This window comes from Saccopteryx leptura, chromosome 4, assembly GCF_036850995.1.
Source record: "Saccopteryx leptura isolate mSacLep1 chromosome 4, mSacLep1_pri_phased_curated, whole genome shotgun sequence".
In the NCBI taxonomy this organism is placed as follows: domain Eukaryota; kingdom Metazoa; phylum Chordata; class Mammalia; order Chiroptera; family Emballonuridae; genus Saccopteryx; species Saccopteryx leptura.
Window position 1 is genome coordinate 20,975,815 of NC_089506.1, and position 144,179 is coordinate 21,119,993.

The 144,179-nt window shown below is 42.0% G+C and overlaps 2 protein-coding genes and 1 long non-coding RNA gene across 6 annotated transcripts; 1 reads left to right on the top strand and 2 right to left on the bottom strand.

Moving 5' to 3' along the window:
• Positions 1-11,199: 11,199 nt before the first annotated feature.
• TRMT9B (tRNA methyltransferase 9B (putative)) lies at positions 11,200-56,936 on the bottom strand. Of its 4 annotated transcripts, XM_066380256.1 has the most exons (6): positions 56,116-56,615; positions 55,790-55,941; positions 30,352-30,547; positions 22,642-22,796; positions 17,922-18,095; positions 11,200-14,416 (listed from the first exon to the last, which is right to left on the bottom strand). In XM_066380256.1, the coding sequence occupies exons 4-6, from the start codon at positions 22,793-22,795 to the stop codon at positions 13,386-13,388; spliced, it is 1,359 nt and encodes a 452-aa protein (XP_066236353.1). In that variant the 5' UTR covers position 22,796; positions 30,352-30,547; positions 55,790-55,941; positions 56,116-56,615; the 3' UTR covers positions 11,200-13,385. The 4 variants fall into 4 exon arrangements, with proteins under 4 accessions (XP_066236353.1, XP_066236354.1, XP_066236352.1 ...); XM_066380257.1 differs by lacking the exons at positions 55,790-55,941; positions 56,116-56,615 and adding an exon at positions 56,654-56,936 and having other exon boundaries at positions 30,352-30,444; XM_066380255.1 differs by having other exon boundaries at positions 30,352-30,444; positions 55,790-56,615.
• On the top strand, positions 56,169-86,676 carry LOC136402660 (uncharacterized). Its single transcript, XR_010751020.1, has 5 exons — positions 56,169-56,252; positions 57,841-57,951; positions 59,164-59,390; positions 77,572-77,794; positions 85,538-86,676. It is a non-coding gene; the product is annotated as an uncharacterized lncRNA (long non-coding RNA).
• A 24,570-nt stretch (positions 86,677-111,246) lies between these two features.
• LOC136404058 (eukaryotic translation initiation factor 1A, X-chromosomal-like) lies at positions 111,247-111,681 on the bottom strand. Its single transcript, XM_066383538.1, has one exon. The coding sequence runs from the start codon at positions 111,679-111,681 to the stop codon at positions 111,247-111,249; it is 435 nt and encodes a 144-aa protein (XP_066239635.1).
• Positions 111,682-144,179: the final 32,498 nt, after the last annotated feature.

Sequence of the window (144,179 nt, forward strand, 5' to 3'; positions counted from 1 at the left end):
TGCGAGTCCAGTTGGTTCACGGCCTCTTGGTCTAGGAACATGTGTTTCCTGAAGCAAGCAGCTAGGTCATGTTTGTTCGGTACTAATGCTCTTTAACACAGGCACCGGGAACCGCGTTGGTTTCAGTTCTAGGGTATAATAAAGTGAGCACAAAGGGAGGAGGAATTCTTTGTCCCGAGGACAGGGTCAGGTTTGAAGGGGGATGTTGGGAAGGGTTTAAAGAAGAGGAGGTGTCTGAGCAGGGTATCCAAGTGTGAATGTGAAGATGTGAGCCAGAAGGAATCTTCAGTGTTTCTCCAACTTGAATGTTTGCACACATCAGCTGGGGTGCTGCTAAGATGCAGATTCCTATTCTGTGGTTCTGGGTTCCCAGTAAGGGGGATGCTGCTGGTCCATGAACCACACTTGGCGTAGGGAGGTCCTAGACCGAAAGAAGTGTACAGGCATGAAATGACTAGGTATACTGAGGGAACACCAGGAGGATATTTGTGCAGGGAGTGGTAAGAGGATGCGGCCAGAGGGCCCGGCTAAGGAGGCCTCGTAAAGCCAGTGGAGGACGCAGGGCTCCGTAAGCCAGCGCACATTCGAGCTGACTCAGAGGAGCAAGACCTGACTTAGTGGCTCTGAGTAGATCCACTCACTGGTAGGGACTCAATGCTCCAGAGGCCCTTTTCATCTGCAATCTGGCTGAGCACCACGTCTGTAAGCACAGGAAAGCCCTGGGAAGGTTTGCGATGCAGGCTTGTAGTTTAGGTGACAGACAGCCACATGGAGCGACAGAGGGTGGAATGGAGGAGACCCAAGCTCAGCTGAGTGGGGAGCTTTGGGTGTTTCCCTCAGCCGTTGCATTAATGTGGATTGGCAAGCTGGGCCCAGAGGAATGAGGTTCCTTGGCCTGGTGAGGAGAAAGCCAGGTTCTGGACATGTACTACTCTAGCCTTGAGATGTTTGCCGGGGATGGACGGCCCGTAGCACACTTGCGGCCTTGGGCTTCGGGAAATAGCACAGGACCACCAGCATCTGCTGGGAATCAGAGGAACCGGAGTGGGCACAGTGAGGGGATGAGGAGGAGGACAATGGAAATCAGTGGAGACACATCCCACGTTGGCCTAACCCTAGCCTTGACCTGGTCCTGACTTAGTCTAACACCACCAGGCTATTCCTAATTGGATATATTATTGGAAAAAAAGTGAAAAATTCAGAATTTGAAGTGTTGATGCTATAAAGGCCCACTTCCTATATTTCTTTCCATTTTAAGTTTGTTTTTTTCTAACCAATACAGAACTAATATTTTCTTTTTATAACTGAAAAAGAGAAGGACAAGAGTCACAGCTTCAGCACTCCAGTTATTCTGGTTCTGTCTGTCCTTTAAACACTGTATCTGCGCCGGACATTTGACCAGGATATTACATTTGCTGCTGTGCTAGCCTCATGCCCCCCCCCCCCCCACAGCTGTTTCCTTTCTCGATGCTTTGAAACTCAAATGCAGGTTACATCTTATTCAATTCACCCAGGACTGTTATCATTAACCTGATTTTATAGGTGATGAAATTGTACAAATGAAAAAATTGATGCTCAGGACAGGTCAAGCAATTTGGTTAAGCCGGTCAGTCTTAACAGCAGCAAGAGAAGGAACCCAGGCGCGGGGGGCCAGCACTCAGAGAGAGGTGGTCAGACAAGACTCCCTGTGGTGACCACATCGTGAGGAATGTACGTGTAGAACTGTCATGTTGTACATCCGCGTAATGCAGGAGGCCCGGACCCAGGACACCGGTCTGCTGCTGTTGCGGATCCTGCAGAAACCACTTCTGCCAAAACCAAGGAAGCCATTTGTTCTCTCTCCTCCTGGTCCAAGCTTGCCATGCCAGCTCTAGTTTTTCAGTGGTGCCCTGAGGACTTTTTCCCTGGGCTGTCGGCCAAGGGAAGTCACCCTCAGCGTTGAGAAAGAGGTCTCGGCCCTGGCCGTTTGGCTCAGTGGTAGAGCGTCAGCCTGGCGTGCAGGAGTCCCAGATTCGATTCCCAGCCAGGGCACACAGAAGAAGTGCCCATCTGCTTCTCCACCCCTCCCCCTCTCCTTCTCTGTCTCTCTCTTCCCCTCCCGCAGCCAAGGCTCCATTGGAGCAAAGTTGGCCCAGGCACTGAGGATGGCTCTATGGCCTCTGCCTCAGACACTGGAATGGCTCTGGTTGCAACAGAGCGATGCCCCAGATGGGCAGAGCATTGCCTCCTGGTGGGCATGCCGGGTGGATCCCAGTCGGGCACATGCGGGAGTCTGTCTGACTGCCTCCTGTTTCCAACTTCAGAAAAATAAAAAATAAAAATTAAATTTAAAAAATTTAAAAAAAAAAAGAGAGAGAGAGAGAAAGAGGTCTCTTTAAAACCTAAAACCCAAGACAGCCAATTCTTGATTTTCCAACTCTAAAACTCCGGTCAAGGTGAAAGGCAAAGTGTGTTTGTTTCTCAGCCCCCACCAGCCTCCTCAGGCTGGGAGAGGGCAAAGCAGGAGAGTTGGGTCAGGTGTGGGTAATTCAAGGCTGCGGAGACCAGACTGGCTCGTGCCCAGCCCAGCCCAGCCACAGCTGAACATGTAAGTCTCCATGTGGGTGAACACGGGACATCACCAGCCCCAAGAACTCATTGAAACCCATCAAATATTTATTGAGTGGTTGTCTTATGCCAAGAAGAGTTCTTGATGTGGGAGTTAGAGTGGTGGGCAAACAAACAAAAACCTGACAAAACAAAACAAAACAAAATCTGTTTTTTTGGAGCCCTACATCTTAGGGGTGGATGGAAGTATACTGCTCACAAAAATTAGGGGATATTCCAAAAATGAATATGAAGCTATAAAATATCCCCTAATGTTTGTGAGCAGTAGAGATAACACACACAAGTATTCTGTGATATTTCAGGATGACAAGGGCTGTGGAGAACAATGGAGCACGGAGGGGCACAGGGTCTGCGTGTGTGATTGTGGGTAAGAGTGTGGTGTGTCGTTTTAAATGGGCTGACCCATTTGAGAGCGTACAATCTGAGCCAGGGCTGAAAGGAAACGAAGGGGACATTGATTCTGCTTCAGGGAAAAGCATTCTCAATAGAGGGGCAGAAAGGGCCAAGTCCCTGCGTCCTGAAATGTCTGAGGAATCGCAAGAAGGCAGTGAGGTTGGAGCTGAAGGAAGGAGGGAAGGCGAGGAAGAGATGAGATGGGAAGGTAGCGTCCTGGAAGGCCACTGTAGGTCCTGGAAGGCCACTGTAGGTCCTGGAAGGCCACCGTAGGTCCTGGAAGGCCACCGTCAATTTTCCTCTCCTGACTCTCGAGTGAGCACAGACGCGCTACCGACCACCTTGAGACCATTCAGCCTCGGCTGGACTCTCTCCCTGTGGACAGCCCCCGTCTCTGGCCCTGGGAGCATATACACCATGGGATCTGATGTGAAATTTTAGGGGTTGGGTAGGGAGCTGGACAGCCTGGCTGGGCGGTGGGATGTGCTTAGCGAGGAGCACCCTGGTGACCTCCCGCTGAGTCGGTCCGCGCCCACTCAGTTTAGTTTCCGTCCCCTAACTGTAATCTTTGCCAAACTGCACATGTAATATTTTGAAGTCGTTCAAACCCTCCACATTGATAGCCTTAAGTATTCCAACCTAACATTAGCAGCTACACACCACAATTTCAGCCCTTTGGGGCCTCTGAACATATTTAATATTCCCAAAAGATATGCGTTCATTTGCCCTCCACAGATTATATCTGTAACTCCTTTCAATCAAGTGTAACTCTTTTGTTAGTACTAAACTCCTCTAACTCTGAAATGATATATATGTCTTAGAAGATGTAACAACTTGCTTAGATAGCTTCTTGTTGCCTCTGCACAACCAGATTTGTCTGAACTGCTACCAGGTTACCAACTTCTAAGTTACCAGTTAGTACAGCTTTCCACACCAGTGGCTTCTGTAAAGACGTTTATCCGGAGCTGGGCCAACGCTCAGCAGCGGCTCTTATCCTCCAGAAGAGGGCGCTCTGGTTCCGCTTCCCGGCGGCGCAGGCCTCCCTGGCACAGTTCCTTCGCGGGGGCGGCTGTGTTTGTTACAGGCTCACAGCCTCCCCGGGGAGCCAGGTGGAAATGTGGGGGCCATTTTTTTTCCCATTTCTTTTCCCCGGTTCTAATCACATTCTAGTTCACTCTGCCTTAGCTGGGCATGTATCTTACTTTCATTTCTAAACCTCCTGTCCCCGCTCCTCCCCGTCCCCTCTCCCTGCTGTAGACCCTTTCACACCCCAGGGCCCCGCCCCACCCACACCTTCGCTGCCGGGAAAGCTCCAACCCCCCCCCCCCCACCTTTTTAAATTAGAGAGAATGGGAGGGGGGGGATCGTGGGTGATCCAGGAAGGTTTGACTTGCTAATATTGCGAATAGCAGTACCCCAAATTTAAAGGGCTGTAAGATGGTGAAGTGGAAAAATCAACGTGGAGCAGTAGAATTGGGGTGATTTCCATTAAAGAGGGGACCTGAGCTGGGGGCTGCAGTGTGACAAGGATCTGGATGGGTGAAAAGGGTCACAACGTCCCCGAGGGACACCAGCAGTGTGGTGTGGTGAGGACACAGGTCTGGCTCTGGGCGTGGGCAAGTCCCTCCTTCTTGGAGGCAGCCACAGCCACGGTCTCTGGAAGCTCAAGCCCCTGGCGGTGTCCCACCTGCGGGGTCTGCTCACGGGTGCACCTGCGTGGGGGCACTTCCATGGGGAGTGACGTGGACAGTAAAGAGCAGTAATAAAGGTGACCGTGTCTGACCCCAATCATCAAAACTGTAAAGCAGATACTAGCTTTTAAGCTCAATTTGTGCAGATATTTCAAAAATGGAAGATGAGTACAAAGATGTAAGATTTAAAGTCATTAACTAGTGATTTTTTTCTTCTTCTGGGTTTTTTTTTTCCTTCCCCAAAGTTAGAAACGGGGAGGACAGACTCCTGCATGCACCTGACGGGAATCCACCGGCATGTCCTCCACGGGGTGATGCTCTGCTTACCTGGGGCATTGCTCCATTGCAGCCGGAGCCATTCTAGCGCCTGGGGCAGAGGCCATGGAGCCATCCTCAGCACCCAGGCCAACTTTGCTCCAATGGAGCCTTGGCTGCTGGAGAAGAAGAGAGAGACAGAGAGAAAGGAGAGGGGGGGGTGGAGAAGCAGATAGGCGCTTCTCCTGTGTGCCCTGGCCGGGAACCGAACCCATGGCTTCCACACACCGGCCGATGTTCTACCGCTGCAGCCACCAGCCAGGGCCTCGAGATGTTTTTAACTGGAGAGATTCCTGCCAACCAGGACACAGCACACTATGGAGGTTTCACTAATTCTTCCCGAAACCCTGGTGCAGAGTCTGTTTCATTTGTTATCAGTACTTTCCATTTTTGTCTCCCAAGCAGCCACAGTGAGGGGCAAACTGTGTGGGGGGAGATGTTGGAGCTTCCTCCATCCCAGGGAATGGGTGGGAGGTGGTCAGGGTCACCATGCCAGGGCACCGGCTGCTGCTAGGAGGCAGCCCCGCTGAGCTGGGCATCCTTAGAGCCACAGTGGAGCCCACACAGTCCTGCGCCTTGCTTCACACCCCGGCTCTGATAATGAGCTGGCAACCTGCAGGTGGAAAAGGTCAGCAAAGGAAACTGTTACACTTGCATCCCAATAACAAAAGAAATGACATTCTCTCAATATTAGAACCCTATTTTCACACACACACACACACACACACACACACACACACACACACACACACACACACACTCTTTCAGATAGTCCAACACATCTTTATTCATCTTAAAAGATTTTTTTAAGTCAATAATATTCCTTTACTAACCCATTAAAGACAACCTATTATTCGATGGTTAGTCTGGTTTCCTGTAGACAAAAATAACAATTCAATATGAATTTGCCTGGTTCTGCGGGAGGATGAGGAGAGGGGGCCGAGTCCACAGCGGACGTGAAGATGAAAGGCCAAACTGCTCGTCTGGTGACCTTTCTGAAACTCACACGTAACTTAAATAAGCTAACACATTTCATAAGCATCCAAATGACATCATTTAAATAATACTTATCACAAAAAGATCCTAACATCATTGGTTGATGCAAATAAAATACCTTTAAATTGTCACAGTCGTAAAAATATTTTACATCAATTTGTGCTTTCAAAACTATCGCAAGCTTCTTCTGAGGAAGACCTAAAGGAACTGTACGTGGTAGGAAAATAAGTTTTTGTATGTTAGATACAAACACACATCAACACCAGAAGAGGGACAACAATGTTTAACAATTATCTTTATATATATTTCCCTGAAACAACAGCAAAAAATCTACTCAATGAAATATATATATATAATTTCTATGGTAATTGTTAATTTAATCTTTTGACAAGTGCATTAGAGGGTTGCTTTTTTCTTGGTCAGTGATGACAGCCAAGACTAGACGTCTAGGGATATATATATATTTACAGCACAATATTTAAGAGAACATCTAAAGAAAATGGGACAGCTTTCAAATACATATTCAAAATGTTTCAGAAATTCCACTGGGTTCCATATTAGTGAGATTTAAGTAGTGTGAGGGTTCCATGGAAATAAACAGTAGAAAAGCAGTCTTTTACTAATGCACTACATACATAAATAAAAAAATCTAATGAAAGCAGTGTAATTAGCTCACTAGAGAAATGCCTGTCATTCAACCAAATACCCTCCTAAGCAACCATAAATATTAACATAACTTCTTCAGGGAATTCACCAGTCAACACTGGCTGCAGACGAACTGCTGTGATCCAATGGCTTTTCTCTATGGAGGTAACATCCAGAGAAAAATAAATGTTCCATGTAGAGAAATTATATTGTTTCATGTGGATTCATTAAAAATTAATTAGGTTAGGGGAAACTTGATTCTTCCCAGCTCCAGTTGAGGAAATAACAAAATATATATGTAATTGTCAAGTGAAGGATCCCATTTGTCAACTGACCCTCACTAATGGTCCATCAGATTGGTCCTAGAAATTATATTCTCATCTGATCCACCCAGATAAAGCGATTACCCATGCAGATCAATGGGGAAGACCCACATCTAGAGGGGGACAGAATGTGTGTGACAACGGAAATGATTCATATCCCTACTGATGTGTCACATACTCTGGGACCCGTGAAAACCAAAACTAGGACAATGCACAGTTTGCATTTTCTCTTCGATTAGCTTCCTTAGGTTTCTGTGTTTGCGTTCTCCCTGCCATGCCACTGCTCTCCATATGCATTATCAGTTTAATTCTCGGTTGGTGGGAGCTCCTTTTAAAATACTCTCACTCCAGTTTTGTAGATAATCGAGGTGGCAGATACGGAGCCTATAAAATCAAACCAGTAATCGAACTGTTGAGTCAGGGAAGAGGAGTTGAGTATTCTAGTTTGGGGTCGTTTGGGGTGTAGTGTGGGATCTGCCTAGACTTCTGTAATTCCTTTCCACTGCCATGGCTTTTCCATCTGCTGGATGGGTGTATGACAACACTTAGCTCACTTGACCTTTGAATTGACGGAATGAAGCCTGTTTCCTGCCTTTTTCTTTGGAAAAAGATTGCAATTATGAAACCCAAATTTACATTTAGGGGATGTGATAATTACATGTTATTATGTAATTTCTAACAAATGCACTGTTTAAAATGGCAAACTGCAGGGCCCCTGGCCAGTTAGTTCAGTTGGTTAGAGCGTCGTCCTGACATACCAGGGTTGTGGGTTTGATCCCTGGTCAGGACACATACAAGAAGCAACCAATGGATGCATAAATGGGTGGAACAATAAATTGATGTTTCTCTCTTTTACTTCCTATTTTTCTCTAAAAATCAATAAAAAATGTTTTTTTTTTAAAAAAACCTTCATTTGGTTTTGATTATAGTTCATCTGTCCTTTTCCAGACTAGAAATAATCCCAAAGATGAGAGAGTTGGGTGGTGGGGCAAGAGTGGTCTGACTTTATAAATTAATTAAATGAACAATTAATAATAATAATAAACCCTGGCAGATTGCAAAGCAGGAAAAAAATATATCTATATCTATCTGGATATGGATATATATGGATATGGATATATATATATATATATATATATATATATATATATATATATATATAATTAAGTGAGAGGCAGGAAGGTAGAGACAGATTTCTGCATGTACTCTAACCAAGATTCACTCGGCAAGCCCCCAACCAGGCAACGCTCTGTCCATCTAGGCCACTGCTCCATTGCTCAGCAATTGAGCTATTTTAGTGCCTGAGGTAAGGCCATGGAGCCATCTTCAGTACCAACAGTCAACTTTACTTCAATCATTCAAGCCATGGCTGTGGGAGGAGAAGAGAGAGAGAGAGAGAGAGAGAGAGAGAGAGAGAGAGAGAAAGAGAGTGGAGGGAGAGGGGAAGTGGTGGAGAAACAGATGGTCGATTCTCTTGCATGCCCTGACCGGGAATCAAACCCCAAACTTCCACATGCCGGGTTGATGCTCCACCACTGAGCAAACTGGCCAGGGCCTGCAGAAAATAATTTAGAGTTAATTTATGAATGCTTTCCTAAAGAGTGTGTATTTTGTTCTATCACAGTATTTTCTGCAATGTGTTCCACAGAACTTTGTGCTAGAGATGTTAATATGTATCAGGTTAAGTCCAAGTTTACTTTAGGTAGGCATTGTGATTTCCTAAGAGGATATTTTGTGTAATGCTTTTCTCAAAATGAACAATTTAACTTGGTAGCAGGAATACAATGAATATGAAAATGTTTCCGGCTTGACACCTTTAGTTAATGCTAACATTCTGTGTACACCAACACATCTGATATTCACTGTCTTAGAGCCTATGTATCTGGGAACTCGTGGGGTTCAGTACACAAGTGGAATTAATGATATATGTAACTAGCCCTCAAATTTCTCACCTCCTATAAAATGGGAAAACAGTAATACCATTTTCAAAGAACTGAAGAATTGGAAAAAGTGACCGCACAACATTTTGTGACCAAGACTATTTTCAGTTGAAATCAAACAGAAACAGACTTGCAAATATATATATAAAAGATGGGGAAAAATATGTAAGGGACAGCTATCCAACTATGGTCTAACTGTATGATCTTTCCTTATCCTTGCTAAAGCTCATTTGCAGAGGGGATCACCACATCTTGAAAAGTTCGTATAATCTGTCTAGTACTGTGACTGGGTGCATATGGTGTTGTAGTTATGAGCACTGGCTGGGACTCACACTGCCTGGGTTGGAATCCCCGCCCTGCCCCTTACTAGATGTGTGATACTTGGTAGGGGTGTGACCGTGATGTTGGGCAATTTAATTTTGTTCTGCTTCAGTTTTCCTCATCTGTAAAATGGGAACCATAAGGATGCTTATCTCAAGAGGGCTGTGGTGAGGATTACAGATAAAATAATAGTTAGCAGATTAAGAAAAGTTAGCTGCTCCCTGACCAGGCGGTGGCGCAGTGGATAGAGCGTTGGACTGGTATGTGGAGGACCCAGGTTCGAGACTCCGAGGTCACCAGCTTGAGCGTGGGCTCATCTGGTGTGAGCAAAGCTCACCAGCTTGGATCCAAGGTCGCTGGCTTGAGCAAGGGGTTACTCGGTCTGCTGAAGGCCCACGGTCAAGGCACGTATGAGAAAGCAATCAATGAACAACTAAGATGTTGCAATGAAATACTGATGATTGATGCTTCTCATCTCTCTCCGTTCCTGTCTGCCCCAATCTATCCCGCTCTCTGACTCTCGCTCTGTCTCTGGAAAAAAAAAAAAAAAAGTTAGCTGCTGTTATCAATATATTTCAGATTTTCTACATAGTAGGAGAGAAAAGCTCTAGTCTGCCTTGATTTGTTCTTCCTAGACTGTGGCTGCTTGGCCAGTGGTTGCACCCCCTCCTTTCCTTCCTGAAGTGGGTCCTCACAGCTCACAGCTCACTTCTAAGCTCCCCACCAAGTTCAACCACTACTGGGTTAGACCTTCTGCCCTTCATTTATTTTTATTAAAAAATCCACCAGAGCTTATGCTGTTAGTTGCCACTGATAAGAAGGTACCTTGATGTTTCAGTCTGGTTGATATTTGGATTACTTTCTCTTGGGATTACCTCCAATTTTTGCCCATTCCATCGATGTTCCATTAAAATACAGAGGAATTCCTGACCTTTAGAACTCGGAAGGACACAGAAAGGTAAAGTAGAGGCAAGAATTATACACCACCCTGCCCATGGATGTGTGATAAGAGAGGAGGACCAAGATGACACTCGGAGTTCCCTGTTAGACGGCTTGTCAGTTACTACGACACGCTGGTGCCATTTCATCACTACGGTGACAATTTTTACAATAAGTGAGGCCTCTTGCTTGGTTCCCACCATCATGTTATTTACTCCGAAGGAAGGCAGCGTGGGTCCATGTTAATGCACTTGCTTCAGATCCTTTAACTGTTTATGTGGAATTCCTCCAATAAGCCAGGGAGGCAGCAATAAACCAGCAAAGGTTTTTAAAAACATTCCAATAATCTCCCAAACACTCCCTCTACTTTAGACTGTGGGACTGCGGTGAGGCCAGCGAGGGAAAGACGAGGAACAGGAAAGACGCTGACCCAGTGTTCATCATGGGGTCTAAGCTTTCAAATGACCTCAGAGAGAGCCACAGAACCTATCATCGAGTGAGGTCATGCAAACTGAACACTGTCACACTGCTTGTGGTCCTTTAAACTCACTCACGCCTGACCTTTACTTCTGAGGACAATTTTAAAGATGAGCAAGATTTTTCAGTGATCAAGATATTTATTTAAGCCCTGCCGGTTGGCTCAATGGTAGAGCGTCGGCCTGGCGTGCGGAAGTCCCGGGTTCGATTCCCAGCCAGGGCACACAGGAGAGGCGCCCATCTGCTTCTCCACCCCTCTCCCTCTCCTTCCTCTCTGTCTCTCTCTTCTCCTCCCGCAGCCGAGGCTCCATTGGAGCAGGGATGGCCCGGGCGCTGGGGATGGCTCCTTGGCCTCTGCCCCAGGCGCTGGAGTGGCTCTGGTCGCGGCAGAGCGACGCCCCGGAGGGGCAGAGCATTGCCCCCTGGTGGGCAGAGCATCGCCCCTGGTGGGCGTGCCGGGTGGATCCCGGTCGGGCGCATGCGGGAGTCTGTCTGACTGTTTCTCCCCGTTTCTAGCTTCGGGGAAAAAAAAAAAAAAAGATATTTATTTACCTTAGGCTCATCGATGGCTATGTATATACACTGGAGATACACGATATATATGGATGTACATCCAAAAGTGAAAGTTAGCTTCACGAGTGTACCAAAGAGATGGGATCAACCGTGGAACTAAATAGTTGCATACAACATAAAGTCTGGACGCACAGAATTCCTCTGCTCAGCAGACGAAGGGCAAAGGACTGCTGTTATTTTCAATTTACAGCCCTGTCAAAATTATGTGAAAATATGTCTCTCTCAAGAACCATTCTAGAGAATCATTTTATGCCAAGCCATGTGTGCATATGCATGTGCGTGCATGTGTGTGTGTGTGTATGAGAGAGAGAGAGAGAGAGAGAGAGAGAGAGAGAGAGAAAGGCTGCTCAGACAGGTCTGCTCGGAGTTTTTTTTTTGGAGCAGTCTAATAAACTGAGCTCTCTGTACATGGTAGGCTGCCACCAGAAATACTGCCCACAGGTTTCTAGCAGCAGGGCTGGGATTAGAGATACATCTGACAACAGGCTTCAAAGAGGAAAAACCTACTCGTAATAAAAAGGCCCTCAAGCCTTCACTGTGAGAACTTCTCTGACTCTGAGATTCTTTTCTGTCCACCAATAAAACCACTTACCCTCATGGCTTCATGTCCTAATTTTAGAAATGGAAGGCACTAAATTAATTTTAAATTTATATCCCACTTTGGTTTTCATTGGCCCTCTGATGCGAACTGTTCACTGAACCATACGAATCACGCCTCATTTCCGCCAGACAACCTCAGGTGATGATGCAATCTTATTTTAAAGCCAAGAGATCATTTTCAGCTAAGCATTAAAAATAATTCTTTACGTTTCTTTGAAAGCAGCATTGTTTTTTAAGTTACAGCACAATCAGCGAAGAAAAAAGAAACCCAAACCAAATGGAATCTTTTACTATTTCAGTAAATGTGAGTGGAAAAACAAACCAACCAATCAAGAATTGGATTTTCATCCAGGATTACAATGGTCCATAAAGCAAAATGGCTTTTGTCAAATGTCAATTCTCTCCTCATTAAGGAATTATCTGAGGCCATATTCCTGGGTCAACTCATTTCTGCTTCTCTTAGCTCTCTAGTCTCATCTTAATTGTATCTATGTTTCAGGTTCCATGACATAGATTTCAACAGACCCACGGTTCAACCTAAACAGATGCAGTGACCACACAATGCCCAGTCTGTTGTCTGTAAAGTGCAGAAATTCAACCTTTAATTAGTGAGCCCTGATTCTGCCTAAATCTCTAATAGAACTGACAAAATGTGTTCACTTTCAAAAGGATACATGGCCGGATATTATTTTTAAGAGTTCCACAGCTGTTCTTCCACCAAGGCCAAATATCTTACCCCTTAACAGTCTGTTTACATTGAGAACCAAAGCAGAGAATCAGCCGGATTTCCATAAGAAAATCATCACTCTACATGAAAGCTCATTAGTCAATCTCGGTCTTAGCAGAATGGGATATTCCTGCCTCTAACAAGGTCAGAGAAATTCCAACTTCAGATACTCACATAGTCCACTCTCTCTATGTTAACAGTGCCTTCAGAAACTTGGGAGTGACGCTGATAACCTTGTTACACATATCTTGAAACAAGTTTGCTTATCATTTGGAAAAGTCCTGTGACACTTCTTGCCTCTCCCCACTGTTTGTCACTTTTCTGAAGACCTGAAGCAGAGGCAAGGCCTTGGCAACCAAATAATTTACCACAAGGTTCATTTCTCTCTGTGCAATGGAACAGGCTTACCTGTTACCTGGCACACAGATCCAATCTGTGAAACAGATTATAACTATAAAAATTATAAAAATGCCATTTTTAGAAGGCTTACTTAAAAACAGAACCTTTTTAAAATCAGTTTATAATACTGAAAAACAATATATATGTTGTCTCATAATTTCATCTTTCAGGGGAAAACTCCCAGAGCATATTAAAGTTCACTTTATATGGCGTCTTCAGATGTGTTATAGCAACGCTGAACCACAGATACCCTTTGTCAGATGCTTCAGATGCCAGGCTCTGTGTTTGCCCAAAGATTAAAAAGATGGTCAATTCATAGTCTCTACAGACCAAAGCATAAATGAGTTAAAAAAAAAATGGACGCAAATTCAGGTCACCACCGCAAACCCAGTGAAGAGAACGTGCTTCAGCTGCAGAACGGCTGTCCGCAGGAATCCAGTCAATCCCAGTTCTCCCCTTTCTCCGCAATGATGCACCAGTTGCCGTGATCATTCCCCGAGCTCAGAATGTGGAGCTCGGACACATGTTCCTGCAGCAGGTCACAGAGCTCCCCTTCTCGAAACACGTGGTAATAGCGCATAAAGGCTCTGGACTCCACAACGTCCGGCTGTTGTCCTTCGACAGAAACTGCGTCGTCCGGGATGGAACCCGTGGCATCGACTGCAGAAGTCCTTTTCAGTGTTCCACTAGCAGAAGGGCTCCCGTCTTCCAAGCCACCTGCGGCCACGCCCTTCTCATTGGTGTTGGTGCTACCCAGAGAATGCCGGCCGCCGTTCCTCCCCGCGTCCCCTCGGTGGTCTCCATTTAGATGTTCCGTCGCAGCTGGTGCGCTCAGCCACTCCAAACCTTTTTGAGACGTTTCCACAAACACATCCTCGTCCAACTGCGGCTCTCTCGTTGAAAACGGCTCCTGGTGATCTATGTCTAAACTCGAGTGTCTGGAAGGCTGGAATGACACGGTGTCCGTGCTCCAACCTTCAGTGTTTTTCAGGGCTGTCACCCTTTCAGTTGGCTTCCTCAGAGCAGACTCGTCCAAAGATCTGGAGCAAAACCAGGAACGAAAAGATTTCCCTAACGTGTTATAGAATCCGTTCGCTTCCCTGCAATCCTTAGAAATATCCGCACAACAGGTTCTAGCCGTAACCGGTTCGTAGTCCATGCTGCGGGACCGTTTTGAGTCACATCGCTCCTTAAAACAAACAGAACAGCTCCACACAGAGCAAGGCCTGTGAGGGTGGCTTCCTTCTGGGGGTCCGCACGGCGTCTGTCTCCCCGGCTGGCTGGATTCGGAGAGGAGCCGGGAGCAGAGGGCCCTGTTCCACGGAACCAGCACGTCTTGCTTCTCAAAGCGCCGGTTCTTCTGTTCCATGGCCCAAACGTAAATCATCAGCCGGCCTCCAGGAACTAAGAGTCGGGCCATTTCTTTTACTGCTCGGATTCTTCTTTGTTTTGTAGAAAAATGATGTATAACTGAAAAAAGAAGAAATTAGTCTCACTGTGTATGCACCTACACAAACCTACAAACGTATGTACTAGTATTTTACAGAGAACAGTGAAGCAGTTTTCATATGTAGTAAAATCTCTTTATTTCCCATAGGGAAGGGCATATGGTAGAAATAGCCCAGGCCTGCCTCTCAGAGAGACATCATTTTGAGCTCTGACTGCTGTAACTAGTAGACAAGTGATCTGGGGAAATTCTTTAACTTTTATGGATTTTAAGTCTCTTCATCTGTCATATGACACCTAGAATGAATAATGTGTAAAATCTCTTCATGTTCCAAAAATCCTACGGATTGTGTTACCTAGAAGGTGACCAATATGAATTAGTAAAATTTACAAGGAAGCACTAAGTTAGCTAAATGTTCCTAGCAGGCTTCTGTGAAGTAATTCATTATCTTAATGAATGATTGGTTCATCTAAAGCACTGATCAGCCCTGGCCGGTCGGTAGAGCATCGGCCTAGCGTGTGGGGGACCCGGGTTCGATTCCCGGCCAGGGCACACAGGAGAAGCGCCCATTTGCTTCTCACCCCTCCGCCGCGCCTTCCTCTCTGTCTCTCTCTTCCCCTCCTGCAGCCAAGGCTCCATCAGAGCAAAGATGGCCCGGGCGCTGGAGATGGCTCTGTGGCCTCTGCCTCAGGCGCTAGAGTGGCTCTGGTCGCAACATGGCGACACCCAGGATGGGCAGAGCATCGCCCCCTGGTGGGCAGAGCGTCGCCCCATGGTGGGCATGCCGGGTGGATCCCGGTTGGGCGCATGCAGGAGTCTGTCTGACTGTCTCTCCCCATTTCCAGCTTCAGAAAAATGCAAAAATAAATAAATAAATAAATAAAGCACTGATCAGTGTTAATAAAATTGATAAAGCAAACAGAAGTGGAGAAAAGTGCTGGAGTGCTTTTCTGTTTCGATAATGCAAAGATAAACCAGCCAAGTGTTTCTTTTTTTTTTTTTTTGTATTTTTCTGAAGCTGGAAACGGGGAGGCAGACTCCCGCATGTGCCCGACTGAGATCCACCTGGCATGCCCACCAGGGGGCGATGCTCTGCCCATCTGGGGCATCGCTCTGTCACAACCAGAGTCATTCTAGCACCTGAGGCAGAAGCCATGGAGCCATCCTCAGCGCCCGGGCCAACTTTTGCTCCAATGGAGCCTTGGCTGCGGGAGGGGAAGAAAGAGACAGAGAGGAAGGAGAGGGGGAGGGGTGGAGAAGCAGATGGGCGCTTCTCTTGTGTGTCCTAGCCAGGAATCGAACCCAGGACTCCTGCATGCCAGGCCGACGCTCTACCACTGAGACAACCGGCCAGGGCCTTTTTTGTTGTTGTTGTATTTTTCTGAAGTTAGAAGCGGGGAGGCAGTCAGACTCCCACATGCGCCCGACTGGGATCCACCTGGTATGCCCACCAAGGGGCAATGCTCAGCCCATCTGGGGCGTTGCTCTGTTGTGGCCAGAGCCATTCTAGCACCTGAGGTGGAGGCCACGGAGCTGTCCTCAGCGCCCAGGCCAACTTTGCTCCAATGGAGCCTTGGCTGCATAAGGAGGAGAGATAGAGAGGAAGGAGAAGGGGAAGGGTGGAGAAGCAGATGGGCACTTTTCCTGTGTGTCCTGGCTGGGAATCGAGCCCGGGACTTTCACACACCCAGCCGACGCTCTACCGCTGAGCCAACAGGCCAGGGCTGATTGATTCTCATTTTTAATAATGTAATGTAATGTAAAAGGGTTATGTGTATTTTTTAAAGGGTCAACAACTTATAGGTCATTATTTTTACTTTCAATCCCTGCAAAGTTAAAGTAGAAGTCAAGCAGGATTGACTTTATCTAACCTTAACTGAGTTATTAGGCAACTTTTAAACAAAAATATATAGGAAGTGTGCATCTGTTAGCTCCTAGAGGAGTTTAATCACAGTACTGGCTATTGAAATTTCTCGTAGTTCTACATGGGAAAGCTAACTGGAAAATGACCACACCACATTTAACTTAGAGTTACAGTTCATAAAACATATGCTGTGCTTCCACTTAAGGGGCCGTTTTTAATCAGAAGATGACAGCCAGTACATTCCATTTCCTTTGGGACGAGGCATGAGACTTAAACTGGAAATGGGACGGACTTGACCAAGCACCCACAGAGCATCTCCCCGCAGTAGGAAAGCTGCTCAATATCCCATGCCCACGACAGAGGCTCAGCAGCCTCGCCTGGGTGGAAGGGGCCTTGCAGACCTTAACTCTAATGTGAATTAAAGGGAAGCAAACATCCCCTTCTCTGACCTCTCTCTGATGTCTAGGTCTTTAGGTAGAATGACTAAACCAAAAATTCTCTCCACTAAAGAGTTTAAGCATTGTCTAGTGTTGCTTGATTCCACAAGAATTCCTCCTGTTAATGCTGACAGCCGAAACGGACTGTCTTTGCAGTTTCAACAGCAAAGAAGTAGGACTGTCACAGAGCAAGTTTCCATGGCAACCATCTCCAGCTGGTCCTAACGAGTGCCAAGGTTATGGCATCCCAGCCTCACTACACAAAGATGCAGTCCCCATCTCACGTTGAATAAATTCACTTCTCATCTACTTCAGCAGAGAGCAAAGAGTTTTATGCTGTGTTTTTATCTGGTGAGTCAGTTTTACATAAGTTCACCTTGCTTTCAAAAAGCTTGTTATCTTCAAATAGATTAATTTTTAAAGTGTATTGGAGCAAGTACTTTGCTTTGCAAAAGAATTTGCCATAAGATTCCCTTACATTCCAAGTCTCTCAAGCATATTTAAATATGACTAATATATTAGGTTTCAAGAATTCATGTACTGAGTAAAATGAGCCTGACCTGTGTACATTTCATACATGGATTTTTGCTTTTTAAATTTTTTTAATTTTTAGCATGTGTATTTTATGGGCACACTTGCTGGCAGGGTATGAGAAACATACTCTCTGGATTTATGAACAGCCTCTGGCAGCCAGAGAGCGGAGAGGCATTATAAAAACCATGCAACCTGGGACCAGGTGGGGCTATCTTCCCCAGTGACTTGCACACCAGCAAGTGGCACATTGGATGACGCATCCTTTCAGGTGGCATTAGTCGTACAATATTCTGCTAATAAAGACCACACTTGTGTAGCCTAAAGAGGGTAACATGACTTCCGAAAACCTACTTCACGTTGGAAGATCTGGCTATGTTGCATTATAACGAAGTGCTATTTTTAACGAGTAAAATTCCCCTAATACCTTCTTACTCATAAGTAAAAAAAATTGGAATGAGTCATCAAAAAGAATGCCATAACAGTTTGACAGTTTAACCAGTTAAAACAATTATATGTACCGCCTTAAGTACATTTGAGATTAGTCAAATGATTCAATCAGTTGAAATATATTAAATGTGATACAATGAATTACAGAGACCTTTCCATAAAGAATGGATGTTGGGAATAAGAATGGCCTCAGCCACGTAACATCATCCTCTGGTGAAGAATGAACATGTAAGCAGGCTGCCTTACCTCCTATAGAGATGATGGCATCAAAGACCTGACCCCTAAAGGGGAGATTAAGGTTGTCACACACCATGACTTCACATCCTCTCCTCCGGGCAATCTCTACCAAAGGCCCACAGTAGTCACAGCCCAGGGTATGGACCTGGCTGTTCACTTTAAGATACTTTCCAGTCCCACAACCTATAAAAGAAAAACTGTGTTTACATGTTATCCTTGATGGGGAGAGGAACACTGTCAGTTAGCCTGTGTCATCACAAGAACAGAAATAACTTCTTATTACCTAACCAAGACAGAATACAACATGGTGCGGAGGTATACACAAAAGCAGGATAAGAGTCTTCACACAGCTCTGACATACTTTCGTATAAAATAGGAGAGGGAAAGGGAATGGGAAAAATAAATAGTATTTATTAAATATTTAATGAGGTAAGTGTCCCTGGGGTGTAGCATGCTAGCACAAATGTGAGCTGGCCCATGGCAAGGAATAATAGGTCTCTAGTATCCCAGGGACATTGTCCAGTCTCTTTGCAAAGATATTTTCCCATACATATTTCATTATGTACAGATCTATACATTATGGCACTGATCCTTGCGTTCTCTCTCTACATAGTCTTACTGCTTACTGATCACAGAAAACAAACTACTGCCAACAACTTTTCAATGGATATCAATAAAAATGCTTTTCAAAAATTTTAAATTTGAATTTGAATGAAAAAGGATTTCAGTGTCTTTTCATCTAACCTATTGTTAGTGCTAGGTTTTAAATGATCTCACATGACTTAGTATGTGAGAAACTCTAAGAAAGAACTATTTTCTTCTTAAATAGACCATTTTTGATATTCACTCTCCAGTTATGAAGACCCAAGCAATTCAACATGTGCACAGCCTGATGATTTAGGTCAATCAGATCCCACTGATATTACAACAAAAAAGACAGTCATATGAATGAAGAAGCATCCTGAAACAAGGCCTTCCACAGTCTAGTGCCTGGCATATTCCAGCACAGACATGTCATCTAACTCCTTGCTAGAAGTACTTAAAAGGTATCAACAGAGCTGATATTTATATCTTCTGAAATTACCTATAGATTTTTAAGCCTGATATTTTTCTAAAATATCTATCACTATTCAAAGATGATTAGTTGGCTACTTCTGAAATACATCACACTTTTTTTTTTTTTTACAGAGACAGAGAGAGAGTCAGAGAGAGGGATAGACAGGGACAGACAGAAATGGAGAGAAATGAGAAGCATCAATCATCAGTTTTTCGTTGTGGCACTTCATTGATTGGTTTCTCATATGTGCCTTGACCGTGGACCTTTAGCAGACCGAGTAACCCCTTGCTCAAGCCAGCGACCTTGAGTCCAAGCTGGTGAGCTTTTTGCTCAAACCAGATGAGCCCGTGCTCAAGCTGGCGACCTTGGGGTCTTGAACCTGGGTCCTCCGCATCCCAGTCCAACACTCTATCCACTGCGTCATCCACTGATCAGACACGTCACACTTTTTAAAAATGCCTCCTTAGGTGCTGTTTGAAGTTATACGAGATACTGAAAGCGTAATTAAGGTTTCACTGAGGCCAGCTGAGTGGAGAGTTGGGAATACAAAGTAGTATTTCCAGCGTTATTATTTCCATGTCAATGACTGGGGTCTTGCAAAATTTGAGATCTCATGGCCACTGTTCTTAAGAATGCTTCTGAGAAAAAGTATCCAATATTCAAGAGCAATCATGAGGAAAGTATAATCCACAGAGTGTTTTAAAATTGAAATCCTAAATACTAGAAAGATGATGGTTATATTATAAGAAAAATAATCTTGTAATACCATTGCTTTTTTATTGGCTCAGGGGCTATATTTGGAGAAATGAAAGTGGGAATTACTTCAAAAATACGAAGCAAGTGTTCAGAGACTCTGCTGATGATGAGGAAACTGACGACTTTTTCTATCTCAGCATCTCCTAAAAATCTCCTAGCGCCCCTTGCGCTCTTGATTGATCCCAAATTCTTTTCTAATGGTCTTCATTTTTAAGGATAGTAGTGGAAACTCCAAATATGATGTGGTTGTCCATTTTCTAAGTGCACACACTGGGATGCTAGAGAGAGGAAGAGATTATCCCAACGAGGAAATCAAGAACATAGCCAAGCCCAGGCACCCCACTGTCGTAAATGTGCAAGAAATAAATCAGATTTTTTGATACTGCAACAAAACACTGGAACACAATAATCAGATCCTTTGCAAAAATCCCATTAAATGCGAACCTTCCAGAGCACTGCAGAGAAAGAACAGGAAGTGTCTGCGTGCTGACATCTCCCTCTGTTTTGTATTCTGCCCCACACGCATTCTTTGCATTCCTGTATCTTTTGCTGGCCATCGGACTATTTAAAATTCAGCATCGTGCTGAAGAGTTGTCTAGGGTTGCTAAGTGCAGGAAGCTGAGATGGGCCTAATGGACAACATATGAGTTAAATACACTTTGTTCAGGCATCAGTGGTAGTTGTTGCCTGGGAGTCCAATGTTAACAAATCAGCATGATATTGTAAATAAGGTGCACCTAACCAATACATGCACGGAACAAGGTTAGGTATTGACTAAGTGACAGAAATGTGACCAGAGCCTCACAGGAACCTAAGCCTGTATTTCCCCTAAGGGCTATAACTCAGGATTCACTCACTTAGTGTCCGTGGCAACTTTCTATTACAGAAACACTGTGAATAATGACAATCCACTGTATTTTCTTTTAGCATTTCTGACTTTTTTTTTTTTTTTTAGTATCATATGTAGAAAGGACTTTTGAAGGACTTTTGCCTCTGAGTATGTTTTATTGTTTTCTTTTAATTTTTTAAAATTTTCTTTTATTCTTTATTATTTTCAAGTGATCTAGCTATCATCTAAGTCCTTTAATGGTTTCATCTTCTCATACTTCCACTGGTGCTTCATTTGCAATTTCTTTTATATCAATACATATGCATATATATATATATTTTTAATTTTATTTATTTATTTATTTTTAACAGAGACAGAGAGTGAGTCAGAGAGAGGGATAGACAGGGACAGACAGACAGGAACGGAGAGAGATGAGAAGCATCAATCATTAGTTTTTCATTGCGCGCTGCAACACCTTAGTTGTTCATTGATTGCTTTTTCGTATGTGCCTTGACCGTGGGCTACAGCAGACTGAGTAACCCCTTGCTGGAGCCAGCAACCTTGGGTCCAAGCTGGTGGGCTTTTGCTCAAACCAGATGAGCCCGCTCAAGCTGGCGACCTCGGGGTCTCGAACCTGGGTCTTCTGCATCCCAGTCCAACACTCTATCCACTGCGCCACCGCCTGGTCAGGCCTATATATATATATATTTTTTTTTACAGAGACAAAGAGTCAGAGAGAGGAATAGATAGGGATAGACAGACAGAAAGGGAGAGAGATGAGAAGCATCAATCATCAGTTTTTCATTGCGACACCTTAGTTGTTCATTGATTGCTTTCTCATATGTGCCTTGACCATGGGCCTTCAGCAGACTGAGTGACCCCTTGCTCGAGCCAGCGACCTTGGGTCCAAGCTGGTGAGCTTTGCTGAAATCACATGAGCCCGCGCTCAAGCTGGCGACCTCGGGGTCTTGAACCTGGGTCCTCCGTATCCCAGTCCGACGCTCTATCCACTGCGCCACCGCCTGGTCAGGCTTCATTTGCAATTTCTGATGTAAGATATGAGAGAGGTATACACACATACTGGTGTCCTAAAGCCACGTGTTGAATAGCTCCTTTACCTACCAACGGATTTTAAGATCTCAGTACTTTGCTTATATTAGGGGTGGTAAGAGTTCCAAAGTCACAGTATCTTCTGACACTAGATTTATTAAAAAGAAACCTGACATGATAGAGATATCTTCAAAGACTCTCTATTTCTAGGTGACATGCACCCCTTCCCCCAATTCTACATCGCTCCAGCCGTCTTGAACAGCCCAAAGCCCTGGGTACATATCTGTGTCACCTACCAGCATTTCGAGTGAATGTCAAATTAGACAGAGTTTGTAACTACAGACTGATGGCTCTTATGGGCGTAATCTTCACGCGTTTGCTTGAAAGCAGCTTTAGGTGGGCAGGTCTCAGGTGGAAATCCCAGCACGTCTTAGGGCCTTAGCCTTAGATCTATTGTGCTTGTGGTTTACCACTCAATTCAGAAACATCCTAATCCAAAATCTTCCAGGCAAATCAGTGATTATAAAGATTACAAAGTGATTACAAATGATCTATTTAAAGATAGGTTCTAATAATGAAACACCTATAGAATAGTGAAGGGGGAAAAACCCATGAGATTAATAAGAGGTTCCAGGAAATCTACAATTTCTGGATCTTCTGTAGAAGGCATGAGAGCTACTCTGGGTGAGCCACCAGATCTCTGTACTGTACTTTCAAATGCAGGTATCTCGACATTTAAAAGTCAATTTCACAGGCGGTCATGTCAGCCCTGATCGATTCAATCAATGTCAGATCGATTTTGCTGGAAGCGGCACGCAAAGGCTCTGAAAAGATAGCCACTGTCTCCACTTAGATCTGAGGGCGTTTTCTACTTTCTGACTTGATCGTACGCATGTCTGTTATTCAGGGAACGGGCTGCGTACGGCACGCCAAGGGCACAATTCCAGGTTTCCAGTTCAAACAAAAACGAAGATTGAATCCTAACAGGAAGGACACGATGGGATATGTTTCACACCCCGGGGACGGCCCTGGGTTACCTATGTCGGCGATGAGGCTGCCGGGCTTCTGCTCCTGGAGGAACTGGCGGACGCGCGGCCAGGCTTTGCTCCGCAGGTCGTGGAGGTAAGGGGCGGTGCTCTCGTACACGTCGTGCACGTGCTGCTTCTCCAGCTGGGCAGCCTCATGGTCCATCCTGGGGAGACAGACCAGCCCGAGAAAGGCGAGTCAGAGACGGCTGAAGGTGGGTGCCGAGTTCCTAGAACCGGGAACCGACAACTGCCAAAGGTGGAGCTGATCTTAGACTTCACTGGGGGCTGCCAGGAGAAAGCCTTCACTGTCAGCTCACCACAGTCGTCAAAAGGCTGGAAACTGCATCTTTTTACCTGCCAATCTGCAGAAAGCAATGGCGTGGGGATGAGCTAGTCACTGTCCTTGCCTGTACCAGATCAGTTCCTCATTTTGGAAGCCTATACCAGCGACTGACTTGGATAAAAATCATTCTGATGCTAAATGCATTTTAAGAATTCCTAACACGCAGCTCACCACTCCAATCAGGTCACAAAGCCCTCTTGATTCCACCTTTTCAATGTGTCTGGATTCCAGCCATCTCTCTACATCCCTACTGATTCTATTTTAGGAAAGGCACTTATTTCTTGCCTGAATTACTTCAACAGCCTGTAAACAGCTGTTTCTTTGTTTTGTTTTGTTTTGGGCCCTTCAATCCCTTCAATTCTGCCACAACTATTTTTATAAAACATAAATCTAACTGTGTTGCTTCCTTAGGCTTCTTCAAAGACATTGCATTGCTTGTCTGACCCAGCTCAGGTGCCTTAGAAGGGCACACAAGTCTCTTTCTGGTCTGGCCTCACCTTGCCCTTGAAGCCATTGCTCACCAGCCTTTCCCAGCGTCCGATGAGCCTGCGGGACTCACTGACCCACCGTTTCTTGGGTGCCCCACGCTCTCCCCGCTCCGGGGGCCTGCACGGACGCTGTGTTTATCCTGGCCAACTGCCCTTCACGCTCGGCACGGGCACTGATCTTCCAGGCAGGACCAGGGCAACCAGAAAGGAGTGGGAGAAGTCCAAGAGCAGGACTTCGAGGCCTCTGCTCTTTGGGGCTTAATCTTCTCATTACTGTCTTGTGGCACGTGACTGAGGGGTAGCCCAGGGAAGCAGCCAGGGGCTCGGGTTGTGGCTCTTGACCAGTCCGTCTGAAAGTAAGCTCAATCATATAAAGCACGGGGCCCTACTGGGGCAGGCCAGCAGTTGAGTCCTGCCCCTGCTGCTCCTGCGGCATCCCATGCAGACCTCTTGGGACGATGGAAATATCCCGTTTCTCATCCTCTCACCCACCCATTTTAGCACGCAATCCATTGATGATTCTTACCTAAAACAATCATTACTACGATTATCACTGCAACAGTACAGTACAGTAAGATATTTTGAAAGAGACTACATTCATATAACTCATTACAATAGACTGTTAATAACTCTTCTATTTTATTATTTTTGTTATTAATCTCTTACTGTGCCTAATGTATAAATTAAACTTTCCATATGTATATGTAAACTTCCTATATGTATAGGAAAAACATAGTGATATAGGGTTCTGTATTATCGATGGTTCCAGGTATCCACTGAGGGGTATGGGGGAACAGCTGTATTCTAATTTCATCTTTCCTTCCATTGCAAGAAAGAGCCTTTCAGGATCTACTCTTAAAACAAATTACAAGTAGGTTATCCTTAATTACCATGGGCCTGCCCACAGTCCCAGCAAAAAACCTGGCACTCTTAACAGAGTACAAATCTCATTTGTGAGGTCTGACAAAACTTCCACCCAAACTGAAACAGCTTATACTGCACCCTCAACTAGAATTTACAGGGTAAACATATGGTTGGCTATAACTGCCTACACACAAGAAAAAGCCAAACACGGAGTGCTTTTCTTTTAAATTAAAATCTCAGTAGACTTAAAAGAAAAAAACAACTCAGCAGACTTAAGTCTTCTTAAATGTTCTCCCTTTAAGAAATCAATCAGGCAATACAATTTCGAGAACCCTGGAACAAAGAAATTTTACTTTATTGCACTTGGAAATGTTAAGTGGCAATCAACAAAAATTCAATTCCTTTCAATTTGGCTCTAACTAGAAGGTCACAATTTGTAGTATCTGAACAAAGACCATGGAAGAACTTTCGCTAAATCTTCTCCCAAATTGCTTGGCCTTTACCATAAACAAGTAACTTCAAAGAGCTATGTTAAAGTGTGGGAACAATATAAATGCTTTTTATTTTTATTATGTTTCACAGTTAAGATTATACATTGCAGAATAAATAGCTGACTATGAAATTGATTTGTAGCTAGGATTACCCAGAATGACTTTTGACACTTTGTAGATCTAAATTTCCTGCCATATTTTCTATGTGGATCATATATATATACACGTATGCAAATTACTCGTGAATTCAGTCATGTAATTAAGCTAGTAACACTACTACTAAAATAAAAGTGCAGGGTTCAAGGGGAAGCTAGGGACATAGGGTTTGGTACAGCCAGGCTTCATAATCTGTGTGCAGTTCAATTCTGGGCCCTTGTAGCTGATGCCTTGGCTGGTTAATCAGGAGAAAAGGGAAAATAATTTGAAAGCTAAGGAGAAGTCATATAAAGTAATGCACTAAAATCCTGAGACCCAATTTTGAGTTTATTTTCAGTGCAATAGAAAGAGGTTTTAAGTTGGTAGGTGAGTTGGGGGCAACACGATTGGACTTACAATTTTAAAAGACCACTCTAGGTATATGTAACTCTAAGTAGAATAGAGTACCCATTGTCTGTATTTGTCCAACCAAGTTCACCTTTCCCCTTCTGATCATGTATATCTTGGCAGCCCTGGATGGGCATGTGACTCAGCCCTGGCCAGTCATGGTAGGTATCCCATATTCCTGAACACAATCATTGGTTCAATGGAGGGCAGGTGATATAAGGTGAGCCAATTAGAGAGCTTCCTTGAGAGATCTCAGTGGGTAGCTGAAGACATGTTGGCCTTGCCTCTGGCATCAGAGAGTGGGAAGGGTGTCAAGAGCAGGCTACCAGTGGCATCTTTTGTCCACATGGAAAATACTCATTTTTAGGTTGAAGAAACGAAGTCAGGCAAAGCAAACCAGGATGAGAGACAAACGGAGGGGGAAAGACCACAGTGGCACAGTGTCCTGCTTCCGGTCCCTGAGGCTGGTCCCTGCAGTCCTGTAGGCCACTCCTCATCCTTCCCAACTCAGAGAGTCAAGAAATTCCCTTTTTTACCTAAGATTGTTGGGTTTCTGACCTGACTACCACAGGAGTCCTCTCTAATCAGTATTTCTCTTTCTTTGTATTTTTCCAAGGTTAGAAGTGGGGAGGCAGACAGACAGACTACCACATGCACCCAACCAGGATCCACCCGGCATGCCCACTTGGGGGCGATGCTCTGCCCTTCTGGGGCATTGCTCAGCAGCAATCGGAGCCATTCCAGTGCCTGAGGCAGAGGCCATAGTGCCATCCTCAGTGCTTGGACCAACTTTGCTCCAATGGAGCCTTGGCTGCTGGAGAGGAAGAGAAAAACAGAGAAGAAGGAGAGGGGAAAGGATGGAGAAGTAGATGGGTGCTTTTCCTGTGTGCTACTGCAGACCGAGTGACCCCTTGCTTGAGCCAGTGACCTTGGGCTCAAGCTGGTGAGCTTTGCTCAAACCAGATGAGCCCGCGCTCAAGCCGGCGATCTCGGGGTCTCGAACCTGGGTCTTTCCACATCCCAGTCAGATGCTCTATCCACTGCACCTCTGCCTGGTCAGGCTTATTTTTTTTCTTTATAAATATTAACATTTCCTCTTCTCTGTAGATATATTATTTAAAAATTGAGAAAAAACTTAATACAGTTCTGTATCCCACGTTTTTAAACTTTAATGTTGTAAACCAAGAAACAACTTGGCTGTGGCCTCCTCTAATCTTCACAAACACATGTAATCTCCTTGATTTTTAAATTCTACAAGACTTGAAATGTCTCATATTCTACAAAATATTATAGTGGCATAAGTACTTCTGCCAGATCCTGAACTTCTGGAGAGGAGATATTTCTCATACTTCTTTGTTTATCTATAAACAAAGCACTAGGCTGACATAGGATAGGTCTAACCACGGTTTTAATGAGTAAATGAAAAATGAAACTCCAGCCAACTGAACAATATTTATTTGATTTTTAACAGTTTTGTTTAGGGATAATTGACATATAACAAACTGCACATATTTAAAGTGTGCAACTTGATAAGTTTTCCTAAGTGTACGCACCTGGGAAACCATGAATACAAGATAGTGGATCGAGCCGTCACCTACGGTCCCTCACCCCTCTGTACGTTGTTCTTCCCACCCTTCCATCTTTCTTAGTGCCTTGTTTCCGGGAAAGAAACAGGGATAGACGGTTGCACATTGAGAACTATATCCAACAGCCACAATTTCAAATGTAACTTTGATATCTGATGTGAGTATAATACAATACAAATTTTTTTTTAATGATCATTGTAAAGCCATGCACACACCACATGCATGTATAAATAGTACAAAATATTCAGAAGAGCCAAAGGACTTCGAGAGAAAAGATTTTCCCAGTGCCTCATCCAGGAGATGCACTTGACCTCTAGGGATCTAGGAAACTCTGAGAAGGCTTAGTTTTGTCTCCTGCAGTGGCTCCTTGTCCACAGAGGGGAGACACCATAGCTGTGTGTCCTCGGGACAGTTATAGCAATCATTCCTCCTGGCAGTTTGCACAGAGACAGGGGTTGTGGGTGCTACTATCATAGTCCCGTCAGCATAGGGACTTTGCTTTTGTTTGTGATGGGAACTTCTGTGACATCATATCCTGTGTTTCTGCACCATGACGTTCTCTATTGTGGGACCTCCATTTTTTGGTTCAATGCAAAACACATTTTAAAAAAAATAATTGGTCTCCAAATACCTATCAACTACTTTTGTGAATTAAAATCTCTGGTTATCAGGTAATAGAAAAGGAGAAGAGAGAAAACAACTGTGTAAACATGGAGTAGGTTAAGAGTTCTTAAACAGGTCACAAAAGCACTAACCTTAAAAGAAAAAATAAAAATATTAGACTATATTAAAATTATGACACCCTTAGAGAATGAAAATTCAACCTAAGAAGACTTATGACAGATAGATGGAGGGACCCTCATTGGAGGTCTCTGGCAGTAGAACATACTGCAAAGGCAATGTCATGTTGGAAGCAACAGCCTCAGAGAAGGGCCGTGGCTGGTTGGCTCAGCAGTAGAGGGTTGATCCGGTGTGTGGAAGACCTGGGTTTGATTCCCGGCCAGGATACACAGGAGAAGGCACTTCTCCACCCTTTCCCCTCTCCTTTCTTTCTATCTCTCTCTTCCCCTCCTGCAGCCAAAGCTCCATTGGAGCAAAGTTGGCCCGAGCGCTGAGGATGGCTCCATGGCCTCTGCCTCAGGCGCTAGAATGGCTCCGATTGCAGCAGAGCAATGTCCCAAATGGGAGCATCGCCCCCTGGTGGGCATGCGGGTGGATCCTGGTCAGGCGCATGTGGGAGTCAGTCTGTGCCCCTACACCCCCGTCACTTCTCACTTCGGAAAAATGCAAAAATAATAGCCTCAGAGAAGATTAGAATTGTGTGACATGCTGCCAACTTTGTCACCTCTCCATCTTTCTTTTTGTACTGCCACAACCTCGCATCTGAGCTGTTATAACAGCTTTCTAGTTGGGTCTCTCTGCTCCCCTTGCCACCTTCCCACCCCCCCATCTACCACCTCTAATATATCCACAATGCTGGGGGTTTGCAACACTCCTTTGCCATTAATATTCACCTGCTGCTGACACTATAAACGTGGACAGTAAAAGGTGACTGCAGAGACCACAGCGTATGTGTTACTCTTGGCTTGACGGCCGTAACTTATAATTTCCTCTCCATGAACCCAAGAGAAGCAGTGTGGAATCTCTCTTTCATGCCAATGCTGGATAATTTTCCTACAATGTCTACTTGATAATAACACTTCTTTGTTGAAAACCCTTCAGGGGGGCCTCTACTCTCTATGGGATAGATTGCACCCCTCAATCGGGGCACTCAAAATCCTCCATGACCTGGACCCAGCCTACCTTTCTAGTCTTATATCCTACAGCTCCCATGACTTGGATACTCGGCTCTACCCAAAGGGCCCTACTCACTTTCCCTGAGTGGGCCACCTGGAGAGCGCCACCTCGAGGTGTCTGCTGAATCCAGCAGCCTGTTCTCTCTCACCTGAAGTGCTCTGCTATCACCGACCCCCTCCAAACCCTTACCTGGCCCTCCAAGCGTAGCACAGCCTCCTCTTCCATGGAGACTTCATGGATAGCTAGAGGTAAAAAATAATCTCTCCTCGTATTTCTGTATACTGCATATTTATTATGTTTGGGTCACTCTTAGGGCATTTCTCCTGATACCATCTTAACCTCTCAACTCTGGGTATGGACCCAACCGAATTAGAAGCTCCCAGAGGATGGGCACTGAGCACAAAGCAGTCACTCCGTTTGAACTGTAGAACCAATGCATCAACGAGCTGTGTCCTCCGCATCCTCTGTAAGACAACAGTGCTTTACTCCAGCTAGCCTGGTCCTCGAGTCTTAGGTTATAAGTCAGAAACACCCCTGGGGCCGAGAACCGCTTGCAGGAAGGCCGGGCCGCGGCCAGATTTCTAGTTGTGTTCTGTACTGCCGGACCCCTTGCCCTAGACTCTAGGCCTAGAGGGTCCCGTTTTAGACACACACCCTAGGAACGCAAGAGCCACACTTCAATAGCTAAAAGCAAATATACATATTTTAAATTGTTCTCCTATCCTAAATGCCACAGAAGATGCCGTATTAAAAGTTGAGAGCCTAAAACTCTGCTTTAAATTTAAAGACGTACTTATATTATAATTCTAGAATAAAAATACAAGTTAGGACAGTTCAAAGAATTTACTCATACTTAATCATAAAATACACACGTGGGTTTTTTTAGCTTTTAATACATGATTCTTCAAACAACATCTGCACATTACTTTCAACTACAAATTATACTGTAAACTTTTGTATAATAAAAGCTACCATTTAATGATGCTTTTGAAGTCCTAGAAAAGCATTTGGAACTCTAAAAAAATCCTAAATACTGTTTATTCTTGTAATATTAACTTACTCTATATAACTATTTTCAAATTCTGTTTTCCACCTAGTGCAAAAAAATAAATTCCAACTTACTTTATAAATTATTTTATTTTATTTTATTTTATTTACAGAGACAGAGAGTCAGAGAGATGGATAGGTAGGGACAGACAGACGGGAACGGTGAGAGATGAGAAGCATCAATCATTAGTTTTTCGTTGTGACACCTTAGTTGTTCATTGATTGCTTTCTCATATGTGCCTTGACCGTGGAGCTACAGCAGACCGAGTGACCCCTTGCTTGAGCCAGCGACCTTGGACTCAAGCTGATGAGCTTTGCTCAAACCAGATGAGCCCACGCTCAAGCTGGCGACCTTGGGGTCTCGAACCTGGGTCCTCTGCATCCCAGTCTGACGCACTATCCACTGTGCCACTGCCTGGTCAGGCCCAACTTACTTTATATCACTGTCATAAACATAAAATTATAGGAATTGGGACTAATCAGGTTTACTGAAATGAAGAGACACAGTACCAAAAACCCTCGTCTTAGTTCAACTGCAGTCACAGCTGAGAGCAACTAACCTGAGTCATCTTGTGATTACAGGTAAATCACTTCTGGCCTTTGCGAATCACGGCAGTCTCCACCCTCCGAGCATGACAGTTGCTGCTCACGACCTTGTCAGTGTGTAAGGGACATGAAAAGTATTAGGGTCAAATCACAGAGAGAGGGCCCTTCCCAGACGGCCCCGTTGCGGGAGTCTTTGCAGGGAATGTCGGCCTGTTAGGAAAACAAACAAACAGCAAACGTCATTTTACAAAAGAAGAATATTGAAGCAGCTACAGCCCAGGCTGAGCTCTGGATGTATCCACATACCACCCAGAGCGAACGAGGTTAGAGAGAACGGTGAACACGTGGAGGCTGCTAGAACTGTGAAAGCAAGTTTCCGAATTAATTCCTCAGCTTTCTGTCCAATATACAGTACTTTTCCCCTGAATTAAATTGAATGGTAACATTTTGTTCCTGGAAAAATGACAAGCAGGGAGAGTCAACTCGGAATACAGTGGCTTAATTAAATGTCCCTACCTACTTAAGACACTGTTACTAAGTTGTGCTAACTCATCCCAGCACTGCTCAGCGTTTGCTCATGTCATCAGCTGCTGCCATGTCGCTCTGACAAGTTCTCCTATTCCTGCTCACATTTATTTTTTTCATGTTTCATAATAGAGCGGGTCCTGTTATGAAACCCATCAAAACGCTTAGTTACTAAATAAAAAGAAAAAAAGGACCTTGTATGTCAGAAAGTACTCTGTAATGTAGAGGCGTGGGGGTACAAAAGAAGGTCTGGAGAGAGGCGTGCTGTGCAGGACAGCCACCATGTAAGACCTCAGCCAGACCCCTCCTCTGCAAGTGAAGCGAAGGGACCTCACCCTGACCCGTGTCCAACCGTTTCTCTAGGCTTCAATTCTTTGTGCGTGCGCCTCACTCTCACAAACTGTTCCTCCTCCTACGTACAGTGATGCTCGGGACGGCGGGTGGAGCGCGTGCGGCTCTCCCTCGCTTCCCCCTGCCTCCCACCCCACTCCAATCTGGGTTCCTATTTAGGAACCAATGATCCGGCCCAGGGCCAGGTAGCTCAGTTGGTTAGAGTCTCAGGTCAATATACTAAGGTTGCGGGTTCGATCCCTGGTCAGGGCACATATAAGAATCAACCAATGAATACATGAATAAGTGGAACAAATTGATGTTTCTCTCTCTCCTTTCCTTTCTCTCTAAAAATCAATGACTAAATGAAATTTTAAAAATTAATAATCTGAGTGTACTTTCAAATGCTCTCCGGTCTTCGGAATACACATACACACTTAAACCCCAGTCATCTCTCAATCACGTGCAGGTACACGATCTGCACCACTGAGGGCCACAAAGGTTGGCTTTTTACAAGGTGACCAATCGTCCTCCTTTAGGGAGGACAGTCCTTCTTTTGTAAGTTCCGTTCTCCCTCGAAAAGTGTCCTCCTACAGGTCCTCCTTTTTGATATTGGAAGACTCATCTGTAAATGTCCATATTCGATTGATGCAGAGTCTATCCATTGAGTGTGATGTGAGGTATTTGTATTTATTCGTCAAGGATCAGTACAGTGCAGCGAGATGCGATTATGAGACGCATGTGCTCTGCACGGGAGACCGTGAGAGAGCGCGTGATACACCGAGCGCGCAAATGGCTTTGTGTACTTCTTACTGAAACATGACACGGAGCATACGACATTGTAGACTCATGATTATTTCTTTCTCAGTGAATATTCAATCATAGTCAGGTAAGCACAATTCACGTTTCATTAATTCATTATCTATTTAATAATTTCCAAATACATATAATTTTATTTACAAGTATTTTCCAGAAATTTGAGTTTTAAAGTGGAAATCTAACCTCCAACCATATCTATTAATAACACATTTTGATTAAATAGTTGCATAAAACAGACTTTTTTACATTAGAAAATGAGAAATACACCCAAATATCACTCCAAATTAGTGGTTTTGTTTGATATTTAGTTTTACTAAATGAGTACTTTTTTCTTACAATTATTATTAAAAATTAATAGGCATGTAAGCATAATTACAATATAAAATATTACAAATGTTTCCATTATGCATTTATCATATGATAGTGCATTATTGTTACAATGAATAAAATGTTTCTTTTATTTACGATATTGTTTCCTTCAATTCATTTCTGTCCTCCTTTTCATTGTAAAAAAGTTGGTCACCTTACTTTTTAGGAAGAATATTTAAGAAGGGTCTTGAACGCACTGTTAGTCACAAGATCTTATCTTTCCTCGCACACTTGCAGAGCTTGCTGTAATCAGAAAGAAGGTACGTGTGTTTACTGAGCTCGTCCCGAAAATGAAGACTCCCTTTGCAATCACTCTTCCATGGCCTGACCTAGGCGGACCACTGACACCAGCCAACCTGGCGGTCGGTGTGCCGCTCCTTCAGGCATCGGTGCCTGAGTGACTTAGCTGCCCCGAGAGGCTGACGTCCAAGCTGAAGCTCAGAAGACAGGAGGGGCAGGTCAAGTGAAGGTGGCGTGAGGGAATCTAAGCATAAGAAACAGCCTTGCAAAAAGGAAGGTACGAGACTGATTCTAATCTCTTTGATGAACTTCGAGTAGATTAACAACAATAATAGCAAGACACAATATATAAACATATTAATTGTACTACTGGCAAGACCATTATAGGCATTTGACATATATTAAATCATTGAGTCTACCAAATTATTCTATGAAGTAAGAACTACTGTTTCTCTTATTTTACAGATAAGAAATAAGGCAGAGAGAACATGAGTGACTTCCCAAAGTTACACAGCTATAAGTGACGGAGGAAGGAACTGAACCCAAAAAGTTAGAGTCCAGAGTTCCCATTCTTTTTTATTTATTTATTCATTTTTTAGAGAGGAGAGAGAAGGGGAGGAGGAGGAGCAGGAAGCATCAACTCCCATATGTGCCTTGACCAGAGAAGGGCAGGGTTTTGAACCAGCAACCTCAGTGTTCCAGGTCAACAATTTATCCACTGTGCCACCACAGGTCAGGCCAGAGTTCCCATTCTTAACTATACAACTGGAAGGCAGGGAAGGAGGAAGAGAAGACCGTGCTGCTATAAGAGTCTGGAAGAGTAGGTGGAAGCAGGCCACACGGGGCCTAGTTTAGCATTTTAAGAAGTTTGGATTTTACCCTGAACATAATGGAGAACCACTGAATTATTTCAACAAGAAAAAGGACAAAATTTTATTTGGATTTTAAAAATCTTTTCTCCTGATAGGGTGAGACTGGTATGGTCTGGGTAGGTTCACAATGAAGACAGAGAAAGAACCTGCTCAAATGCTTTAGACAAGACATGATATTACGCATGTTAGAGTAAATACAAGAGATAGTAAGGAGAAAGGATCGCATTAATAGGGATGGAAGACTGATGATGAGTTAAGGCAAAGAGCACAATGAGGAGAATACAGTGACAATAATAAAGCTGTTACAATAAGATGTACCCCCATCCTAAAACAAAGTAGTAGACAGAATAAAAGGCAAACAAAAAGAAACTTTGAGAATGACCATATGTAAACTCTGATAAACCTTTCCTTTGGAAGGCATGTGAATATACCAAATAAAGTTACTTAAGATTTATACATCTGCAGGAAATAGGACATAACAAGAGCTAGATGTTGGTAACTTAGTACTCTGAAATGCCACTGTAATAAGTAAACATATTTTATATAACGGCATGGCTGTTTATACATATGCCTTATGTCCCATAATTGATTAAAGTCCTTTCCAGAGAGAGAAAATATATCTTATGATCACAGAGTCTTTGCTTGGTATTTCAATTTACACAGTGCTCAGTAAATGTTTACTGTATGAATAGGCAAAGAAAGGAATAGAAGAATTAATAAGACAGCCCTTTAAATGGTACTACCATTCACCATCAGAAGGGACACACCCGAGGGAAGGTTCAGGTTCGCAAATGTTGTTTCTATGGTATCAGAAGGACAACAAAATAAGATGAACATGAAGCCTCGGAGAACAAGCTGGACTAGAGATTGTTTAAAAATAATTATTATCCTAGGACTAGGCAGTCAGGGCCATGGGAGTAGATTAAGTAGAAAGACTGCAGAGTTAGAAAAGCAATGAGGTTAGATCGTCAAGGCTACCAATATTTAACCTCCATACATAGCATTAAAGGAGAGGTTAGCCACATGCTGCTATTAGAGGTCTACTATAATTAAATTTCATTCACTAAATATGGACTGAGCACCTACTGGGCAGCAGCTGCTTTGGTAGCTGTGAGAGGAGCAAAAGGTAGGCAGTCCAGACTCTGAAGAAGCTATGGGCTGATACAAGAGCAATGCAGAAGAACAATGACGAGAGTGACAAGAGCAGGTTGCCAGCATATTTTTATTGATGGAAAAGTGGAGACGGCATGCAATACTAGCTATTACAATTTGGAGCGATACTTTGACTATTATTCCCTCTAAATAATAAGGCAAGCGAAACAGGGCGCCGTTCTAATGAATATTCCCTATTGTACACAGAACTCCTTAATGATGCACCAGAGAGACTATAGGAGAAATGACAGGCAAGGAACACCTGGCTTTTCTGATTGATATCCTATGCGTAGGACATACTCAAGGCTTCAAAATATGTGGCACTGGGACATATGACCTTATCTGAATTCCCATATCAGGGGCCAACTGGTTACCCCGGAGTAAATACATATTGAAAGAAAGTGGGGGAAAAAAATGAGGTGATTTTAACCTAGATCCTAGAGGAAAGGGATCATGTATTTCCCTAATACTTTGGGGTTTTTTTTGAAAATTTCAAGGACTACATGCCTAAATTGAATTCATTGGGGAGTAAGATATTATTTCCAAAATCTAAATAAAGGAAAGGAAGGTGATAGCATCGTGGTGGGGACTGTGTGTGCACATGTGAGTGGCGGGGCAGGTGGTGACTGGGGTCAAGTACAGAGGTTGAAAGACCAGAACTCCCAGGACAAGACTGATGAGGAGAGCTGTTATCACAGGTGGCCCTGTGCATCGTAACTTGATAACAAGCCACTGTGATTTTGTATGACTAGAGAAGGCCAGGAAAGAACAAGAGGTAAAATACATAAGATGCAAGAGAAATGAAAATATAACACTGAGCATCCTGCAAGCATTTGCTGTTGGTGTCAATTTGAGCAAACCAGCTCTCAGTCTGTGTTAAAATAAAAGTCATGGGATCCCCAGCAGAGCAGCTGGGAGAAGACTGCTCTCTTATTATGAAAGGCAACACTACAGGGGAAGCATCACTGTCCTCTTTCCTTTTAAGAGAGGAAGTTCTGGCAAGTCAGGTGACAAGGAATGCCACAGTCATTTTACTGTGAAGTGATTGTTCAAGAAAGAGCTTTGATAGAAAGACCATTGTAGTCAACTACAAAACTGTCAATTATGTGATGATTTTTAAGAATGGAATTATAGGGAGAAATGTGAGCATGAATTATGCATTAGTGCAGTGCAGGGATTATCAACCGGTGTGCCGTGGAACACTGGTGTGCCGCAAAAGATTTTAAAACATCCAATTCCTGGTTATTTATTTAGTCAGGGACACTGACCTCTTTTCCCTTCGATGTAAAATAAAAAAAAAGGCCAACAGCCAACACAACAATAGCTGTCTGGTGTCAATGTTCTGTCTTGAATTATAAATATATAGGTCATATAAATAGTTGTATCTTATTGATCACATTGAATAATAAGGCTGTGTCTGGTTAATTCTTGATACCAGAAATCCTTATGTACAAATATAGGCACCTAATTTTTTTTTAAAAAGTCACTTTGGAGCAAAAAGGGTAGGTAATAATTATTATTATTTTGTAAATAAATCAAAATTATACCTATTTTTTTCACATCAGCAAAAAAATTTTTTTTGGTGTGTCACAACATTTATTTTATTTCAGTTTGTTATTTTATTTTAATTTTATGTTATCTTATTTTATTTTATTATTTTATTTATTTTTATTCAGTGAGAGGAGGGGAGGCAGAAACAGACTCCTGCCTGCGTCCTGACCAGGATCCACCTGGCAAGCCCACTAGGGGGCAATGTTCTGCCCATCTGGGGCATTGCTCCATTGCTCAGCAACTGAGCTCTTCTTAGCACCTGGGACAGAAGCCATGAAACCATCCTCAGCACCTGGGGCCAGCGTGCTCCAATAGAGCCGTGGCTGCAGGAGGGTAAGAGAGAGAGAGAGAAGGGGAAAAGGGAGGGGTGGAAAAGCAGATGGGTGCTTCTCCCATGTGCCCTGACCAGGAATTAAACCCGGGACATCCACACACTGGGCCAACACTCTACCACTGAGCCAACCAGCCATGGCTGTGTCACAGCATTTTAGTAATTAGTTGATGTGTGCTATGAGGTGAAAAAGGTTGAAAATAGTTGATGTAGTTCATAAGGTATTTATAATATAACTGACCCCAAAGAGGTGTTCATGGGGTTACTTTAAAAACATGATTGTGTATTTGAGGTTTGTGAAGAGTTTATGCGAAACAAAGTACAGTAAAGTGTAGACTGTCCAGTATGTCATCCTGTAGAGTCCACCCGTGTCTTCCCTTCTTCTGTGTCTCATTCCCCCACTGCCTCACCCTGAGTTCAGACCTCACCCAGAGCCCAGGAGTTCCCACTCTTGTGGATTTCACAAACCCAAAGCATCTCAAAGGACAACCAGGAGGACCAGCTGATTCTTTACTTGAAGGCTAGACTGTCACACACACACACACACACACACACACACACACACACACCACACACACACACACACACACACACACACACACACACAATTTGCCCCCACAAAAGTTGGAAGGCCATAATTTCAAACTTTAAAGAATTCCTTTAAAATGGAATAAAATTTAGCTTCATAAAAAACTGACTCAACCATTTTTAATTTTCTCATTACACTACAGGGTGATGAAAACACTGTCATAAACCAACACTAGAATGAATAACCGAGTTTGGGGTAAATGTTATGTTATGTATAATTTAACACAATTTTAAAAAACAACAGACTGCAGTGTCTTCTGAAGGCCTGCTGGGTATACTAGCAAATTTCAGAGCGGAGAGTAATCGCCACCTAACTTCTTGGAGGCTGTGCCTGTCATTAAGTTAGGGTCCCTCCATTCCTTTCTCCACACTGCTTTGTGTTCGGGGCATGAGGGCTCTGAAAACATTTCCTCTGTGTCCAGGGGCTCTGCAGACAGGGCCCAGCCAAGGGAGCCTGGAAGGCCAGAGGAGAGGCAGGGACCAGCCCCTTTCTGGCTTCCTGTTCCTGCCGGTTACCCGGCAACAGCCCTTCACCAAGGCAGCAGCGTTAGTTTCCGGCAGCACTTAGTTAGTTCCCAAGTGTTTTCCACTCTCCCAGAACCGGGCCTTTCACACACCTCTGAGACATCTGCACTGGCCAAGCGACCCCCCAGCCAAGAAATCTGCGTCCCGACTCCTCGGGGCCCCTATTATGAGCTCCCCAGCAATTCGCACTAGCCAGCCAGTGTCCCCTTCTCAGATGTCTGGGTCCCAGCTCACGGGGCTCCTCCTTCAAGCATCTCGGTTCTGATAACCCGTTCTCCTCTCTGTGTTCCTCCCACACAGCCTGGCAATTTCAGCTAACTTTGTTGTCCCTTTGCATTTTCAGTCCTCTAATACTTGTTTAGCCAACTCCTTATACATTTCTTCTGTCAACATAACTAGATCGGTTTCCATTTCCCTGACTGCATGCTGACTAGTAGTAGTACTGCCCTATATTTGCAACACTGTGCAAAAATGAAAACAAGAAAGAACTGCATTGCAACATCGTGCTCTACTTGTTTATTGTTTATCGCCCCCAACGAGTTTGTAAACACTATGAAATCAGGTGTTTGGGGTTCACTGATGCATGCACCCCCTACTTTGAACATAGCTTGGCACATAGCAGGTGCCCAACCGTCTTCATTAGAGAAATAAATAGGAAATACTTAAAAAATAACAAAACAGTTTTGGTCATAAAAATATGCTTGTAATATATAAAAGTTATAACCACGTGCAAATGTAGCCAGAAAGAAAATAAGTAGCTAGACTTTCTAAGACTGTTTATGAAATTCTTAACAATATCAATCTTTTGCTTTTCTTCCCTTATTTTCTTGTCTAATAACTTTTGTCAGAGGAGGTTTCTCTATATTTTTCTTGTGCATTTGGCCATGTTATCCATGAGAGAGATGCATAATGATTCAGTGATATTATTTTTTACAAGAAGGAATATATATTTGGTCTTTGTTCAAAACTTCTGGGTCATCAGAAGGGTCAGCTTTGGATAAACCAGCGTGCTGACATCTACACTGACCACTCTTAGGCCTTCGTGGCTCTGAGTCATGATCTGGATGCTGGGAAAGAATTGCTGCCCCTGTGACCTCCCGCTAAGTCCTTGGGTGCACTGGCTCTCCGTTCGCCTGTTTTTGTTTTTTGAAAGCAAGAGAAAGAGAGAAAGACACAGGAAAGATGAGAAGCATCAACTCATAGTTACGTCACTTTAGTTGCTCATTGACTGCTTCTCATATGTGCCTTGACCAGGGGGCTCAAGATGAGCCAATGACCCCTTCCTTGTTCAAGCCAGTGACCTTAGAATCAAACCAGCAACTCTGGGCTTCAAGCCAGCAACCTTTTGGCTCAAGTCGGCGACCCTGGGATCATGTTGATGATCCTGCACTTGAGCCAGCGACCTTGGGGTTTCAAACCTGGGCTCTCAGCATCCCCGGTCTACGCTCTATCCACTGCCCTACCACCAGTCAGGCCCGCTTTTGCTTTTTTAACCAGAGCTTCCCAACACCATCGCCTTGTTGTGTGTTCACTTCAGTGCTACTTCTATTTCATTTACCCTGAGCTCCTGATAGCTCAGATATTGTAGTTCCCTCCATTGTCTGTAGCAACCCACACCAGCTTAATACCTATGACAGCCGATTCGGGGGGAGGGTTTGAATGCTTCCATCAGACACAGAGATTTCAATCGTAAGTGCCACAACGATGAAAGCTGCACAGAAGTAGGAAACACACCGGTTGAAAGAATAGTCTAATTTACAGCCAGCTTGCATGCACTTTATCAGAATGTGCTTGACATTTTAAGCTTTCTTGCGGCAGTAAATTGTACTTCTCCTAGCAGCAGGAGTTATTAAGTCTGTGCCCAGAATAAACCAGACTGTTTTGGAAAGTTTAATTTTTTTCAGTTTTCATACTCCATTTTATGACTGTGTTTGTTTTCTCCAAGATAAGCTTATAAAGATATATAGTCTATTTTTTTTCTAATTTAAAACTATAAATATAAGTTTTTAAACCTTCATAGGGTTTTATCATAATCTAGTGGGAAAAAAATACCCTTCAAAAATTCAAAAATAAGACAATACAATTAACCTGAAGCTCTGATGCCAGATGAAAATATTCCTTGGTGATGGCTCGTTAAGATTCAGATTATTGGCCCTGGCCGGTTGGCTCAGTGGTAGAGCGTCGGCCTGGTGTGCAGAAGTCCCGGGTTCGATTCCCGGCCAAGGCACACAGGAGAAGCGCCCATCTGCTTCTCCACCCCTCCCCCTCTCCTTCCTCTCTGTCTCTCTCTTCCCCTCCCGCAGCTGAGGCTCCACTGGAGCAAAGATGGCCCAGGTGCTGGGGATGGCTCCTTGGCCTCTGCCCCAGGCGCTAGAGTGGCTCTGGTCTCAACAGAGCGACGCCCCAGAGGGGCAGAGCATCGCCCCCTGGTGGGCAGAGCGTCGCCCCCTGGTGGGCATGCCGGGTGGATCCCGGTTGGGTGCATGCGGGAGTCTGTCTGACTGTCTTTCCCCGTTTCCAGCTTTAGGGAAAAAAAAAAAAAAGATTCAGATTGTTAAGAATACAATACTTAATGGAATCTAGGGTGCCATCTTCTTGAGATGAATGTTTATGTCACTCTCCAAATTCTTACGCTGTAACTCTGTGTGACTGCATTTAGAGGTAGGGCATATAAGGAGGTAATAAAAGTTAAATGAGGTCATACGGGTGGGGCCCTGATCCAATAGGATTAGTGTCCTTTTAAGAAGGACAACAGAGAGCTCTTTCCATGTGCACACTGAGGGAAGCTCGTGTGAGGACGTAGCAGGAAGGTGGCCATCTGCAAGCCAGGAAGAGGGCTCTTGCCAGAAATGAGGTCGGCTGGCACCCTGATCTGGGAATTACAGCCTCCAGAATTGCAAGAAAATAAATTTCCAGTGTTTCAGACACCCAACCTAAAGTCTTTTGTTATGGCAGCCCATGCTAAGACACTATCTATCCTTGTAATGCACACAGTTATTTTACCAAGAAAGTCAAAGATATGAATCAACTATAATATGTACCCCAATTCCAATGTTGAAAAGTTAAATGAATATATCTCTGAAAAATAGTTTTTAAATAACAAATAATTAATATGACAATAATGACGAGCTTTTCTTGTTTTTCGTGTGTGCGTGTGTGAGAGAGAGAAAGAGAGAGACAGACAAACAGGGACAGACAGACAGGAAAAGAAAGAGATGAGAAGCATCAACTCCTAGTTCTGGCACCTTAGTTCATTGACGCTTTCTCATATTGTGCCTTGACTGGGGGCCTCCAGCAGAGCAGTGACCCCCTTTTCAAGCCAGTGACCTTGGGCTCAAACCAGTGACCCTGGGCTCAAACCAGCGACAATGGGGTCATGTCTATGATCCTCCACTCAAGCAGGTGACCCCATGCTCCAGCTGGTGAAGCCACACTCAAGCTGGCAACCTCAAGGTTTTGAACGTGGGTCATCAGCGTCCCAGGCCAATGTTCTAGCCACTGCACCATCACCTGGTCAGGCATGCCAGGTTGTATTTTTAAAGTAGATTTTACTTTAGTATGGCTGAATAGTCTGCTTCATTCATCTCTGTTTGATGGCCTCCTAGATTGTGAGAAAATGCACAGCTTTGTGCATGAGAAAAGTCAAAAAAGGGGCAAGTGGATATAAAACCAAAGCTTAACCTTTTATTGCTTACATTGTGAGCTTAATTCCATTTCCCCAGAAGCCTGAGCTATGGACAAATATATTGATAAATAATTCCTTAATAGCTACTGCTGTTTCTACTTTACTAAGAAAATGTAAATTTCTTCAATTTCCCTCCTTCTACCCTAAATGATTATATATCCCTTTTGTTTCAGAATTATCAGAGTCCCTCAAGGGCCAGCATCTCTCTTCTGCTGATGTCTTTCCTGGGGCATTAGTCTGTCCTCTCTCTTCCCATCCTTAGTCTCTGTCCCCACGGCCTCTGCTCCACAGAGAGCAGAGATGGAGCTCCCTCTCCTTAAATAGAAACAGAAAACCACACACAAACGCAAGCCCTTCCCAGACTCCGCTTCTGCCCTCCAGCTTTAGACTCCTCTTTCTTCTTTCTTTTTTTAAGAGGGGTCCGTCAGCCTTGCCTACTTCCTCCACCTCATTCTCCTCTATATAAAGTGTCACTAGTCTCTTTGGTTTTTCTGCCACTTGCTGCTGCTGCTTCTTCCTTTTCTTCTACTTTAGGTGAGAGGGGGTAGATAGTGAGGCTGACTCCTGCATGTGCCCTGACTGGATCCACCAGCAACCCCATCTGGGCTGATGTTCAAGTACCAAGGTATTTTTAGCACCTGAGGCTAATGTGTTCAGACCAAATGAGCTATCCTCAGTGCCTGGGGCCAATACTCGAACCAATTAAGCCACTGGCTGCGGGAGGGAAAGAGGGAGAGAAGGGGAGAGGAAGAGGTAGAGAAGCAGATGATTGCTTCTGCTGTGTGCCCTGACCAGGAATTGAACCCGGGCTGTCCATACACCAGACCAATGCTCTATCTACTGAGTCAAAAGCTAGGGCCCACTTGCTTCTATTGTTAGGTTTTTATAGCTACAACACCCTTGAGAAAAAAACTAGGATTGAATTCCACAGGATGGTCATTTTGCTGGCACCTCTGGGCCTATTAGCACATGGACCAGAATCTACTCTTTCTGAAGTCACTGGTCAACAAGCAAGAAGCCTCAAGCAGCTACTGTGCCTCTTGAGTGAAAGACAAATGATTTGGGGAAGGCAGGGAAGGGGCTGCAGGGTCTAAGGGCCGACAGGAAATAGCATCACACTGAGGCAGTGGGACCAAGGAAAATAGCAGCTATGTGTAGAATGCCACTTAAGCTCCATGACACACTGGTGAAAGCCAATGCCATTGGTTTCATTTAGAAATACTTAACCCTTTGGTTAGTATGAACATTCATGTACATCCTTGTGCCTCCTGACCATCCAGAGTAACTGGAACTAATTTCATTTTCTGAAAAAAAACACCTCACTCCCGGGGGTCAGCAAGTATGAAAAAAACTCACTACTCAAAGTGTTCAGAGCCAACCAATTAAGGGGGAAAAATACCCCTATACTGTTAGTTGCTTAAGGACTAAGGACTAGAATGCATGTATACTAATTCTATCAAGAGAAGCCCAAGGTCCACCATGTCACAACAGAATTAAAATAAACAGATCCCGAAAAGCAGGAGTTAGTCACTCACAGCTTTATCTAATTGTTGCACAAAGTAGTAAAAAAAAGAAAACCTGTGTAAATACTTTAGTGATTGCTAGTTACCTGTAATAAAAATGTCTATGTCAAAATATAATGTAATTTTTTTCCTCCATTTTAAAAATTATTCAGTTAGTCTTCTATTTTTTATTTGAATGAATGAATCATAATACACAGCACACTGGAAATAAATCAAAACACCAAACCACGTGGTTAGGAGTTTATACTGACAGTTCAGTCAGCAGGAGCCGGGCGGTTAAACTGACCTGCTTTTAGCTGCACTCGTGGTAACATTTCTCATAGCTTCTGCGTTTTAGAGATTCACCATCCTTCTAAAGGGGTAGCCTATACACAAAACCATCAGTTTCATGCCAGAATATGTCATCTTAATGAGAATAAAATGTTTCCATATGCACATACTGCCAACACATTTCCAAAGGCAACTTTTAACAACTAGAAAAGACAAATTATCAGACAGAAGATCACACATTATTTTGGCTAAGAATATATCTTTTAAAATACCTGGCTCAGCACTTTGCTTGCAGCTGCTACGTGTACTGCACACATAGGAGTGCTCACGTGTGTGTCTATATAGCTTGGTGAGGCGATAGCGTATGGCACAGCCCACTTCTCCATGGCCTGGTAGGGACTGCAGCATTCATTGCTGGCAAAGCTGGAAGATCTAGGTCTTCATTTCTGCCAACTAGAGGCACAGTGTCCAGAGCTCCCTGCACGGAGAACGCAGCCACCGTCCGCAGTCGGGGGAATGAACGGTAGAAGGCTGGAGGGGGCCTGGCAGCTCCAGGACGGGCATTTTCTCTGGTTTCCAGTGGGTCTGTCAGCGGATTCTGTGGGCCCACGTCCTTCATCATCATGGCGCTGGGGAGCAAGGAGGTAGTCTGCTCAGAAGTCTGACTGAGTGCATCTTGCTCACCTGGTAAGAGCTAGGGGAAATTTCTGTACGTAAGGGCAGGGTAGTGGGTTAGACGTTCAGTGGGATCAGAATACAGTATTCCTCTAATTTATTAGTTTCCCTGACTTGGCAACTTGTTCCCTACCACATGACATACCGTCATCCAAACCCTGTAGGTTAATATTTTCCACATCTTCTACTTTAGCACCAGGTGGAGTGTCTATTAATTTAAATATATATATATTTTAAACAATTTTAAATTAACATCTTGCATTAGTGTGGAACATTGCTTATAACTGATGAACTAATATTGATACGTTATTAATAACAAATGCCCATAGTTTACATTAGAAGTCACTCTTTGTACTGTGCAGTTCCATGGGTTTTGCAAATGCATGATGTCATGTATCCGCAACTCCAGTATCACAGAAGTTTCACTGCCCTAAAAATCCCCTGTGCTCTACTTTCTCATCCCGCATCCTGCCAGAAATACCCATCAACTACTGATCTTTTTTACTGTCGCTACAGTTTTGCCTTTTACAGAATGTCATGTAGTTGGAATCATACAGTATTCAACCTTTTCAGGCCGGTTTCCTTCACTTAGGAATAGTCATTAAGGTTCCTCTATGTCTTTTTGTGGTTTAATTAACGTTTTCATCACTAAGTAATTATCTGGAAATACCATGGTTTGTCTAGTCATTCACCTACAGAACATCTTGGTTCTTTCCAAGTTTTTGTATTATGAACAAAGCTGCTAAAATTGATGTGCAGGTTTTTATTTGGACCTGCCTGTTAAATGTTCAGTGCTCACGGATACAGGTGCAGTCTGCTGAGGACACTGTTCAATCTGGGCAGCCAGAATATGTTCACTTTGGGTCCTTTTTTTTCTCTCTCTCTCTCAAAGCTCCTTCATACCTATTTGGCTCTCAGCTATCATTTCTGATTGGCCGATGACTTCTGTAGATGTGTTTTCTGAAGCTTGGTTACTAATGACCAAAAGTTTATCTAAAGTTCCTTCAAGGTTTCTGTTGCAGATCAATGAGTTTCCTCTGTTGACTCCACAGAGGGCTGACATCTGCCTCAGACTTAGAGAGAGCAAGGCCCTTCCAATACATGCCACAGTTCCTATTTGTTTCAGGCATGGCAACATTACTTTCCAGGACCGAAAATCCCCAGGGGAAATACAAATTTCAGACAAAGAGTTATATTTTGATGCTTCTACTTTCATGAGGGGACTATCTCAATTGAGCTCAGATGCATTAATATTCTTGACATTGACAGTAGGGTATCTACTTCCACAGCCAAAGCACGAATCTCTCCCTTTGCATCAGGAAGGTCTGCATTCTGCTGTAGCCTGGTTCCTTTCAGCTCATCTTCCAAATCAGCAGGTGGCTGTGGGTTCTGTGGTCTGTTTCCAGGAAGTGCATGGTCCCCTGTGTTGCAGATATGTCCTTAGTCACATGCTGTTGAACTCCTAGCTCTTTGCGTTGTTTCAGCCATCTGCCTGTCTCCGATCTGACATTCCGGAGCCAGCCCCTTTCCCTTGGAAACTCCTGTGGTCAACGCGTCAGGGTGCTTGTGAGAGAAAAACTAACTTCCTTTTCCCCATGTAGGGATGAAATTTGAGACTCTGGCTGTGAAATTTGAATCTCTGGGTGTGTTTTGTTTTTTCAGCAAGCAGTTTCTTTTCCATTCTTTTTATGGAGAGACAGAGGGACAGATAGGGACAGACGGATAGGAAGGGAGAGAGATGAGAAACATCATTCTTCATGGCGGCACCTTAGTTGTTCATTGATTGCTTTCTCATATGTGCCTTGAGCAGGGGACGCCAGACAAGCTGGAGACCCCTTGCTTAAGCCAGCAACCTGGGGCTTCAAGCCAGTGACCTTTGGGCTCAAGCCAGAAACCTGGAGCTTCAAGCTAGTGACCTCTGGGCTCAAGCAAGCGACCATGGGGTCATGTCTACGATCCCACACTCAAGCCAGCGACCCCTGGTGAGCCTGCACTCAAGCCGGCAACCTCGGGGTTTCGCACCTAGGTCCTCTGCGTCCCATGCCAAAGTTCTATCCACTGCGCCACCACCTGGTCAGGCAGCAGGCAGTTTCTTTAGAGTATCCACAAGAGCTGCTTTTTCTGATGAATTCGGCAGAGGTATAGCTGGACCCCTGGCTGTCACAGTACTGTGCTGAGCAAGTATGACCAGCAAGATCCTGTAGAGGACAAAGAATGTTTTCTTTCCTTCCATTTTTAATTTCTGCATTTACAGATCAGAATGGAAAACAAGGGATCGCAGAGACATTTGCACACCCATGTTCAGCACTATACACAACTGCCAAATGAAAGCAACTCAAGTGTCCACGTACAAACGAATGAATAAACAAAATATGGTATATACATACAGTAAAATAATACTCGGCCATAAAAAGAAAAGGAAACTCTGTCACAGGTTACAACGTGGATGAACCTTGAGGATATCATACTAAGAGAAATAGCCGGTCACAAAAGGACAGTGTATAATGCCACTAAGGTAAGGAAGCCAGACTAGTCAAATTCAGACAGTAGGTAGAACGGTGGCCTCCAGAAGCCGGCAGGAGAGGTGAATGGGGAATTGTTATTTAATAGGAACAGCTTCAGTTTTGTAAGATGATAAAAGTTCTGGAGATGAATGACAATGATGGTGATATAGCAACATGAATATACTTAATGCCACTGCACTGTACACTTAAACATGGTTAAAACTGTAAGTTCTATGTTATGTATATTTTTTACCACAATTTAGAAAATTCAATACAATAATGCAATAATGCTACATAACCAGCACCTTAATCTTGAGTGACAGAACATAGTCCTGAATTGCTGGGCAGTCCTTATTGGCACTTTTTCCCCAGAGCAATCAATAATAGTGCCCCTTCCACTCGCACAAATGTCACAGATCAAACAACAGGTCACATGGTCATCCTAGATGTATTGCATAATTGCATAAATCATCGCGTTGCCAAGTGCATTTGAAAATGTCTTAATATTCAGAATTTGCCTGCGTTTTCTTAAATTACTCTGATTATGAACTCGATGCCCTGTAGAATGTTATGGGCTCTGTTTCTCTGTTGTTATTTGTCTGTCTTGAATTTGGTTTACTTATTATTATTTTTTCAATGTACTTGCTCGAAGTTGTGAAAGTCAGAAACGTGGCACACACGGCTGGGGTGTCTGCTCGGGCACACCAAGGCTGGCGCCAAGACCACCGCCCAGGCTGAGGGGTCCCTCAGGAGCTCTGAGGGAAGACTGCTTCCAAGCCTACTCTTGGAATTGAATTAAATTGCTTGTGGTCATAGGAATGAAGTCCCTGAATAGGACTAAAGTCTCCCTTTCTTGCTGGCACCCTTAACGTTTTTAAAGATTACTGATTACTTTCTATACATGGAGTAAAGTACCAAAAGCAGTCCTTTTTTTTTTTTTTTTAAACACTAAACCCGTCTAACTTTCGATAAGCTCACAAGTAACTGCTTCTTTGGGTTAAAGGGAATAGATAGAAGACATAATCCTAGACAGTTGCCAGTTTTTACCTCTCTGAGCTGCCTTTCTGTTGTTGTTAAATATATCAGCAGATAGTCTTTGACATCAGAAATATGTTATGTTTCAATTAACTCCATTTTTACCTCACCATGACAGAACACACCACATTCCTCTCTGAAAAAGCCACTGTCTGCACACTCGTGATGACAGTCCCACGGCACCATACCCACTGCGGCTCTCCCCCCGACCAGCCTCTCAGAGGCAAAGCCGTACATCCTGCATCAATCCCAGGACAAAAGAGGTCCCACTTTTTTGTGTGGTTTTTTTTTTTTTTGTATTTTTCTGAAGCTGGAAACGGGGAGAGACAGTCAGACAGACTCCCGCATGCGCCCGACCGGGATCCACCCGGCACGCCCACCAGGGGCGACGCTCTGCCCCTCTGGGGCATCGCTCTGTCAAGACGACCAGAGCCACTCTAGCGCCTGGGGCCGAGGCCAAGGAGCCATCCCCAGCGCCCGGGCCATCTTTGCTCCAATGGAGCCTTGGCTGCGGGAGGGGAAGAGAGAGACAGAGAGGAAGAAGGGGGGGTGGAGAAGCAAATGGGCACTTCTCCTATGTGCCCTGGCTGGGAATCGAACCGGGGTCCCCCGCACGCCAGGCTGACGCTCTACCGCTGAGCCAACCGGCCAGGGCCGAGGTCCCACTTTTTGAGTCACTGGTAAACAAATCATTCAAGGATGTCCAAATACTAGTTTTGCTTGTTTCTCCTCAAATTTTGCCTTAAAAATGATACAAGAAACCCCGTGCTCTCTCTCCCCACTTTAATTGGCACACCAATGATCTAACCAGAGAAAGATTTCAGATTTGGGTATCTTTCTAGTCCACAATACACTTGGCAAATCAAAGAATCATTTTGATATGTGATCCATAAAAGGAGTTGTGTCCTTTAACTCAATCTTCAAGTATGCTGCAAATGCTAAAGACAAGAATTCATCACCCTTATCATCCACAGGGAGAAAAAACCAGCCTTTTCTCTTGAATGTTGGCTTGAATATCAATGAAAGAGAAAAATTGGTGGAGGGATATGTTGAAACTAGAGAGAGTTTATTAATATGTTATTATAACATAGAAAGATTAACACTACTAATTTTCCCTTATGATTAATCAAATAAAAATATAATGTTAGATTCAAACAGTACCCTCCTGAGAATACACTATAAATGGGGTTTAAGAATAACAGTCTGGTAGGAACTTGAGATAGAAAACAGTGCATTTGTCTTGAAGCTGCATTTATAGAGCAAGGACACTGCTTTTATTTTGTTGTTTATTTCGGTCGCTTGGCATGGAGTGGCTAAACTCTTGGGTGTCACTACTGGATCCAAAAGAACAAACTCATTTTATTGTGGTTTATCCCAGGCAACATTTGTAATTCTGCATTTAAGTGCTTTCATCATCTACCAGAAAAGATATCTGAATGGAATCTTGCCTTTTGAAATGTAAAAATCAATTTAAATATATGTAACAGAATGACAAATTCACTAAGTGACTTCATTTGTTCTGGCTACTCTTCCTGCATTTTCTAGCTCCAAGTATTAGAATGAAATATAAATGACTTCATTTAACAATCAAGATTAATTCCTAGATGTGCTCATGTAATTTCTGAGTGCAAATAAATGATAATTGATTACTTAGCAATAGTAGAGATCCAGTCATATCTACTTTAATAGTTTGCAAAAAAGGACTGTGAGAAGTACCAGCATATGAAATAAGGGATTGGCGAATTCAAGTATATGACTTGTTTTTTGTTTTGTTTTACAGAGACTGAGAGAGTCAGAGAGAGGGATAGATAGGGACAGACAGACAGGAACAGAGAGAGAGATGAGAAGCATCAATCATCAGTTTTTCGTTGCGACACCTTTGTTCATTTATTGCTTTTTCATATGTGCCTTGACCGTGGGCCTTCAGCAGACCGAGTAACCCCTTGCTCAAGCCAGCGACCTTGGGCTCAAGCTGGTGAGCCTTGCTCAAACCAGATGAGCCCGCGCTCAAACTGGCGACCTCGGGGTCTCGAACCTGGGTCCTCCACATCCCAGTCCGACGCTCTATCCACTGCACCACTGCTTGGTCAGGCAAGTATATGACTTTTTAATCTCCAATTAACAGGTCACTTCTAACTTTATTATAATCCTTTAAAAAAGCACCATTGAGGTTACAGAGCAAAAAACATTGAGTAGAAACACAGATAATTCATCTAATGGAAGAACCAGGCTGCTAGGGGTCATTACTTCTCTGGATACTGCAGTTCATTAAATGGGTAAGATATCTGAGACTTTGCAAAGGGCCCTTGTAAAAATCATTTTTCTGACATTTTACTTTGATAGCAAAACCAAAACAAAGGAATATTATTTCACATTCAAATAGAACCACATGAAGAGGCAGGCAGTTGGTAATTTGTAGTTATTTATTTGCATGATGTTTTCCAGCAATTTCAACTGCGATGACTATAATATCCATCTGTTTGATATAGAAATTGGTTAGCAACTGGATCCTTTTTATGGATTATTACAATGTCATCTACCTGCTCTGAATGAAATATTCTAGCTAAATCTCTGAAGTGTTAGACATAATGGTGTCACTGAACATTCATTCCAGTCTCTTTCGACTGTATATTCCTCCATCTCTGAGGTGAGAGAGCTATAATCCACATTTCCCAGACTCCCTTGCAGCTAGGGTTCTGGGCACAGATTAGATTCTGCTAGTGAAAAGAGCTGGATGTGAAGCGAGGTGGAAAGTATCTAAGGAAGAGGTTTGTTGGCTTGTTTTTGTTATTGGTAACACTGCTCAGTCACTGGCTTCCAGGGTGGAGTGACACTTTCTCTGATCCCTGGAATCCAGCTCAGACACTGCTCTTGATGTCAGCAGCTCTGGTGGTGGCTCTGATTCCCGGCCTCCAGAGGGTGGCGATGATGGCAGCCATCCTGGGGGCCAGTTCGGCAGTCCTATCTGGGAGTCACCCTTTGAGCTCAGCCTGGATCCTCTCCTTTCCTTTAAGTTGCAACCGTCCCTTTCAACCTTCTTGTGAGCGCCTGATTCCCATATTAAACCCCTTTCTGCATAAAGTAGCTAAAACAGTTTCTGTTATCAGCAACTGACCGACACAAGGGAAAAAACGGGAGATGAGAGAATAGGCATGAGACAGCAGGCAATGCCTGGGGAGAACCACAAAAGGGAAAAGGGTTGTGACTGCCCGTCACACACCTTACACCTTAAGGAACAGAATAAAGGGCACGGGCAGTGGTCGGATTCAGCCAGTTTGCATTGGTGCAACAGAACCGAAACCTAATTTTTGATGAGTTCGGCAAACCAGTTGTTAAAATGACACTCGTAATCAGGGTTCTCTCTAAGGTGGGTGTCTGGGCAGCCTCCCAATGTGAGAGTCACAAATTTACATTCCTTACTCTTTTTTAACATTCATCTGCACAACAGCGTATTCTAAGCGCCCGGAGTAGTGTTCATTCCGTCCATAAGTAAAAGAAAATTGCAAGTGAGGACGCCAATCACGAAGCAATATGGAAATATCTTTGTGTATGTGTGTGTGTGTGTGTGTGTGTGTGTGTGTGTGTGTATTTTCTGAAGTTGGAAACAGGGAGGCAGTCAGACAGACTCCCGCATGCGCCCGACTGGGATCCACCCGGCATGCCCACCAGGGGGCGATGCTCTGCCCATCTGGGGCATTGCTCTGTTGCATCCAGAGCCACTCTAGCACCTGAGGCAGAGGCCACAGAGCCATCCTCAGCGCCTGGGCCAACTTTGCTCCAATGGAGCCTTGGCTGCGGGAGGGGAAGAGAGAGACAGAGAGGAAGGAGAGGGGGAGGGGTGGAGAAGCAGATGGGCGCTTCTCCTGTGTGCCCTGGCCGGGAATCAAACCCGGGACTCCTGCACACCAGGCTACGCTCTACCACTGAGCCAACTGGCCAGGGAGGAAATATCTTAAATAACAGTTTTATTGTTTTTTTTTGTCAGGTATTATTTAGTATTTTTTCATTAATATTTTAAAACTCATTCTTATAATGTAATCTAGTTCTGTGTACCTCTCTTATTGTCCTTATTTAAGTATTTATTACATGCATGAAATAATAAACTACCTTTCGGTATATCATTTTTTCATACTTAAAATGGTCAGTAGGGCAGAGAGCTGATTGTTAAATTATTTGAATCCCACCACTGGTCACAGGTCATTATCCAGAACTACCCAAATCAGGGCCACCACACTTTAAGGCCTGCAGTTGAGGCCAAAGCATAATTATTTATATAAAGGCTGAGAAATGATCATCAGGCCCTCTGGAGAGAAAGAAAAAAAAAAAAAAAAAACACTGAAGAAAAAAATAACAAAGAGGGGGGAGGAAAGAAAAAGAAGGGGAGTGAGAAGAGAACAGGGAATAACAAAGTGAATAAAATCACGCATATGGTGAACAGGTTCGGACAACTCTCCACACACTCTTGCCTGGCTGTTCAGGGCTTCTCAACTGTAGACACACGAAGTAAATCAGTCCCTACAGCTCTTGAATAGACACAGAGAGTCAAATGTGGGGGATAAATGAACTAATTTTGTATCTATCCAGCTATGCTATAGAAATAGCCCATATGTATATATTTTCAAAGTCATACAACTAGTAATGCAAAGAGCTGACAGTCAATTATGGTAAATACTGGTTTAGGTTCTGGTCAGCTGAAAAAAGATTGTAACTATCCTTTTTATAATTCAGTAGGGTAGTCTGAACAAAAGCCTAAGATAAGGTGTTTACGCAGAGGAACGAAGGTTCTACTGAGAGTAACTCTTAACATAAAAAAAAGAAAATGTGAGTCACGGCCTATGCTTTCTCTTCCTGCTTCACCGATTCTGTCTCCTTCAAAGATACTGTTCTCTCTCTCTCTCTCTCTCTCTCTCTCTCTCTCTGTCTCACACACACACACACACACACATAGTCTCTGCAGGTTTAGCCCAATGGGCCTTCAATGCTCTTCCTTCCCGAAGGACCTGCCTCCACAACCCCAACATCACTTCCTTCAGCAAGCACTCCTGACCTCCCTCCTTCCACAGGTCAAAGTCCCATTTCTGCCCTTGACATCCTCCTGCATAGTACATGGCACAGGTATATTTATAGGTTGCCCTATGCATATTACCAGCAGACCTGCGTTCCACGAGGGCTCAGGTCTGTTTGTCTTGCTAGCGCATCCTGAGGCTCAGCACGGTGACTTGGGAGCACAGGGAACACCAAAGGATGGAAGACCCAAGTGAACCTTATTTCTGCTTCATCCCTCAAGTCCAGACACCCTGTTTCTAAATAATGACAAACGCTCTCTACCTGTTCTAACTATCCATGCAAAAGCGAGGGATTCTCACCATTTAATTAAGGCCATCCATCTCATGGCATTAATAGAAACTAGTCAATTAAATGTTTAAATTTGATTTTAGAATTTCAGTGAGTCATCTCCTCCCTCCCCTGGTATCTTCATTATCTCCAAAACTGCTACAGGAAACTTGCAACTGAGGTAAGCAAAAGCCTGTCTAGGGTGGAGGAGATGCAAGTTGACAGCGTGAGCCTAACTCCCAGAGGACACTAACTACTAAGAGTCTACAGCAGGAGTCCCCAAGCTTTTTATACAGGGGGCCAGTTCACTGTCCCTCGGACCGCTGGAGGGCCGGACTATAAAAAACTATGAACAAATCCTTATGCACACTGCACATATCTTATTTTAAAGTAAAAAAACAAAAACAAAACAAGAACGAATATATACAATATTTAAAATGAAGAACAAGCAAATTTAAATCAACAAACTGACCAGTATTTCAATGGGAACTATGCTCCTCTCACTGACCACCAATGAAAGAGGTGCCCCTTCCAGAAGTGTGGCGGGGGCCGCATGTGGCCCGCAGGCTGTAGTTTGGGGACCCCTGGTCTAGAGCAACTGTGCTGTGTCCTATAAGAGCACAGTAAGTACACCAGTGCAGGGGAATGACTCATTTACCGTCAGGTCCGCAGCAACTCCTCGGCAGCTAGCAGAAATGATACTGAAGTCCACAGCGTTCTCCTTACCACGCGGCCCCCAATGTGCCGACAGACAGCGTATTCAGCATTTTACATGAACTCTTACATTTGCTCATCACAAACCAGCCACTTTTGGAAGTATCATCATCCCCATTTCACAGATGAGGAAATGGCTCAGAGCTGTTGTTCACTCCAGGTGACAGAATGCAACCTAAATTCCTTTTCTTTAGTGGTTTTAAATTTCTCCAGGAGGGAAATAATTACCCAATGTGAATGAGGTTCACTTCTTTCAGAGATCTCCTAGCCAGAGGTCTAGGGTATGTACTCTTAGGACGTCAAAAGAAGAGAACCGGCCCTGGCCGGTTGGCTCAGTAGTAGAGCGTCGGCCTGGTGTGCAGGGGTCCCGGGTTCGATTCCCGGCCAGGGCACACAGGGGAAGCGCCCATCTGCTTCTCCACCCCTCCCCCTCTCCTTCCTCTCTGTCTCTCTCTTCCCCTCCCGCAGCCAAGGCTCCATTGGAGCAGAGATGGCCTGGGCAATGGGGATGGCTCCTTGGCCTCTGCCCCAGGCGCTGGAGTGGCTCTGGTCGCAGCAGAGCGACGCCCTGGAGGGGCAGAGCGTCGTCCCCTGGTGGGCGTGCTGGGTGGATCTGGGTCGGGCGCATGCGGGAGTCTGTCTGACTGTCTCTCCCCATTTCCAGCTTCAGAAAAATACCAAAAAAAAAAAAAAAAAAAAAAAAAAAAAAAAAGAAGAGAACCACGAAAGCTGAAGGACACTCAGCTGGTCATTCAGCACCTCTATGTGGTCAGCCCTATGAGGGACCGAACTATGCTAGACTCGGGTGATATTTAGTTCCTTCAGTCTGTCCTGACATAAATCCCCAGTGTCACAATACTTTCACGCCACTCTGCTCAGAGCATTCCTCATTTATCTGAGGGAACACACAAGACTGCACAGACAAGTTCTGACAGCCTCATCTCAGGAATGCATTAAACCAAGGGCTCAATTACAGGACAGTGTCACTCAATTCCTATTTAAAATACAAATCAGAACATCAACATGCAATAAACACAAGGACTTAGTTGCATTTTTTCCCCCTCAACATTAAGATGCTGCATATTGCCAAGCTTATCCAGCCTTTGTGCCTTCTTCAAAGCAGTGATAGGGTTCTCGTCATAATGTGTTTCAGATTTTGTAAACTAGCTCTTTAGAGGTTCATATGAATTCTATATGAGTGAAAGGCATATAAGTATTCACATATCCACTTATCAGGAATACTCTAAGATTTAACACCTCCTTTATAGTCCTTAATCACCATAAGATTTAGCTTTAGAAGTATACATAAACAGAGATTTAACAGAGAAATATACATAAACAGAGATTTAAGGTTGACCGGAGCAGTCCCCCGAGCCTTCGTTACAAGGCAGGATTAGCATGCACACTGTATTTTCCATTGCACGTCCCTCCAATAAGTAAAATTTTATTATAACCTTTGAACTACTTTGATGCTTTAGCTATATTAAGACATACACACGCAGGGACAAATTATTTCGAAAGAACATTATTATAGTAATTGAATCTTTCTAGAAATAGGATTTCTTTTGAATCAAGAGAAGAGTTTACAGAGAGCGCCCTTCTCAAATCTGGCCAAATGTATTCATAAAGCAGCAGCTCCCTGGAGCAGCTCCTTGGTGAGGAGACACTTTCTGCACTGGCCAAGGTCTCCTTTAGAAGTCACGTGCAATCCTCCGGTCTGAACTACTCTAACGCCTCCCTCACCCTCACCCAAGGGAGAGTGCAGCACACTGCATTTTCAGCCAGGCATCAAGGGCAGAAAAACTTAACAGTTCTCCCTTCCCTAAACTTCAAAACAAATTAACCATTTATTAGCCAGTAATATCCTTCAAGGATTCCCTAGGCTCATAAGTCATACCACAAGTAGTACTTTTAGCGGCTGAAACAAGGGCTTAAATGCCAATCGTTATCTGTAACATAGCCAGTAACCTTAACGTCAAAATGATATAGATATATTCTGACTTTCTGCCCACAAGAAATGTCCCATAACATTTAAATGCATGCATACCAACCAATACATAAAGCTTTGCACGTAGATGTTTCATAGTCTCACTCTTTCTACATAGAGCTTTGTATGTGTATAACATTTATCACAAGGAACCAGGTAGTACCAAAAAATACACATATAGCAAACATCATACGAATCCTACCATCTCATTTTGATATACCTTCTTAAACTGCATTTTCACCATCCGCTTTGACTATTTTAGTAAGTTCTTTCAGATCAACTAAAAAATATTCTGACAAACTTTCTGACTTCAAGTCATCTTCGTTGACTGCCTGCCGCTGCTATTTAAGAATCAATTCCCAAATGATACCTTCTAAAGATAAAGATAAACATGTACTGCATGAAAACACAGATCATTTTCACCTTTAAGACACTACGCACGTCCCCTGAAGCTCGGAGTTCTGATTTATCCAGAGCGTACATCTGAAGCACATTCCGCAGTCCCTATCTGCAGGGCAGGCTCGCCAGTTTTGATCACGTCTAAGTTTTCAAGGTAAACAGGTCACCCTCGGCGACTGGAATGACAAAAGAAGCACAAGAATTCGCCCAGGCGGTCAGACTCCAGCCGCGGGCGCGCGCGCGCGGAGCGACCTGTCGCGCCCCCTCCTCCCGGTCCCCGGCGGGAGGGCGGGCGCAGAGCGGCTGAACTAGGCTGGCCAGAAGGCTTCTCGCCGCTCCCCTCTGTAGACCATTGTTAGAGCCTCGGCCGCCGAGCTTTCTGCACGGTATGGGGGCGGGAAGCTCCACCTAACCGAAGAGTTGCAATGCTTTTCCCGCAGCCGGAGAGAAAAAGCTGCTTTAGCATCAGAGCCAGAGGCTGTACCAGGTGTAACTTCCACCCCTTGACCTATTTTAGAGTGAGAGAATGAAAGCGATAAGAAAAAAACAGACGGAGGGCGCGCGGGGTGGCTGGGCGCCGTGGGGCGGCTGCCCGAGGGGGAGCGCGCGTGCGCCGGGCGCGGGTCCGGGCTTTGGAGGAGAAGTTACAGCCAGGCCCCGGTGGGAGGCCTCCCGGCGGCGGATCTGCGGGCTCGGCGGGCCCCTCCGCAAGCTTCTCGTCCGCCCGCCGCGGCCCGATCCCGACTGCGCCCCGCCCTTCTCCGGGCGCGCCCTGGGGCTGGGGGCCTGCGGGCGGCCGCCGCGAGAGCAGCGAGGCGACCGCCCGCAGTCCCGGGAGCGCGGCTCCCCGCCCCCATCGCCGTCCCTGCCTCCCCGCCCCACTCTCACCTCTCCGGAGACGGCGCTAGAGCTTGGGGACTCCAGGGACCGAGGCCCGCGGACGGCCTCGGAAGGGTGGCGGGCGTAGAGCGAAGCCCGAGGGGTGTCGCCTGCCTGCTTAGTCAGTTGGAACGCCCCGCCCAAACGTGCCGGGAAAGTGAGGCTCTGCCGCGGGATGGGGGTGACCTTCTTGCCTCCTCCCGGCGCTCTTCTCGTCTCTACCCTCCCGGCGTGGCGGGTCTTACGTGGGAGAGGACGCCAAGGCGAGTACACCTGGCCCGCCCGGAGCACAGCAACGCAGTACCTGGGGTGACAACAACGTGACGCTTTAGCTCGAGTTTTCGCATATGATCCTTGTAACCACGTACTTCAAGGGATATGTCCCCATTGGGTATATTGGATAACTGAACATCAAAGGGTTTGTTAAAAGGCCAAGGTGCCACTGCTTAGACTCTTCAGGGCTTTGCTCTAAAACAGGATACTTAATCTGTTACGAGTTTTGCAAAACTAGTCCCATCAAAGTAGGGCTGGAACTTAGGTTAGAAGATTCTACCTAGAATTAGATGCTCACACATATACTGCACAGACTACATACAGTACTTCTGAAACAGTAGGGTGGACTATATGCCAGGTCCTTAGCACGATCTTCTTCCACCTCTCTTATCAAACGGCTCAGTGATCATCAGAGACCTGTGTACTTCAAAAGATGCTAGTGCCTAATACTGAAAAATTAGCACGTTGAGTGACTGCTCTGCTGCTCTTTGAAACGTGACAGGTTGATGCTCTTGACTCACTCCGTGAGGGTTGGGCACTTCATGGTGAGTTGTTTTACCAGGCGTGGGTTTTTGTTTTGTTTTTTTTGTTTGTTTGTTTTTTGTTTTTTTTTGCGAGGAGCCAACTATATGTGTCTCACACAAACTGGTGACCTAAGAGGAGTGGAGATCAGCATATATAATTTGTGATTCCGGAACAGTTTTCTAGTGCCACAGTACATTGATGGAAGGAAGGGAACTTTTGGTTGGGTATCTTTATCACCATGGCCAGGATAATCGAATTGACATTTTCTTTTTCTATAAATGCCTTCTTTTTGCATTTAAAAAGAAAAGAAAAAAAAAAAGAGCCTCACTCATTTTATATGTTCTGGAGCTGAATGCCAGCCCACAAAAGTGCTGCCTCTAATTTTTTCTTCCATTCAGTGTAGTTACAACAACCACATGTCCTTGGATGAAGGATACATATTGGATACTGTGATGTTCCTTGAGCTCTTCTAACAGTGCCATACCTGGATACGTATAGGATAGTGCCTGGTAGGTACATAGGAAGTACTTGCTGGTGAATGAGATCTCAACAAAATGTGATAATTACAAAAAGAGTTTGGTTTAAATTCTGCAGGAAATCATGAGAGAAATCAGTTACAGGTGAGGTGGTCAGGGAAAGCATCTTGGAGGTGGTGACAGGTGTCAGATTTTAATATGGAGAACTGGCTGAAGAATGGAGGTGAGAAAGTATGTTTGAAATGCTTTTAAGATATGGAGAGGCAGAGGTCCTTAACCTTTTGTAGGTAATAGGCCTGTGTGAGAATCTGATCTAAGCTTTGGAGCTCTCCTGTATAAAAAAAAAACAAGTATAAAAATATGTGCATAGATTTTCTGAGATTTCACAGGTGAGGTAAGCAGATCTGTGGAATCCCTAGAGATCTGTGGGCCTGAGTTGCCATTTTCTTATTTGGAGGCAAGAAAAAAAAAAAAAGAGATTGTTTTCTCTGATGCCTTCGTAAGAGGCATTTCCATGGTCACTAACAGAATCTGGGTAATGACTGAGGGAATAGAAAAAAAATGCTAGAATGAAAATCCGTACACTTGGAAGCATAGCATTTTCTCTTTGAAGCTGGACCTTTTAACATTTTTGTTCTCTTTGTACCTGAGAATTTCACATTCATCTCTCAACAAAAGCGGGGAAGATATAGATAAAATATGACCACCAAACACTGGCAGTTGCTGATGCTAAGTATCTACATGGGGGTCATTGTATCATTATCTCCTTATTTGTGATGTTTGACAATTTTCATGAAAAAATTTTAAATGATTTTTATTCTCAGGTAGACCTAACTAATCCTATGACATTTCTTAACTTGTTAGAATGGACATTTTGTTTAAAAAAAAAAAAAGAAAAAAGGAAACAAAACAATAACAATTATCCTAATGATGCCACACATAACATTATTAATAATTAGTGCATTCTCTATTGAAGCAGATTTTCTCTTATAGTTAATTATGAAGTGTGTTAGCAATGGTTTCAACAGTGTTCTGTTTCTTTCTAAATTACTCTGAACTTCATTTTATGTTACTTAGTTAAGTCAGTTCCTTAATTATATATATTATATACTATATAATATTGTATTGTTATATGTAATTATGTAATAATTATAATAAATATAATATATTATATTACATTGTTACATATGATCGTTGTTGTGTTGTTTAATCAGCTCAGTTTGTTTATTAATTCTCTGTGTCTAGCACACAGCTCTTGGGGAGCAGATTGAAGGCCATGGTTCTCTGAGTACTTGACCTGCTCCCTTCTGAGAAAGGCAAAGACTGATCCCTTACACATAGGCTGCTGTACTTATCCATCTTGTGACTAAGTCAAGGAAGGATTTGTGACCACCGGAAGGAGCTGTCCTGTGGCCTACAAGGCAGAGGCCAGAAGAACTCCAGATAGGCATGCCCTGTATTGGATAGAGATGGTAAGAACCAATCAGATTTTTCCCCCAAGTGTCTTACAGGCAAGGGCTGGATTTGAACCCAAGCAGTGAGTGCTGCGAAGCCTGTGTTCTTAACCACTCTGTTCACAGCCTTGGGAGAAGCAAAGAGCGAATTAAGTGAGCCAGGTGCATGACTGGGTCACACCATAGAGGCAATGGATTCCTTGACGACTTAGGGGCTCACGTTCCCATGTGACCTGGGGCTGCTGTGCTTCCTGTTGATCTTCCAGCACTTTCTGAATTGCTTATGGCTATGAAAACTAGTGCTTGCTCTTCCTGACTTCCTCCTGTGGTTTCATAACAAAACAATATCAGTGTAGATAAGCTGTTTCTCTTCTTTCTAACCCGAATGAGCACAGCCGCATGGTCATACACTGATTGCTTATAACACCGCCATGATGTAGAGCTACACCCATCCTGTCTATCCTTTTAGTGGTCTTCTTTCTTCTTAATAAAGCACAGGGGATGCCTTCTTAGAGATGTTATCTGAAAAAAATTTTCTACAAATCAAATCACATTTTCCAATTGGTGTTTTTTAGTAAAATAAATCTTTTTCCACAAAAACAACATTTTTCCTCTGAACTATATGAAAATGATATCCAGATTTTAGCAGTTATTATTTGTCACCATTTGTTTAGTGTAAATATGGAAAAAAGTAGAATAAATATATACTAAAAATGATTTCAAGTCCCTCTGCTGGAGGTCCATTACCAGCTCTCCATTGCATATTAAATACCACAAATCCCATAGAATGAGGTACAGCATCCTCACAGCCTGGCCCCAACCTATTTCTCTGGGCTCAAGGAGAATCATAAGACTTCTTCAGCTCATGGAGCCCTAAACATTCAACCTCTAGTTTCTTTTTCTCTTCCTTATTAATTTTAATAGGGTGACATTGATAAATCAGGGTATATATGGTCAGAGAAAACATCTCCAGTTATTTTGACATTTGATTACGTTGCATACCCATCACCCAAAGTCCAATTGTCTTCCGTCACCTTCTATCTGGTTTTCTTTGTGCCCCTCCCCTTCAGCCCCCTCACCTAATCACCACCCTCTTGTCTGTGTCTCTGAGTCTCATTTTTATGTCCCACATATGTATGGAATCATATAGTTCTTAGTTTTTTCTGATTGACTTATTTCGCTCAGTATAATGTTATCGAGGTCCATCCATGTTGTTGTAAATGATCCGATGTCATCATTTCTTATGGCTGAGTAGTATTCCACAGTATATATGTACCAAAGCTTTTCAATCCACTCGTCCACTGACAGACACTTGGGCTGTTTCCAGATCTTTGCTATTGTGAACAATGCTGCCATAAACATGGGGGTGCATTTCTCCTTTTGAAACAGTACTGTGGTGTTCTTGGGGTATATTCCTAAAAGTGGGATAGCTGGGTCAAAAGGCAGTTCGATTTTTAATTTTTTGAGGAATCTCCAGACCGTTTTCATAGGGCTGCACCAGTCTGCATTCCCGCCAGCAGTGCAGTAGGGTTCCCTTTTCTCCACATCCTCGCCAGGACTTACTCTGTGTTATTTTGTTGATGAGCGCCATTCTGACCAGTGTGAGATGATATCTCATTGTGGTTTTAATTTGCATTTCTCTAGTGATTAGTGATGTTGAGCATTTTTTCATATGCCTATTGGCCATCTGTATGTCCTCTTTGGAGATGTGTCTAATCATTTCTTTTGCCCATTTATTGGTTGGATTGTTTGTCTTCCTGGTGTTGAGTATTATAAGTTCTTTATAAATTTTGGTTATTAACCCCTTATCAGACATATTGTCAAATATATTCTCCCATTGTGTAGTTTGTCTTTTTATTCTGTTCTTATTGTCTTTAGCTGTGCAGAAGCTTTTTAGTTTGATATGGTCTCATTTGTTTATCCTGTCTTTTATTTCACTTGCCCGTGGAGATAAAGCGGCAAATATAAATATATTGCGATAGATGTCGGAGAGCTTACTACCTATGTTTTCTTCTAAGATGCTTATGGTTTTACGGCTTACATTTAAGTCTTTTATCCATTTTGAGTTTATTTTTGTGAATGGTGTAATTTGGTGGTCTAATTTCATTTTTTTGCAGGTAGATGTCCAATTTTCCCAACACCATTTATTAAAGAGGCTGTCTTTACTCCATTGTATGCTCTTACCTCCTTTGTCAAATATCAGTTGTCCATAAAGGTGTAGGTTTATTTCTGGGTTCTCTGTTCTGTTCCATTGATCTATATGCCTGTTCTTATGCCAGTACCAAGCTGTTTTGAGTACAATGGCCTTGTAGTATAGCTTAATCTCAGGAAGTGTGATACATCTCACTTTATTCTTCCTTTTCAAGATTGCTGAGACTATTTGTGTTCTTTTTTGGTTCCATATAAATTTTTGGAATATTATTTCTATATCTTTGAAGTATGTCATTGGTATTTTAATTGGTATTGCATTGAATTTATAAATTGCTTTGGGTAATATAGTCATTTTAATGATGTTTATTCTTCCTAACCATGAGCACGGTATATGCTTCCACTTGTTTGTATCTTCCCTGATTTCTTTTATCAATCTTTTATAATTTTCCGAGTACAAATCTTTAACCTCCTTTGTTAAATTTACTCCTAGGTACTTTATTTTTTTTGGTTGCAATAGTGAAGGGGATTGTTTCCTTAATTTCTCTTTCTGACAGTTCATTGTTGGTATATAAAAATGCCTCTGATTTCTGAGTATTAATTTTATATCCTGACACCTTGCTGAATTCATTTATCAGGTCCAGTAGTTTCTTGATTGAGACTTTAGGGTTTTCTATATACAATGTCATATCATCTGCAAATAATGACAGTTTTAGTTCTTTTCCAATTTGGATACCTTTTATTTCTTCTTCTTGTCTGATTGCTGTGGCTAGGACTTCCAGAACTATGTTGAATAACAGTAGTGAAAGGGGGCACCCCTGCCTTGTTCCTGATCTTAAGGGAATTGCTTTTAATTTTCATCCATTGTGTATGATGTTGACCGTGGGTTTGTCATAGATGGCCTTTATCATGTTGAGGTATGTTCCCTGTATTCCCACTTTGCTGAGAGTTTTGATCATGAATGGGTACTGGATTTTATCAAATGCTTTTCTGCATCTATTGATATTATCATGTGGTTTTTCTCCTTCCTTTTGTTTATGTGATGAATCGCATTGATTGATTTGTGAATATTGTACCAGCCTCCCCAGAATAAATCCCACTTGATCATGGTGTATGATTTTTTCCATATATTGCTGGATCCGGTTTGCTAATACTTTGTTGAGGATTTTAGCATCTATATTCATCAGGGATATTTGCCTATAATTTTCTTTCTTTGTGTTGTCTTTGCCTGGGTTTAAGAATCAGAATTATGCTCGCCTCATAAAAGGAGCCTGGAAGTCTTCCTTCCTCTTGAATTTTTTGAAATAGCTTGAGGAGGATAAGAGTTAGTTCTTCTTTGAATATTTGGTAGAATTCACTTGTGAAACCATCAGGTCCAGGACTTTTCTTTGTTGGGAATTTTTTAATAACTGTTTTGATCTCATTTGTTGTAATTGGTCTGTTTAGGTTTTCTGATTCTTCCAGATTGATTTTTGGAAGATTATATGTTTCTAGGAATTTTTCCATTTCATCTAGGTTGTCTAATTTTTTGGCATACAGTTCTTCATAGTATTTTCTTACAATATTTTGTATTTCTGTTGTGTCAGTTGTTATTTCTCCACTCTCATTTCTAATTTTATTTATTTGAGTTCTTTCTCTTTTTTTCTTGGTGAGTCTGGTTAAAGGTTCATCGATCTTGTTTACCTTTCCAAAGAACCAGCTCCTGGTTTCATTGATCCTCTGTATTGTTTCTTTAGGCTCTGTGTCATTTATTTCTGCTCTGATCTTTATTATTTCCTTCCTTCTACTATCTCTGGGCTTTACTTCCTGTTCTTTTTCTAGTTCTTATAGAAGCAGGATCAAGTTGTTTATCTGAGCTTTTTCTAGCTTCTTAAGATATGCCTGTAATGCTATGAACTTCCCTCTCAGGACTGCTTTTGCTGTTTCCCATAAATTTTTAGTTGATGTATATTCATTATCATTTGTTCCTAGGAATTTTTTTATTTCTTCTTCTTCTTTTTTTTTTTTTTTACAGAGACAGAGAGAGAGTCATAGAGAGGGATAGACACACAGGAACAAAGAGGATGAGAAGCATCAATTATTAGCCTGGTCAGGCTTTTTATTTCTTCTTTGATCCCATTGTTAACCCATTTGTTATTTAATAACATGCTATTTAGTTTCCAACTGTTTGAATATTTTTCAGTTTTTCTGTTGTGGTTGATTTCTAGTTTCATGCCATTGTGATCAGAGAAAATGCTTGATATGATTTCAATCTTTTAAAATTTGTTGCAAAGACTGCTTTTGTGCCCTAACATGTGGTCTATCCTAGAGAATGTACCATGAGCACTTGAAAAGAATGTATATTCTGCTGCTTTAGGGTGAAAGGTTCTGAATATATCTATTAAATCCAGTTGATCTAGTGTGTCCTTTAAGTCTGCTGTTTCTTTGTTAATTTTCTTTCTTGAAGATCTATCTATTGATGTTAGTGGGGTATTGAAATCCCCTACTATTATAGTATTGCTGTTGATCTCTCCGTTTATATCTACCAAAGTCTGCTTTATATATACATATTTAGGTGCTCCTATATTAGGTGCGTAAATATTTATAATGGTTATATCTTCCTGTTGGATTGCTCCCTTTATCATTATGTAGTGACCTTCTTTATCTCTTACTATAGTCTTTGTTTTACTCATATTTCTCGTCCTTTCAAAGTCATTCCATGTTTTTGAGTAATTTTAAGTAGTCTAGCATGATGCCAGGCACTGTGCTAGGAAAATAATGGTGAGCAAAACAAATACAATACTTACCCTTATTTACTTTCTGGTTTAATGGGATGACAGTCATTAACCAAATAATCACAAATATCACCAGTAAAATGTGTAATTCTAAACTGGAGCAAGTATTTGGAAGGAAAGTTACAGGATGTCATGAGAGCTCATGCGTCCCTTGTCTCTTCTAGCGGGGACACAGGTGTAGGATTCATCTCTGTGTCCTCAGTTTAGCCCGGAGCCGTGCACATGGTGGTGTTCAGTAAGTTTTTGTTGCAGGAACATATACTTTGACATGTAAGTGCACAACGCATTCTGTATTGCACATACTGAATAAAACACACAGCAGGTAGTCCCTCAGATACTGATCTCAACACATGGCCACTGTATGCTGTTTGCTTTTGTGACCACAATCCACAGGTCAGCTATCTCCAAGTGCATCCTGTTTTCTTTGCCAGCCTGACAATATGTGACTTCTTGTTATCCTAGTAGCGTTATCGAGAACATTCTTTACTTTCTGGCAAATGTTCTCATACACACTAATCCTTTGCTGTTCTCACCAGCCCAAACCCATTATCCCTCTTCCTTATAGTTTATACCTTTGCTGAAGATATGAAACAACATTGTTTCTTTTCTTATGTGGGACACTGTATCTCCCTGCACTATCCTCTGTATTTTCCTGCTTCCTCCGTCTCAGTAGCTATTTGAGTCTTGCCTCTGCATCCTTTTCTCTTTTCTCTTGATTTTAGTCATGTTTCTCTTTCATCATCTTATACTTCTGTAGTTTTTGGAGTCAATTTTTTGTTGGAACAGAAAGTGGCACAAGTCTTTTGGTTTATTTTCTCAATCTTTTTTTTTTTTACAGTGCTATTACATAATCCTTTCTCAAAAAACAGTCTCAGGTAAGAATCTCAGGTTTGGGTTTTTTTTTTTATATATATGTTGTTTGTTTTTGGCTTGGAACAAACAAGGAATGAGAAATATGGAATATTTGTCATGGTAATGAAAGAAAGACTAAAAGATAAACTCCAACAAAAGGGACTATTTTATATAAAAGAAATGAACATCTAAGATGTAGAAAACCACAGTCATTAATTTGAAGACAATTTAATAACCTGGAAAACAATATGCTAAGCAAAAAAGCTTTTAGATGACTATTTTGTAAATATTGCATATTTACATATACATGGGGGAAATACTAGACAAGTATACTAAAATATTAATAGTGGTTCTTTAGCCTCCTGGTTCATTTTTTTTATACTTTTCTATATGTTTTTTATTACTTTTATTTAATTTATTTTTTTTATTTTTTATTTTATTTTTTACAGAGAAAGAGAGAGAGTCAAAGAGAGGGATAGACAGAGACAGACAAACAGGAACAGAGAGATGAGAAGCATCAATCATTAGTTTTTCATTGAGAGTTGCAACACCTTAGTTGTTCATTGATTGCTTTCTCATATGTGCCTTGACCACAGGCCTTCAGCAGACCGATTAACCCCTTGCTTCAGCCAGTGACCTTGGGTCCAAGTTGGTGAGCTTTGCTCAAACCAGATGAGCTTGCGCTCAACCTGGGTCTTCCGCATCCCCGTCCGATGTTCTATCCACTGCGCCACTGCCTGGTCAGGCTCTTCTATGTGTTTTTAAGAGAAAGAGCTTATATGCAGTTTTGGAACAAAGCTTATCTCTCTTTGTAGCCACATCTTTGTCTTCGTGGACTTTATTGATATTGTATGCCTGCTGTTACCAATCAACTGCATGAGAAGTAGTATCAACATGTGGAAAACCTCATTTCTTTTTTTAAAAATAGGATTTTAAATTCTCAAGAGCAGAAGTGGAAATAAGTCCAGTTGTTTCAAGTATAGAAGCCATAATACCACAACATATATTTACAAAAAACTCTTCATGCTATGTCAATGACATAGCCATATGTGCCTCATCTTGATGTAAATATGTTTGTTGTCAAGTGTCTGCTCTTTGCCTAAGTTTCCTGATTGCGTCTACTTACTGGTAATAGTAACCTTGAATTTATGTAAATGTTAGCTCCAGGAATAATGAAGAAGTAAATTCACTTTGTGTGAATGTGTATGAGTGCACATGCATGCCCTTGTCTCTCTCTCTCTCTCTCTCTCTCTCTCTCATGTGTGTGTGTGTGTGTGTGTGTGTGTATAATGTGCAGTTACTAGTGACTTGATGTTCTAGGGGAAATGGAGCGTAAATTTTGAAGTGGTTGTTTTTATTTTTCTTTGATGATTTTCTGGAACTTTTGGGAGTATAACTTTTGAAAAACTTAGAATTAGTATTTAAGATTAGGTGATAATACATGACATGCGACTAGAAGTTAACTTACTGTAAAATAGTTTCAGAAAACTGTGTATTAAGAGAATTTTGTTAGGAAACTATTTGCGGTTGTCAGAGTATAATTCCTTCTGGAAGCAAGCAAGACAGTACTACTCTGCAGTAGTCCTACTATCAGAGGTCTAGTCATCACAGTTCTTTGACCCTGATCTCAGGCAAGATCTCGGGATCTTAGATTACTCATCTGGTAAGTGAAGGACACGAATTCGATGGTCACTGAGGCACCTCACAGTTCTTCAAACAAAAAGCATTTTTGGTTGGGTCTAGAAAGTTGTAAAATAAAGGAGGGATTGGTTGCCTTCTTTGTCTTATTCCTTTGTGATCTAAAGATTGAGAAGGAGGCTTTCATTTTCCAAGCTGGATTTCAAAGACTGGATATGGAGTTAACAATTGACAGTAGTGTTTAATATAATTCATGTGAAGAATTTGGGAAGAACCTCTGATATGTTATAGGAAGGAGGCTTTTCCTGAAGGCTCCAGAGGGCAGACTTGGACCAGTAAAAGCAAGTTACAGGGAAGAACATTTAGATTCAACAAGAGGAAAAGATTTCTAAAGTTGAAACTGCTTGAAAGTAGGGATCCTTCAAGATGTATAGCGTTTTTTTGTTTGTTTGTTTGGTTGGTTGGTTTTATTTTTTATTTATTTATTTTTGTCTCTGAACAGACAGATGAATAGGCTGACTCACCTGTCACTAATGTGTGCAGGGATTCCTGCTTCAAAGAGCAGATCATGCCTCAGAGATACCTCCCAGGCGGTCCAGGGCTGAACCCTTTGATGGAGTGTTGACAAAGGATGTTGAGAAAGAGCTGAACACAAAGTGTCTTTAGGTGTTTGGACAGACAATGAGGCTGATATTTTCACAACCTAGTCTTTGAAACTCTTGTTTCTCTTTCTATCTCCGGTTGGTTTCATCTTCTGTATTATGGGAACAGAAGTGGTTATGTTTGGATATAATAGCCAAGCCAAGATATAAAACTAAACTGACAAAAACTGGTTTGTTTCATGCCATTATTGAAGGAGTTCGGCTGAGAACAGGGCAGGGACTATGCCTTCGAGAGCATGACAAATCTGGGCAGAGATAGATCATCAGGGACATTGGCATTCTTGGTTTGGGATAAGATGATGCTCATACCTACTAATCTGGAATTTGTCATTCTTTTTGCCCATTTAACATGAAAGAAGAAAAAGTAATAAAATTAGCAAGTAAAGATAATCAGTAGGAAGGTCATTAAAAGCATAAAAATATCTAACTGAACAATCAAAACCATCACAAAAAGCTAGATAAGGATGTTTTGTTTGGGGTTTTTGTTGTTGTTGTCTAAAAGCAAAATAAATAGCTGTTATCCAACAAGAATAACAAAACAGAAGAGAATTTCTACCTGAGATTGCGAGTGAAATGCCCAGAAGTTAAAGTCACTGCCAAGGAGCAGACAGGTGGAATGCCCCGGGCCTGTTCATTTTCTATTATTGCCCGAGCACACTTGTCCCTCATTTCAGACAGTGGCTCTTTCCATCTCCAAGACGAAAGCTTTTCTATGCTTACTATTCCAGCCACATACAGGCAAGTGTAATGTAAGGCAGGCAGCCTTCCCTCCTGTGCTCAAGTCTGTCTAACCGGAGATTAAATCAAAATAACCTGAAGAGAAAATTTAAGACAATGTCAGGCACTATTTTCCTATATCCAAACTGACTACGTGTGAAAAGAATTTTCTTGACTCAAGGGTTAAGCTGAAATATTTGTGCAAAAGAGAAAGCGATCTTACATGAAAATAAAAATCAACGCTTTTCAAAAATTCAGCTTATATAATTCATAAACTACAGTAGATGTGTAGATTGAGTATATTTTAGCTCTAGCTTGAAAGAAAGTCTGAAATTGTTTGGAGTTCTAAAGTTGGATATCTCTGATTGTCATTAGAAATTATTTGGAATTATTCCAATATGTATTGATTCAGTATCCAGGGGCATGTTGAAGATAGAAGGAGATAGATAAGGATTTGAAAAGATATTTTAGCTCTTTACTATTTACTGAAATAGAAAAAAAAATCAATATTTGCTTCTCAGCCAATTAATTTTTAATGTTGCTGGCCAATTATTCTAACACAAGAGCAAAGTGACAAGTTTCCTCAGCGAGGTCTTCTTGTCTTTTTGAGCAAATAACATAGAAGAATTGCATCACATTAATAAAATAATTATGTGTGCATACAGAACTTAAGAGATCTAAGGAATTTTTGAGATATAGAATACATTTAAAGGAACAAATCCTTACTCTAAAAATACCTGAAAATTCAAAACTGTGTAAAGATGGAACAATTTCATAATTGTGCCACTTAATGATGCCATCATTAACATGTTGGTGCATTTCCTTTCTTTCTGTGTTGACCCAATATTTTTAAAATTACAATTGGGATGGCATATTTATTTTTACTTTACATTGTATCTTTATGCCACATATATTATATTAAGTAATCTCCCAAAACACTAATTTTTAAACATCATCATAGTATTTCATTTTTAAAAAAATATCATGTACCAGGTGTTGGATAAAGTACAGTCATGTGTGAATTTATGTAATTCTCAGGAAAGCCTGAAGCAATATTATTATTATGGTTGTTATAGTTCTTTAAAAAAAAAAAGGGTGGGGGAACCGAGCTTAAGGGAGATTAAATAACTTGCCCAAAGCCAATAAATGATGAGGTTGTGACAGAATGATTTGATTCTAACTCTAACGCCAGTATTCTTAATGATCAGGAGATCATTACTTGTCAGGAGATCAAGTAATTTTCTTCACAAGCCTTACGGAATAAATCACCATGACAGCTGTTTGAGTCGCATCTTCCCTCAGAGAGCAAATGCTTCTCTGTTCAATCTTCAGGCTCCTTTTTCTCAGCTCTGTGTTTTCAGAGGGCAACACTGTGCACTTGACTCTGTGCCTGGGGAATACTATAAGACTACCTCGCAACCTTGTACGGAAATCCAGAGAATAATACACCTGCTTCTTTTTCATAGTAATGGTATATAAATTATGAACTAAAATCATACAAGGTGTTGCTCTGTATTTTGGCACTTACCATAGTTATATTGTGTTGTTTCTCTCTCCATGTGTAAATCCTGATCCCTGACCCTTCCGTGTGTTTCTATCGGTTATTACATTTTCAGAGTCTAACACATTATCTTACAGAATAGTTATTTAACGTTTGCTTGTAATGTACATGATGATAGTGATACTTCAATACTAAATACTTAAATGCTATACAATAGTCCTCTTACATGAATAAGCGTTTATAGATAATCTTGTCTCTGTGGCAGAAATAATGCTACATGATCAACAGCCCAGGTTCATTACCTCCTTGGCCCACAGGGAGACTGAACAGCTAAGATTCCTTGGCAGTTTAGTGGGACCATATCTGTGTGACTTAGTTCTTGCCAATAGAATGTAGGCAGAAGTGAAGTGATGTATGTACTTCCAGTCCTGGTCCTTACTCCCTACAACCTCCTCTGTGACATGATCTCTCTCTCCCAGTCCCTCTCACTCTCTTCCTTTACATTTCCTTCTCTCTCTCTCTCTCTCTCTCTCTCTCTCTCTCTCACACACACACACACACACACACACACACACACAGAATTTGTATGCAAGACAGAAGTATTAGATCCATAGGTCCTTGAATCTCCATGTGGAAGACCATCTACTGAATACTAAATTTGACTATGATGTGATGTGAACTGTTGAGATTTGAGTTGTTGTTTTTTTCACCTATATTCTATTGTGTCTATTATGTACTGAGTTTCAGTCTTGCCTCAGGCCCAATGCCAGTTTATCATCATCTACCGTTTACTCCTACCGCTTTTTCAACTTGAAATTTCTTCCTTCCATATCTTTACCTAGTAAACCCCTACATATGACTCAGCTCAAACATCCCTTGTATGAAACTTTGTTTCATATCACACGCAGAATAATCTTGCTCAACTCTAAATGACTACAGAAGTGTATGTCCATATTGCACTTTCATAGGTGACTCTTGGTCACCATTGTGTCCCTAGTCTTAGCCCAATGGCTAGCATTTATTAGCACTCAGTAATATTTGTCAACAAATGAATGATGAATGAATGAATGGATAGATGAGTGCATTTCATTTCTCTTACAGGTTTGATAAATTCTTTTTGTGAAGGATCGTGTCTCATTTATCTTTATTTTTCCCAGTGACAAGCACAGAACTTGGCATATGGGACACATTCAAAAAATGCTCATTGACTGGCTTAAGTGCTATTAATGGTGATGGAGAAATGACTTGGATCCACCTGGCAAGCCCACTAGGGGGCAATGCTCTGCACATCTGGGGCCCTTGCTCTGTTGCAACCAGAGCCATTTTTTAACATATGAAGCAATGGATCCATCCCCAGTGCCTGGGGCCAACTTGCTGCAATTGAGCTGCAGGAAGGGAGGAAAAGAGAGAGAGAGAGAAGAGGGTGGGGGAGGTGGAGAAGCAAATGGGCGCTTCTCCTGTGTGCCCTTGCTGGGAATTGAACCCAGGACATCCACACTTTGGGCTGACTATCACTGAGCCAATCGGCCAGGGCTGAAAGGTGCAATTTTTTAAAGAATAGGTATTCCTCAGGGTTTTATAATTGTTTAAATATTTAATAACTCTCACAGATGGGAAATTTAAATTTAAATCTGACCCAAATTCCTTTGTTGCAATTTTAAGTCTTCCGTGAGTCTTAGTTACGCTACCGTCACAGGGCTCCTAAGCAGGAGGTTCAGTTCTCCTAGGCTATTTCCGTCCGATTGATGTATTTACAGAAGAGATGGTAATGATTCCACTGTTCTAAATCAATACTGCTGCGTTATTTCAGGAAAGACAGGGTTTTTATAATCTTCCATTATGCATTCCTTTCCCCTTGTGGTTTCTGTAATTGGTCACGAATTCATGCTTGTGTGGAGACAGAAAAAAAAAAAAAAGAATTTAATTATTTGGGGAGAAATTAGGAAGGAGGCAATTGTTGATGCTGACTCTTGCTGAAGTCTTAGTAATTAGTCCTATAAATAGAAGAGAAAACATAAAATATTGATTTTCCAAGATAAAATCAAGAAAGACGTTATCATGTGAGTAAGTAAGGTTATAAACATTACAAGGTTGTTCAGTTCTGTGGTGTGGTCTTGATCTTCACTCTTAGAAATTCAGCCTGCAATCTTCTTCTTCACTTATTCACTGCGACATTTTGTAAACTCCACATATCCCTTACCAATTTCCTTTTACCTTAAGCTAGTTTGAGTGAATTTTATTGTCGGCGACAAAAACCTCACCCAAAACAGGATTTAATATTATCTTTGCACCCAAATCTGTCTCAACATTCAAACAGTCTCTATCACAATAAACTTACATATTTACATTGCAATGGTCAATTTCTGCATTTTTCTATCTCATTGATTTATTTATTTACTTTATATGCAATACTTACTACACAGGTATACTTGCTATATATTATATTTTAGTATAAGTGGGGATATCCATTTTCATTGATCTGTTTTTTCAAAATTTCCTTGGCTATTCATGCACATTTTCTTTTCCAAATAAACTTCAGAATTAATTGGTTGAATTGCATAAAAACTATTAGTATTATAATTTCATTAATGTTAAGTTTTCGTATTTGAGAAAATGTTTTTAAATGTTGGTTTTCAAACTTTTTGATCGCTGGATCATTTTTTACTTTTAAAAATTAGAGAACTTCAGAGAGATTTATTTATCATGTTAGAAATTAAGTTTAGAAATATTTGTTAATTCATTAAAGATAACCATAAAATACATTATATTTTTACATATATAACATATTAATTTTCAAAAATAACCATCATTTTCAAATAATAGTGAGAAGAGTGGCATTATTTTACATTTTTGCAAATCTCTCTAATACTTGGCTTAATAAAAGAAAGTTAGATTCCTATATCTGCTTCTGAAAATCGGTTGTGATGTGCTGCTTTGATTGACCTATATGGAAAAAAAGGTTGGCCTCATACAGAGATGTAATTGTAAAAGGAAAGTGTTTCAATGGCCTTTTCAGATAAGTATGGATATTTTCCTTTGATACCACACTACACACTATATACCTGATAAGTTTTAATTTCATACAAGTTGGTAAAAATGTAGAATATGAAATCTTATCCATGAAATTTTTGTTCACTGAGTCATTAAAGTCCATTGATCTGTCTTGCATTTTAATGGATCTTTTACTCATGCATGTTACACTACTCAGGTTACATGGTGCTATCAAATGGTCATTTGGCAAATATTGATTCACTGAGTTACGGTGATCTTCCAAATAACACGTTTTATTAAACAAAATTTAAAGATCCATTCATTAATATCACCACTGATCTTGTCAGAAAAATTAAGTATTGGAAACTTGACAAGTTTCTTATAGAGAATACAGGTTTTTTTAAATTTTAGTTTTTAATAAAGGTTAAATTTTATCACTAGCAATAAACACTGTGAGTTATTTTCTTTGAAGTAGCCGGCATACTTCATTTCACTTTCAAGAAAATGTTTGCTAAATACTGAAGTCTGAATAAGTATAATTTTTGTCATTTGTTCTTCCAAGTAAAAATGGAGTTCCATGGAAAAGTAGATGAATTATAAGGGGAAAAAAGATCAATTAAAACTTTAGACACTTGGAAGAAGGCAATTCAGCAAAAGAGACAGAGAAGCCACAGTGAGGTCGGCAGTGGTTGATGTTTTCCCACCAAGAGTACCAGGAGCACAGCTTTAATTGAACCGAGTTGAATTAATACTTGTTGCAACCAGGGAGAACACACAGCATGAGGAACTATGAGTGTCTCAATAGGGGGATGGTAAAATGACTATTATTGGATTTAGACTTGTGTGGGGGCTTTGGTCTGGACTGGATGCTGTCAGCAAGAGAGCATAATGCTATGATTTCTGAATAAATCTATGGAGAATATAGAAAGACTAGAGCAAGGGTAAAGCTGTAACTAATAAAGAAGTAGCAGTTCCTTTGACTAGCCAGGTTAGGGGGGATATTGGCATTTTGTAGGTTTGGACAGTGTTCATGTGTAGAGAACTATGTTAAGACAACATGATGAAGCAGTATTGTTTTTGTTGTTTTAATGCCTAGTGATCACAGAGTGGCCTTGTCTGAGGTTGGTGTTCTGTGAAATTGTTTATGTTTAAGAAGAGAACATCAGGGCCCAGGTGCAAATGCAGGGTCAGCTCCTGGCAACATCAGGGCCTGACCAGGAGCATCAGGCTGGCTTCTGATGTCAGGAGCTGCTTTTTTCTTTCTCAGAGTAAACCAAAAAAGTGTGATGTCCAGTCAGACCTGGAGGAAAATAGGAATAGCTCCCTACTGCAGAGCCACACAACTCAGTCTGTCCAGGATTCTTCCTAGAGCCCCATCTCAACAAGGCAGAGCTACCAGGAGCTAGGAGGGTGAGACTACCAGTAGCCCAAAGAGTAGAGCTAGTGGATCTCCCATAAGGGGAGGCACCAGTCAGGTTACCTGAAAGTAGGGGTAATGACCCTTGTCCCAAAGCCACACAACTCAGTCAATGGCACCCCTGAATCTGCTCATGCCTCTACACCCCGACCCAGGCAGCTGATTCCTCAGCAAGGCACAAGCTCTGGGGTGACAGGAAGTCCAGAGGGTGGGGATACTGCATTTTCCCATATCAATGATTTTCAACCTATATCATTTCATGGCACATGTAAACTAATTACTAGAATTCAGAAGCACACCAAAAATATATTTTTTGCTAATCAGATGGAAAAAAAAAGATATAATTTTTATTCATTCACACTGGATGGCTATTATTATGTTTGCTGTCATTTTTTAAAATTATTTGATAATCTAAAGAAAAAGAGATCAGTGCCCTCGTATGTTTTTAATTTTTTTACTGCACACTGGTTGAAAATCCCTGCCCCAGGCTAATGCCATATAGAAGGGAGTGCTCCACCCAAGAAAAATGGTGTCTGCATTCTGGGTGAAGAACTCAGCTCAGGGATCCTGGTGGCTGTCCTTTCAGCTCTCACTCCAGAGCCACAAACCCTAGTCTCTCCTAATGGAACTCTAGTCTGCTCCACCCTCCCTCCACTGGAGCCAGGGCGAGTGGCTGTGAGGGAGATTTTGTGCACTGGCCTTTTAAGAGACTGCCTGTGTCTCTAGCAGACTCCTGTCCCGCCCTGGCGGACAGAACCCCTGCTGATTTTCACAACCAGATGTTATAAGGCTATGGCGCTCTGGGCTGGGGAGCCTGGCATGAGGTTGAGACCCCACACTTCTTGGGGGAAACATTTCATAGGTGAGATATCCCTCTGGAATCTCAGCTGCTGCACATGGAAACGGGTCCAGCCCTTTTTGAGTCTTTGCTTTTCCTACCACTCTTGATGTGTCTTCTTCTATAAAGCCTTGGTTGTAAGACTTCTCTTCAGGTAGTCTTCAGTTGGTTATTCATGGTAATTGTTCTATATTTTAGTTGTAATTCCAGTTTTGTCCTGGGAGGAGATGAGTGTAACATCCACCTACTCTGCTGCCATCTTGGATCTCCTGGAATGGATTTTAAAATCACCGAGCTGCTCAAAATTCTATTTAGCCCCGAGATCTGGAAACTATTAATATGCAAATACTGAGATAATATTTAAAAAGCTGTTCCTACTTATTAGGGTTTCAATCTGGAACTTTTTGCTTGCTAAATAATATTCAGCCATCAATCTGTATATCTCTGTCCATCACCAGTCACCACAAATATTGTTTCCTTCCTTACACTTGACTTCTGTCTCCCACACTCTCCTTGGAGATGAAGGTCTCTGCCTTATAAATTTTTATAGCCTCTGGAACCCGCAGCATAGTGTCTTATACATGGTAGAAAGAACTCAACAGCTATTTAAACATAAAGAGGAAGCCAAAATACTTATGAGATCCAAAATTTGGAGTACACTGAAGTTGTATACAAGTTTGGAATAAGACTGTTGCATTTAGGTCTTAACATCTCAAGAAGCTAGCTGAAGCTCTCTGTAAAAATACTCACCCCCAAAATCTTCTGTTTTCTCACAGGATAATAGAATATGCTCACAGACTGCCTCACTGAATTCAAAACATGGTTCTAGGTTTAAGACTATTTAGCTTAGTTCTTAAATATCACCTTCCAAATTTAATATGCTCCTCTCTGTGTCGAAGGTCCACAGGTTTTGGACAATGAGACATGGTCTGCTGCCATTTTCTTACTAGGGAAATGTTGGCTCTCAGCCCAGTGAACATGCTCCTCAGGCCATTAACCAAACTCCACACATGTGAACAGGCCTTCCAGGGGATACCCATCCATGGGCAAGCAGTAGAATCAGGATAGTGAAGTGACATAAAACTTCTAGGATATTACACTGCAAGTCACTTCCATTAAAGGGCTGAATTAAGTGAGGCATAATTTTAGCTACATAAATCAATAGTTATGATGGCTCATAAATCTTCTTGAGTTATGGTTTTTTTCTTTATTTTCTCCCTCCCTCCCTCCCTCTTTCACTCCCTTCCTTGCTCCTTCCTTCCTTGCCCCTCCCTCCCTCGCTCCCTCCCTGCCTCTTGCCCCTCCCTTCCCTTCCCTTCCATTTCCCTCTTTCCTTCCTTTCTTCCTTCTTTCTTTCCGTCCTTCCTTCCTTGCCCCTCCCTCCCTCCCTCCCTCCCTGCCTCTTGCCCTTCTCTTCCCTTCACTTCTATTTCCTTCTTTCCTTCTTTCCTTCTTTCCTTCTTTCCTTCCTTCCTTCCTTCCTTCCTTCCTTCCTTCCTTCCTTCCTTCCTTCCTTCCTTCCTTCCTTCTTTCCTTCCCTCCCTCCCTCCCTCCCTCCCTCCCTCCCTCCCTCCCTCCTTCTTTCCCTCTCTCCCTCTCTCCCTCCCTCCCTCCTTTCCTCCCTCCCTCTCTTCCTCCCTCCCTCCCTCCCTCTCTTCCTCCCTCCCTCCCTTCTTTTTTTCCTCCCTCCCTCCCTCCCTTCCTCCCTTCCTTCCTTTTTTCCTTCCTTCATCTGTAGACAGTAGCCCTGCTATGCTTGAAGCTGTATACACATAACCTTCTTGTTATTCTGATGTGATTTTTTCATTAGCAAATGATATAGTATTCCTGGTTGATTTCTCTGACCAAGATTTCTATTAAGTTAATAGAAGAAATTAAATCAGGGAAATGGAAAAGGTTTGTAATCTTTTTAATGCAATCATTCATTTCTAAACCTAATTACTGTACCAAGCCTGGGGCCTGAGTCATCTTCCTTCTCCGATGGGGAAGTTCTGTACTAGGCGTGACCCACCTCTGGGCAAAGATGAAGCATCAGTGGTGTTTTCAGGCTTTGACTTCGGCAAAATAGACTCAGCGGAAGCAGATTTGCTGCCCACAGGTGTGCGTCCGCAGTTAGAACAGACGAGATAGTGGAAGGCATTTAGGAGAGTCTTTCTTCCTTCCCCCGTACTCACTGTAAATGGATAGGCAGACATATATTGGTAAAGAGTCCCAAGTTGTTAAATGAAAATTTTCACACAAATGCCAATCAATCCAGGTTAGAAGAAACATCTCAGAAAGGGTGACCGTGTGTTCGAGGCGGGTGAGGTTAGAGGAAGTAGGGAAGGCAGCCCCTCTGGGGAGGGATGAGCTGCAGCCCAGGTAGCGGAGCCCCCCAGAGGATGTCCTCCTGTCCAGAACCTCTCTTTGATGCTTGCATCTTTCAGTTGCCAATCAGTTGGCATGAAGACATTTTAAATGCAGGTAGCTATGGAAGTCTATACTCATTCATGCATCAGTGGGACTTTAATCATTTTAATTTCTCAATATAATGAGGCATTGGAGTTATGAAATTAACTACCAGAAGCTGGTAAGGACAGCGTTTTCAGGGGAATGGAAATCGGTGGGATGACATTAATTTCCACTCTAGAAGTCAGATTTTTTTCCTTCTACCATGTGCAGGTATCATTCAATGGAAACAGAAGAACTAATTGAAAATGTCAAAGGCCATGCTTGTCAATAGGAGTTTAAGTAAATTGCAGTGCATCTACACCGTATAGTATGTTGCAGCCATTGTAAAGGCAATGTAAGGAAGAACTGTATGTTCCGATGCAAGAGGATTCCAGAGGCGAGTCTGATGAAAAGAACAATACCAGTGCAATATGGAGAATAGAAGCTCATTGATGTAAGAAAAAACCCCAAACCCACGTGTATATGCAGAGTGCACTTCCTTCCAGGCTTGCCAGACTCGTCTTGGTTTGTGTCTTTTTTTCCAAGTGTAGTTATTAACAGTCCTCCCTTCCACTTTTGAAAGTGTCCCAACTTGGTTGATAAATTCCGTGCTGACCTGACCCTGTCTGTGTGTGTCTGTGGTTGTGTAAACGTACAGAGCAGCCTGCCTGCGAGGGCCGACTCCAGACTGTGCACTGGCGAAGGCAGAAGGAGGGACTGTCCATCTGAACTGTTTCTGTGAATTAAATTTTACGGCGAGCATGCATAATTTTGTTTGGGTTTGGTTCTGAAAGTCTTTAGAGGGAGGTTCAGGAATAATTGAAGAATATATTCTAATAAAAATTTTAAAAATACACATAAAACAAAGCTCCCCTTTGATCATCTCTTCTATCATAGTCTCTATTCAAGATGGATTCTATAATCTCATAAACAAATATTACATTTTGAAAATAAATGGGATCTATTTGTGTTTTAAGCTTAATTTTCTGTATTAGTGAGCTATGTCTGCACATACTGCCTCATCCTCCTTAACTGTGGCATAGTATTCCACAGTGCTGGGAGCTGAATTCCATTCCTCCAAAATTCATATGTTGACGTTCTAAACCCCCAGTACCTCAGAATGTGACTTATTTGGGGATAGGAAGTTTAAAAAGGTAACTAAGGTTTAATGAGGTCATTATAATGGGACACCAATATGACTGGTGTCCTTAAAAGAAAAGATTAGGACACAGACAGGCAGAGAAGGCGAGGAGGGAGGCCTCAGAAGAATTTAACACTGCTGACACCTTGATCTTGGACTTTCAGCCTCCAGAACTGTGAATAATAAATTCCTGTTATTAAACCACTCAGTTTGTGGTAATTAGCTATGGCAGCCCTAGCAAACTAACTACATAGTAACAACATACCATAATTTATCTAACCATTGCCCTGTTGATGGACATTTAGGCTGTTGGTTGTTTCCTTTTTTTTCTACTTTCCTGATTTTTGACTATAACAAGTAATGTTGAAATGAGACTTCTTGCACATTGTTCTTTGTGTACAGATATAAAAACCTTTTGTATACATGTATGCAAATTACTCTTTAATGGATATAGAGAAATTGCTGAATTAAAAGAATATACATCTTTAAAATCTTTTTAAATGGCCCACAAAAAATGTCTGTAATAATTTTACTCCCATCATTATGGGAAAAGAAAAACTTATTTCTCCATATTCTCATTCATGCATAATATTATATATTTTTTAAAATTGCCAAATTTAGAAGCAAAAGAATTTAAATTTGTTATATATCTATGTTCATTGATTATTGATTTTATCTAATAGTGAGCTTTGTCTATTTAAAAATATTATAGCCTAGCCTTGACCGGGTAGCTCAGTTGGTTAGAGCATTCTCCCTATACACCAAGGGTGTGGGTTTGATCCTCAGTCAGGGCACATGCAAAAATCAACCAATGAATGCATAAATAAGTGGAAAAACAAATCAGTGTTTCTCTCTCTCTCCCTCTCTAAAAATCAATAAATTAAAAAATTAGAGCTTATACACAAAGGTTGTCAGGGAGGGGTGGGATGTGCTCCTGGGTCCTACGTGCCAGTGTTTGACTTCTGGACATGAGGACAGTTGAGTCTGCAGCCCGCTGCCCGGTGCAGGAACTGGCTGACTGGCCGGGATGCTCTTTCCGCTGTTCCTCAACCATTGCTCTGACATTTGCCCCAGGGCTCCCTCCAGCTCTCCAGCAGCCCGTCTCCAGTGCATTGAAATCCAGCTCCGCAGCACGCTCTCTTACTTATATTTCAGGCTGTTGTCTTGAATCAAACATCCTATTTCTTGTTTCTAGGGATAATTTCTGTTCAATTGAGCGTTTACTGTCTTATTTTCCAGCACATTTAAAAAACGAATATATTTATCTATGTAAGGTCATTTCTAGGGAATTAGAAGCAGAAGGATAGGTTGCTCAATCTGCCATCCTTCTCTGATCTCCTGCCTATACTCCGTTAGGAATATATTTGAGATAGGTAAATGTTAGGTAGGTAGATAGATACATAAGAGAGAGATAGATTTAAGTCATTTCAGTCACTTTCTATTCAACAAATGTCTGCTTCAGAATGATGATGAAGTAGGAAGCCACGTGGCCTGCAGAATGAGCCTCTGTCGGTGCCCCGTGAGAGTCCAAGGTTTGAAGATGTGTACTTTTTCCTACAGTAGGGTCCTTGAATGCAAACCGACCACTCCATCCGATGCTTCATTGAAGAAACAACAATCTGTTCCAATGACCGAGGAGCAGCCGAGCTGGGTGCACAGAATAACCAGAGGCTGGTTTCCAATGGGCTATCTTTATCTTTCTACAGAATTTTCAGATACTATTGACTATATTTTATCTTTGACTTTAGAACCTATCTCTCACCCTTAACATGAGAACTCTATTGTGCTAGCATGATCATTTAAATATTTAAAAAAAATAATAGAGTATTTTAAAACGACACTTATTTGAGAACATTTATAGAAGAAAATTTTGGCTCAAGGGGAAGGTCATGTAGACAGATGAAACAGTACGTGACTCTGGAGTGTGAGAACTGTAGGGCGGAGGGCGTGGCACTCGCTGCCTGCACTCCAGAAAGAGGGCACGATGTTCCTTCCCAGCACCTGCCGGGCGCCCCCCTGAACGTGAGCTGGGGGAACCCGCAGCTCCGGAATGGACCAAATAGGATGTTAGGGTTTGGTCTGAGAATCATATTACCATCTTTGATATTATATTTATTGAGAAGTATATCCTAAGTTCCTACAACAATCTTTATTTAGTCAAAATATTGGCTAATGAGTAGTATTTTTGTTTTCAGAATTCTGCCAACTGTCACTTAACTGCGTCTCTCATTCTACTGCATAGCTGCTAAAAATGTACTTATCCAAATCTTAAATGAAATTGTCAAACAGGACAGAATAAAGATGGGAACTGTGTGGTGCTTTGCAAGAGGCACTCCACCCCCTGCAGTTTATAATTCTTACAATTCTGGAGATAAAAGGATTTTTTTCAGGCTAATGCAACATTCATATTGATGAGAAACTGAGACCTAGAAAGTAGGTTGAATGGTTCAAGGACATGCCACTAGTTTTTCATTTATTCAAGAAGTGTGTGTGTGTGTACTTAATCTATTATGTGGACTCACTATCTCACTGTGAATGGCAGAGCCCAGATCCCGCCCTGACTCCGAGCTCCGAGACCAGTGTTCTTTTCTACTGATCCTTTGACAAAGGATCGTGAGCACCACTGAGTTAATACAGATATTTATGCAGCTCTCAAAGCCCCTACGTCACTGTCATCAATCTGAAAGGATCTCATCGGATAGCTTATAGCATTCTCGGTTAACATGAAGATAAATTTGGCTGTGGTATTCTCCTGCCTTCATCAGTAAATGATTTTACAGATTTAACCTGGCATTGCTTATATGGTAATGACCTTGTTTGTTTACCCCATCCCCAGTCCTGTTCCATTCTCCTTCTATTTAACCAGCTTAAAAAAATCTTATCCATCGTAATAACCTCCAAACACATATTATCAGTCCCTACATTTCCTCAAAGTTTCAATTTTTTTTCCCCATTTATGCCTAAGGCCTCGAACTCATGTTGAAAACAATGTCATGATTTCTTTCTTGTCAATCGCATTTCTTGCCCTCAATTTTTACTATGTTTGATAGCATCACAGTGGACTTAATATTTTAAGCTAAAAACCTGAAAACTTTGAATATCTTATTTCACCTGTTTGTTCATTAAGTTATATTAAGACTAGTCTCAAATACTTTTAGCTTAGATGCTCATTTAATTTTGTTTTGATAATCACCATAGCTTCTTAACTGATGTCCATGTTTCCACACCTCTGATTTCCAGTGCTCTATGCAGGCATCTCCAAACTACGGCCTGCGGGCCACATGCAGCCCCCTAAGGCCATTTATCCGGGCCCCCGCTGCACTTCCGGAAGGGGCACCTCTTTCATTGGTGGTCAGTGAGAGGAGCACTGTATGTGGCGGCCTTCCAGCGGTCTGAGGGACAGTGAACTGGCCCCCTGTGTAAAAAGTTTGGAGGCCCCTGATCCAGAGTGTTCTTTCTACAACTTTCATCCAATTTTTAACCAAAGAAGGCAGCTGTGAAACAATATCTCTCAGTGTCTTAAAAGATTTTTCATAACAAAAGAGCTGCTTATCAGGGTAGGCAGAATTTGAAGATGGACCCTCAAAGTTCCTGGCCGTTGGTTAATTAACCAAACACTACCAGGGGTCCCCAAACTACTGCCCGGCCTGCAGGCTGCATGTGGCCCCTGAGGCCTTTTATCCGGCCCCCGCCGCACTTTCGGAAGGGGCACCTCTTTCATTAGTGGTCAGTGAGAGGAGCACAGGATGCGTATGCACCGCAAAGCGCGGCGTCACTGACCTACAGTACTACTTCCGGTGACGCGGGACGCACACGTCACGGCTCCAAAGCGCGTCATATCACTTGTTACGGCTAGCAGTGACAAATATGGAACCGGACATTGACCATCTCATTTAGCCAAAAGCAGGCCCATAGTTCCCATTGAAATACTGGTCAGTTTATTGATTTAAATTTACTTGTTCTTATTTTAAATATTGTATTTGTTCCCATTTTGCTTTTTTTACTTTAAAATAAGATATGTGCCGTGTGCATAGGGATTTGTTCATAGTTTTTTTTATAGTCCGGCTCTCCAACGGTCTGAGGGAAAGTGAACTGGCCCCCTTTGTAAAAAGTTTGGGGACCCCTGCACTAATCTACTTACTTCTGTGAAGAAATTTTGCAGATGTAATCAAAATCCCAAATCAGTTGAACTTCAGATAGGCAAATTATTCTGGTGGGACCAACCTATTACATGAGCCCCCAAGTCAGAGAAGGGAAGATAGAGAGATACACTGGAGTTGGCCTAGCAAAAAGCAAACCTTCATTCTGTGAACTGTCTGGGTTGCAGAGGGCAGTGCAAGAGGAGCCTGAAAGGGACCTGTCAGTCAAAGTTGAGTTGATGACATCAGTTGTGCAATGGTAAAGAACTGAATTCTGCCAAAATGAGAATGAGCTTGGTGGTGCATTTCCCACAGATCCTGCTGACGAAGACTCAGCCTGGGTCCTTGATTTTACCCCAACCATGCCATGTTGGTCTTTCGACCTACAAGACCATAGCTAATAAATAGGTTTTGTATTAAGTTACTAAGCTTGTGCTGGTGGTAATTTGCTACACAAGAATAGAAAACTGAGACACATAATTCTATTTTAGAAATACTGAGCTAAACAAAGTTAACAAATTTCTTTATTTTAGGAATTTTCAATGTACACTATGCTCATTAGAGTTGTTATGAGTCTCAAAAAAAAAAAGAGATATATTATGATGTGTTTTCTAAGCCATGTTGACCACAGACATTGGTAAGGAACATTATTCTACAAACATCAGTCAGGGAAGCTTCTCTTAAAACCATTCTACTTCTTCACTTTCAAACCTGTGATGGCTGGCTATCATTTGCCCAATAATGCTAAAATACTCCGTTTTGATTTGGGGGACTAGCCCACTGGGATTCCAGCCTATACTCCCAGCATTGTTCCCTGTCTTTTTCTCACATCTAACTTGGCTCACTCTTGTAGACAAAGCCATGTTAGTTTAGGGTTCTTTGACTTTGCAAGTGTTTCATTTTTTGAAACACACTCAAATATTTCTTCTGTGACAAGTTCCTGTTCTTCAGGCAGGTATGTTTACTCTGCTCTTTGCTCCCATTGTACTTTGTATATGGCGTCCTCAGGTCCAGTGTCATATTACATGAGAGTCGTAGTTCACCTTCTCTGATCCGATCGTGAGCTAGTTGAGGAAAGGGACTATGTTTTATTCATCTTGGTATCTTTCATAATAGTATTTTCTGAAGCCTCTGAATGTATTTCTGTTTCCTTTATTAAAAACTGGGGCAACATTAACCTCTAGAGCAGTGGTTCTCAAACTTTTTGAAGTCGGGGCACATTTAAAATTCTACAAATAATTGTAGGCGCACTATATACAAATTTCTGAGAAATATGTTATAATAATTAAGTCAAATATTAAAGAAAAAATATAAAGTCCAAGCATGCTTTTATGGTAATTGAACAAAATAAATACGACAAAATTAAATTTATTCTGACATTAAAAAAATTTTATGTTACATTTTTTGAGTTATGCTTTTTAGAATTGGTAAAAAAGAGGGATTAAAAATAGACAAAAAGTTATCTTTTTATATATATATAGATACATTCTTAGTAAGATTTAGTAAATTCGGCAGGTCCTAGCACAAATATGTTTTTTCATTCTTGTGTTTATGAGAAACATGATCCTGATGTGTACTAGCTATTTCTTCAATGTTTGGGCATATATTTGAAAGGCAAACTCTCATTTCCTCATCAATACATTGAAGAATTCCTCTCTTTTTACTCTTAATTGTGTTGAGGGTAGAAAATCCTAATTCACATAAATAGGATGTTGAAAATTGTAATAAAATGTTCAAAGCTTTTTAAGATATTGCCACATATTCTTCTTTTATAGAAATCCAAAAGGCTTCAAGAGACAATTTCTTATGTTTAATCATCAATCCAAAACCCTCACCATACATATCATCTTAACTTTACACCAAACAAAGGCTAGAAGAAACTTGTCTCCAGTCTTTCCGGGGAACATGGGGGGTAGTGTAAACAATCCAGCACCACAGCTTAACAGCCTTTTGCAACCTAATCAGTCAAGTGAGATGGGGGGTTGGTCAGACTGTCAGCTTATAGCCAATTCCCCACACCTCTGTCACCCCAAAATTTAAACTCCAAAACCCCTGTTGGTTTTTTGGTTCCCAACAGGCACATATTTCTCTGGAATACCATAAGACGCACCTGGCAATCTTCTAGGGCACACCAGTGTGCCCTGGTGCACACTGTGAGAACCACTGCTCTAGAGACTAATCTATCCTTTTTTCTTGGATTAGATTTTCAATTTTTTTTTTATCATAACCAATTAGGAGAAGCAGGGAAAGTGGAGGAAAAAACGAGAAAATTTGAGGCAATCATAAGGAATAAGAATGAGGGAAAAAGCAATGTGTGCAGGCAATTTTCTGAAACCGAAAGTCTAACTACTCCCGTTCCTTCCAGAATACCTCCTACTTGAACATTATTGCCTTTTTCATACCCGTACCCGGCTGCTATGTTCCTTTGGTCTTTACCTTCACAGAAGCCACTCAGAACTGGACACATCCTCAATGCTTGCTCCATACATAGCCACCCAATTATAACTGTTTCACATGTTCTAACCAAAAATCAGTGCCCTCCTCAATGTCTTTAGAGAATTTCAGTGTAATGTTAAAGCAATGGCAAACGAACAAAAAAGGCACACTTAAAATAGTCCTCTTCCTGCTCTAATTTCTACTTTGTGGACTTATTTTAAACACTTCTTTTTAATGTAGAAGCTGACACTACTTAACTAATATCTTTCCCCTCTTGTCTTCTATCCCTTGCTTCTTCCTCTGGATGAAGCCTTTGAATTAAGAAATATGTCAACTCATCGAAATACCGTAGCCTCCTTTGCAGTTATGTTGGACTGAGGGTCTGCCCATTAAAATCTGGGAAGAAGTAAGGCAAGTTACTGTAAGTCCCCATGCATAAAAGATCTCACACACTCTTTTTGTTCTCTCTTTCTTTGCCAAGGTGACCCTGGAGGTCCTGTGCACCAGATGGTGTCATTTCAAAATGGCAGACAGAGAGCCAATTCACCTCACTCCGGATTAAGCTGCTGCAATTGTTTTAAAGGCACTGAAATTTCAGGACTGAGTTGTTGACGTGACAGAACTCAACCATTGCCTAGCTTTGTCTGTCAAACATTTAAACTTGAAAACAATCCATAAAAATGCACTGGCTACAAATATGTAACTAAAATTTTATCTGAAAGAAGTCATTCAAGACTCTCCGCACTTTTTTTTTCAAGTGAAGCTGTGTTGTTAAAATGTAAATGCTGAACCAATGCTACAGACGCTGAAGAGGATAATTAAAGTCATCGGAAGGAAATACATTTCCCACGCACAGATGTAATTTTATCCAAGAACTAGGTTAGAGCCCCTCCCGTATTCTTTCAGATTTCTTAATTATAGAGATTACTAGCTCAAGAAACAGGAGGTTAAACATCTGCTTCTCCAAATGAAGCCAAAATTTTGAGACAAGTAGGCTGAATCATATAAAAAGTAAAGAATGAGAGGCCTCTCCACCGAGAGCTCCCACTTCTAATAAATAGCTTTGCACCGAGGGCTCAATGGTGAGGGGCCGTGAGGTCGTGAGGGCACCTCTGCCAGAGGCCCTCACAGGGTTTCTGTGCCCACTCCCACTATATAGCCTCTCTCTCCTCACATAGAGAAGGGGGTGCACTTTTCCTTCCATTTTGTTCTCTCACTGGCCCTTCCCAGTATTTACCACTTGGTAATAAAACTAAAAATAAGTTAAAAGGTCTTTCTATTTTGGAAAGTCTTTATTAAAAGGCACAAATCCACACATAAGAGTTACACCTTACAGGAGATTTCTACCCATTTTGACAGTGACCTGGAATAGAAGACCGAACAAGGATGGCAGAAGCAAGGCCTGGCGGGCACAGACTTACAGGGAAGAGGAGTTGGTAAAGTCTAATCTGTGCCCTTGACCAGCCTGCTCTGGGGCTTGGATGAGATGGTGATGTGCTACCTGCCCCAACAGGGGTCCTCTGAGCTGCTCTGTCAACCTGTCGTGGTTTCCTCTTGAAGTACGAGAGGGCAGACTCGCATCACAGAATCTCAGAAATCCTGCGAAAAGTGGCTCATCAGAAACAGATTATCTCGCTTTCCAGACTTTCTCAGTCTATGCAGAAGGATATGAATTGACTGAATAAAGCTTTCACTTTAATCCTAATATGATTTTATTTTACTTCTCTTCTTCTCATATTCTTATACAGTTCAGCATGACATATAGAGAAGTAACTTTAAAACTTTTCATCCAAAAATATTGTCAAGATTTAATTTTTCTTACAGATCGATCTTGCTATTTGAAACATCACAGGGGGTTGATTAAAGTTTATCAGTTATTTATAATTTTTAAGTTTATAAATGTTACAGTTTTTAAGTTTATTTATAAGTTATATATTTATAATTGCAGTTAGCAAGATGAAAACTTCTATTAATATATATATATTAAAACATTATTTTTATTACTATTAATTATTACTAAAATCCAGACTAGGAAACTCTTTTCTCACAAGTGACTATTAGAAAGCTGCTCCAGAGAACGATAAGGTGGGGTGCTAATTCATAACTAAAGAGCGATATGACTCAGTAGCTGAATCTGGCCCTCAAGCAGCTGCCGGTCCTCACCAGCTTCATGAGGATGATACTGTCGCACAGATAAAGCAAAGCAAAGGAATATTTTATCTCCATCCCATTGCAGCACAATAGAGAAAAAGGCTATGGCCCTGGCCGATTGGCTCAGCGGTAGAGTGTCGGCCTGGTGTGCGGGGGGGACCAGGGTTTGATTCCCGGCCAGGGCACATAGGAGAAGCGCCCATTTGCTTCTCCACCGCCCCCCCTCTTTCCTCTCTGTCTCTCTCTTCCCCTCCCGCAGCCAAGGCTCCATTGGAGCAAAGATGGCCCGGGCGCTGGGGATGGCTCCTTGGCTTCTGCCCCATGCCCTGGAGTGGCTCTGGTCGCGCGGCAGAGCGACGCCCCGGAGGGGCAGAGCATCGCCCCCCCCCCCCCCCGTGGGCAGAGCGTCGCCCCCTGGTGGGTGTGCCGGGTGGATCCTGGTCGGGCGCATGCGGGAGTCTGTCTGACTGTCTCTCCCCGTTTCCAGCTTCAGAAAAATAAAAATAAAAAAAAATTAAAAAAAAAAAGAAAAAGAAAAAGGCTAGACCTGAGACTTCTCCTTTTGCCATTTGCTTAGAGCCAAAACAGGCCCACAGGCTTCCTTTGCCTCCCTACTGCACCCTCATTCCCAGCCCAAACGTCCTACGTCCTGCTCAACAAGAAGAAGCCCATTCACCCACAAGGTGGAATAGAACAGTGAGGGCAGTCAGGGGCTTGCTTCAGGCTCTTCTCAGCAGCTTCTGTCCTGGGGGATGGGGGTTCAGGGAGGGGAGACAGACGGGGAGAGCTCTACCCACCACTGCAGCTCGGGGCGAGGGCGAGTCTGAACGTCTGCACCCACGTGCAAACACTCATTCACTCTGTCTGGGAAAGCTGCTCCCACTAACACAATAGCATGTCCTTGGTCGTGACCAACCTTAGCTGCTCTTGTCCTTAGGACGTGGTGGTGGGCTGACCTGTTATTTACCCCTAAAATTCACCAGCTTTTCTTATTTCTGAAATTGAAAGTTTTTGTGGATACATCCACTTCAAGGAGGAAAGAAATAAATGTTTTATGGAGTGTTAAGTTGAGAATGAACGATATTAGAGCTTCCTAAGTAAGCTAAGGGTTGAGTACCCAAAGGGGAGACTATGCAAAAAAGAGAGAGTCATGAGTGTCTTCAGAAAGAATCCAGAGAGCTGGTTCAAAGAGCTGGAAAGGCCCCGTGTGTTCACTGGATCAGAAATTTTTACCCCAAACGTGGAGGTGTCACAGAAACGTGTTTTAAAAACTTAGACCATTGGGGAGCAAAGCTTAGACAGAATGAGAATGAGGTTTCCTGGAAACTAGAGAAAGCAACAGAGATAGTGGTTTCATTGCAGTCACGCTATAATCGGTACAGCTGCCATAGAAATTGGAAATGCTGAATTTCAATGCTAAATGTTCGTCAGGGAAGCTACAGGAAAACAGTGGGGATATGAAGGGGAATTCCAGTGACTAGAGCCAAAGCAGTATCCATAGGCTTTAATAATTCATAAGTTTTAAATTGTGTGCCCTTCTGAGTCTCCTGATGAAATCTCACAAGTCCTGCCACACCCTGCCTAGAGCGTGACTCGGCCGTGTCCAGCGTCCTCAGGCTGTGGACGCTCCCACTGCTTTAGTCACATACTAGCGATGTCCCTTATCAGATAGACTGTCACGGTGTCGCACTGCTTGTGGTCAAGTCGCCCTTGTTTTACTTAAGAATGGCCCACAGCGCCGGAGTAGTGATGCCGCAGTTGGGATATGGCAAAGAAAAGCCGGAAAGCGCTGCTTTGACGTGAAATGGGCAAAGCTCTGGACTTGATGAGGCGTTTTTATCTCATCAGAAGAAGAGGGGCCAGTGCAGCGCAATCAGGTAATTTGAGAGACCACGTTCACGTGATTTTTATTATGGTATATTGTTATAATTGTCTTATTTTTATCATTAGTTGTCTTTATGAATCTCTTGCTGGGCCTAATTTGTAAATTAAATGTTACCATAGGTATGTGTACATGCATATAGGGAAAAACTGATACATGTAGGGCTCGATACTGTTTGCAGTTTCAGGCATCCATTGGGGATTGGAACCACGCCCTCAGATGAGCAGGAACTATTTTCATTCCTGCGGTTCTAAGCTCCCCCGGGGGGGAGGGACCTACATGTCTGGCACCTGGACCTGGGGGAACTGAGGCAGAGGGATACTGCCTCCCGAGGTGCACAGGCCAGATGGAGCAGGTGGGACGGACCTGCTGAGACCTTGGCTGTCTCTAAGACTTGGCTAGTTGGGAGAGGGGCAGTTCCTACCCAATCAGAAAAGCTTTTTAAGATCTCGAAAACATCACAATACAGAATATTAACAAATATAAACAATGCAAAGTCAAACAATACAGAAGCATAAAAATGGAACATGAACAATCTCACCCATATTCTTCCCGCCTCTTAGGCAATTCCGTCTCCTCGAAGTGAAGTTAGCATTTGGGTGTGTACTCTTCCACACCTTTCTCTGTGCAAACGTATGCAAACAAACTTGTTGACTTAAATGTGGGAGTTTTTTTATACAAGGATTCACACTCGATACCTCTCTCTGCTACTGATGCTTTCACTTGACTACATTTCATGAACAACCCTGTATAGTAATACTTGTAGACAGAACTCGTTACCTTTAACAAATGCTTAATATATTATAGCATAGATATTATCAACCATTCTTTATAGACATGTAGTTTATTTTTATTTTTAGTTTTAGTTTTTTTTAATACACATATATTTTGATAAATGTTCTGGCACATAAATCCTCATGTTCCAATGTTTTTATTTCCCAGTGGGATTGTCAGGTCAATGAGTGCACTGTAAATGATAATAGAAATATCAGTGACAGATTTCTATTTCAAAATATTCTCATTAAAACTGAGCTCAGCCATGTGTGAAGGTGCTACTTTTACCAGATCCTGATAGGCTCTAGATGTAATAAATATTTTAATATTAAAAATCTGATAGGTGATAATGTTTTCATTATTTTGCTAATTTATATTTCTCTTTACTGCTAGTAACACTCAGCATCTTAGACAAAAAGCTTCTTTACTGAATTTTATAAAAACACCAAGTGCCATCTTTTTCTCTTGGTCTCTTCTGAAGGCTTGTTTTCCTGGGGAAGCTGGTCGACTTCCTGCACATCATACGTAAGTGCAGGTCCCGCTCTTTCTCCGACGTCTCATACATCTTCTGTCTCCCTGGAGTAAGACGAAACACAACCCTGGCCAATTCCAAATTGATTTGATTCAAGCTATGTATAGGGTATTTAAAAAATTCTGTTATTATCTCATTTTGGGAGGTAATGAAAAGAAATGACTGTCAGCTGCTTCCTTCTGAATGTTGTAATTTTTTCTCTTTGATGAACTAATGTTACATTAAAGACTTTTGCTATTGAATATACTTTGGTTTAAAACCTACCATCATTCTGTGCTGTCACCAAGACCTGATGGCATCAGTGTCCTGTGGTTTTAATGTTGTGTTGCCAGCAGGGTAAATCAGGGAACAATAATTAAGCCCTGTTTTCTCTGAGTGAGTTTAAGGTAAATAAAACTATGAGGGCCGTGCTCTTATTTCTGATACAGTGGCCTCCATAGGGAGATTGTCAAGGTGGTGTTGGCATTATTTTAATAGTCAGAAGCAGTGGCCAAGACCGGTGTAAGCAGGTCATGCTGAGATGGTTTATTAGTTAAGTTCTCCAAAGAAAAAGGACCAAGATCTATCTATCTATCTATCTATCTATCTATCTATCTATCTATCTATCTATCTATCTATCATCTATCTATCTATCTATCTATCTATCTATCTATCTATCTATCTATCATCTATCTATATCTATCTATCTATCTATCTATCTATCTATCTATCTATCTATCATCTATCTATCTATCTATCTATCTATCTATCTATCTATCTAACTATCTATCTATCTCTGTCTTAAGGAATCAACTCATGTAATTGGAAGACTGACAAGTCTCACATTCATAGGGCAAGCCAGTAGGCTGGAAATTCAGGGAAGAGTCAATGTTGCAGTCTTGTGTCCGAAAGCTGGGACCTCAGGCCAAATTTCTGTGCTGCAGTCTGGAGGCAGAATGCTTCCCCAGGAAACCTCAGTGTTTGCTCTTAAGGCCTTCAATGAATTGGGTGAGGCTCATCACATTACAGGGGATAATCTGCTTGACTTAAAGTCAACCTATTGTAAATGTCAATCATATATTAACAAACAAATAAATAAATAAATAACTCTTTACAGGACTGGTATTTAACTATGGGATGTGTTTAGAGGTAGTTAGAAAACTACAATCCACCTGCTGTTTCTTATAATGGATTGCAACGCCTAAAAACCTCCAGTAGAAGCTGGGTACATGCTTCTTTCTTCTCTTAATAATGTTGTTTTACAGAAGACATTAAGTAACACAATTTTATTTCTTAGCTAAGTGACAGTACACGTGAGTATGACATAAAACCTGTCTTCAGGAGGATATATAAAAATAAATAAGAAATCCTCCGTGAAACCAATGCTAGAACATTATTACATCTTGAGTGGCCTTTAGTTCTGAAATCAAATCTCAAAAGAACCAATGGCCAGAGGGAAAGCCTTGAAAAAAAAAAAGAACAACAACAGCAAAACAAAAACAGCAACATAAAGCTTATTTGTAGCATCATTCTGTGCTATCATGAGAGACCCTTTATTTTAAAAAGAAGTATCATACCAGGATGACAGAAACAATTTTGCAAGTTGTAAGGAACATCTTGTTATAAACACATTGTACCCACTGTAGAATGAAAGAAATTGAAGATACAGTGAAATCAATTCAAATGTTAAATGATCAAAGCGATGTCTGTGAACGTCACATATTTGTATTAACTCAAAAATTTGAAAACATCAGTATCTGCTGACCTTGAGTGTAGGCATGACCAATGATGGTTGTTTAAAAAATGGGGAAATCAGGAAAAGTATTCTCAATAAGAAAGATATTCCCATTTTGACAAGGAAAAAAAAAGAAAAACATACCCAAGCTTTCTATGAACAAGATGCTCTGTTTCAATCACAATTTTAATTTTAAAAGTAAAATGGCTTATTAATTGCACATTTTTTATTTCTGCAACAATTAATTTTGAATACCTACATTGGGCCAGGCACTCTTAGGAACTGGGGATACATTAGTGAGCAAAATATACAACCCCGCTGTCACGGTGTTTACACTATAGCGGGCAGTGGGTGCCGAGACAGGATGGGAGTTCATGTAGTGGGTTGGGAGGGGGAGGGTGCCAGGGAGTCTGGTGGCTTTATAAGTGCAGTCTTCTGGAGAGGAAGCAAAGGGGTGATGACACTGGAGCCAGGCCTGAAAGAGGAGAGGCAGTTGTGTGGATCCCGGGGTCAGAATGTTCCGAGCCAAAGCAGCAGCTGTGCAGAGAGCAGGAAGACAGAAGCTCTGAGAGGGAAGGAAAGCCATTCCATGTCCTGGTGGCCACGTGGCTGTGCTAAGAACCTGGCTTTTCTCCTCCAGAGAAACTGGAAGCCAGTGTAGGGGTTTGAGCACAGGGGTGACTTGATCTTTTATTTTAGAAAAATTACTCTGGCAGCTGTGGCGCATGCAGAGGGCACGGACGAAAGCCAGATGACCAACCGAGAAGCTGTTGAGATAACGGAGGGGAGAGGTGAGGTGGCTCAGGCGAGGGGAGAGGCACAGGAATGCTCAGATTCTGGAAATTTCTTTAAGACACATTTCTCCAGGCCTCAGGTCTGACACCCTGCCTTGCTCCTTCTAACAATAATAAACTAACACCGGAGTGAACCACTTCTGCAAAACTATTTAAAGAAACTCATCTTTAGAGGTAAATATAACCAAAAACATGTATACTGTTTTAAGTAAGAGTTTGCTCTTCCGAAAATTAATACTATATTGTTCCTGCAGTCTTCCCAACAAAGACCAGTTTTCCTTAAAAACTTATTTAAAATATTTTTCCTTCTCAACTCATGCCTCTGAATTAGTTATTATGTATGTATTAATGTAAATACATAGCCTTTATCTAAAAATATTATTTGGGATCATTTAGACTTCAAATTTTATTTTTTTGTCAGTTTGATCATTTTGTATTGATCACATTAACCATATTCTTCTTCTCATACTATTTAGAAGCCATCCGAGTTAGAAGAGAGAAAATTTCTTTTTATTATTCATTTAAAGAGCAAAATGACTGTGACAGGCATGTGTTGCCAGTAAATATTAGCTCACCAGAATGCCAGAACCCGAAGAGCACTAAAATGATATTGACAAATGACGATGGCCGTTTCCAGTCTTCTTCTCATTTTCTTTTAATATATCTGCCTCTAGCCTCCCCAATCTAGACCAGACGACTTAAAAAGATGGTGATAGGAAGATTCTTACTTATTTTTTCAACCTAAAGGTCTCTTCTCCCACTCTCTCAAGAGAAACAGCATATATGGCATTGCTGAGCAGCTAAACGTTTGCATTTACCAATAAGAAAGCAAACAGGTTTAGCAACTGAGAAAAATAGATATTGGATATTAAAATCAAGGATCTCGGCCTTGGCCGGTTGGCTCAGCAGTAGAGCGTTGGCCTGGCGTGCGGGGGACCCGGGTTCGATTCCCGGCCAGGGCACATAGGAGAAGCGCCCATTTGCTTCTCCACCTCCCCCCACTTCCTCTCTGTCTCTCTCTTCCCCTCCCGCAGCCAAGGCTCCATTGGAGCGGAGATGGCCCGGGCGCTGGAGATGGCTCCTTGGCCTCTGCTCCAGGCGCTAGAGTGGCTCTGGTCGCAGCAGAGCGGCGCCCTGGAGGGGCAGAGCATCGCCTCCTGGTGGGCAGAGCGTCGCCCCCTGGTGGGCGTGCCGGGTGGATCCCGGTCGGGCGCATGCGGGAGTCTGTCTGACTGTCTCTCCCCGTTTCCAGCTTCAGAAAAATACAAAAAAAAAAAATCAAAGATCTCAAGAATCTCAGCACTAAATACTGAGTGTCACTAACATAAAGGCTTACAGCACTGGTGACACTATTAAAACTCAAATGGTTTCATTCAACTAAGATACAGTTGTTATAGAGCCTGTTTACTAATAGTGTCTTATAGTAGGACTCTCAGCTGGTGTTGCGGAGAGTTATTTGGTGGGGAAAGCCTCCCTCACACCTGGTGCCGGAAGCGTTGTGAGTGCGGCAGTAGTGTGGGAATAAAACAGACACACAGAAGAGGGGGGAGGGGGGTAGGTATCTGTTACACACCTGAAAAGTGCCACACACTTTAGACAGGGTTATTATTATCACTTTTTGTAGATAAGGAAGTTGTATTTCTATATTTTAACAACATAATTTTTATCACTGAGTGTTGACATTAGAGTCTCAGGTACACAACTAACTGTATTTGGTAATTGTCTTGTGGCCAGGTAGAGTTCATGAGTCTTTCTAGTGTCTAAGTTGTTACCGAGAATTTTGACATGGAATTAAGTATGTAATTTCACAGTGTAAAAGTTGCCTAGAGATGCTTTAATATTATTCTATAATTTTACATATAATTTTATTTATTGATTTTTTTTTTAGAGAGAGAGAGAGAGAGAGAGAGAGAAAGAAACATCTTTTTTTTTTTAAGTGAGAGGAGAGGAGATAGTGGGACAGAGTCCCACATGCACCCTGACTGGGATCCATCTGTAACCCCAGTCTGGGGCCCATGCTCAAATCAGCCAAGCTATCCTCAGCACCTAGGGCCATGCTCCAACCAATAGAGTCACTGGCTGTGAGAGTGAAAGAGGGAGAGAAAGGAGAGAGAGAGGAGGAGAGAAGCAGATGGTCGCTCTCTTGTGTGCCCTAACCAGGAATCAAACCCAGGACATTCACATGCCAATCAATGCTCTATCCACTGAGCCAACTGGCCGAAGCTACATATAATTTTACAGATGAAGGAATTTGAGCTCAGAAAGGTGATGTAACTAGTTCAGAGTCACAATCAGTGGAAGAGTGGAGGCCAGAGGCCAGGTGTTGGACACTGGTCCCCAAGTGTCTCATGTACAGTGGGCCCTTCTTTAAATGGAAGGAAAGAGTAAATGAACTGTACCTGATCAGATCTGTATCAGGTACTCTGAGCAAGGTCTGCCTAGGACATCAGTAACCAGAGCAAATGTCAACATTTATAACAATAAGAGGCTTCACATAACAATTTTAGGGAGAAGAAGAAAAATATGTTGACTTGTTTTGAAAACTCTGACTTTACTTTCACTAATAGTGGTTGCAATTGTAACCATCGAAACCCTAACTATAATATTAGACATATGTTTTTATAGGCATAGAGCTTATTTTTTAAATAGCTTCATTTTGTAACTATTAAGCTACAGTGCATTAGCTCTAAAAATTCAATTAAAATTATGTATTGAGCTTTTCTTATTTTTTGTTTTGTTGGTTGGTTGATTGGATGTTAGGTTGTGATTTATTTATCCTTGTTTGTGGTGTAATATCATTGCTGCCTAGGATATGGAGAGTTTGTTAACGATGCTAATTAAATTTACATATGTAGTATTTTTAATCACTGATTCTCCACCTTGATGCTGAACTGCTCATTATATCCTGGAGCTCAGAAATGTATTCTTTTTTTGTACATCAAGTGGGTCTACTTAACATTTAGAATTAGCGTGGGTTTCGTTCCCCTTAGACATTTTATGTTCAACTGTACAAAAAAGCACAACTAAAATAACCAGGATTCAGAAGGAGTTTTTTTAGAGCAGAAATAATGAGCCTGATTCTCTGATTCACAGGTCACAGATGGCTCCCACTGTCAGGTTAGCTAGAGAGAAAGGTGGAAAACAACTTTCTCTTGCCAGCTAGTTGGGGGCAGGTAGCCTCCTGTCTGTCTACCCCAGAGCTTGCTGCATGCCTGAGAACTGAGCTGCTCTGGGCCCTGTGTTGCAGCCTGCCAGCCTATTGTTCAGAGGAGCTTTTGTGATGCAGCCCAGAGGGCTACAAGGTTGGCAGGGCCAGTGCCCAGGAACAGGGCCAGACAAGGTCTAGCCACGTTTGCTCTTCCTTTTTTTAAAAAAAAATTTTTTTTTTAATTTATTCATTTTAGAAAGGAGAGAGAGGGAAAGAGAGAGAGGAGAGAGACAGAGAGAGAAGGGAAGGAGGAGCAGGAAGCATCAACTCCTATATGTGTCTTGACCAGGCAAGCCCAGGGTTTCAAACCGGCGACCTCAGCATTTCCAGGTCGACGCTTTATCCACTACGCCACCACAGGTCAGGCAACCCTCCAGTAGATGGGAGGGGCTTTCTGAGCTCATGGACACTAGCAGGGTCTTCTGATGATCGTTTCAGCCAAAAGAGCAAGTAAGAAAGCTCAGGCCCCCATCTCTGCGTAACTGAGACTAGGAACGTGAGAGCAAAGAAGAAACTTCCAGGACCCTCTGATGAAACACTTTGGATTTTGGTCACCCTCACTGGAGACATTCATCCACCCTAGGGTGTGGAACTGAAAGCCAGTCAGTGACTGCATTTGATCAGCAGACATTTCAGGGTGCTTCATCTCCGCCGAGTCCAGGGGTAAGCACTGGGAATACAGAGATACAAGACATGACTCTCTTTGCTTCAAGGAGCTCAAAGGATAACGTGGCTGACCAGGGCCAACCCTTCTGTGGGCCGGATGAGCAGAGCACAGAAGTGCCTGGTCTGTTTTAGGTAGAGCCTGGAGTGCCAGGCTAATTTAAAAGGCAAGTTCATGAACTTCCTACCAAGCTCATGATTGATGATTTCTTCTTCCTGCCCAAGGCTCCAACTGGGACACCTCTGCGAGGACACAGTGAGGCCTCTGTGTGTCCACAGTGGTGAGGGAAGGCCACTCACCTGATTGCTTATATGTAGATCGGTTTCACAGCCCAACTACTGGCTTGAAAGAAAACAAAGGTGAACCAACTTAAATTCTAATTGTCACTCTTTCCCATCTTTGATCTCAGACCCGCCATTTGTTGTCTGGTGCAGCTCATTATGGAGTCAGTAGAGTTGGCAAGAGCGACTTGTACTTCGCAGGGAGTAAAAGAGTGGGATCAAGGTCAGGTCAGCTCTCCCATCGGCCACGGAGACCAGACTGCAGCCCACAGCATTCCCCCCAGAGCAGCTGGACTCTGTGTCCCAAACACGTGTGACATTTTGGGAGGGTACTGAGGTAGAAGCCCTATTGCCAAACCAAGCTTCTCTCTTGGCCATTACCACGTGGGAACCAAAGCACAGATAAATTTGGGGAAGGTTTGGGTAAAGGAGAACGGGGTTCAATCACTGGCCACAGACGCCTAAGCTTAAGAGCTGGTGGTGGCAGTGACCCCGGCCCCTTCCTGAGCATTGTTTCAACTACCACGCTGCAGCCTTTCTCTGAAATCCTAGGGGTCCCCCTCCCATTCACTCCATGGGAAAAGTCCCAGGAAGGGGAGTCCCAGTGACGGTAGCCTCCCTCTCTGAGGACGGGCACCGATCGAGGCGTGTAGTAGGCAGCTAGTGCAGAATGAGTGGGGACTGTTCACTACACTAACCCAGGCTGTGCTGGTAGGCTGGTGAGAAGCCTCCGTGACAGCAGAGGTGCTGCCACAATCACACTGTGGAGCTTGTCCGTCGTGAACAGAGGTCGGGCTTTGGAGAGAAGAAGCCTGTGCCCTTGGTTAGGGCAGCAGGCACCAAAGGTAGCCATGGCGATGTCATCTAAGCAGAATTAAATTAAGGCACTGAAGAGGTTCAAGGCTAAGAAGAGTGTGCCCCTTTTCCCCGAGGGCACAGATACGAAAGGAGCCTGAGCTAAGGAACACTGGACCTCCTGGAAGTGGGTGGCCAGTGATAGTGTGAGCTGAGCACCTTACCCTCAGGTCCCCACAAAAGGAAGCAGTGGCAGGAATGTACCTTGTGTGGTGCAGGGTAGCCCACTGAGTGCTGGCATGGTTACTCCCCTTGAGAGAGGACTGAACCTCACAGGGTTTCCTCCCTCCTCCCCATATCTACCACTTAATTATTATACCTTTATTCTGAATGTCCTTTGCACTTTTGCTGGACCTCAAGCCTGGCCTGGAGTGTTGCGGTCTGCCTGAGCACCTGGGGGAAGTGATATGTAGAGCAGGAGGCTGTTCAATGTGGCAAGCGCTGGGTTAGAGGAGATCCACACGTGCTTTACGGAAGCACACACCAGCGACACCTACCCCTGTCTGTGTGGTGGGCTCTCAGATGCTCAACTCCCAAGGATCGTGAAGAATGAAGAGAAGTTATTCAAGAGAAAGTCGCTGGCAGTGGGTATGGAGCAGAAGGGACAGTGTGAGTAGAGATGTGGAGTGCAGGGAGCCGATGGATAAGTTGTGCAGTCTTTATTTTCAAATTTGGTAAATGCATCGCAAATCTTTCAAGGAGCGTTTCTAGAGAGAATTGTCAATTAATGCATTCAGCCACTCAATAGACATTAATTGAATGCCCACAGTGTACAAGGCAAAATGCATTAAAAGATTCATATGCCTTATTCTCTGTCCTCAAAGAACTCACAGTTTGGCAAATATAATTTATAAATAGACAGGTGTTGTGATAGAGGTTAGAACAAAATGTTATAGGAGCATGAAGAATGGAGTGATTACTTGTGATTAAGCAGGTCAGAAAGGCTTTACAGGGGAAGAGATTTTGAAATGATTAAATCAAACTGGAAAGGACCATTTGTATTGCCAAGATATTTAAGTATGTCTGTACTTACTTCAGTTTGCCCTATTTCTGAAAATGCTTCAACTGCCGAGATGCTTATAAATTAGATGTTAATTAATGAAGTGAAAATGATGCAGGGAAGAGATCCAGATTTATTTTTGAATAGCAGGGTAGAATTGGGCTCCTTAAGAAATTCAAGTCATGCAAATAAGACTGCATTTATAAGAGAACTGGAAATGTTATTTAAATATATTAAGTATATTAGTATTCACTAACAGTGAATATTTATAATGCCAAATGACTTCTGTTTTTATTGTTATTTAAAAGAGTATATATTTAATATCATGCACTTACAGTTCTTCTTTTTGAAATAATTTTCCCTCAGTATTAATATTTTTCTTCTCTTGTTCACAAAATAATGTATTTACTCTAGCACAATGTCTCAAAGTTGATGGACCCTACTCTACTCTTATTTTCATCCTTGCTTTAAAAAAGTATCTTTATTGAGTTATAACATACAAATCTATACAGATTTTAAATGTATAATTCAATTAATTTTATATATATTCATGCAACCACCATTCAGACTAAAATGTAAAATATTTTCAGAGTCTTCAAAGGCTCCCACATGCCCTCTCCCAATTAATGCCTAACCCCGCAGAGGTGACAACTGTTTTGATTCTATCTTTAACAATTAGTTTTGCCTGTTTTTGAATGTTATATAAATGGAATCATACAAGACATTCTTTTGGGTGTGGGCTGCTCTTGTTCAACATTATGTCTCTAAGGTTGAACATTGTCAGATGTAGTTTTGTTTTTTTACTGATGTGTTGTAATAGTCTATTTATGAATAGGCAAAAACTTACCTGTTTTTTTGATGACACATTTCAAATTTTTGGCTATTAAGAATAAGTCTTATAGATACCGTTTGGAAGACATATGCATTCATTGCTCAAAGGCAAGTAAGACTGGCATTACTGGGTCATAGGTAGTCGTATATGGAACTTTAGTAGATACCAGTAAACAAATTCTTAAAGTATGAGATAGGGTTTCCAGTTATCCAATCTGTGTCAGACTGTTTCTTCTTATTCTTAAATACATCTCATTGTACATTTCATTCCACTTGGAGAAAGACTGAAGTTTAAATGTCAAGGATCTTATAATGTTATATTTTCAACAGATAGATACTCCCAGGGATTTTCGTTTAATAATTAAAATGGATGTGAAATGGAGTCCATGTGAGTTGTCCTTCTTCAGGTCTAGTTCCCAAGGATACCCTGGTTTCTAGGGAGAACTGAATCGACACTACGTTCTTTTCTGTTAGACTTTTTCTGAAACTTTACAACTGATTGTTGAATAGCATCCTCAGCAGAGCAATTTGGTAACTATTTTATCTCTTTTTTGCAAAAGAGAAATGAAGAAATACAGACAGAACTATCTGAGTCAAAAAAATTATGTATTATTCATCCAACAAAAACCTCTTTGTCATTGCTAACATAATGTGTTCGACTCACCATCCCTACCAAGTTATTTTTATTTTTGATTCTTCCTTCCCAAAGGGTTATGCTTATTTTTTTCACACTTTATCAGACAGGTTTTCAACTTCAAAATTATTCCTCACTAAGTTTAAATTTGAGAGACATTTTTATTATATAGGAAAGAATTGAGGAGTTTTTTAGTTTGAGTTTCTCCATCAGTGAGAAGGAGAGAGGAAAGAGGTAGAAAAAGGAGAGAACATGTGTGTGTTATTTTGATTGAAAAAGGATCCAGTACAGGGAAAGGAGACATTTTTAAAGAATAGTACATTTATGATAAGCCTTTCATTTTCTTATAGTCTCATATTGCATGAATCTGGGGTAGTAAGCTGTTAGCAACAATGATACCTAAGGTGTCTGATCACTTCTCTGTGTAAGGGCATTTATTAGTCTTGTTGCAATTACTTTGTTCAAAATATTCTTTTACTAACTATATTTCTGTAGCCCTAACTTCTGGTGTTGTCTGTCTCTTAAGAGCCTCAAATACTCAAATAATCTCAATACTGTTGACATAGTTACCAACAAATACCTGATGCTTCAAAGGTAATTATAGTCAAGATTCAGGTATTCGGTGGTGTGGGTAGAAAAGGGACAACTCGCCTTTAACTAGGCTTATTCTTATTCTGATGTGCAACTCCAGATATTTGTTGTGATTTGCAAGATCTCTAAGAACATCTATAGAAGACACAGGGAAAGACATTTTTACCTGATTCTAGGTGAAGTACAAAGCCATGTGTTCATTGGAAAGTTCAAAAAGTTCTTTTCTTTTAAAAATATTTTACATTATTTTGAACTTTTTCTCTGACAAAGCTCATGTTCTTGCCTTGGAGTTACATTCTCTTGAAAGCCTCTCAGTTTGTTCACTGTCCTGTCTGTTGTCATTGTTGTTGCTGTTAGCTTTGCTTCCACAGTTTTCAGCTCTTCTAAGTTTGGTGCTACTTTTTCATAATATAGATTTTTCTGATACATCAGGTGACTTTTGGTTGCTTGCTGTGTTCAGGGTGAAAGGAGTAGGTTCTATAAATGGAAAAGACTTGTTCCTGGATGGACGGTGGTTGGTGCTGAGGTGTGTGTGGGATTTATCAATCTCTCAACTTTTAACATATAATAATATTTGTTCTAATTTTTTCATTGTAATTTATGATAAGTTTGCCATCTGTTTTGGAGTAGGTGAAACTTGACATTCTCAATAAGAGAAAATATTCCACTTGCAGATGAGACTGGCTTAGGGGATATGAGTTTGGATAAATGTGACAAAGGCAGTGATGATAAACAAATGAAGTCTAATTGCTGGCACAAAACAGGGCTCCCCCTCCTACATCAAAATACAGTCATTGCTGTGTCCATGAGGCAACTGGTTCCATGACCCCACAGATATCAGAGTTCAAGGATATTCAAGTCCTTTATATAAAATGGTGTAGTATTTGCATGTGATCTATGCACCTCCTCCTGTATACTTTAAAACATCTCTGGATTACTTATAATGCCTAATACAAGGTAAAATGCTATGTAAATAGTTGGTTTACTGTATTGTTTAGGGATCAACATTCTGTATTTTTTAAAAATGTTTTGATCCAGAGTTTGTGAATACAAGACCTGTGGTTATGGAAGGTAATTGTAGTGTTTTAATTCTTGTTCAGTGATGCTTTCTAGCGGGGTGCTTTCCTGCCTAATTTTTTTCCAGTGGCCACTATGTAACCCTCAAAAAATTTATAAGCCTCATTTTTGACAGATCCTAGAATAATAGCTTTAGAACAAATGTCATTGCTGGTTCAAAGGCTGTTTTACATGAGCAGGTAAGATGTCACAGTACAGCACTGAAGGTATTATTGAGGATCCTGGTCTTATATTATTAGGCCTATTTCCAACAATGTCTCTGAAATAAATTCTACATGATCTGGGGTACATAACATCCAGAGGCAAGCCAGATTACTTACATCTTGGAAGGAAGCAGGAAGGGCCTTGGGCCCCAGTCATTTTCACGGGCATCTCAGGGTTGAAAACTGTCTCTAGTTTCATTTTTCCATTTAGAGTTCATCTAAACCAGAGCTCTGTTCTTAATGATTCTCAGACTTGAACCCTGTGTCTAGATTTACAGCAGTAATCTTAAATGTTATCAGACTTTTGGGGGATATGCCTTGCTAAAATGCAGATTCATGGGCCATGCCCACCAAGACTCTGATGTAGTGTGACTGGTGTTGGGCCAAGGATTTTTTTGGGTAAAAAAGTACTCCAAAGAGTCAGTTGAAAACTGAATTTTGTCAACTATTTTTTTTAAGTTTTTTTTTTTTTTTCAGAGACAGAGAGAGGGATGGATAGGGACAGACAGACAGGAACGGAGAGAGATGAGAAGCATCAATCTTTAGTCTTTTGTTGCGACACCTTAGTTGTTCATTGATTGCTTTCTCATATGTGCCTTGACTGTGGGGCTACAGCAGACCCGTTAAACCCTTGCTCAAGACAGCAACCCTGGGATCAAGCTGACCAGCTTTGCTCAAACCAGATGAGACCACGCTCAAGCTGGAGACCTCGGGGTCCCAAATCCAGGTCCTCTGCATCCCAGTCTGATGCTCCATCCACTGCGTCACTACCTGGTCAGGCGAATTTTGTCAACTATTGATCTAGTGATTTCTTCTCTTACTTTGTCAGTAAAAAATCAATTTGGCTGACACTCATATAGGGCAGTGAATATTCCTTTACTTAATATGAGACTTCAAGAGGGACTTCCCTAAGGAGTGAACTGATTTATAACCTCTAAGGCCAAGGTAAAAATTTTGTATTTTATTCCAAGAGAGAAAGAGGTTTTTAAAAATATGTCTATAGGTAAGAAAGTGATGTGACCTGATTCAGGCCCCTTCTAAGCTCTGCACTTCTTTGCTTTTGTGTATTATTTTTGCTAAGGAAGACTCCCAAATGGTATGTTTTAGCTCTGCAGACTCCTGGCTCTGCCCTGGTGACAGGGTACCCAAAGGGCTTGGCGGAGTGCCTGGCACACACGGGGTCGGAAGTGGAGATGGTCCCTCTTCTGTTACTTCCTTAAAGTCATATCTCAGTCTATCCATTTCTGTTTCCCAATCTCTAGCTCAGTGACTGTCACCAAGGAACATTCTTGACCATTTGTTAGCTGACTGGTAAGAAGCAAAGCAGATCTGACGTGTTGGTGTTTTCCTTCTCGTACGACCAAGGAGCTGATTTCCATGTGTCTCCATTCTCGCAAATGGGAGGTCTTCTCCCGATGGATAGCAGAGCCTTTCTGACATGGCGGTGGTTTTTAACAGTCAGAGTAAAAAGTGGTAGTTAGGATTTTATGGAAGAATATATTATTTCTGATTTTGTTAAAGTGTTGGAAGGGAATAACAATATGTTAATAACTGCAGTCTGTTTTGTTGACTGTGGAGGTAATAAGCTGCTGACCTTTTAAGAAAAACCTGCATGTCTTTTCTAAAAACATTAACTGGAAGAAATATGAGAACTTGTATTGCTTCTTTACACTATATAGCTTATATAATATTAAAAAATAAACAAGCTCTAGACATTTTGCAAACATCAATCAGTATTCCTAGATCCCAACTACTACCCTAAGTAAAAACTTTTTAAAAATCGCCCTCTCTTCAGACTACATTTATTCAGACATGCCGTGACCACCATCTCAGTAGAAATACAAATTTGGTTTTAATATTTTTTAAAAAGCTTCCTTCTACCTTGACTTCTGGGATTCCCACTTTTTCTGAACTTTCTGAATTATTTCCCCTTAATCTCCTTTATGGACTCCTACTATTTTTCCCCCTTAAATTCTGATATTTTCTAGGCTTATGTCTAAGGTTCCCTCCCTCCCCCCTCCCTTCCTCCTTTCTTCCCTCTCCCCTCCCTCCCTCCCACCCTCCTCCTTTCTTTCCTTCCCCTCCCTTCCTCCCTCCCTCCTTTCTTTCTTTCTTTCTTTCTTTCTTTCTTTCTTTCTTTCTTTCTTTCTTTCTTTCTTTTTCTTTCTTTCTTTCTTCCTTTCTTTTCTTTCTTTCTTCCTTTCTTTTCTTTCTTTCTTCATATCTCTGAAAAATTTTACCTACCCCTCTAGTTTCATCTGCCTCTAGTGTCTTCAGATCTCTACCCCCAGCCTTAAACTCTTTCTTAATTTCATGAGCTTCAGAGTCAAGTGTTCCTGGAAGTCTAGAACTCAGATTGCAGAGGTTCATGAATCACTGTCAAGAGTCATCTGGTTTAAGATCTATGTTCTAGGGGAAGTGCTCCTGATTAGCCATGGTAGAGAGAAAATCTGCAAAGCTAAAAACCTGCACCAGCAAGTCTTCTAGTCCTAAAAAGATGTAAAAGTGGGTAATACTTCCCAGGTAGTTTCTGCAATTGAAAGTGGTAATTCAGTTGACTAGCCCCATTTATCTGTCCCAGAATGTTTTTTCCCTTCAAAATGAATTTTTAATTTTTTAAAAGATTTATACTTAAAATGTTTCATCTAAAAGGTCTGTGAAAAATAACTAAGCTAAAGACATTGTGATCCCTCATTAAAATAATGTACAAACATCAGATTGAAGGATAACTCTTCCATTCCAAAAGATTTAATAGTATTTTATCTGATTAAATTCATGTCATTGAAGAAAGTTCAATAAAGAATATTTTCTAGGCCCTGGCCATTTGGCTCAGCGGTGGAGTGTCGGCCCAGCGTGTGGAAGTCCTGGGTTTGATTCCTGGTCAGGGCACACACAAGAAGCGCCCATCTGCTTCTCTACCCTTCCCCCTTTCCTTCCTCTCTATCTCTCTCTTCTTCTCCTGCAGCCAAGGTTCCATTGGAGCAAAAGTTGGCCTGGGTACTGAGGACGGCTCTGGCCTCAATAGAGCAAAGCCCCAGATGGGCTGAGCATCGCCCCCTGGTGGACATGTTGAGTGGATCCTGGTTGGGCACATGTGGGAGTCTGATTGCCTCCCCACTTCTAACTTTGAAAAAAATTAAAAAATATATACAGTGGTACTTTGAGATACAAGCAGACCAACATACTAATTTTTTAAGATACAAGCTGCCATTTGGTCCATATTTTTGTTCTAGATCTGAGCAAAATTCTGAGATATGAGTTGTGCATTTTTTTACAATTAAGGTTTTGTGATTTCATTTTAAGTAAAGAAGTGCAGTTTTAGTTTTGTTTAAAGAAAATGCAGTTTTAGTTTACATTTAGTATTAAGAAAGTGCAGTTTTAGTTTACGTGTCTATAGTGCCTGCATCCCTTCCTCCCTCCCTCCTCCTCCGCCATTCACCTCTGTTAGCCGCACTCGTCTGTCTCCAAGGTAAGAATGCAGTACTAAATAACACTTTTTTCTTTTATTTTATATATTTTGTTCTGCATTGGTAAAGTATACACGTGTGTTTCTTAATTAAAAACATGTCTTTTTCATAATTTAGGATAGTTTGGGGATGTTTCACAGGACTGGAATGGATTAAATCTATTTCAGTTATTTTAAATGGGAGAAATTTGTTTAATATATGAGTTGACTGACTTATGAGCTCGGTTACAGAACGAATTAAACTAGTATCTCATGGTACCACTGTATATATATATATATTTTTTTTCTATAGTAAATTGTATTTTTATGTGATTATTAGTTCAATTTTTTCATCCATTTTAACTATCTCTTCTAGCATCTTCATATGTATTTACAGACATTAACAATCTTGACAACCTATGGAAATTAATTTCAGGTCAATTATAATTAGTTGTAAGGGATCTCATGCCCTCTCTCTATATGTAAGATTTGTTACCATCACATCCTCACATTTCAAATCTTCTCTTATTTATTTATGATTACTACCCAATATCCATGAAGCAAGGGAAAGTAATCACAGCTTACTGTCTTCACCAGGAGATACAATTCTCTGGCATTGTCATCACAGCTTACCGTCTTCACCAGGAGATGCAATTCTCTGGCATTGTCATCACAGCTTACCGTCTTCACCAGGAGATACAATTCTCTGGCATTGTCATCACAGCTTACCGTCTTCACCAGGAGATACAATTCTCTGGCATTGTCATCACAGCTTACTGTCTTCACCAGGAGATACAATTCTCTGGCATTGTCATCACAGCTTACCGTCTTCACCAGGAGATGCAATTCTCTGGCATTGTCAGCCACTCTCTTTGTTATGCTCTCTTCTCCTGTGAATCTCCCTTCAGGGAGCAGAGGTTTGATACCAACAGCACATCCTGATGCTTCAGACCATAAACTCTGCAATCTGAGTCTGCCTCAAACTCAACTCAGACTTTTTAGCTGAGTGACCTTGGTTTGGACAAGTTATTTAACATATCTGAACCATTGTTTACAGACCTTAAAAATGAGAATGATCATGTGCTCTTGTGAGAAAACAATGAGATAATATGAATAAAGTGTCAAGTACAAGGCCCTACATTTGTAAGTCTGAAATAAATGATAGCCACTATAATCATTGCTGTTATTTTTGTACATGAGAACCAGTGCACAAAATTATCTTAGCTAAATGCGGCACTAACTGTACCAAACACCCTTTCTCCAACTTGCAATTTTGGAGGTGTTCCAGAAAATTCAAACTACCCCTTGCAAGTTCTTCCGACGTCAAAGTTAGCCTCGTTCTGCCTGCCCCATAATCAGTTTATTCATTCCACGGGTATTACTGAGTGTCCATTGTGTTCCAGGTGTTAGAGGAGGTACTGAGGATGGAGTCAGCAAGCAGATGGTCCTGAAATTTGACTGATGACTTTTGCTTCCAACCATGATGGAGTGACTGGTACAAAACCAGTGCTAGAACTGCAAACAACTAGAAGTCTAGTCAAAACACATGAGCCAACTGTTTGCAGACACAAACAACAGGCAGTGCAGAAGTGTGCTGAGAGAAAGGAAACAGTGACCACAGTGACCACAGTGACCACTGCTCTCTGCCTGGGAGCCACTGGGAACTGGTGCTGCAGGGAAGGCGTACCCAGGTGGACATGGCAGGTGTGCTGAGCTGGAGAGGCCGAGGCCAGTGTTCAAGGAGCTGAGGCAGCTTGCATTACAGGCTACTAACTGGAGAAGAGGGAGTGATACAGAAAAGAGTCTAAGAGTTGCCAAATGGATCTCCTAGAGTTTTAGCTGAATACAGAGATGCACTTCATAGCGTGAGACTTGAAAGTGGTCCAGGAATACCAGGGAAAGAACAACACGTTAGAGAGGTAAAAACTGAACAAATACCAGAGCTTCCAGAGACATGAGAGATGTTTGAATTCTAACCAGCTGGACTGGGAATACCTGTAGAGTGTCTGAGCGTTCAGAAGAGACTCCAGAGAAGCCACATTTTAGGAGCGGGGCTCAGCTTTTCATGAACTAAGACTATTCTATACCTATTATAACAAAGCTTAAATATAAGCCTCAAAAAATTCAAGATGATCCATAGGTAAATTATCTTTCTGACAATAAGATACTCAGAAAAGGAGTAATTCATTATGCCCTGTATCTAGTAAATTATTAGAAAAAGCAGGAAGATATGATCTATACCCATCAGAAAAATCAATTAATAGGAATGGATCCAGGATTAGTAAACAAGGACTTTAAAAAAGCTATTACAAATCCGTTCAACGATTTAAAGAAAAGCACAAACATACTAAAACATAATATAAAGAGATATAACCAAATAAGACAATAGAGGAGATAGAATGGGATGTTAAAAAGTACTTAATTCAAAAGATGTTAGAAGAGGAAAAATGAAACAAAGAACAGGTGTGGCAAATAAAAGCCAGATATTTAGTTGGTAGTATCAAACCATTAAATGTAAAATTACATTAAATGTAAAATGGACAACTCTAGCTTAAAAGGTATAGAGTGCTAGACTGACTAATAAAAGTAGAACCAACTCTAAGCTGTCTACAAGCAACTCATAAATATCAAGGTTGTAAGTAATCCATTGGAAAAAGAGTTACCACACGAATACTAACCATAAGCAAACTGGATGTTAAGTATGACTGTATTAATATCAAGCACATATATGTGGCTTCTGCTATTTAGGTGAGCCACAGACTCTGATGGCCTGATAGTGATACACTAATAAAAATTAAATGTATTCTTCATGACACAATTATTTTTATATAGTTTCAGTAAACTGTGACTTCTTAGACTGCATCATGTAAAAGACAGAGAACTGAAAGAGATAAAAAAAACAAAAAAAAAACAAACCCCAAGCAACTATAGTCCTTCTGCAGAACAAGAGCAAAGCAGGGATCACATCTGTCTTGAAGTCACAGGGTGAAGAACAACGAAGAACAATTCTGAGCACAGAAGAAAAGGTGGTGCAGGAGTGACTCATTAGTTCGCAGCATCTGTAAATGGATCTCCAGAACCATTCTCCTCTCTGCTATGTAATTAAACAGGAGGGAGAGTGCCTACTCAGAGAGAGGCCTGCGGAATACTTTATAACTTGAGCCATTAGCTGAAGTCAAGGTAGCACTTGAGAATGGCTGCAAGCCACACATAAAAAAACCTTCCAATCCAACCAAACCAGGAAACGGCTCTTCTTGTCCCTTCAGAACAGCACCTACTGAGTTTAGAATAATGTATAAACAGAGGCAGAGTGGGGGCTCATTTCATGGACCTCTCCTGGGAAAACCAACAGACCAATGAAATGGAAGACCCTCATCTGGAAGTGGTTGCCAATAACGGTTTTCAAGGATTAATGTATACAAACAGAATGTATATTTAAGAATAGGAATAGGAAATTAGATTAAAAAGATACACTTGATGACAAAGTAATCTGATATATGACATCTTTAGAGGCAAAATATGAACTGGAGAGGACAGGAAGTAAGTTTTTGGTTATCAGAATAAACAAAGTAACAAGTAAAAGGAACTATATCCACTGAGGTCTAAGTAACCTTTTTTATTCTAGGGTCTTATAATGAAACCACTTGAAATTACATTTGCTTGGCTTTTCCAGCTAAGTACATCCTTAAGAAATTTTATCCTCAAAGTTAAAAATCTGAAGAAATTAGCAAAGTGGCTATTAACAATTGTTTAGGATCATTAATTTTTAAAATATCTTAGGTCATAAGAGACAAGAATAGTAGGATTGATTGACTGAGATTGCTTCTCATACAGAAGGGGAAAATTAAGCAGAGGCAAGAATGAGCCGCCTACACTCTATGTGACCTGCCCCGGTCTGAGGGTGATGCCTTTGTCATCACTGACCTCTCCAGGTGTAGAGTGCTGCTCCCGTGACTGCTGTGTCAAGACTTCTCTTTTCTTTGCACTTCCTCACAATAATGCTTCAATACCTGCCCCAGGTTCACCCGCCTTCGCCCAGCATGAAAACTCTTCCCTTCCATTTATTACTCTTGGGAAACGGACTGGAAAACACAAGTCTTCTCTTTGGTTCATGGCGTAAACTCCTGTTTTAAAAAAATCAAATTCCATGAATACTTTTATGTTCTGCAATTTTTCTCTACAACAGCATTGCCAGTAAGGTTTTAAATTATGCATATATGGTGCCCCAAAATATTCTTGATGAGTAAAAAGTGGTGAAATTATGGTTTTTGACTTTGAGCCGCTTTGGATATTTTCATTCTGATGGATGATTTACTAAAGATGGCTAAAAGTGATTGTTCTCTGTATTTCCTTTTATAGTAAATTTCAACCACTTACTCTCCAAATGAATGGTGTGCAGAAGTGATTGGCAGGTATAACAAACCTCACCATGGCAACTCTCCATAGGAAAAACTGAGGTTTGTGTTAGAATAATCCCAGGCTGTTTTTTTCAGGTCCAGTCAATTGCTCAAGGTTTCAGAGGAAGGGTAATGAATCAAATATTTTATTAGTTCAGAAAGCTTACCCCATAAAATACCTGTTTATTATTTCAATTTGTTCTGTGGCTGTCATATAGTTTAGCATAAACAAATTTTTAAGGTCAAAATATTCTCAGTGGATATTTTATTATATTTCTTAGCTGTGGTTTCATCCTTTTCCTCACACCAGATTATCAGGAAATTAGTTTTTCAATTATGTATTGTAATTTGTTCATAGAGCCCAAAACGATAGGTTACAAATGCATATGAGTTTTGACAAAATGGTGTATTTTAACACAACTTTTTTGTACAGTACAAACTGTTCTCCTTATCTTGCCATGAAAAGTTGCCTTAAGAAATTTTCTACACGGTGAGCAAAAACCACTGTCAACTAGTATATCAGCACTTCCAATTTGGAATTAGGTATATATTATCTAGCATTGAATTTTTGCAACTATTCATAAATTCAAAATTGTTACTCAAACCCATGTTGTAAAACCTGCAGTTTCTCAATGCTTAGCCATTATGGTGACAACATAAAATGATGAAAAGAATGTTATCAAACACAGTAAAAAATACAGCTACAAAAACATGAAAATAGCCTTTTTCCTTGACTTTCTATGTAAATTTCTAATTTCCGTAAATTTTATCAAAAATCAAAGAGAACATTTAGGTAACTGGAACATACAGAAAGTCTCTGAAAAACATTAGTTGAAACTAGAACTCATCACTGACCTCAACGGTAGACAATTTATTCAAAACATCCATTAACTGAAAAACGATTACTCATTCTCTGTCTCTCTCTTTTCTACTGTTTTAACAGCACATCTTGTGGTCTGTTATCCCAAGTTCCATTACATCAAACGATTAAAGTGTTAACATTTCATTTAAAGAAATATAATAAATACTCTGAAACAATAAAAATAAGTCAGTATGTCTTAACAAACTTTGTTCATGTTGAAGTTTTTTTAGTCTTCCTAATAAATGAAGGCCAAAATCCAAACTGTGGAACAATACTCTGAAACTTTAAGTTCAATTTAGATGTCATCAATGTCTTCATCGTCATCTCCAATATCATCAAACTGGATTTCGTCATCATCTCCAGGACCAAATGTATCTGTTTCATTGATTTTAGCATGTTCCGGAAGCTCGCCATAGGCCTTCAGACTTCTGGCTTCATCGGCATTGAACTTTAGGATTACATCAGCTTTGTTATCCTGATAGTCTCGCAGACCAACCAGTATAATGTCTGAGGTATTGATCCAAACCTTTTTTCTCAGCTTTCCTCTGATGTGACATAACCTCTTCACACCGTCAAAGCACATTGCTTCTAATCGTCCATTTCCCAACATTTTGATGACCTGAGCGTACTCTTGTCCATCTTCTTTAAAGACCAGTTCTCTTTTTTCAGATTCGTTCTCATTCTTACCTCTCCGTCTGTTTTTACCTCCTTTACCTTTATTTTTGGGCATGACGGTGCCCGGTGCCCGTCGCCTCCCGGCGTTTCCGACTCCTAGCCTCCTAAGCCGGTGGTGGCTGAGCAACGACTGCTCCAGAGGGCCCGCACGACGTAACAATCGCAGGTGTCGCGCGGGGGCGCTGTGGCGCTGAGTTCTTGGGAGATGCGTAGGCCACCCAGCTCCTGCCTGACCAAATGGCGTCGCTGCGGTTCATCGTTTTGTTTTGTTTTTCTGTCTGTGGCATTTGGGTCAAGATCTCTGACCAAGTCTGACCTGGGTCAGCGCTGAATCTAGCCAACACACATCGGGTCAAACACATGCAAGGGTCTCACCCTCTTTGCAGAGTCTCTCCCCTACGAGACCAGCTATATAATTCGAAGGGTCAGTGTGAAATAAAACAGAGCCATTTGTTCAAAAGGTATTAAGAATGCATGAACCAATCGGTGGCCCTCCAGCACAGCTGCACGTCGCACGCCCACCGAGGCAGCCGCTCCTGTCACCGCCTCGCTGCTCATTGCAAGAGGGTGAAGGTAGTTAGAACCTTCTGCACATGGTAGGCTCTTACTGAGTCCTCATAGATTTCGTATTAGAGAAAAGAAAGAACCCTCAGTCCACTTGCAGATTCGGTGATGAACGCGGACCCTATTCCTGAGTACTGGCTGTACAAAAAGTATTAGAAAACATTTCAGCGAAAGGAGCCCCACCCTGGCAGGGATAAGGCTGAATAACCTTTTGGGCTTATTCCATTTTATTTTAAATTTCTAGAACTCTGTAAAAATATGCAAGGATGTTATACACGTATCATATACCAAATCTGGGCTTTGATGCTTTTAGTAACAGGAGAAACATATCTATTGTACAGCAAGTCATTGTCTTTTTCCTCAAGTGTATTAATATTGAGAAGAAAAAAAGTGAAAATTTAAAAAAATTGTATGAGAACCAGTCTCATCATAAAACTGTGGTGTGGATACAAGAAAAGCAGTTATGGTTGAGGGGTTTATTTCTCTGATGATGTATCACTCAGATTGCCTTAAATGAGCCCAAAAGATTTCTAGTGTTTCATGAAAGGACTCGGACTGAAGTGAGACTAGGAAATGCTGCCCTGGAGAGCCACAAAAAGTTTCCTAGGTGTCCCACAGTTAATAAAGAAAACAGAATACAGAAAATCTACTCTTTGTAAAACCCAGGGTTATCCAAGTTCATTGAATCACATAACCCTGTTTTTGTACAATAACTACCAAAACCTGGTGTTGAGCAAGCACACTTGGGGAAATGCTGATTTAAAGAATTCATGGAGCTTGTAAGGAGGAAATTTGCCTTGTTGAGCACCTGCTAGATTCTAGGCACTGTTTTATGCAATTGACATGCTTTAACTCAGTTAATAGAACAGTCAGCCCCTAGAGGTGGTTATGGTCCTGATTTTTATATAAAGTGATCATTAACTAATTTCCCTGATGCAGCAGCTATGGAAAGAGAGTGAAGGTTCCTCAAAAATATTAACAATAGAGCTGCCATACCACCCAGCAATTCTACTTCTGGGTGTTTATCCAAAGAAAACAAAAATACTAATTTATAAACACTAATTGAAAAAGATATTATGTTCATTGTAGTATTATTTACAATAGCTAAGATATAGAAGCAACCTAGGTGTTTATCAATAGGGAAACGGATAAAGAAGATGTGATATATATATATATATACACAATGGAGTATTACTCAGCCATTAAAAGAAAAACATCTTGCCATTTGTGACACTGGGACCTAAAGGGTATTATGCTAAGTGACATAAGACAGATAGAGAAAGACAAATACCATATGATTTCACTTATGTATGAAATCGAAAGAAAGAAAGAAAGAAAGAAAGAAAGAAAGAAAGAAAGAAAGAAAGAAAGAAAGAAAGAAAGCAAAAGAGGACAACTACCAAGAAAACCCAGAAACAGACTCATAGATACAGAGAACAAATTGGCAGTTGCTAGTACGGAAGAAGGTGGAAGATGGATGAAAATGGTGAAGGGGAATGAGAGGTACAAACTTCTAGTTATAAAAATAAGTCATGGGGCTGTAATCTTTAGTCTAGGGGAAATAGTGAGTCCTCTCGTAATAACTTTGTATGGTGATGGATGCTTACTAGACTATTTGTGGTGATCACACATAAGGTATTAAATGTTGAATCACTATGTTGTACACCTGAAATTCCTATACTATTGTATGTCAACTATACTTTAATTTTTAAAAAGTTTTTTAAAAAGTAATCCCCATGAACATGCAACTTCAAGTGGTACTGGACTCTGAGTCATTGTCTGACTCTAGAGCCTAAGCCTCTTCCTCTACAAAAGTCAAAATTTACTCGCAGTGAAAACAGAACATCAAGTATCTGTAACACTTTAAGCTCTGTTTTGAAGATGGAGTCTTTCATAAGAGACGTGGAATTTTCTTGACAGAGTGTTCACAAATGAAACAATGAATCTGCCTTTTTATGTAGCCCGCCATCTGTTATGAGACCCAACAGACGAATCTTTCTTTTCACAACAAAACCAAGCTGAACAATTATACCAAGTAATGAAGATGGAGAATGCAGAATAGCTTCGTGGAAAATCAGAGCTGTTCAGCTGGTCTGAATACTGTTAAACTGAAACTAATACCTAGAGTATTATACATCTTGTCAGGGTTCATTTTAAAGATAAATGTGTTAAGAACTTAGCCTTTAAAAGAAATATGTGGATTTTTATTAACCAGCTACCAGAGGCAGTTGGATCAAAATCCAAATGGATGGACTCTTGGGTTTATGTTAACTTCTGATCAGATCCTGATTTACCCTTTATTCTTTTTTCTCTTTCTGAAGCTGGAAATGGGGAGAGATAGTCAGACAGACTCCCGCATGCGCCCGACCGGGATCCACCCGGCACGCCCACCAGGGGCGATGCTCTGCCCCTCTGGGGCGTCGCTCTGTCGCAACCAGAGCCACTCTAGCGCCTGGGGCAGAGGCCAAGGAGCCATCCCCAGCGCCCGGGCCATTTTTGCTCCAATGGAGCTTTGGCTGCGGGAGGGGAAGAGAGAGACAGAGAGGAAGGAGGGGGTGGGGGTGGAGAAGCAAATGGGCGCTTCTTCTATGTGCCCTGGCTGGGAATCGAACCCGGGTCCCCCGCACGCCAGGCCGACGCTCTACCGCTGAGCCAACCCGCCAGGGCCTACCCTTTATTCTTAAAACTGAAAATAAAATTTACTGTTGAGCATCTTTCTTCACTCCATCTGAGATAATTCAGTGTTTTATGCTTGCCAGCTTCTCCAGATTTTCAGGAAACACTTAATCTTTAATTGGTGAATCACCGCACACATTAATATTAAAGAAAGTGTCCATATATACAGCTAATCTGGAATTGAGCCTGCGTCGACACTTGTGAAAGCTGACCTAGAAAAAGAGAAGTGTGTGGCAAGACTAGTGACTAAAGAGACAGCTGGGACTGGAGACGACAGTGAGAAAAGACCCATTTAGAAAAAGTTCACTTGTGGGATAAGTAAGGATTAGTTAGAGGCATCTGGTGGATTTGAAGCACTGACATGTAGCTAGTAAGCATGAGAGCCAGGATTCCATGTAACCACTTCTCCCAGCAGCCGAGAGCCTGGTCACCATGTCAGAGAGCTGCATCCTTTCCCCGATGGCGGTGGCAGCGGTGTTAGGGTAAAAGTAGCAGTTAGTCAAGCTACTGTTTCCCGAAAGAGACACAATGCTATTAGGGCACCAAACCAGAGGTATGGTGATGGGGGTGGGGAACAAGAACCAGAGACACTTATTCTGAAATACATAGGGGAAGAACCCCCGAAAACTCTTAGAGATTGCTGGGGAGACTCTTGAGGGTGGCTAATTACTAGTCAACCGTCAGTCTGACACTACACAGGAAGTGTCACTCTATTATAGGGGCAGGCTGATGAGGTTCATTGGAAAACAAAACATTATGTAATGACCACATTTTGGTTTTATGGATTAACTGGTTATTGTTTGTGTCTCTCCAGCCCCCCACTTTTGTAGCAAATCCTCCCCACCTGACTCTGGTCATGGGCACCTGACCCACGCTTGCCCAATCATAGTGGGCCATGCCCACACGTCAGTTTGACTAGTACCGGTATATGAGCACATAACTAAGACCAACATGATTGGAATATATCCTTAAACTTGTTTGAGTCTAGAGTGAAATAAAGAGTAATAAGACATTATTACTTGAATTGATTATTATGAGTCAAAATAATCAAAATAATTCAAGGGGATGAGGGTAGGTGAAACAAAATTATTCACGTTGAAACAGGATGATTGATACATTGAACATGGTTACACTATTCTCTCTTTCTACTTCTGTAAATGTTCATGTGGTTTTTTCCCCATAATTTGAAAAGAAAAGAAATTCCTGATGTTTTATCTACTGTAGCTGGAGGAGAGAATTTCTGTTTCCTCTTAGATCATGAACTGTGAGCAGCCCTCATCCCCATTGCTGGAGAAAGCCCGTCTGTAATAAATGACCAGACCATCCTCCAGGGAAAATAAGGACAAGGGATGGAGAATGAGAGAGAGGGTGCAGATGTATATGGTGGTTTAAGAGAGGGTGCAGATGTATATGGTGGTTTAGCAAGATTTTATTTCTTCACATGGAGAGATGGTCACAAACAAAGCTGATCACATCTGACCCCTTTGCTTAAAATGTCCATTTGTACAAGAAATGTATATATCCACACATAGAATACAAGACTGGAGGATTGTATTATATTTAATATATTGTATATATACATATATGAAATATTGTATATAAATCTTTAGTCCATCTAGACTTTATTTCAGAACATGGTGAGGAGTATGTAATATATTTTATCCCAAAATAATTATCCTAGCACTATTTATTGAATAAGTTACCATTTTCTCACAATCTAATGTGCCATTTCCATCAAATTTTACTCGTCTATACAATATATATATTCTTTTGGCCTATACGTTTTAGCCCATGTTTCACACTGTTTATTATATTATTTTTTAGAATATAAAAATCTGAAAGTTTAAGTTCCCTGTTGTAAAAGATAGTCTTACTTATTAATATTTAAATGCCTTCCTGCTGTTTTATCATTTCAGATAAAATTTAAAAGAGTTTTGTCAGCTTTTTAAAAGTTCAATTGAGATTTAAATTGTAATTCCATTATATTTATATATAGTTTGGGGGGATTTTAAGGACTTTGAATGATTTAATAAGCCTTCTGAAAATTGCATAGTCTCTATATAGGCCTAAGTAGGATATTCAAAACAATCGTACTTCTGATTTTCTCTTTGGAAGACTGTTGTGACATTTTAAGATTCTGAATTTTGATTTGACATTTTTACTAGATTATTTGTACGAAGTTCTTTATTTCTAGTAGCATGGATAATGTGAACTTTTTCCACAAATATAACTTTACTTGACTAATATTTATCTGTATTTATTTCTAATGCACGTTACGTTTCTGAGAAATTTTATCAAAGCCAGCTCCTACATTTTTCATTTGGATCATGGCTGCAATTCCAAGAGAAGGGAAGGATGTATGTTTGAGAATTAGGCTCCCCCTGCTGGTCGTTTTGGCACCTTAGAATGCATCTTGAATTCAGTCTTTTGAAACCCAATTGTTTTATAGCATCTTGGACCTAAGAGACCAACTTGTTTGCTAGATAGTCTGCATAGATAAGATTTATTGATATAAAATTTAAAGTAGCACACAATTAATTCTAAAATGTATAAGTCAAGAACTAAAAAAGAAGAGAGGTCACTATAATTAGAAGACAGTGGTGTGCTGGTGGATGTTTAACAGTCAGCTCTCTGAAAAGCACTGATCTGAAATATTTGCTAATTTCTGTGGCGTAAGTACTTTCACTAAGGCTCATTTCAAGTTAACTGTAAGAACTCACTGAGAGTGGAGCTGGGAAGAGATGCTCATAGTTGGCTCTAACAAGCCAACTCCACAGTTTATCATTGGTTGAGGATGTGGGAAGTCTTGAGCTAGGTTTTATATTCTGCATAAGATATGTGAGAGCTAAGAGTGGAAAGTAAAACAAACAAACAAACAAACAAAGCTAGATCCCAATTTAAATCCTGCACCACAGCTTTCTAGCTTTGAGCCATGTATTCTTTGAATTGAAGTGTTCTTGTCTCTAAAATAAATCAGTGATACCCACCCTGCAAAATTATTGTAAAAATTAAACTAAATAATGAATATAAATCATCTCAACAGAACATGTATTTCTTTTTTTTTTTTTTTTGTATCTTTCTTAAGCTGGAAATGGGGAGAGACAGTCAGACAGACTCCCGCATGCGCCCGACCGGGATCCACCCGGCACGCCCACCAGGGGCGATGCTCTGCCCACCAGGGGGCGATGCTCTGCCCCACCGGGGGCCTCGCTCAGACGCGACCAGAGCCACTCTAGCACCTGGGGCAGAGGCCAAGGAGCCATCCCCAGCGCCCGGGCCATCCTTGCTCCAATGGAGCCTTGGCTGTGGGAGGGGAAGAGAGAGACAGAGAGGAAGGAGGGGGCGGGGGTGGAGAAGCAAATGGGCGCTTCTCCTATGTGCCCTGGCCGGGAATTGAACCTGGGTCCCCCGCACGCCAGGCCGACGCTCTACCGCTGAGCCAACCGGCCAGGGCCAGAACATATATTTCTAATAAATGGCAAGTTAACTACCAACATATACACAAAGGAAAGAAGACCATCTGGACTAGAATATAAGGTAATCAGACACATAGATGTTTATCATGTTTTGTTTGCTCACTTATTTTGTTCTTTAGATTCTGTGTGGAAGTGAAATCATATGGTATCAGACTCTTAGATTCAGAAAACAAACTGATAGTTGGCAGAGGGGAGGAAAATTGGGGGAGGGCGGGATGAGAAAGGTGAAGGGATTAGAAGTACAAACTGGCAGTTACAAAATAGTCCCAGGGATATAAATTGCAGCATAGGGAATATACTCAATAATATTGTAATAACTAGGTATGGTGCCAGGTGGGAAATATTGAGTGGGGGAGTCACATCATAAATTTAATAATTGTCTAACCACTCTCTTGTACACCTTAAACTAATACAAAATATTGAATGTCAACTGTAATGGAAAAATGAAATAAAAAAAAAAGATGTTAATCATATAATGAAATTGGGGTTGTTACCCTAAACAGGCACTTGTGTTCTCTGATCTCGGAGTTACTAGTCTAGGAAGAGTGGTTTGTTTAGTTGGCTATGAGGAAGTCATTCTGACTATAATGAGAAGTACACATTAGAGGAATATGGAGCAGTAATAGCAGATAAATAATATTGTATGTGGTTTTGGTTTTCTGCATAAGAGGCAATACGAGGGGCAATTAATTTTTAAGTAGTAGAGAACATATATTCTCAGGATGTCTGGTCCCGGGCCATTGACAGAAGGAACAAGATACACCTGTTCCTTGTGTCATCTCATGCTGCTGGATAGATTACTTTCTAGTCCTTACTTTTAGTAGGGGAGGAGACTTTAGAAAATTCTTCCTTTATGTAGGCTTCTTGGTTTCCGTTTAATACCTGTCACTATTTTCAGTTCTGTCATCACTTATGAATTGGATCTACATTTAAAAATAAAAATAAATTAAGATACAGCTTATATTTTAGGTAACATTCCTAGGTGTTTCAGTGGGAGGATTATCGGATTATCTACTCCACAAGTGGTAAGGACTCCCAATAGCTGTCAGATCGGTCCCTTTGGCCCTCCAGTCCTACATGCCAAACAGTCCCCAGTTTTACCAACTGAACTCCCCATTTTAAGCTGCTCTTGAGCACTTGTCCTCCCACTAAACTCCCCAATGCCCCAAATCTTCAGGCTAGTCCCCCAGTTCTAAGTTTCTTTCCTCCAGCCAAACCACAAGCACTTGGCCCGATTAACAACCTGCAATTCAAATACCAATGGTGTGACAAAGTCCACAATAGTTGATGCTTTTCTGTTTATTTGAAGAAGAATAAAAACAGAATTAACAAGCCATAATCTTCACAGAAATTCTAAAATGACTTAAAAATTCACTTGCACATGGTTTTGTTTAAATCCTCCCATATCATGTATAATATTTAAGGGAAAACTTAAACCTAAAAGCTTCAGTAATTAAGAACAAAAACAACACCCCAAAATCTCATTGAAAATGAAAAAACAATGATGGCTTATTATAAACTTTCGTACTGTGAAAACTTTTGGGATGGTTAATTTTATGTGTCAATTTGGCTAGGCTATGATTCTCAATTATTTTGTCAAACACCAATATAGATGTTGCTGTGAAGGTATTTTGTAGATGTGACCAACATTTTCATCAGCATACCTTGAGTAAAGCAGATTGCCCTCCATAGTGTGGGTGGGCCTCATCCAATCAGTTGAAGGTTTTAAGAGCGGAGACTGAGATTTCTCCAAACAGAAAGCATTCCCCTCAAGACTGCACTATATAAAACCTGAGTTTCACTCTGCTTCCTTGCAGAATTTGAATTCAAGATCACAACATGAAATCTTGCCTCAATTTTCAGGCTGTTAGCCTACACTGCAGAGTGTGACTGTGCCAGGCCCCACAATCAATGTGAGACAATTTCTTAAAACAAATCAATTCTCTCTGTCTCTCTCTCTCTCTTCTTCTTCTTCTTCTTCCTCTCTGATAGCTTTGTGTTTTTAGAGAACCATTAGGTCATTAGGGGTGACTGTAAAGGTGTATAATGGGGGATTGGAAAAGGTTATTGCACAGTAAGGAAAATGCCAAGAGGCTGAGGTTATTAATTACTTATATGAATACTATCATGCTATTTAAGGACAAAGGTAAAATTTGAATGCATATGTATTTTCCTTTAACCGAAAATTATCAGCTTCCAAAATGTGCCTGTTGTAAAACTGTGATTGTAAGAACTGTCTGACTGAGGACAAGGCCAGGCAGTAACCAGATAGTTAGAAATCCAGAAAAATGGAATTATAATGTTAAATATGTGTCCTGGCAAGGACCCAGGTGTGGTGGCTTGTGCTGTGGCATGTTGGATATGGATCCCCAACAATGGTGGGCCTCGCTGGACCCCACAGAGTGTGACCCCATGGAGAAGTAAACGTGTATGACTGTAAATGTGTGCAAGAGGCTGTTCCTATACCCCCAGTCCATCGACGCTTCACACTTGATCGAAATGACCTCGGGATGGAAGTCGAGGGCCCAGAGCACGTTTCACTGGATCTGGGCTTCACGCAGCAGAACTGGAAATATTTTGCACACTGCCTGTAGTTCAAAGTACTGTGGCAGTTCTTTTATTGTGAGACCGCTATTTCTTGTCACATTGATTATTATTCTATATAAACATAAAAAATTCTTACTGTGTTTACTCCTTAAGTTCCTTCAAATGAAGCTGGTAGCAGTTTACTTGGGAGTTTTCCCAGGCGGTTTCCAAAGAGAGACCACATGCTTCTCTCTGCCGCTGAAAACTAGAGTCTTTATTGGTTTGAAAACGTCATTCAAGTGTCTTTCAAGTTCCAAAGGGTCGTTGCAGTGACAAAGCCACTGTGAACGTGCCAGGTGTCTAGGTAGCGTTTGAGGGCGAATCTTTCACATATCCCGTCTGTGGTAGCGTCCGTGATACAGACATCCCATCGATACCTGGGGATCCAACCAACTGAAATATAGGTTTGTAATTTTTAAAAGAAGATATTTTTCCATTGGAAAAAAAATAGTTGTTAGAAAAAAACTTTAGAGAGGAAGTTTCAGAAAATATAAGGGGAAGGCTCCTTAAGGAAAAAAAAAAGTGTGTTTATTTGCATGTCCTTATTGTTTGTTTTCATTGGAAAGTGAGTTTGATAGGTTTTTAAAAAGCATTTAGCAAAATTTTGCCTTGGGGCATTGGGATGCTATTTTTGTGGCTTATTTTATTTGAAAACTTTATTTGTTTAGAAACTGAGGCTACAGGACTTTAAACAACATCAAGTTTCTAAAAAGGCCCTTTATTCACCCCCTCCCCCCGCTTCAGGTCCAGAAATGTAGTGGAAGATTTCTATTAAAAACCTTTTTTTTTCCTTTTCTTTTTTTACTTCTGGACTTTAGTTTGTTTGTTGGTTCTTAATTGGAAACTGAAGTGGGGGACATGTATTTTTAAAGCCATGCCTAAAATTTACAGCCGTCTTTCTCTGCTATTTTTATCCTTCGTTATGTCAGAAAATTTTAATTTTCTTAGCTTTTGTCTGTTCCTCAGTTTTATATTGGAAACTGTGGAATGGAAACTTGAAGCACTATCACATATTGAAAAGCTTTTAAAAGACGCTTAAAAGCTGTGAAATCAGGCTTTAGGCTGCATATTTCTGTGATTTTTGTTCTACTTTAAAGCTTTTAATTTCATATCGTGTATTTATACCATATGGTATTTCAGTGTGTGTAACAGTTAAATTCATTCATTTTTTTGTTTATTTTATACAACACATACAGACTTCGTCCTGTTTCCCGGGCTCTCCTCTGGGAATTGGGGTACCGCGTGAAGAAAACTGAGTCCCTGGCCTTATGCCGCTGGGACTCATGGGTGTTCGGGAGGATCTTCTGTTTGGGAGTGGGGCGGGGGTTGTGTTGGTGACAGGATGTGTTGGAGGAAAGAAGGGCTTGAGAGTCAGGTTTCAGATGGAGCTGGAGCTGGTGGTGGTGGGGGAGGAGTTGGTTGTAGAGTTGGGGGGAAGGGGTGATTGCCAGGAAGAATGGGCTAGAAATGAGAAACGTAGGGATAAAGGTTGGAGGCTGGGTTTTGGGTAACTGGACTGGGAACTAATAAAGTCAGAGCTTTACTGGATGTCATCCCATGGACGGTGTGGTAGGATGCACCCTGATTTTTATAGGGAGTTTCTGTTCTTAGTGCTGACGACACCATCTTAAAAGGACCTCACTATAAACATGTTGAAATGTCTCTCCCCTGTATAATACACACATATATACTGGTATTCCTGTTCATCAGTGGACTACATGGATGAAGAGTTAACCCCACATAGCAGGACAGCTTAATCAAAAAAGATTTGAAGAGTTTCCTCTGTACAAGATACCAGACTAGGAGCTCTGGGGCATAGAGAGAAGACTGAGCTCTGGCCCCTGGTCTCATCGAGTTCACACTGGGTTGGGGAGAAACACGTGAGAAGATAGAATACCCATACACACGAGAGGTGAGCAGAAATTCATTTAAACACGTTAAGAGATACATTAAAACCTCTCCATACAAGATTCACTCCCGAATAAATGGGAATGGTAATAACATGATAGTGACCTTGCTAGAGTTCTTTGCACTCCCTGGTAGAGTGCTTACTCTGTCCTAGGCTGTTGGAGTGCTTACTCTGTCCTAGGCTGTTGGAGTGCTTACTCTGTCCTAGGCTGTTGGAGTGCTTACTCTGTCCTAGGCTGTTGGAGTGCTTACTCTGTCCTAGGCTGTTGGAGTGCTTACTCTGTCCTAGGCTGTTGGAGTGCTTACTCTGTCCTAGGCTGTTGGAGTGCTTACTCTGTCCTAGGCTGTTGGAGTGCTTACTCTGTCCTAGGCTGTTGGAGTGCTTACTCTGTCCTAGGCTGTTGGAGTGCTTACTCTGTCCTAGGCTGTTGGAGTGCTTACTCTGTCCTAGGCTGTTGGAGTGCTTACTCTGTCCTAGGTTGTTGGAGTGCTTACTCTGTCCTAGGCGTCATGTGAAATGTTTTTCAAGTATAACTCAGACTCTCCCAAGTCCTTTGACCTTCTTGGGCCTGTTTTCTTTAAAATGCCTTGAGACTCCACCCTTCATAAAGTCAAAGACTGACGCAGTCTACAGTATTTGGGGGGGCTTTCCCAGTGTGTATGTATAAGGGGTGAGGGTGGTGGTGGGTGTTAGCGTACTGCCTCCTCTCCCAACATTCCCTCTTCCTGATCAAGTTTCAGTTCCCCCTTCCCAGCTGTCCAATGTTGAAGCTCTTTCTGTCCTCGTTATCTTATTAGTGAAACTCTTCCCTTTCTCCATTCCTTGAAACAAACTTTTCTGAAGGTCAGAGGGGAAAAGGGGCATTAAGAGCAAAACAGAGTAGAACACTAACACTAACCGGAGTTAGTTCACATCGAACACTCTCTTCTCTCCAAAGGCCTCTTCTAGTCATTCTCTCTCTGAATTTTAGGCTCCTCAACCCTATGCCCTTTTCCCTGGACTGTAGATATCTGGATTTCAAATACATGACCAATCACAGAAAGTCAGTTTTTTTTTAATTCAACCCTTCTCCACCATCTGGACTTGTGGGGGAGGGGATAACAAAAGCAGCTTTGCCTTTCAGACCCAAAAGACACATCCAGATATTTTCTAAACAAAAGCGCAATTCTCTCCTTAAGAAGTATTCTGTCTTGATCCATGACTCAAATGGCAGTTATCTAAAACTAGCATTCTTGCTTTCCTGTGCTTCGTAAGCATCTACACATAGGCCTGGAACAAGAGGTTATTACTTCCATTTTATAGACATAGAAACTCGGGCTTAAGGAACCTAATTCACTCAGGTTGTAAGTGACAAAGCTAAAACCCATACCTATATCTACTGACCTTAAAGCCTTTTCCACTTGACTATCCTATTTCTTGATTGATGTACAGAAAAGCAAGGGGGCTACCAGCATTCAGAAGAAGTAACACACTGTCAGAAGGTAGAGGAGGGGAGATTTCATTGAGAAGAGGAGACATAGAAGTGAGAACTAGTCTAGACATAAAACTATAAAGATTTGAACTCAGGTGTGACAATGGGCCAAGGGTTCTGGTCACATAATAGGGGAACAGAGAGAATTAAAAATGGCTTTACATTTTCTGGTCTGGGTGACTGAGAGGTATTGCTGTGCCGGGCACTGTATATGTCAGGCATTGTGCCACATGTTGGGACAGTAGCAGGAACGGGAAAGTCAGGGGAAAGGATGAGGCGTCTGTAGTCAGACAGGAAGAGCTTGCGGGGAGAAGACACTGGCTCTTGTTGTCCAGCAGGCAACAGGAAATACCAAACTCATTTGCATAAAAGGTGGAGGCGCTCAGAGAACACCAGGTGGCAGCATGGACTCAGAAGTTAAAGTGAAGCAGGACCAGTTATTCCATTGTCTTCTAATCTGCATGTAAATCAGATGAAAACAAAATACCATGATTCTTAGGAGAGTACTTCGAAAATTTCATAATAACATTAATCCATTAAATGTTGATTTAACATTTATGAATAACCTTTCCATTTGGGGAAAGGGTGGTTTGTTTTAGTCGAAGCATATGTGTATTAATATTGCTTAGCTTCTACATAATATAATTTATCTAAAGTCTATCAGAAATATATATATATGATTGGGAGTTGAAGCTTCCTGCTCCTCCCCTCATTCTCTCTCTCTCTCTCTCTCTCTCTCTCTCTCTCTCTCACACACACACCTCTAAAATAAATAAATAAATAAAAATAATTTTTAAAAAAAAGAAATATACATATGATTAAGGCAACAGCCTCTGAACTGGACACATATTCCAAATATTATTAAACTGCATGATGGTGTTCAGAGTTTACAAGCTAATAGTTGCCCGTATGGGCAGGGATGGAAGTCCTGTAGCTGTGAGGTTATAATACTGTTCATTGTGACTGCTGTTACATAGTTAGCACATTATATTCCTGTGTGTTTCATGTAGGTCTTGTTTCGACATTTGGCACAATCCTTGTGTCCATGCTTTGTATCCCATCCCCCATCCCACCTTCCCTGCAATCAAACTCACTTAATAACCCCTTTGTTCCCAGGTTGTTGCATCTTTCTCTTACAATTAGTTCTATACCCTCTCACTTCATGCCCTCGCAGGTCTCCATGTCAAACAGCAGTGGGCTATTGTTAGGGAGGGAGCCAGGGTGAAAGTGCAACAGCCAGCCAGCGTGGCAGAGGGGACCCTGCAGCACAGGGATGGTGTCCTCCTCCCTCCGGCAGTGTCCTCCTCCCTCAGGCCGTGTCCTCCTCCCTCCGGCAGTGTCCTCCTCCCTCCGGCAGTGTCCTCCTCCCTCAGGCAGTGTCCTCCTCCCTCAGGCAGTGCCCTCCTCCCTCAGGCAGTGTCCTCCTCCCTCCAAGCACAGGGGCAGTGTCCTCCTCCCTCCTCCCTCAGACAGTGTCCTCCTCCCTCAGTCAGTGTCCTCCTCCCTCCGGCAGTGTCCTCCTCCCTCAGGCAGTGTCCTCCTCCCTCAGGCAGTGTCCTCCTCCCTCAGGCCGTGTCCTCCTCCCTCCGGCAGTGTCCTCCTCCCTCAGGCAGTGTCCTCCTCCCTCAGGCAGTGTCCTCATCCCTCAGGCAGTGTCCTCATCCCTCCTCCCTCAGGCTGTGTCCTCCTCCCTCAGGCAGTGTCCTCATCCCTCCTCCCTCAGGCAGTGTCCTCCTCCCTCAGGCAGTGTCCTCATCCCTCCTCCCTCAGGCAGTGCCCTCCTCCCTCAGGCAGTGCCCTCCTCCCTCAGGCAGTGTCCTCCTCCCTCCTCCCTCAGGCAGTGCCCTCCTCCCTCAGGCAGTGTCCTCCTCCCTCAGGCAGTGTCCTCCTCCCTCCTCCCTCAGGCAGTGTCCTCCTCCCTCCTCCCTCAGGCAGTGTCCTCCTCCCTCAGGCAGTGTCCTCCTCCCTCCTCCCTCAGGCAGTGTCCTCCTCCCTCCTCCCTCAGGCAGTGCCCTCCTCCCTCCTCCCTCAGGCAGTGCCCTCCTCCCTCAGGCAGTGCCCTCCTCCCTCAGGCAGTGTCCTCCTCCCTCCTCCCTCAGGCAGTGCCCTCCTCCCTCAGGCAGTGTCCTCCTCCCTCAGGCAGTGCCCTCCTCCCTCAGGCAGTGTCCTCATCCCTCCTCCCTCAGGCAGTGTCCTCCTCCCTCAGGCAGTGTCCTCATCCCTCCTCCCTCAGGCAGTGCCCTCCTCCCTCAGGCAGTGTCCTCCTCCCTCAGGCAGTGTCCTCCTCCCTCAGGCCGTGTCCTCCTCCCTCCTCCCTCAGGCAGTGTCCTCCTCCCTCAGGCAGTGTCCTCATCCCTCCTCCCTCAGGCAGTGCCCTCCTCCCTCAGGCAGTGCCCTCCTCCCTCAGGCAGTGTCCTCCTCCCTCAGGCAGTGCCCTCCTCCCTCAGGCAGTGTCCTCCTCCCTCAGGCAGTGTCCTCATCCCTCCTCCCTCAGGCAGTGCCCTCCTCCCTCAGGCAGTGTCCTCCTCCCTCAGGCAGTGCCCTCCTCCCTCAGGCAGTGTCCTCCTCCCTCAGGCAGTGTCCTCCTCCCTCCTCCCTCAGGCAGTGTCCTCCTCCCTCAGGCAGTGTCCTCCTCCCTCAGGCAGTGTCCTCCTCCCTCCTCCCTCCAAGCACAGGGGCAGTGCCCTCCTCCCTCAGGCAGTGCCCTCCTCCCTCCTCCCTCAGGCAGTGCCCTCCTCCCTCAGGCAGTGTCCTCCTCCCTCAGGCAGTGTCCTCCTCCCTCCTCCCTCAGGCAGTGTCCTCCTCCCTCAGGCAGTGTCCTCCCTCCCTCAGGCAGTGTCCTCCTCCCTCCTCCCTCAGGCAGTGTCCTCCTCCCTCAGGCAGTGTCCTCCTCCCTCCAAGCACAGGGGCAGTGCCCTCCTCCCTCAGGCAGTGCCCTCCTCCCTCCTCCCTCAGGCAGTGCCCTCCTCCCTCCTCCCTCAGGCAGTGCCCTCCTCCCTCAGGCAGTGTCCTCCCCCCTCAGGCAGTGTCCTCCTCCCTCCTCCCTCAGGCAGTGCCCTCCTCCCTCCTCCCTCAGGCAGTGTCCTCCTCCCTCAGGCAGTGTCCTCCTCCCTCAGGCAGTGTCCTCCTCCCTCCTCCCTCAGGCAGTGTCCTCCTCCCTCAGGCAGTGTCCTCCTCCCTCCTCCCTCAGGCAGTGTCCTCCTCCCTCCATGCCTGGCGCTTTAGAGATACTTTAGAAAGATGTCACTGGTAATTAACGCCAAATTCGCCCCGTAAATATGATGGCTTGTAAATCCACAATTCATATTTTGCTGTATAGAGTTATTCTTAATTGTTTACTCAATGATAATTAGCTCATTCCAACTGTGAATTTAGTTCTTTTCAATGGATCCATTTGTTGTTCTTATATAATTCTAAATTATTGAAATTCTTCAGTGTTGAGCCATGAAAAACTGAAGTAATATGATCCAACAATGTAAAAAAACAACCACCCAAATTATAAGAAGCTTATTATGTTGTGAACAATTCACCCATGAAGACAAGTGTCTCTTTCTGGTATTTGGTAGAATTCAAGGAGGCAGAAGAAGAAGTGTTGTCTATAACACACGGGGAAACTGGCACAGAATAGTGGAGGGAAAAGGAATTAATCTTACCCACACGGAGGGTTTAGAGAACAACTCTCAAAATCATGGGCAAAGACTATCTGAGGAACTGTTCCGAGTCAAAGGGACAGAACAATCTATTGCGATGCATGAACCTGGATTGAATCCTGCACTAGGAAATAAAGGCAGTTATTGGGATCATTGATAGCAATGAAATATGGACTACATGGATTTCCCGAACTGGATCGTTGTGCTGTGGTTGGCAAAAGGAATCCTTGTTCATAGGAGACAGGTAAATATGTTTCAGGAGATAGGATCATGATGGCTGCAACTTATCATCAGATAATTCAGGGAAAAAATGGAAAGAGGTAAAAAAACAAGTATTATAAAATGTTAACAGATGTTGAATCTAGGTGAAGTTAAAAAAGGATATGGAAGTTCTTTATACTATTCTTATAACTTTTCCATACATTCACAAGTCTTTTAAGTTTAAAAGTAATGATGACAATACTAGTAATAACAATTTGGAGAAGCTGACCTAATACTTAAATTATCATTAGCTACATTTTTCTGCTTCAAATCGGACTAGCACAGGTGCTAGCTTCATCTTATCATCTATGGTGGCCCTGGAAATAAATATATCAGGGTCTGTGCCTAAAGTTTACATTAAATATTTTTTTGTTTTTATTATTTTCAAATTTATTATCTAATATGAAACTTAAATTTTTTTTTCACATTAAAGTTGTCAGGGCAGCACAGGGACCTCTTTTCTGAATCACTGAGGGTGTTCTCACTGCCCCAGACCCTGTCAGTGGACAGGCGGGCGAGACATGTCTGCCTGTATGTACATTTAAATTTAGTTATATTTCTTACCTACTTCTCTCTATATTGAAAAGTCATATATTGACATGGATACTGCTAAGTTTAATACAACAGCGCTGGGTTTACGTAGTCTCTCCTCCATCCTAACAGTAAGAGACGTCTCCCATTCCCCTTGACAGGTCTACTTACTTGAGCGAAGCCGCAGCAGGTAAGCAGTGTGATTGCTGTCACCACCCACGCCGGAAGAGGACGGCTTCCTCACCACAGCTCGGCTGTGACACCTGAAGGTTCGGAGGCTCCCTCTGCCTCCCCATGGTCCCTTTCCCGACGCTCCTGCAGCTCGGACTCCACCCTCTGCCACAGACCCGTCCTCACCAGTCTGGGCTCCGAAACCCCATGGCAGGCCGCCTCTCTCATGTGCTTCCCACCCAGCCCAGGTTCTGACTCCCCCAACGGGGACATGCCCACACAGGGAAGCCCTCCTTACCCTGCCCAGGGGTTCGAGCTCATTCTTCTTCTAGCAGACGTGTTCCTTAGTGACCATTCTTTATAACATCGGTGAAAACAGGAGGAAAATAAAATTGACATAGAGGAAACCCTGCAACTGAAAACACAGCCATGCGTTTATACGCTTCAGTGGAGCAGGCTTGAAATGGATTGTCTAGCTACCAAGATAATAACCCATTAAGCTTTAAATGTTCTGTATTCAAATCATCTGACACTTGCCCGAGTAGAGGTAGACAGCTTGATACAGAAGCCAACACAGCAGAATCTGGTCTTTCTCTCTCCACAAGATTATGGAATGGTTTCTGAGCTTCCCAGATGACATCAAGAATTCAGAGAATGTGGCACAAAGCCTGTTCCTTCTTAATGAAGTCATCTGTTGATTCTGTTTTTGTGATTGAATAGTCAGATGTCCCGGATCTTTTCTTCTATTGAATGACCCAGTCTATTACCTGAACTTTTGGGCACCTAAGATCTCCTGGCATAGCGGTGACAGGAACCACGTGTGTCTCTGCTCTGTCCCCTGACTTTGAGTCCAGATGGATGCCACCATTAGCGCGGTTCCTTCCAGACCTCCTCTCCCGTCTCTCTGTCTGTACCTAAACTTGTAACTCTTAAACAGCGACAACGTGGCACACGGGGAAGGGGGCGGGGCTTTGAAGCCCAGATATTTCACTGTCTGAAATGTTTAGGTAAACTTAGTTTTTAGAGAACAGTACCTTAAGTTATACCAATTTTTCTAAATTTCTGTGAAGGTTTGGGATAGCACAAATATAGTGGAGGAAATCATTTGACAATATATATGTGTTTTTTATTTTTAGTTCTGACTTTCCTAACACATGCTTACTTAGTCCAAGGACACTCAAGGTACCTTACTGTCTGAGGGAGGGAAATTAAGATTTCTATAAAAGGAACACCAAACAAAACTAACCACAACAAAATGACAGATAATGTTCAGTCTCTGTCTTTTAAACTATGGTTTAGTTTAAACGACGCAAAAACATTTAGAGCTTCAAAAATAACATTAGAAATGTAGCTTAGAGGAAGCAAAACGAAGGCCTTTCGGGAGAGGTTTCTGCCACCAGAAAGGATTAGCTATACTCATTTATATTGTTCTTTAACTTAGAATTTTACGTATGAGGCAAATGGCGCAGAAGAGGAGAGAGACCTGCCCTTTTCCAGCATGAGAGACGCTTATTTCAGGAGGCGGGGAGTGAAAGAGAAGAGTGTGGTCGCCGGAGAGATGTGCCCTGGGTTCAGTGCCTGGACCGTTTCCTTGCTCTTGTCTGCCTCTGAGCTGGAGGAGGCGGGGCACCTCCTAGGCAGCCGCGCACGGGCGGGAACGCCCATCCAGATGAACTTGGAGGAGCAGCAGAGTCAGGCACAGAAATAGCTTGGCGTGGAGCTTCCCAGGCTGGTCTCCCTTCCCGTGAGGAAGGACACCGTGCTGAGGGCCAGCGGCTCTGCCGTGGGACTGCTCGGAGAGGGCAGACCGACCCACAGCAGAGGCGAAGGGAGGACCATCTGGTCCGGCGACCACGTGCAGGACAAGAGTCAGACCTAGGAGTCAGCAGGCAGTGAGTGGGGCATGAGGCCGCCTGTGGGAGCTGACACCCAGAACAGTAGCCCAGGACAGCAGGTTTGGGAGCAGTCGATAAAACCACATCATCCTAGAAACCGGCAGAAGTTGCCAGATGATACTTCACAATCAACACAAGACCAGAGTTCCCCTTTCTTCTCCACCCTCAAAAAGTTGTGTGGCCAGCCCTCACTGGAATCTTCTGTACCAACAACATCATCTTAGGGAGAAAGCAGAGAGAGGAGGAGTGATCTGAGAGAGAGAACATTTTTATCCAAGTGAGTTTTCTTTTAATCCAAAAAGGATTAGTTTATTCTTGAGGTTGGATTAAGTTTATATTACTTGAGAGATCTGGTTTTGCTTTATTCCCCCACAGAGTGGAGACAGGGAAAGACCCTAGAAGGTTTTATCCCTGGTCACAGACTACATGGCTGCAATGCATACCCCTTGCTTGCTCACATGGTGCTTTTAGACCCAATTCCGTCCCAGTGACTTCCACCGAAACACGCAGCCAAGAAACTGAAAACTAGGCCCCCAAACAGCCAAATCACCTTCCAAGAGTGATTATTAACATCTCATTTGTCACAGGCTCCCTCTGCCAACAATGAGAGGGCACCACCCATGGCAATGGGCTCCATATCCTTTGTTGATCAGACCCAGTAAATAATCTTCTCTTCCATTTTTCAAGGGTATAATGTTAAGAGCACTGAATTGCATGATAACAGCGGAAAGTATTGGTGAAGTTTTGCAGAAGCTAACCTAAGCATACTTTCTGAAACTCTGCCCATGGTGGGCCAATGATACCAGCCATTTCATTTCGATGATTTCCAGCAAATGACTATCGGGACAAGTCTCTGGGCCGTAGCTAAATAGAGACTTACTTGTTAAGCAGAGCCCTGCACTCAGTTGAATTCCTAGGACTTGGACAAAAGTGGGGGGTGGGGGATGGGGTGGGGGGTATGTGAAACAAAACATGAAAGGAAAATATCTAGGCCTAAATGTTTGCTTTGTACCACCTGGAACCACATCGTAAAATACCAGTGTTACAGCTTATAAAACTACCTTGCCAAAAGCAATGCTTGGAACATAACGTATTTTTAATTTTGAATGAAACTGATCAAAGTATAGCTGTTTTATTAACCAACGAGGGCAAATTGCTCACTAATGTGAGCTGTGTTTCTGCCCAAGTTTCGCAGGTACTGACCTCTATATTAAAAGAGCCATAACTTTGAAGGGAATATAGGAATTTTCCTACTGGTAGATCCTTTCCTGGTTAATTAGGTGTATTAAGAAGGAAAGGCTTGCCATGTTATCTAGAAGGAATTATTATTATCAGAGATGGCATTATATCCTAAAAACATGTAATAGCCTGTGTTCTGGTCTCCAGCATGCCTCTGGAGCAGCTACTTGGGGGAAATTACAGCAAATTGATAGGAATATCAAAAATTGCCTCACTTCATTTATTAACAAAGATAAAACTCTCTTGATGAAAAAAAGACATGTCAAGTGTCATTTGAGAATCATAATTTTACCAACAGCAAATTTAGCTGAAGAGTCAGTCATAAGACGTATGCCTCTTGTTAGAACTGCCATCACTGGTACTGTTGGAAACAAAATAACATCTCAGGGACCCGTTTTTATTTTTGTAAATGAGAGATAAGTTTTTAAAGTAAAATCCCAGCTAAAAATCTTTTGAAGTGAAGATTTTTAAAAAATAGCTGTCAACTCATGCTTCTTTATTTTCTGGCATAAACAAAGATGGGATGTTCTGATGAATTCATCATTTTTATTTATAAAGTCCCAGATAAGTAAACTTTGATTACAATAACCTTGTGTCGAAAATGTCATGCTTTCTATCCTTACAATTAAGTAGTTGAGAGGAAAGATTGAAATGCTTAAGAAATTATTCTCAAAAATAGACAATGATGAATATAGCTCCTATTTACTTAGTTTACTTCTTGCCTGTTGTTACAGAAGGTCTGGTAGAAAATAAGAAAAATTCTCTCGTCTTATAAACATTATTTCAGCTCCATCTGGGCCACTGGGAAGTCAACAACAGCAGGACCATTTTGGACCAATAAGCATAACCAGATAGCAACTTTATGTTCAATGCTCTCCATTGTTCAAGAGATAAAAATTTCTTGTGCCATGATTCATTTCTTGTTTTGCTAACAGAATTGATTCTCCTTTTCTGTTTAAGAAAGAGCATTTACCATGCTGACTCTTAGAACCTTCTTAAAAAATAGTAACAGTTTTAACCTGAGACTCATAATTTGAACATAGAGGTGTATGCAGCTGATCTTCTGAAGGTCTGTTCTCTTAGAGTCAGGTTTTGGAACGTTCAGTTTATTATTGTGAAGAAAACAATAATATTAATTCAGAATATTTTTAAAACCACCTTTGGAAGTACTATTGACATACAAACACGGTACAGATTTAATGCCTACAACTTAAGGAAGGCGGAGATAAGCATACAGCCTTGTAATCATCCCAGTCTGTCCCAGAAACACATCCATCACCTCTGAAAGCTTCCTCTCACCCTCTTATTATTGTGTGTGTGTGGTAAGAACACTTAACATAACAACTACCCTCTTAGGCAATTTAAAATATACAATACAGCATTGTTAGCTAATACAACTTTTATGGAGACACTTTATCATATTCTAGTAGTTCGTGTTTGTTATTTCTACACAACTCTTATCTTTTCTTTATATATATCCTACAAGAAAAAGGATAACTACTCTGTAAGAAAAATGGCAAAAGACATGAACAGGGAATTCAGCAAAGAAGAACCCAGAATGATTAAAACCAAATGAAGCCATGTTCAGCCTTACTAGAATGAAAGGAAAAACAAATTGAAGCAAGGAAGTGCCATTTCACACCCATCAAATTGACAAAAATTAAAATGCCTGACTTGTTGGGATAATGGGAATTAAAACTGAAATAGTCATTTTGGAGAGAAATTTTATAATGTCAATATGACTTAGCAATTTTTCTTCTAAGTGTATTCTCCAGAGAGACTGCCTCCAAGATGAATACAGGTATGTTCACCTTAGGATAGTTTGGGGAATGGATAACTTGTGGTATTGCTATATAATAGAATATTTCACTTAGTTTAGAAAATAATCTACATCTTTCAAAAATAGATAAATCAACCCTGGCCAGTTTGCTCAGTGGATAGAGAGTCAGCCTGGTGCATGGACATCCTGGGTTTGATTCTCAGTCAGGTCACACAGGAAAAGCAACCATTTGTTTCCCACACCTCCCCTCCCTCGTCTCTCTCTCTTCCCTGCCCTGTAGCCAGTGTTTCAATTGGTTTGAACGTCAGCCCAGATGCTGAGGATGGCTCATTAGTCCGAGTTTTGGCCTCAGGTGCTAAAAATAGCTTGGTTGATTTGAACATTGGTCCCACACAGGGGTTTCCAGATAGATCCCAGTTGAGGTACATGCAGCAGTCTGTCTCTCTATCTCCCCTCCTCTAACTTAATTAATCAATCAATTAGTTAAAAATAGATGAATCTTGACAACATAATATCAACTAAAAAATCAAGTTGCAAAGGGGTTCTATTTATGTACAATTTCAAACACACAAAAATATCAAATATTGTTTATGGATAATACATAATAAAGTCTACATAGGCTATATCTAGTAAAAGTATAAAAACACATTAAATGTGAATTTTCTAGGTCACATAGGCATTATAAAATTTATTTTTGAAATGGCAGTACCAATTCTTTTTTCATTTGCAGAATATAAAACATCTTATTACTCTATTTGGGATTTTAAGCCATTTGAATTTTTGTGAGTGTGTAGGGTATGAAATCTCATTGTTTTAATTTGTATTTCCCTTCATTTTAGGGAGGCTGAGCATCACATCTAATGGTTACCTCTAGGGAAGGAGATAGAAGAATGAAATTAGTGCTTACATTATTTTTTCATTTCTGAATAACAAATTGTCGTGAATTGAATAGCTTAAACCAATTCCCATTTGTCATTTCACTGTTTCTGTAGGTTGGAAGTCCAGGCATGGCTTCGCTGGGTTCTCTTGGTTTCACAGACTGAAATTAAAGTGTCAACAAGGCCGTGTTCTCATCCAGAAGCTCTGCTAGAAAAGAAAAGAATCTGCTTGCAAACTCGCTTGGGTCATTGGTAGAATACATTTCTTTGCAGATGTAGGATTTGTGGCAGCTTGTTTTTTCAAAGCCAACAATGAGGAGGGGGAGATTCTTTGTTTTTGCCAGTCTTTGATCTCCAGACCAATTTTGAAAGGGTTTTCTGATTAGATTGGGCCCCAAAAGGATAATCTCAATAAACTTAAACTCAATTGATTAGGGACTGTAATTACATCTAAAAAATAAATCCCTTAACCTTTGCTGTATGATATAAACTAATGAAGAGAGTGATATCGCATCATCTTTACCTCCTTCTATTAATTAGAAACAAGTCACAGGTTCTGTGACTCACAGGGAGGGGACTATATAAGAATACGAGTCATTGGGTATAATTCTAGGGGATGTCCACCACAGAACTAGAGCATTAACTTTGTCTAAAAACAATCTTGATGCTGCATACACAGATATCTATTGTATGTCTATCACGTGGGCTTTTTCATTGAAATTGTTCAGAACGTAAGCAACAAAATTGTTTTTAAAACTTAATTAACAAAATCACACCAAAAAAAGACTGTTCAAAAGATCAACAGAAAAGAAACAACAGAGGAGAATGCAGAGCGAGCCAGCCTGGACGACATCATCGCTTCGTCTGAATGCCTGGTTCTGAGCGCCCCAGAGCACGGTTTTGATTACTTTCTGGCCTGTTTTAGAAATCGCTGGGCCCGTGGATCCAACGTGGGGTCTTCATGCCCAGTGAACAAAGTGCATCTGTGTTGTACTTTTATTTGATGAGACAGGAGATGAGTTCCTTTGTTTCCCAGGTGTTAATGTTAGTAATTTGACAGCATCTGGCTGATTCTCAAAGTTGCCATCTTAGAGCTACTGCAAATCTCAGAAAACCAGGCAGGAACCACAATCATTAAAATACATTTTTGGCCACATTCCTGCAAAAGAAAATTAACTCCACCTCCAGTGACTTGATGACAAGATGACAGAGATTGATGGTATCAGAAAAACATCTAGTCAATTGTGGATTAAGTGTATGGCCCAAACTCTAAAAAAAAAAAAAAAAAAAAGCATTTACTTTACTAGGAGTTAGCAAAGCATAACAAGTTTCAACAAGATCTGAACAGACTAAAGGTTTGAATTGTATAAACATATGTTGGTGCCAAGAGAAAACATGATAGAGTACTTTAAGCAACTCGAAAGGAGGGGGTCTGAGTAAATATTTAAGCAGAGAAGAAGAAACCAGTTCTCTTCTGAAACAATAAGGAAGGATGAAGGTGTCAATACCTGATTTAATAGTTTCAAACTCTTTCTTCCTGGACCCTTCTGACTTATTTTTTTTTTAATTTTTTTTTTTAGATTTTATTTATTTATTTTCCTTACTTATTTTTAGTTGATTTGCTATTTTATATGCATTTAATTTGCATAGTTTTGTTTCTGTTTTACATCTTTCAGGAAAATCCATTGAAAACATACACAGGACAATTGGAAGCTCCTTCTTGTAGCCACTTACCTCTACCTTCTCGTGGCAGCACCCCTATGGAGACTGAAAGCATCAGAACCTTCCATCTGGAGGCATGAATGGGGCCCAGAGAAAAATCACACCGTGCAGGCCTCCCTGTTCACTTCGTAGGGATGGGCTTCATTTGGACAAGGTTGTCTTGGCTGAGAAAAGAGATGGCGACCAAGCATCCTGGCGGCAAGGGAAGGATTATATAAAGAAAGTTGATTATTGATACTTGTTTCAAGGGCTCTCTTTTTCCTACTGCATTAAAGTTTTAATTTTTTTTTAGAATTTAAAAAAAGATCTGAAAATGTATAAAAAGTGCTGGATTTTATGTGGTGCGCTTCCAGAAGAATGTTCACTTTAAAAGAGTGATTTCTTTTTAGGGTAATGCAAATATTCGGAATTAGAGAGTAGTGATGGTTGTGCAGCAGGAATGTACTAGAAATGATTGAATTGTATATACTTTACAATGTTCAAATACGTTACATAAATTTAATCTCAATAAAAGAACATTTTAAACAGGGCCTGAAAAGCATTGATAGCACATCTGCTGATCCAGAAAGACTTAGGGTTGCTTTTAATTCTTTATATTCTGTTTGTTCTCTCAGCTGAAACTTAGAGTATAATTAACCCAGGGATGATCAAGTCCTGGGAAATTGATTTATGGAGTGGTCACTCATCGTAGATTGGAGTCAAGTGGAAGTAGTAGCAAGCACTGGGTCAGTGTGATGGCAATGTTTCTCGGAGTGCCACTGACATACATTCGAGTGATCTGATTCACATGATCCTTTCACCAGGAAATACACGCAGCCTCATTTATTCTGGCCTACCCCATGTTATCAGGAGATTTCTGTATTCTTTGAGCAGTTCCCCCACGATCACTTTTGCCAGGGCATTTTTTTGAATGGTTTGTGATTTCACTTGACAGTTGTTTTCCATTATGTTGCATTGTGTTATCAGTTACTTGGGGAGGCTCCAATTTTTCTTCTTGTATTTAATACCATTTGCAATTATAAGACCTGAGTCTGCCAACGCTCCTTGAGCAGTTTTATTGTTGTCACACACGCACTATCCTTATCAGAAATTGGAAAAACAAAGTCAATGTCAACCAGCGCTGTCTAAGGCGTGCCAAACAGCACGTAGACTGCATCACTTAATATTAGCCAACTGTCCTGAATAGTTGTTAGTCATGAGTCTCAAACTGGTTACATGACTTTTCCAGAGGTCATGTAACCAGTTAAAACTATATCACCAAAAATAAGATGCTTTAACGCTGACCTGTCAGCTCTGAAACAATTCAATAAATCATAATCAAATTTAATTGAAATTAATGAAACTGAATTCATCCAATGGGAAATATACGGAGATGGGAGATGGTGTGTTAGCTGAAACTCTCCAAGAAGCCATTGTAGTGGAAGCCAGAATGGCACAATTACTTAGAGGAAGAAGGAAAACAGATACTTAAAAATGCCACAAGCCGCATTTTGCAATGCTTTAGCCTAGCAAGAGAGGCTCTGGGAAACAGCGGAAGCGGGCTCCTTTGGAATGCTGCTAATGGGAAAACATCCATCACAAGGAATGAACTTAAAAGAAAGACTGACATTTTATAGTAAATAGTGAAAAACATTTTTCTTAAAAATATGTAATATCTAGTGCTATCTAGCAGCACTAAAATCACGAATAATAAAAATAAACTCCAGGCCCTGGTTGGGTAGCTCAGTTGGTTAAGTGCCACCCCATACACTGAGGTTGCAGATTTGCTCCCTGGTCAGGACACATATAAGAATCAACCAATAAATGCACAAATAAGTGGAACAACAAATAAATGTTTCTTTCTCTCTCTAAGGTCAATCATTTAAAATAATAATAATAGAAAGACACCAGGAGTGGTAGAGTGGACTGAGGACTTGTCTGGGAGTTGGGAACTTAGGTTTCTAAGCCAGTTAGCTCTCTAGTATCTGCATATGTAAAGTTAAGACATTGTTCCCACCTTCGCCTCATCAAAGACGAGTGTACCTAAAAATGTCATGAGTTGGCCCTGGCCGGTTGGCTCAGCGGTGGAGCGTCGGCCTGACGTGCGGGGAACCTGGGTTCGATTCCCGGCCAGGGCACATAGGAGAAGCGCCCATTTGCTTCTCCACCCCCCCCCCTTCCTCTCTGTCTCTCTCTTCCCCTCCCGCAGCCAAGGCTCCATTGGAGCAAGGATGGCCCGGGTGCTGGGGATGGCTCCTTGGCCTCTGCCCCAGGCGCTAGAGTGGCTCTGGTCGCGACAGAGCGACGCCCCGGAGGGGCAGAGCATCGCCCCCTGGTGGGCAGAGCGTCGCCCCTGGTGGGCGTGCCGGGTGGATCCTGGTCGGGCGCATGCGGGAGTCTGTCTGACTGTCTCTCTCCGTTTCCAGCTTCAGAAAAAAAATAAAAAAAAAATAAAATAAAAAAATGTCATGAGCACTATTCTAATATGTGATACATGATTAAAAGCTGAGCCAATTATTTTAAATAATTGAAACCTCAGGGATTATTTATGATGGACACCTCATTTTATATATAAACAGCTTCCCCCCCAAAATCATGATGATGGGGAAGATACATTGGCCATGTTGAGGAAAATGTCTACAGACAGACAAATCACTGAGGCCAACAGGGTAAGGCAGCTATTGTATAAAACCAGCCTCTCCCATTTAGCAGATTCTCCAGTGCCTGACCCTTCTCGCTCTCTGATTCAGAGGGTGATGTGCAGAAACACATGCACGGGGGGAGTGAGCGTGTGACTGTCAGCAGGGCGGATCTTCTCTTCTTCACCCCTCTTCGTTTCTTCTTTCTCTCTCTTTACCAAGTCCTGGACAGAATTGCTGGCATGGTATCAAAGCACAGTGCTGTTTATACGTATTAGTCAAAATTGTGGGGTCAGCCCAACAGATTTGCTTAGTCCCTTCAAGGCCCCGTTAGTATTTTGGCCTCTTCCGGGTTCTGCTTTTCCGCTTTTCTGTGGTGACTCGTAAAATAAGGAAACACTGACTCTTAAGACTGGAAGGGTCTATTATGTGGTAAAATGCTGTTATTATTTCTCCCCCTTCCTTTTCCATGTGAGAGGAGGGGAGATAGAAAGACAGACTCCTGCATGTGTCCTGACAGGGATCCACCAGGCAACACCTGCCTGGGGCCAATGCTCTGCCCATTTGGGGCCATACTCACAACTGAACTATTTTTAGCACCTGAGGTGAAGGCTTTATGGAGCCATCCTCAGCGTCCGGGGCCATAGTGCTCTAACCAATTAGGCCATGGCTGCAGAAAGGGAAGAGAATGAGAGAGAAAGGGGAGGGGTGGAGAAGCAGATGGTCACTTCTCTTATGTTCCTTGATTGGGAATCTAACCTGGGACATCCACATGCCAGCTGATGCTCTACCACTGAGCCAACAAGCCAGGGTCACTTTCATTATTTCTGTTCTGTATTGACATTGTTACTGGAACAAGCTAGGGTTCGAGGTGCCCGTCACTGTCAATCAATCACAGAGATGGGTCTGAGTGATAGAAAAGTGTCTTTTATTCATGTTGCCAGCAAACTGAGAAGGCAGGGGACTGCTGTCCAAAAGAACCGCCTTAATATTCATCGTGTGCTGGCTGTTTTTATAGGGTTCAGGGACAAAGTCCATGTAGTCAGTCACACAACGATGTGTGCGAGGTGGAGATTCAGATGGCAGGAGCGTCTGTCTGCTCCACACGTTCTTCTGATGTTGATACAGGCCCAGTTAGCACGGTCCAATCTGGTGTCCTCGGTAAATCTTCAAAACTGTCGGTACCTGGTGCCTCTGAGATCACCTGCCTCTGAAAATTATCTGTGAAAACGACTGTGGGAGTCCCTTAGGATACAAAGTAAAGATGTAAGATTGGTGAACCAAGCTTTTAATTAATTTATAGGCCTTAAGTTCTCACAGTAAATCCTGTGGGTAAACTTTTACAAACAATATTGTGACTTAAACTTTTCTACTCTTTAGGTCCCTCCCCATGTAAACTTTCCCCAACATTCCTGCAAAGGTAAACTTTTTGCTACATTTCAGAAAAAAAGGCAGAGATCTGTTAAGAGGGAACAGCAAGCAGGTGAACTGTCTCTTACCCCTTATGCAATCTCCTAGTCATTACAACCGAACGCTACTACTACTGAAGCCAAATTGGTTCTAGGTCTTGGGCTCCCCTATCTATATCTCTTATTAAATGGAGTCACAAAGCATCTTATGTATAAGCATAAATTAAGCAGCAATAATGGGACTTTCATAATCATGGGATAGTCACGCTTTGGAAAGAGGGAAATGTGTCCAGGTGTGCAACGATGTTCAACGATATGGTAGATGAAGGGAATTTTTGTCAACGCTAATGTCAAATAAAGACAGACACGGAATACACCAACATGTCTAGCGAACAACGGTGAGATTTGCTACTCAAATTTGCAAAGCGATAGCTACAAGAGGTAGAAGGTCAGAAGATTTCCAGAACACTGGTCCTTCTGGGAGGGAAGGAGGGGCCATCCACAACACAGACATCGTGGACCGAGTCTCGCAAAGGGAGCTGCAGGTCCTGTGTGGCCGGCCAGTGCTCAGCCTGCGTAGGTCTGAGCTCAGCTACTAAGCAGTACATAACCACATAGAGAGGGGAGGAAGAGGGAGGAGAAAAAAAGAAATGCAAATGTCAGTTACTAATAGGCGAGGCAGATTTGGGGGCTACTCAGAGACAGGAGGGCTCGGGTTGAGGCACAGTCTGCCTCAGGAAGGATCAGACAAGGGGATCCCTTGCCATTGCTGACCGTCCAGAGGGAAGCTCATGTGGTTAATTACTTAATGTTTAGTTAAGTTTTGGCTGTTAAAAAGACTCCAGGCAGATTCTCTTCACAGTGCTCAGGGGTGGTCACCCCTAGCCATGGACAAGCAGAAGGTATCAAACAAGTTTCCCGCAACCATTTAAAGTTGCTCCTCAGTCAGGAGTTGGGATCCAAACAAACATCTGCTACACCCAGCAGCTCCCCAAAGCCACCTGAGTTTTTACCCTTCTTCTCCCCTTGGGCGATGTTAGGCATTGTTTTGGGAACTTCCCACAAAGATCTTCCTCAGCTTTGCTCTGTGGCCGTTCATTCTCACTTGATGATTTTAAACTTCTAGAGAATTCTCCAATGCCTGTAATAGAACAGCTTCAGCAGGTCGCTCACCCTACTCGACGATGCTCAAACCATAAACATGTACAGTATTTGAATTGTTATACGTAAAATTCTTAAGACAATCTATGTGTGCTGTACTTATTAACTAGTTTTGCTGCACGTCACTGTTATTGTTGTACTAATCACCAAGTGGAATTATTATATGTCAACACTTACTATCCCCAGCCCTGCTGGTTGCTAGCTTAATCAGCTCTGCCTGGGACCATCCAACACAAGAACCTGAAAACCACTTACTGGTTCATTTTTAAACGAATGTTCTTTGGAATGATCAAATCTATGCAGAATATCAAGGAATAATATTGGAGGGTATTAAACCATTGTATTTTTCTATTATTTGGAGTAACTAGTGCCTAGGTTACTCTGTCCTTCCAAAATCAAGTGTCACTCCTGGCTAACTCAGACCATAGGATTGCAAACATAGTTTAGAAAGAATCCCCTTATCGTGTATTAGCTAAATTGTGAAACTAAGTGTCTTGAAGTAAAATGTACAACTGTGGAGACAGAAAGGCTATGACTGGAAAGCCAACTCCCAAACCGGATGCACTCAGAGAAGGAGAAGGGGAGGTCATCATCTTAGTTTTAACCTTTTCTCTCCTGGCCAAAGTAGCAAATGGCATAGATACATTGGGGAAAGCCAAAATAGGGGAGACTCGTATGACCTGCATCATTTTTGGAACTGTGGGAGAAGAGATCACAATGCAATGTGGCCCCAAACCATTGTCAGTCAAATATCCTGGGTCAACATTAGCTGCAGTGCTAGAAAGGACCTACGGTGTCCAGTTCCACTGCTGTTAACAGCCTCCTGTGCAGCATCTGCACTGAGCAGTGGCAAGAGTGCTGTCAGGACCAAACCAGTGGGAAGGCAGGATTTTGGCCCCTGTTTCTGGCTAAGTGACCTCTAAGCTTCATTTTCTGGCTCACACAGAGATCCTGTGCCTACTCAACATCTTTTCACCATTTTCCTTTTCTGTTTAAACAGCATAGAGTTGGTTTTTCTTATTGACTACTAGAAACTGTGGTTAAATCATAAAATAACACAAGGAATAGAATTCTGTGGAGACCAGTCCCTAACATGTGAAATTGGTTGAGTGGAGCAGTTAGGGCTCCATTATCTTAGGTTAGATGTTTCTTGCTCTGCAGGTGTGAAACATTTAGTCACCTTTTGTACCTTTGGTTACAGACAGGGCAGAGTGTAGTGTTAAAAGAACGAGCAGGAATGATTCAGGATGCTTTTGAGTACGGTCTACTTTGGTAGCTTTTACAAAGTCCTACAGTAAAGAGATGAGCTCAGGCTGAAGATGGCCCTCTGAAAGCCGAGAAGGAGGCTGGAAACTTAGAGGAGATAAAACTGGGGTAAAAGACAAGCCTTTCTGTCCACACGGCCCGAGTACTGCCCATTAGCTGTTCTCTGTCTAGGCAAAACGAGAGGCAAAAATGTAGGGAAATGCTGGATTGTGGCTGGCACTTTGCCTACACAAGGCTGTTATTATTATAATAAAACCAAGGCAGAGGTCACTGACTGCAGACCAAAGGAATCAATAAAGCACGAAGACTGTGGGTTCTCAGATTCAAAGATCGTGTGGGGCCCACGCTTTGGTTATCATCATTAGCTCATGAAATGTATAAGAAACAAATCAAACCTTTTTCTATGACATTTTAAAGAGAATTCTGCTGTTGGAGAAATGCCAATATTTGCCCAAAATAGCTAGAGATTGTTCAACTTCTTTAGTAACTTTCACACCTTGAAATCTCTATATAGGCGGCTAGATCATGAGAAGCTTTATGAACTTGATAAGACTTCACAACATCCAGAGAAACTAGATTTGGAGTTGGGCATATTAATTGAAAGCAACATTGGGCTATTTTCCTTTGAAAAAGCAATAATTGCAACCTATACAGCTATAATTATTTTTAGAAGTATAGACAGAAGTAGAAAGTATTTGGATGTTGGGGAAGCAAAGGGACAGTCTGTCTGTAGCAGAAATAGTTATCTGCTTACCCCACGCCTACTGTATCACTTTGTTTTGGTTCAGATAGACACTCACTTCTGCAAGATCATGTACCTCATAGGAAATAAACTTAGTTTAAGGTACTCAGTTAATCATGATGGTCCTAATCTCCTAATTAGAAACTGATTGAGGCAAAGACATGAGATACAGTCCTGGCCAATACGACAAAACAGTAAGTCTGGTGGCGAGACTTTAGGCTTTGAGAAAAACACAAAAAACCAGTGCTTATTCCTTTGGACATTGTTGTTCATGGACATGTTACATGGAACTTCTCTTACCAGCCTGAGAATAAAACCAAAATATATAGAAGACAGAATCATACAGAAGTAGACCCAGAGATACTGATCATAGCATGAAAAAAGCCATATTTTCCCTGAACAGATTCTTGTTAAGTGAGACAACAAAATTCTTTAATATTTAAACCAGTTGATTTGGGGTTTTATATTACTCTCAGCCAAGTCGTACAGTTCACAAACCTAATGTATTATGTTCTATGACATCCCCTTCCCTCGGCTCCCTCCCTACA

Bases quoted from the DNA above. Each gene is read 5' to 3' on its own strand.
- TRMT9B (XM_066380257.1), bottom strand. From the start codon at position 22,795: ATGGACCATGAGGCTGCCCAGCTGGAGAAGCAGCACGTGCACGACGTG. The intron at 18,096-22,641 runs GTAACCCAGGGC...TTTCTTTTATAG, and splicing joins CAGCCTCATCGCCGACATAG to GTTGTGGGACTGGAAAGTAT. The intron at 14,417-17,921 runs GTAAGGCAGCCT...TTCTTTTTTCAG, and splicing joins TGCCATCATCTCTATAGGAG to TTATACATCATTTTTCTACA.
- LOC136404058 (XM_066383538.1), bottom strand. From the start codon at position 111,681: ATGCCCAAAAATAAAGGTAAAGGAGGTAAAAACAGACGGAGAGGTAAG.